Source organism: Nelumbo nucifera, chromosome 1 (assembly GCF_055504915.1).
Source record: "Nelumbo nucifera cultivar China Antique chromosome 1, China Antique-T2T, whole genome shotgun sequence".
NCBI lineage: Eukaryota > Viridiplantae > Streptophyta > Magnoliopsida > Proteales > Nelumbonaceae > Nelumbo > Nelumbo nucifera.
Window position 1 is genome coordinate 129,032,794 of NC_142649.1, and position 140,199 is coordinate 129,172,992.

The window sequence follows — 140,199 nt, forward strand, 5'->3', positions numbered from 1 at the left end:
AAAGGTTGTCATATAGTTTAAGGTGACATCTAACATCTATATATAATTTAATTATAGAAAAGTGACCACTGTAATGCATGGATTGGTAATAAGAATGCCTCATGGAATCAGATTCAGTTTCCAGATAAAATAAATAAATAAATAAAGGATACTGAAATGGTTGTGGGCAAGCTTAAATAGAATTAGCCTCATGCGTGATTATTTTATTTTTTAAAAAATAAAAAATATATAATTTATAAGAACCATATAGGAGTTGCAACTTTCAACAACCAACAAAATTTTAGTTCAAAATTCGAATACGAAAAGTTTTAGCCTCTGGATGCTGCCGCCTTACTGAATCCATATTCAGATTTGAGTGGATTCATCGTGGGCATATTTCCATTTAGTCCATGAGCGGTTTATGTAAATAATAATAGAAAAACTCAGCCAACAACCGAATGATTCATCCAATTGAATCATTGAAACATTTGACTCAATTAGTGGGTCACATGCTAGAAAATAATTCATTTTTTTGTATGTATAGTGATTTCCATCATTAATAATAATAGTTTTTAATTATTTATTATTTCTTGTAATATGATAAATATATAATAGTTTTTAATTATTTACTTTTATATTTTTATATGATTCACGATGTCATAGGCCCATATCGTTGAACCATGAACCCACCACAAGCCAAGACAGTTAAATTGGTTGCATTGATCCAATCCTTTTTCAATACAAAATATAGATTAATGCTATGATAATTATTTACTTGAATTGATTCTTTTAGTGTATGTGTTATTGGAATTTGAAAAATATGGAATAGACATATTTGATGAACCCTTGTTTTATTTTTATTAAATTTTATACTTGTTTTTGTTAAATCAAATGCATATAATGTTTTGGATTAATTAAATTTGGATAATTAATATTTTTATAATCTAATATACAGAATATTTTGGTTGGGAATGAAGTAGCCCAATTAATTGATTTATTCATTTTAATGTTATTAGACATCTAATCTTATATCATTTTCATATTTTATTTTTAAATAAACTTTCAAATATAGTAAATGGAATATTGAATCATATTAATGTTAAATTAAATAAGCATATATTAATTATTAGACATTTTAGTTAGTGATAATTGAATTATTAAAGTCTTTTGAAATTAATGAAAATTAAGTTCATATTGTCTCTTTGCTACTTTTATCTTTTAAATCACGAAAGAAAAGAAAAGAAAAAAAAAAAGAGAGAAAATTTTCAGGGGTCACAAAGCATAAAAGACTATCGATGTAGATTGTTCCCTTTATATGACTATTTATCAAGTATCCCTTCATTTCCCTACATTTTCTTTCAAACCAAATATAGATTAAAGTTGTCTTATCTATCTATCTATAATATATAAAGCAAATACTTGTCATAGGTTCCGAAAGGATGATAGAAATTGAATCCAAATGCCATATATTTTATATATGGTAAATATATACTTGTACACATGCATAGTATGTGCTCTTACCAGTACTATAGAAAGTCTATACATGCCTCGATTTTGATGTAGTCATAAAAGTTAAATCAAAGTATTTCTTATCTTACTTGAACGCATGCCCTTACATTAGTCTTATATATAAAAGATGAAAAATAATTATAAGTAACAAAAAAAAATAATTATCATTAAGGGTGTCTTTGTGTTTTCAATTGAACTTTTTGTTCAAAAAAACTTGTCTAGCAAATAATAAGAAAATTCTATTTAGCTAAAAAAGCAAATAATGGGAAAGTTAAATTGGTAATGGAAACAGCACCACTTAATCCACATTATCTCGTAAAGTTTTAAGGGTATGTTTGGTTCGTAGGAATAGGGGTCTGGAATTGGAATCAAAATGGATCATTCCAATTCCAGACATTTGGTTGGGTGGAATCTGAATTCAATTCCCATTTCAAGCGAAATGGCAATCCACCATTTGAGGGAATGGCCATTCCCGACCCACCCCCCAGGAATCGGAATCTCATTCTCGTTTCTTCAAATAACAAAAGAATAAAATTATATTAAAGCCCTAAACACTTTTCACTATCCGATTTCAACTTTTCTACCCCTCTCTCACTCATCTTCCATCTCTCTCTCCTTGCAATTGAAGAAGAACGGATTTGAACTAAAGCTCCAGTGATGGCAAGGTAAGTCACCATCGATTTTTCTCTTTCTCCTCTCCTTCTCTTTCTCACTCTTTTTCACAAAAAAAAAAAAAAAAAAAAATCTTATTAATTTAATGGGTCACCTGTTCAACCACTAGGTCTGATCCGAGTTTGACAACACTACTTTTTCTATTTATTTTTGTTCAAGTAGAATGTTGATAGCGATTACTATCATGATGGATAACTATACAAATTTTCCCATCTGTTGAACTTTTGCCCTATCTTATATTAATGGAATTTTTAGTCCATTAGATATCCTTTAAAGCATAGCTCTTGACAATCATACGAAATGGGAGAGGCCAAGGGTTCTCATGCCATAATTATCCATCTAAATTAAAACTATACTAGGGCATTTAAGTAGTGTTTGATAGATTTGAAAAGTTAAAAAAATATTAAAAGTGTTTGAAATCTGGAAAGAGACATAGTTGCTTTCGACTTTTTAGAGGCTCTGAATAAAGAAGGTTGTTTGTGTTGGATCAAACCTTCAGCATCTAAAATTCATTGATTTTACTATTTTACCCCTAAGATAGACTATTTGGTAGTTTTCAGTTCAATTTGCATTATTTCATAAAAAACAATTTATTAAACTCAAAATAATATTGAAAATTATGAGTAAATTATAAAAAATAAAAAATAATGCATTAAAATATGAATAAAATTGAAAATTTATCTCAATTTATAAATCAAAAATAAATTATTGAGTTAAAACAATAATGTAGTAGTGAAGACCATGAAGCAATAAAAAAATTTAATAATCATCAAATTAATATCTTAAAACTATTAAAATACTTAATTATTAATAAAAATTAAAATAATTAATAATTAATGCAAATATAATTTATTAAAATAAGGATAAAATTGAAAAAAAAACATATCAATTTATAAATTAAATAAATTATTAAGAGTTAAATTAATAATGAAAATAGTAATGAAGACTATAAAGTAATAAAAAAATTTAATAATTATCAAATTAATATCTTAAAACTATTAAAATATTTAATAACTAATAAAAAATAAAATAATTAATACAAATATAATTTATAAAAATAAAAAATAATTTATGAAAATAAGAATAAAATTGGAAAGAACCACCGTTGCTGCTGAGAGTTGCAACGGCAGTGGTTGGAAGATAGGAGAGAGAGAGAGAGAGAGAGAGAGAGAGAGAGAGAGAAAGAAAGAGAGAAATCAAAGAACTGTCGCTGCTGACAGTTACAACGATGGTGGTGGGAAAGAAGAAGAAGAAGAAAATGAGAATAGAACTTCCTAGTGGAAAATCTCCTTTCTCGAACCAGGGGAGGAGTTGAATGACCTAAATTTTTGGCTTATATGAAGAGCATTACAGGTTTCAAATTTCTATGGGGGCTCTTTTGTCTTTCACCCACGTCTGAAATGCTTCTTAGCGCATTAAGCACTGATGAACCTACAATTTATCTATAATTTTTTAGGACTTTAGCATGGATTTTTATGCCGGTTTTATTAATTTTTGCCTTAATTTAGCTTAATGCTAAGAATAAGTTTCAGGGGTAATTAATCCAAGAAAATGAAGGAAAAAGGCAAGAAAAGAAGATTCAAAAAGACCAAATTCAGCCCAGCCCGGTTGTGGAAGCAAGAGAGAGCACTTCGGCCCAAGAAGAGCAAGTGGGTTCCTTGAGAAAACCCAAGAAAAGAAAGCTTAACTAAGACTAGAATTCGGCCCAGCAAAGAAGGCCCATTCTCAACCCAAAAGAGCAGCTCAAAGTATAGCTATCATGTGCTAAGAGAGAGCCTAAGTGTAGCCCAAATAGCAGCCCTTAGGAGGCTTTCAAGAGAGCTCTAGAAAGTTCAAGAAAGGAGTGTAATACACCCCATTCTAGAGGCTTCAAGAAGGGGCAAGAGCCCCCTTGAAAAATTATATAAGGAGGCCTTTAGGAGGGGAGAGAGGTGTTCAATTGCTTGAGAGGAAGGCTCTCCCACTCTTAGAGGTATGTATGTATGTATGTAATTTTTATAATTCTTATTTTTTTGTATATAAAATAAAAAATTTATATGTATAATTTTTATTTTTTATAGGAAGCTTGTCTCATAGTCAAGCTCGAACTTGCAACCTTTTGAGCTGAGCAGAATTTGAGCTCAAATTTCTAGTTTGAATCGAACTCAAGCTCAAACCTAACATTGTTTTGGCAAGCCAAACTCAAATAATCAAATATTTGGCTCAACTAGGCCCGGCTCATAACCACCACTAGCCATAACAAATAGTGGGTTGGGTAAATACATTTTAGGACTTGGACCGCAAAAACCTGACCATCTAGCCATCCCTCCCCACCCTCAGTTACATGGTACATACCCCCCTCTTTTCCCACCTTCATTCCTTTACATGGTCCATATTAGAACCACGTCACAAGTGTTATCATCATAAATTTTTAAAGCATAAAAAGTGTGGTCTTGTTAAGTTGTTATCCATATTAAAGAGAAGCATTAAGTGATGATCAAAATTTTTTTCTCCGAGTGAGCCCTCTTCCTACACACCCTCATCCCCTTTTTGGTGTAAAATGTTGGGTAAAGAAACTATTCATAAATTCTCTCTATAATGTGTTTATAAAATGATTTTCTAAATGTTCACATGAAACTAATATTGCAGGTTATAAAATCATTAACTTCATTCAAGGTTCAAAATACCTCAACATATCAATACATATCATACAATGTACATTGGTTGGTGAACCCATTAAAACATCAAATATTAAGAGTTAGGAGAGCAAAACATGTCATTTGTACCCGTCCTAGGCCATCTCTGATTTAAATCTTGAAGCCCGAAGCTATATCTTAGGGAAAATTCCTGATCAGTACCTTGTACTTTGGCTTGAGTGACAATTTGGTCCCAAACTTTAAAATGCGACAATCCAGTACCCAAACTTTTAAAATATGATAATCTAGTACCCAATTTTTCAAAATGTGACAATCCAATACATGTCGTTAACTAGTTCATTAATCAGCCGTTAAGTGACATTTAAAAAGTAAAAAATGCCCTTCAAATGGCATCTAATTCTATTTATGTACCATCCAAGCATTGACAAAAAAACTGAACACTCCCAAATCTTAGCCTCTTCTATTCAAAAAAGTTGGTGACTGTTTAGAAGAATCTAGAATTTGGGACTGTTCATTTTATTGTCAATGCTTGGATGCTTGATAAAGAGAATTATATTGCATTATTAGGGCATTTTTGACTATTCAAATGTCACTTAACAGCTGATTAATGGCAGGTAATGGATTGTCACATTTTGAAAGTTCGGGTACTGGATTGTCACATTTTGAAAGTTTGAATACTGGATTGTCGCATTTTAAAGTTTGGGGACCAAACTGGCACTCGAGCCAAAGTACAGTGTACTGATCGGGAATTTTCCCTAAATCTTACCATGAGCATCACTCCTTTGAATCTTATGATACCCAATTTTTTCACATACGTATCAAAACTTTAATCCATGTTGTCATCCTATTATTTGGTGGTAAAATTCGCTTCCAGCTATCATCCTTGCAACTTCACAACATTTCTATATACATACAGTTGAATCATCAGTGGGCCATGGTGTCATTTGGTTTTAATCTAAGTTTTAGTGGTGTGATATTTCTATCATTTTTTTGCAATACACATTTGTTGTGACCATGGTTGCAACGCTTCTTTGTGACCCCTCCCCCTTATACGGATGCATGAACAATTGTTTAGGGCCTTTAGGCTGTATGTTTGGTTGCAATGCAATTTTATTTGCACTAGTACAAATGTATGGGAATACAAATGAAAAAAAAAATGCATTTTGGTTTAATTTTGTTTTGGATTTTACTTTATTCTGCTTTAGATCTTATTTTACTTCATTTGTACTGCAACCAAACAAAGTAAAGTAAAATTTGAAGAAAAAATAAATTAAAATTTATACCCAAAACATTTGCATGGTCATAGTTTTACATCAGTGGATACAGCCAGCCATTATATAGATGCATCCGTATAGCGGGTGGGGGGGTGTTTGTCCCACCACTAAAACTAAGATTAAAATCCAAATGACACAGCCCACTGATGATTCAAAATATCAAATTAATGTTCTCTTCATTTAATTGTTGTCTCCTTGTCTGCTGGTGTGTTTGTTTTATTGAGGCCACTAAGAAAGTTTTGTGAGTTTGTGACGGTGATTGCAATGCAGATGTTAACTCATTTTCAAACAATTAATAAATCATTCTCAAACAATTAATAACTGATGCCTACACCTTAATTTTATGTATGTGATGTAGCATGCATTTAATACATTTGTTGGTAGTTAAATAAACTATATATATGACAAACTTTTAAGATGAGGTGTGTTTGAGGTTTTTAAAAATTTTAAAAAAATCCCTTACTTTGCAATTGTTTATATATCATACTAGTGGGTTTCCATACAATGCACGAGAAAAAAATGTTAGGGTTTTTTTGGTTCGCAGGAATAGGGGTCTATAATCAGTTCTAGGCGTTTGGTTGGGCGGAATCGGAATCTGATTCCCATTCCCAGCGGATTGGTAATTCCTCATTTGAGAGAATGGTCATTCCCAACCCACCCCCCAAGATTCTCGTTTCTTAAAATAACAAAAAATGAAATTACATTTAAAGCCCTCAAACCCCCTGATTCCAAACCCCTCTCTCACACACCTTTCGTCTCTCTCTCCTTGCAACTGAAGAAGAACGGATTTGGACTGAAGCTCCGGCGATGGTATGGTAAGTCACCATTGATTTTGCTCTCTCCTCTCCTATTCTTCTTCTTCCTCTCTTTTTCTCTCTCTCTCACACTCTTTTTCATTCGTCTCCTGTCTTCCTATTGCAACCCATACCATACCACAGTGATTTCTTTTTGCTATTAGATTTCACACACACAATCTATCTCTCTCACACACTCTCTCCTCATTACTCCCTAGTTTTTTTGCTACAGATCTGGCCAAACCATAGCAAGGTAAGTTTCCTCCATTTTCCTTCTAACAAAGTATTTTTTTTATATAGATCTTAGTAGAAAGTTTGAAATGCATGTTAAATTTGGTTGTTTCTACTGGTTGTTGCCTTGCTAAAGTGCAATTTAATCTGTAAATAGATGTTTATTTTTTTATTTCAGAATGTAATTTGCACATTTAGAATTCTGAGGATGGTCTCTTCTAACTAGTTATGAATATAGATACATTTAAACTGTAATGGAATTAACAAAACTCGAAGATGGAAATGGAATTCAAATTCTGTACAACTAGGATTTTGGAATTATCATAACCTTTTAGAGCTCTAATAAAATTTTATCTTTATTCTTCAAAAAAATATTAACAGCTCATTTTTTATGTTAGTGTGATAGATAGCAGATGCTTACTGCATGTAAAGTTTTCCATTCTACAACAACCAACTATTCTAAAACCCCATCTTGTTGGCTTCTATAAGTACACCACACATTACTACATTGCAGGCTATTTTATGGAGTTTGGTCTCATGTTTAACCTGTTTGATGTTACATCGATAAAACCTCCAGATGTATAGACTATTTTTTCTTCTTGGAGAAGGGAAGGTTTGTCAAAGAGGGGCAAGGTCCCTTGGAGCGGTGCCTAGGGCAATACATTGGTTAGCTTGGAAAGAAAAGAATGACAGATCCTTTTATAATCAAGCCATGCTAATCAAGAAACTATGTGGTAAAGGTCAAAGAATATTGATGGAAGTGGGCATCTATTAATAGCCTTTTGGGGGTTTTAAAGTATAGCCATTTATAAAGTCATTGGGGCCGAATCATATGGGATGAAAACTTTGCTTTGTTATCTGAAATGTTGTAATGTTGTTTTGTTTTGTTTGTTAGATCCAATGAGGTTGTATTGAGAGAACCTCTCCCTTGTCTTCTATTTAGCATTGATGAAATTTCCCATCTTTCAATTAGGGATGGTCAGCCTCAAAGCCCAGGCCGGCTTAGAGCCAGGCCTAAGCTTGTATGAAGACCCCTATATTAGGGGGCAAGCCCAGCCCATGCCCAACCGTGATTATCCCTAGCCCGAGCCATTCAGGATCTTTGAGGGTTGACTGGGTATGGACCTAGTTGTTGGCATTTTTTGCACAAAGTGGCCGCTCTCAGACTACAAGTGAGATCCTCATGTTTGTTACCCAAAGTTTTAACATCACACAAACCAATGGCCTTGAATCTTGAGTTGTCTCATTCCTATTTTATTAACATTCCCATATTGACTCCATTTACATGCTACACTCAAGCACAATGGAAAAATAAAATGATACTATATGATTTCTTAGTTCCCTATCAACTCCACCTGTTAAGTTATTAAAAAGCATTGGTACTCAATTTTCACAACTTAGATATTCATGAGTTAGAAAGAACAACAAGCAACAGTGCACAAGCCTACTAAGATTTTACATAATGGGTTACACTGCAAAAACATTCATATTTTCATGTTTGCCCACATGAATATATCAAGAATCACCATGGATTTTGTATGACAGGAATAGATATGAAAACTATGCCTTGATTTGAAAATGATCAACTTCCCTTTACATTGTAGCTCGATTTTAGGTTTGGTTTAGGTATGTCTGATCCAACCTTGATCACCCACCACAGAGCTGGCACAACTATTCTAAAACCTTAAAATTTTCAAATTTAAGGCTCAAATACAAATATGTACAATGCAAAGCCTTGTATTTTATATTTATAAACTTGTATTTACACTGTCTCAAGAAACTAGTCCTATTAAGTGGTGCTGCCCAATTCAAACTTGCCTTGCCAGTGTTCAAATCCTATGGAATTTTGTTGAAGGGTGTCCAACTAAAGTTTCATAGATATAACAATTCTTAGTGGACAATTGTTCTCTTCAATTGAAAGTCTCTCCTGAATTGTTTCTTACATTTACCAAACTAAATGGCCAAAGGAAAATGATGAACAAACAGTTATTTATGTAAAGTGGGTAAAAGGCAGTGAAAGGTCTTCTTCATCTTGATTTTTTTTTTCAAAATGATATTTTGTTGTTTTCTCCACATCTTGTGGGTCATTTTTATGACTCTAGAATTGTACTTTCTTAGGGAATTTTAATCCTTTCTAAATTGGTTAACAGTAGATCCTACCTCTCCATAAAAAAATTGATTAAAGGTTGATATTTCATACAAAAAAACTTTTGTGTTTTCTAGTTGTAGATCTTGAGTGTATTTTTGCTATTATTTGCAAACAAGCCCTCCAAATTCCGACACTTACAAAGCCAGATCAAGAAAGACAAGCCAGATTTTTGTTTCCTTTGTGAAACAAAAATGGACAAGCCTTGCACCACAAATTTGGCACAGAAACTCAATTTAGTCTTTCTCAATTCAGCAATCCATTAGTCAATTAGGTGGTCTACTCTATTGCTACATTAGAAACCAAATAATTCAAACACAACAAAATTCCATCATTCTCTAGGTGGAAAATCTCCCTCACAATCAACCTTGGATCTTGATCTTTCTGTACAGCCACCCACAAAAACATCAGCGAAAATACATTTGGGCCTAGTTAACCAATATTTTGAAACAAATACCCCTCTCGTGGCTATTGATAGGAGATCTAAATGATTTACTCACAACCCAGGATCAAAAAAACTACAAAAATAAAACACCAAAAACATCCAAACACCTTCATATTTTCATCCAAACTTTCAACCTGTACGGTATAAATTTTATTGGCCCACCATACACATGGACAAATGGACAACATGGCAAAGCCAAAAATTTGGAAAGATTGAATCGAGCTTTTGCCACATACTCATGGATAGACCTGTATTCGGATTCCATAGTACATCATCTTCCCATCATATCCTCGGACCATGCTCCTATCAAATTGTGTACGAAACCCATTTCAATGAACAAACAATCCCACTTCCACTTTTTACCTTGTTGGACAGAACATAGTGACTGTAGACAAATTATCAACTCGGCCTGGCAAATACACATCACAGGATCCTCTCATTATCAAATTGTCACAAAACTCAGAGAATGTAAAAAGAACCTGCAAAGCTGGAACCACCACACATTTGGGAAAATACATGATCACCTCAACAATCTGAAAAGATAAATCTCTTCCCTTCAAATGCAAAATGAAAATCTTCAACAACTCCATGATCTAGAAGCTCAATGTTTGTACTGGCTGAGAAAAGAATAGGAGATTTGGAGACTAAAATCCAGAGAGCTTTGGCCCAAGCAGGAGACAAGAACACAAAATATTTTCACAAAACAACAAACCAAAAAGTAGCACAGAGCAATTTTCAGTGGTTGAAAACTCCAACTGGAGAATGGACATCCAACAAGGAACAAATTGCTCAACTCTTCATCAACTCCATGCACGATGTAAGAGCTCTCAGTGAACATCTGAATATGAGACTTCTCTCCCTAATACCATGCCCTACTCTCACTGACCAGCAAAGAGACACTCTCATGCATCCTCCAAGCCTTGAGGAAATTTCTTGGGTATTAACCAAATGCACTCTCACAAAGCCCCAGGCCGGGATGGGTACACAACATTCTTATATCAACATTTCTGGGATATTGTGGATCAAGACATCCATCAAATGGTGTTGCACTTCTTTTCTTCTGGATATCTTCCCAAGGAAATCAACAACACAAACCTCGTGTTCATTCCTAAGACCCATGATCCCATGGAAACCTTACATTTTAGACCCATCAGTCTCTGTAATGTACTTTCCAAAATTATCTCTAAATGGTTAGTATCCAGAATGCAGCCTCTCCTTAAGGAGATCATCTCTACTTTCCAATCTGGCTTTCTCAAGAACAGACAAATTATAGACAACATTATACTAACCAAAGAGATACTGAACTTCATGAAAAATCAAAAAAAAAGGGGGGGAAAGGGTCTCGTAGCTCTGAAACTAGACAGGTCCAATGCTTTTGACAGAATGGGTTGGCTTTTCATTAAGGAACCACTTAACAAAATGGGCTTTCTTGTCAAATGGACCCAACTCATTCATCAATATATCTCCACTCCCACTTTCTTTGTTAAATTAGGAGGTAAATGTTATGGACATTTCAAATTGAATTGAGGCTTGAGACAAGGTGATCCTCTCGCCCCTTACCTCTTTATCATTGGCATGGAGATACTAACACAAATGCTAGTGTGTGCTGAAAATGAAGGTCTCGTTGAAGGTGCAAGGATTTGCATGAATGACACAAGCATCACCAACTTGCTATTTGCAGATGATTGTATCATATTCTGCAAGGCAGATCTAATGCAAGTTAGAGTTCTGAGCCAAATCTTAACCACTTTTAAACAACTCTCTAGCCAAAAGGTTAACTATGAGAAATCATCTATCATGTATAGCAACAATGTCTCAAGGCGTCACCACAAGTTTTTCACTCATATTCTAAAGGTGAGAAAACAACTGCAAGGTACAAAATATCTGGGTGCTTGACTAGGGGTGCAAAATAACAAAATCACAACACACCAATCCCTAGTGGATCGGATGTTGGTCAAAATCACTGTCTGGAACTCTAGATTCTTATCTCGAGCAAGTTGTACAACTTTTAATTCAATCAGTTTTTCAAGCCATCCCAATCTACTCCATGCAGACTACCATCCTTCTGCAAGGTACGCTCCTACAACTAGACAAATTAGTGAAGGATTTCTGTTGATATGTGGGAAACAAAAAAAAAACATAGATTAAGGGAAGGCTTTCAAACTACAGCCCTCACCATTCAAACACATGGCCTTCTCATTTTTTTGGAAAGCTAGACACATGGGGTTTTTTGAGAAGTCGTTGCTAAAGCCCACAACCCACTACCACCATTTTCAATCCATTCCTACAAAAATGCAAAAAAATGAAAAAGTGGTTATCCACAACTACTTCTACCTACACTCTATCCATCACACTTAATCATTAACCCTCTACGTATTCTAATAATTACTAGTAGGGACCCTTTAATAATTTTATTTTTCATTTAATGTTGATTTATAAAAAATAATTATTGTTAATTGAATATGAACAAATATTTTTTAATAAATTTAGTTTTATTAATAATTTGTAGTAATGTTAATAATTTTTACTCTTTTATTATTTTTAAATAAAATTTTGATTAACTTTAAATAAATAAAAATAATTATAAAAGCTAACATTTTTATTAATTCCACTAATAATTAACAATTATATAGGAATGACAACGGGGTGGGTTTAGGGCAAGTCACCCCATCCCTTTTCCTGCCCCATAGTCAACACACTCTACCACTTCTCAATGTCGGGTGTGTTCAAGGGCAAGGCATCCCCACTCCTCATCAAGGATGGAAAATCCTCGAATTTCCCTTCCTCGTCCCCAGTACTGGACGGGTTCAAGTAAAGGTGTAAATTGGGTTGTGCTAGGTTGGTACGACACGACCGACACAAAGTGTGAGTCATGTCGTGCTGACCCAACACGACTCACAGCTCGAGCCCGCACAAGCCTATGCCATGTCGTGGGTTGGGCTAGTCCATGGGTCGGGCCTTGGGCCATGCCATGCCACACACCAAGACAAGCTCAAGGCAAGGCACCCACTCCCCGTCCAAGGTTTTTAAAATTGGGCCAAATAGGGAACCGTTCTGGGGTCGAACGGTCCAACTGTTCAGTCCGAATGAATGACCCGCTCTAACAAAAAAATAAAAAAAAAATAGAAAAACAAAAAAAGGCCAGCTATTGTTTGGGTTAATGGTTTGAGCGCCCAGTTCAATGGTTCGCTAACCAAATAAACGGTTTTTGGACAAAAAGCGGTTTTTAGGTGAAATGGTGTCTGGTTCCCAATTTTTTTGGTCTAACCATCTAGTTTGATCCAATTTTGGAAACACTATCACTGTTAACCCAATATTCAATTTGATGATAGAAATGATCAAAATGATATATTAAGTATCAACCACATGGTAAATTTCTAAAAGTACACTAAATTGTCTTTAATATTCAAAAATGTAATTTTATGAAAATTTTGGAAATTTTATTGTACTTGTGTAAATTTGAAAATTCATTCAAATTTATTTAATTTTTTACTAAATCATCTATTTTCTTTTTAAATGGTTTACTTACAGAATTATACTAATTTGTCTTGTAATTTCTAATATAAACTAACCAATAATTTCGTTTTTCCAATATTATACTAATTTATCTTATAATTTGTGTAATTATTTGTTCAAATTATTGTTTCCCATTTCCCATAGTCATTTATCTTTAATAAGTTTCAATAATTTGCAATGAAAATTACATAAAATTTTAATGGTTTTCCAAAATCTATCAAATGTAATAAATTTTCCTAAAATTTTCAAAATATTCTAATAATTTTCAATAATTATTTAATGAATTTTAAATAAACTTTCAAATACTTTATATCTTTCAATCTCAAAAATGTTATTTTACAAAAATGAAGTTTTAGGGAAATTTTTGAAAAATTTATTACATTTGTGTAATTATGGGGATTTATTGAATTTTTTAAATTGTCATTAAATATATATTTTTATTTGGTAGTTTTAGGAAAATTTAAAACTACCAAATAATTGTCATTAAATAAATATTTAATGGTTTTAAATATATATATTTTTGTTCCCCCATTTGTATTTGGTTATTAATTATAATAATAACAATAACTAAAAATTTATACTTTTTGATAATTGTTAAATATAATTCTCAATTTTATAGGCATTAGTTAAAGAGTTCTCAATTTCTATAAAATGTTGTTAATGAGTTAATTAATAACAATATTTATTAATTTTCGATAATTTACTAACCATACTAATAAGAATATTTAATTTTTGGTAATTTACTATTTGTATTTATTAACTTTTGGTAATAACACTATTTAATACTCATTAAAAATGGGTGGGATTAAATATTAACCGTATTTAACTATTTATTAATTAATATGAATATTTTAAATGTGGGAAAGTGGATATGGATTGGGGGATGCATTTTAGGAATTGATTAGGGAGTGAGGCAACATGATACTTTCTTATTGGTTTAAATGAAATACCTTAGGAGAGAGATTATATAAATATTTTTAGATAGTTGGATGACATGGCTTAATGGGAGTGATGGGAAGAGGAGAGGAGAGAAAGTCAAAGAGAATGCAGGGTGGGGATAATGGAGCAAGGAAAGGCATGGTGACGGGGACCCGTGCTTTGTTAAGCGAAAGTTAAACAATAGAAATACATAAGAGTATATAATTGTTTTATATTTCAACTTTTTAATAAACAATTCAATCAAACTCAACCCGAGTTGGTCGGTTTCTTAGTATTTCATATCGGCTTTGGTTTAATAAATATGTATTAATATTTTATATTTTATATTTAATTTTTTTAATATGGGAAAGTAGGGAAATTCTCATATTTGTTAGTCTAAAATATTTTATATCATGGATTTAATATTTGTAATTTATTTTTAATAATATCATTGCAATTTATGAAATTTAAAGTTAAATTTTAAGTTTAAATCTTTTGAACAAAGAAACTAAACCAAGAATAGACCTAAATCAATACAAACTGAGTCGGTGGGTTTTCGCTAATGGTCAATCGGTTTCAAGTGAAAAACTGCAGACTTGACCAGATCGATTTGGTTGGCGAAACAGCCTACAACTGAATTAAACCAATCATTGAATACTCCTAATTTCAACTAAATTATTAGTCTAATCTCTAACAAATAACAATAGTTTAAATTCCAATAATTATTGAAAATTTATAGCAAACGTACACAATCATTGAAAAGTTTATAGTGAAAATATAATATATATATAATAAAAATACAATAATTACAAAAATATAATAAATTCTGAAAATATACTAGATTAGTCAATAAATAGTGTAATCTTAAATAATAGTTTAATCTCTAATAAGTATTAATATATAAATTATAAAAATTATATAATTACTAAAAATAAATTTATAACAAAAATACAATAAATATGATAAATTAAATTTCAAACGTTAAATAATAGTTATTTAATCTCCAATAATTATTGATAACTTTCTATTAAATAATAAAGTAAAAATAGATTTGTAAATAATTATTGAAAGCATATTTATGAAAAAACAATAAATAATTACTGAAAATAAAATAAATATTAATTATAGAATGTATAAATATATAATGAATATACACTATTATTGTAAAATTATTACTAATAAATATAATTTTGTTGATAGTTATTTTCTATAATTATTAATTGATATAAGTGAAATTAGTTATTTACAATATTATTTAGTTATTGAAATATTAATTACATAATTTGTTATTAATTTTGTAAAATTTTAAATTATTATTAATATGAATATTATGAATTTTATTATAATTATTTTTCTACTTTTAATAATTTTTTAAATGTATTACATAATTTCGTTATTTTGACTATTTAAAATTTATTCAAATATTTAAATAATATGTAAAATATTTAAATAAAATCATTATTTTAATTTTATTTAGTTTAATGTTATTATGTAATATTAAATATTTTGTTATATTATTTATCTATTTTTAATGTTTTTTATTTAAGATTTTTAGTTATTGAAATATTTAAAAGTGTTTTATTTTTTTATGTTAAATTTTTATTATTTGAATAACATTTAAATTGAATAATTCGTAAAATTATAATTTATATTGTTGCTACATAATTTTATGATGAATTTTGTAAAAATATTGAATTATTAATATTATGAATATTATTAAATCTATTAATTTTTTGTGTTTTGAATAAATATTTTAAATTTAGTATATAATTTTGTTATAACATTTAAATAGTTCTGAAATTTTTTTAATTGAAACTTCTTTATATAGATATAGATAAAAAGTGGGGGAGATGATAAATAGGAATTAGAGATAGTTTAGGAGAGAATCTCTCTACTAAATTAGAGATAATTTAAGAGATAAACAGGAGTTAGAGATAATTTATGAGATAAATAGGAATTAGAGATAATTTATGAGGAAGTGGGGAAAAGTGGTGCTAGTTGGCTAAACATTAGAAAAGCAAATCCCTCTTTCATTATGTTTGTTAGAAATAGTTAAGCATATGTGATTTCCTTATTGGTCTAATAGGTAATTATGTGGAATTAAAAAAATAAAAAATTTAAAAAAACAGAAAATTAGGAAGGGGGTTTGAAGCAAGGTGAGGTATGGTGACGTGGATAGACCAATTATATATATATATATATATTGAAAAGCTATTTTTTGAAACTTTAATAATTATTTATAATATTAATAAATATAAATTTAACAGTATTTATTTCGTAATGTAAATTTAACATTACTGATTGGCCATACTTAGTATGGGGGTCATTCACTTTTCATTATGATAGGAATGCTCCTAGGGAGAGAGAGAGAGAGAGATGAGTTGAGCTAAGGAGGGTGGTTACTGAGCTACCTAATTAAGAAATGGAGATAAAGGGTAATGAATTGGCTTAATATGAGTGGTGGGAAGGGGAGAGGAGAGAGAGAGTTAAGGAGAATGTAGGGTGGGGTAATGGAGCAAGGAGAGGCATGGTGATGTGGACTATCTTGCTATATATATAGATATATACTATACTTTGTAGGGGAATTAAGGGTAGGGCAGAGTAGGTGAAAAAGAGGCCCATTGGACATACCATGGAGAGCTTGTGGTTCCACAGGTTTGTTTCTACACCTCTAACTTTGAGAGGGTTCTAACCAACCATATGGCCTACTAGGTTCATCGACAGTATAAGGCATTAAGGGTTCGTTTGGTTCGTAGTCTGAATTAGAATCGGAATCGGAATCAAAATCGGAATGGTCCATTCCCATAGTTTGTTTGGTTCAGACAAGAATGGGAATGGGAATTAAAATCAGCAGGAATGGGATTTCATTCCCAAGGGAGGGGCAAGGAATGACATTCTCTCAAATGGGGGAATGCCATCCCAACAAGAATGGGAATGGGATTCCAATTCTGCCCAACTAAACAGTTGGAATCGGAATAGCCCATTCCGATTCCAATTCCAGACCCTTATCGCAATCCAAATGGGGCCTAAGTGTGAGAGGTCCCGACTCTTATGATTCACTGTATAACCAATTTTTTAAAATAAAAAATCATTTCCTAGCAATATCATAGAATTTGTATTAATTAATTTTGAATATAACCAATGTTTTGAAAACAAAAATGGGCCAAGTCTCTAAAAATTCTATGTTTGGTTTGAAGGAAAATGTAGGGAAAGGAAAGAAAAGGTAGGAAAACCTATAAAAGGTTGTTAAGGTTTCCCTACCTTTCCCTACTTTTCCCTACTTTTTTCCTTCAAATTAAACGCAACCTTAAGATTTTGGGAAAATGATAGTTGTTAGGAGAGAGAGACCATGGAGGGAGATGATGTTAGTTGGCGGTAGGGGTGTATACAGATTGAATTCGAATTGAATTAGGGAATATTTGAATTCAAATCCAATTAGAAAATTTGATTCCGACAGATATTGAAAATTAATATCTAAATTCAAATTCTATTAGATATTCAAATTTTCAATTCAATTTGAACTCGACCAATTAATTATTTTAGGTAATTAATAAATATATAGAATAAGTATTTTATTTATATAAAGTATATAAATATATAAAGTATTTATATAATTTAATTATTATATATATGAATTATATAAAACATTTAAATATTTTATATAGTATATATAAGAATTAAATTATCGATCGAATTTGAATATTTATCGAATTGAATCAATCGATTAGCTATTCAATTTGAATAGGATACCCTAATTTGACCGATTAATATTCGATTATGTCGAATCTCGAATTCGAATTTGGATTTTCGAATGCCGTTGACACCCCTAGTTGGCGGGGAGGGGGAATGGCCTCTAGAGAGAGGCTGATTTGGGTCTTGGGTTAATGTATTTTCTAGTTCATATGCTAAGTCTAAGTATAACACAAGTGACCAACTATCACTCTTTAAAGCATGTTTGGTTTGTTATTTTGTAAATTGGGTTGAACTGGGCTGTTTCAGTTTAGTTTAAATTGGATTGAGCTTGCCTATAGAATAAGAGATGGATTTGAGCCAATCAAAGCTGAATATTTGGTTAGAGTCCAAATTTAAGCTCAATTTGAGCCAATAAGGGATGGATTAAGAATTATAAAAATTATTTATTATTATACATAAAAACTAAAAATATTATTATAGATATAATAAAATTTATTTATTAATATATATGTATGTATGTATATATTAGGCTCGTGAGCCTCACAAGCCAAGCTTCATTTAGCAAATGAGCATATATATCAACTCGATTTCAACTCAAAGCTTAGTTTAAATCGATACGAATTATGTTTTTTCATGAGCTGAGCTTGAATAGCTCATGAAAAGCTTATTCGTTTCCACCCCTATGGAATAACATTTTTTGAATTTTGTCTAATATTTTCATTTTGTGTGTTATTTTAGCAAATCAAACCATCCAACTAAATTTTAACCTTTTAACAAATGACCCATTGATCAAAACAACTAAAGCCCAATAAAATTTTGAGAACATTGTCACATTGGAGACCCAGGTTTGAGTCCCTACATCAGAATGTTATTTTATCCTTTTGATGTATACTAGTAAGAACGCATGTGCTTTGCAAATAGTAATTCTAGATAGGGGTATTCAGGTTGTGAGCTAAATCGACCAAACTGGACCGGTCCAACCAGATTTGGTTGGTTGCTTAAAATCTCTAATTAGTTTCAGTTCTTTCAAGTAACTAAACCGGTAGATTGGGTCAGATTCGACATTTATACTTAAAAACTGAAACCAAACCAAACATGTAATGCACTAATGTAGAGTGTTTCCATCCTTGGCTATTGGCCTATTGTTTCTTACTTTCTTTAGTCCTAATCCTTTCCTATCCTAGTAACTTTAAGTTTAAGTAACATTAGCTAAATGGGGAATTGCTTTTGTCTTGGGATTGTTATTTCCTTTTCCTAGTATTTCTTTTAACTCTCTTTTTTACTTTGTTTTTTGGGTTAAAAAGTTTACAAAAAAAAATGAAACATGTAAATGGAATATGGGGGAAAAGTTTGAGTAAATTTCAAAGTCTTTTTATTTATTACCTTTTTGGGATCGACAACCTTGCAAAAAAACTCCCAAAGGCTTTAAACTTGCCAAACTCAGGGAGAAGTTTGAGAATTCTGTTGCACACACTAAACACTTAACAACCTCTTGCTTTTGCCCATTTTCCAACTGCCCAAATTGACCAGCTAAACCGACAAACAAACCCTTCATGTTTGGGTCGGTTTTACTTTAGTGTGGGTCGATTTAGGTTTGGCGAATAAGCAACCCTAATTCTACATGATGATAATGATAGTAATATTGTATCCGAAAATTTCTATAAATATGTATTTTTATTTTTTTGTTTTTATATGGTTTTTGCTTTTTTATCATTAATCAGATGCATATTGCAAAATTCAAATTTGATTACATAAACACCTCATCTAAACATGTGATAATCGGATCAAGTTGTGAACTTTCAAGTATCATTGGCAGGTCTACCTGCTTGGTTAGATTCTTTTTATAATATTTTATCTTTTGGTGTTTCTTTCTATTCATTTAAAAAAAATACAATATTTAAATAGGGGGAATTGAATGAGGTGAAAGTAGTACTTCAATTGATAATTTAAACCTTACAATTAAGTAATGACTAAATTAAAAAATGAGCATTTTAATCAATGTTTTAAAAATTGGACCAGACCGGATGGTCAAACCCTTTAATTGTTAAAATGTTCAACCCGATTAACAATTATTGGGTTACTTTCAAAATAATTCCAAAATGTTTATTTATTCTAAAAACGAAATTAGAAAATAAAATTAATGAAAGAAACTTTCATATCTCAAAATTTTTGTGATTCTTTTTAAATTGTAATAAAAAATTTGCAATTTTAATGAAAAAATTAAAAAATCGATACAAAATATGAGAAGTTAAACATTGATCTTTGTTATAGTCTAGTTGGTTGGGATAAAGTGAGACCCAGGTTAGAGTCCCTGCATCAGAATGTTCTTTATCCTTTTGATATATATTTTTTTTAAATTTCGCCTTGTAATTTAATTTGATATTAGGATTGTTTTAGGAAGTACAATAAGTTATATTGATAGTGTTCCAAATGTCAGCAACTCCGTTGTAGTCTAGTTGGTTAGGATACTCGGCTCTCACCCGAGAGACCCGGGTTCGAGTCCCGGCAACGGAAATTTTTACCATCTTTCTCCAAAAAAAAATCCCAATTGTACTTATGGATACAAACTAGTGTACCAAAAGTCGCAACTCCGTAGTCTAGTTGGTTAGGATACTCGGCTGTCCGAGTCCCGGCAAGGCAACTTTCTAGATCTTCGTTCTCCCAAAATCGCAATTTTATATATAATGAGCTAGTGTACAAAGGCGTAACTCCGTTGTAGTCTAGTTGGTTAGGATACTCGGCTCTCACCCGAGAGACCCGGGTTCGAGTCCCGGCAACGGAATTTTTTGACCTTCTTTCTTCCAAAATCCCAATTTTACTTCGCAATTTTATATTAACTAGTGTGCCTAACTTCAGCAACGCCGTGGTTTGCAGTCGTCGTCGGTATGTTCATCTCAATTTTGTTCTTCTTCCTCTTCTCATCACTGCCGCCAGCCAATACTACCGATATAGATTTCAGATCTACTTCCTCCTCTTCTCCTCTTATTCTTATTATTCTTATGCCACCGATTAATACTAGATTACAGATCTACTTCCTCCTTTTCTCCTCTTCATCTTATTATTCTTATCGTCGCTGCCGGCCAATACTACCAATATAGATTTCAGATCTACTTCCTCCTCTTCCCCTCTTTTTATTATTCTTATCGCCGCTGCCGGCCAATACCACCGATCTAGATTTCAGATCTACTTCCTCTTCTTCTTACTCTTTTATTGCCGCCACTAGTACCAGCAATTAAGTCTTCTAACTCTTCCTTCTCCCCTCTTCTTATTCTGGAATTGGGCTAAATCTAGGATGGCATGGCCGCCAGTTATAGGAACCAGAGCAGAGACGATAGCTGACAAGGGCAACTTTTAGGCCATAATATCAATAAAAGTAATATTTTTAATAAATTTTAAAAAATAAATTAAATTTTAATAAAATTTGAATCCACTCCATATTCTCTCAAAAAAAATCCTTGATTCAACGCTTTCCCCTGCTTCTCCAAGGATGTCATGTTTCTGCCATCGTTGCAGCTTGAAAGGAACGGGAACTTTTGTCAAACACCCCATTGATGCCATTTATCCCTTCGTTTCTATTTCCGTTCCTCTCCAGCAACTCCAACTCCTCCGTTTTCAAGCAGAATTCTTCTTTGCGGACGCAATAGCTTCTCTACCTCCTACTCGGCGGAAATAAATGGCATCAACAATATTCTATCAATGGCTACCACCGGCGTAGCTGTTCTGCCACTTTGCTAGGGGCTCTGCTCTTCGTCTTTCATAAAGCTCTCGTAAAAAATTCCTAGTACACACACAGAGTCAAAGAGAGCTTGCTAGAATCGAGAAAGCTAGCACAAGCACCAACTTGATGATGGAGAACCTTCATAAGATGCCGGAGACGATGGCCGGAAGATGGGTTTTGTCATCATAATCAGAATTGTTCAAATAGACGATGCAAGCCATCTTCAGAAGGTTCCAAAACATATGCTACTGGAGTAGATAAGCTGGAGATTAATCCATTAAAATCGGTTCCAATATGGTTGTCGTTGATATCACTGAATTCGGGGTTCCGGATTGTGTCCAGCTCGGTGGCAACAATATGATTGCCTGGATTGTTAATGTTGGTGATATTGAACAAACCGAGAAATTCGCTATGCATGGCTGCAGGCAGATCTTTTGAAGGTGAGATGACAAAAGCAATTCATCACCAGTTGGTTCTGAGCTCTTAGTGAATGCAACAACAAAAGTAGAGAAGGAGAAAACGCTACCATTGGAGGAGTTCCACCAACAGAGCTTCTGCTTACTCTGTCCACATCTTAGGGGAAGATTTCAGGCTATCTGTTTTCTTTAAACCTGGTAATTTCTCCCCTTCTTTTCTCTCTATTGATAAATCAAAGGTACGATATTTCTCTGATGTTAATGACAGGTCGTGGCATTCCCAGTTCGGTTCCACTGTCGGTTGGTCGTGGATGAAAACTCCAGGGAGGGAGTCCAATGGCGACTCATTGATAGCCTAAATTTGACTCTATGACAACCTAACGGCCCTTTGAGCTACCGCTGGGTTATTGGAACAGAGTATGAGCTGGAGTTACACACCTCGAAGCTTTCCGTTGGCCCTCTAACTCTAAGTAGTGAAGCCGCCTCAATGAGCTGCCGACCAGATATCATCAACATTTGAGCTCACAGGACGATGAAGCCTGCCCGCCAACTCAGGGAAAAAAGTTGCCCTTATCTACTAGAAACATTTTTTTTTTTGCAATTTTTATATTTTTATTATATATTAAAATTGCATCATTTTCTATATTTTTTGGTATTAGCTGAAGTTTATGATCGTTTTGATTTTTTTATATTTTAATTATTTTTTTGTAATTTATGATTTTAGGTATTTTATGCAATTCTTATTATTTTATTTTTTGTTTTTTATAGTTTCTCATTTGAAATATATATATATATATATATATATATATATATTTGTGTATTTTATTCAATTTCTATTTTTTAAAATATATATTAAAATTTCCTTGTTTTTTGCAATTTTATTGTTTTTCTGTGTTTTTTTTTTGCAAATTTTGTGTTTTTATTATTTCTTTGTATTTTTTCTTTTTTCTGTAATTTTTTAATATTTATAGATTTATTTGGTATAATATTTATATTTTCTTAATATTTGAATTGGGTTAATGGGTCATATGGGTGGGGTCAAGGTGGGTTCTGACCCACCAATACCCAATAAATATGGGTGGCAATGGGTCGATGGGTCAATATGGGTGGGTTGGTACTCAACCCACACCCACCACAACCCAATCCACCCATTTGCCACCCTTACTCGTATGGCTGTTCACAGGTCGGGTTAGGTCAGTTTACTGGCGTTTTACCAACCGAACCGACCTGGTTGGTTTACCAAGAAATGAAACCGAAACCGACCCAGTACTAAGTAAAACCGACCTAGTCGGTTTGAATCGGTTTGGCTAAGTTTTGTGAATGATTCTCTCGGTGTGAACGTTAAAGGATTCAAGTCTAACAAAGCAAAGGCTGGATGCCTGGAAATTAAAAATGATTTGATGGATTAAAACTAATATTTTATATATCAAAAATTTTATATATAATATATATATTTCTGAAATAAAGCTGAAATATATATATTTCCACAAATATATATTAAAACTGAAATATATCATATATATATATAAAATATCTGAAATATATTATATATATAATATATATCTAAGTCGGTTCGGGTCCTACTTACTCGCACCGAAGAGACCCGGGTGCGAGTTTTGGTAATGGGATTTTTTAAAAACTTTTTTCTTCCAAAATCCCAATTTCACCTCGCAATTTTATATTAACTATTAAATGTGTAAAAGGGTAGAAAATGTCACGTGAAAATTCGAAAAAGAAGGGGTATTCACTCTTTTATTTTATAGCTTATAGGTAGTATAGACAATGTTCAGATAACCAAAATGGGGCATAGAACCGAAGAAGGGAGAGATTCACTGGTGAGAGGTTCGATTGGGGTCGAAAATGATGTGGCATATACACATATATACTATGTGTCATATAAATACTATATATGATATATTTTACAACTTCTAATGTAATTAAATATGGTGTATGAATGGTAAGTTTATCGTTAGGGAAATTCCCGATAGGTACCCTATACTTTGGCTCGAGTGCCAATTTAATATCCAAACTTTAAAATGTGACTATTCAATACCCAAACTTTCAAAACATGACAATCTAGTACCTACCGTTAATCACTAGTTATGTATATTACATGACCTCATGTGCGATTTAAGACTTGAAAATGTCAAAATTATCCTTGGAAATAAAACACATTGTTCATCATCTTCTTTCTCAAGAAAATGAAACATAGCCCAATTACTTAATAGGGGGAAATTTTAGCAACACACTCTTATCAACCACTTAAAATAGTTATAGCAAAGTAGGATCCAGGTTTTATAGGCTAATCACTTGTTCCCAATCACTTACAAGGGAAAATCACCATCCAAATCTATGTTTCATTGCTCAAAATCACTTATTTTCTACATACTTTCATTCATTAACCCATTTACTCACATATTCCCACATACAAATGAAACTTCTTTACAAATCGTAGATGGAGGGACAACACAGGAAACCCCAGACATAGACAAAGCACACAACAAACACATACTCTCAACCAATAACCCACTCCATCATTTTGCGCTTCTAAAATGCTTGAACCAGAGATTTCAATGGCTTTCACCTCGGGTTTCTTTTCCTCCTACTTGGGGATTGTTACAATCAACACTCCGTTCTCCATGGATGCCTTCACCTGATCCAACTTTGCATTTGTTGGCAATCTGAATCACCTCAAGAACTTGCCACTGCTTCTCTCCACCTGGTCCCATTTGTCGCTCTTTTCTTCATGCTCCCTACTCCTCTCTCCACTTATTTGCAGGACCCTTTCCCTCCTCTACTTCCACCTTCACTTCTTCCTTCTTTAGCCCAGGGAAATCATCCTTGAATACGTGTGCTTCTGGGGTTTCCTTCCAATCGATGCGGGCATTGACGAAGGCAGAGGTTTCTCGAGCCGAATCGGATGCAGAGCTGAGGGTTGTGCTGAAAGGGAAGCCCTCAAAAGGGTCCCAAATATCTAGGGAAAATGGGTCGAAGATGTTGCTTCATCGTCTGCCGAAGATGCTAGGAATGATAGACAGTCATTATAAACGCATGATTTAATAGAAACTTGGATGTTGAGCAGAGAATATTAGACCACCAATACAGGGGCGGAGCAGGAAATTATTATAAGGGGGGTCAAAAAATAAATGAAGTAGGGGGGTGGGGCGAACCATTGAGATGGAGAGTGGGGAGAGGAGAAAATTTACATGGAAAGCTATTTTTCAGTGGAGAGTTTCTAAACCATAGGGGGGCCATGGCTCCCTTAGGTCCCCTTAACTGTGCCCCTGCACGAACGGAATATCAGACTATGTTGCTAAAATCATTGGGAATGTGGCTTTCAGAGTAGAAACAATATACCACGGATGTATATAGAAATTACATGTTCAATTGAATCAGCTTGGACGACCTCCAGCCTCCAACTCAATGACCCACACCACTTTGTCTATTAACGGAGGACCCCTAGTTTTCCCTTCAAAGGCCGATGAGTGCTAAGATGTGTTTAAGTTGAAGGGCATTTTTTACACAATTGTTGCTTTATCAACCAGTAATGGAACCCTTGGGATCATCTATTAACGAGTGGTTGGTAAAGAAAATTATATAACATTTGAAGGGCATTTGTGTCTTTTCCCATAAACCTTAACGATTGATTAACAATAGATACTAGATTGTCGCATTTCAAAAGCTCAAGTACTAGATTGTTGCATTTTAAAGTTCAAATACTAAATTGGCACTCGACCTAAAGTACATAATACCTACCGGGAATTTTCTCTAATTTTTAAAACAAATGACTAAGGTTCAAGCCTTTTAATTTATATTTATTTTAAACATATACATAATAATTTAATATGTATAATAAATAATCATTAATTAATATGAGTAAAGAGGTGGATTAATGGTAATTGAATAATTTATAAAATTATTAACAACATTTTAAAATTTCAATGGACCGTGCGGATATCCCGCTGGCGCTGCGTGTGATTTTTGGCGGGGAAATACATCTTCTATATCAAGACTGTGTAAACTGTCGAAGTGTCAAGTGCAAGAAGTGAACTAGGGTTTCGTGTGAGATCAATGGAGAACTCCCGAAGAAGTAATAGAGGAATCGAAGAGAATACATTAGCTATCTTCGACTCCTCCGGAGTTAAGGACGCCCGAGACGTTAATGACGATAGTACTCCTCTAACTCTTATTCTTCCACTTTTGGTTCTTATGCTTTCTTCTTATGCTTGTCTTTCTTTTTACTGGAAAACAGGATTGGCATTTCTTGAAGCTGTTCGCGCTTCTTCGATCGTTCCACAAATTGGAACTGCTCCAACCAGGTATGTAAATGTCGATCATTTGTGTTTGTGTCTTGGTTTTCTACATGTCTGTCCCTGTGGCATCAAACTGTGATTTACGGGTTTTTCTTGTTGGACATTCATAACCATATATTTGTTCTTCTTGACTCTCTGTTCCTTTTTTTCTGGAAATAGTTTAATGTTGTTGGTAGGAATAACAGTGTAACATATTGTTCACAATGAAATCCCTCAATGATCATAACAGTCACTTGTTGTGCAATTAAGAGGGTCGAGATATTTTCCTTCATTTTCCCATGGATTTGTCTGAGAAGCTTCTGTATTATTTCTGGGCAACTAGGAGAAATTCTTATCATTCATTATTTTGATTTGTTTTGTCATCTTTTATTCAGCATTTCCTGAATTGCATCTTTCCATACATTCCAAACTGCCACTTTGGTTGATCTCCTTGTCAATGTAATTAATTGCTTTTGCAAAATTGGTGGAGCAGCAAAATGTTGAATGCAATATTTCAGATCCTCAAAGATGGAACATCTCTAGAACTGATCATGGCAAGTTACCAGCTTCTAATTGAATTAGAAAAGGTAATTAATTATTCTTTTGTTGCCCTTTGTTTTTTAAGCATAGCATTCAAAAGTTATTGACAATCATTTCCCTTTGGGCCTTTTCCTCTTCTTTTTCTTGATGTAGCGATTTCCTCGTGTTTATTTATCTAAGTTTGATATACCCAAATCATCTTCTGGTGCAACGGTTGAACTTATTGTGATTAATGAGGTATCTCTCTTCTTTTTCTTCAACCCGAGTTTGCTTTTCATGCACTAAAATTATACTCATCCCCATCTTTTTGGATATATTGTTGAATCCATTCTTCTTTTTCTCTTCTTTTTCCTACATGCATTTGATGCTATTACATTTCAATTGTATGTCAGGCTTGGTCTCCCTTTGCACTTGGCTCAGAAAGTGCTTATTCTGAAAGAAATTTGGCTAACAGAAGCTCGGATGAACTGCTTGATTCCTTGGTGAGCTGATCTGCTACATTTTGTGATTTTTCTCTAATTTCACCATGTGGTATTCATTGGTTGTAAAATCAACTACATGAGCACGATTAATTGAGTAATTGATATACTCCGAAGAAACAGTACCATTAAGGGGTTCAAATATTGGTAAACACATATAATTTATCAAAAAAAAAACAGTACGATTAAGGGAACCATTTATTCCACCATTGAGAAAAACAAAATCTGTTGTATTCTGAATCTTCTAACAACATCTGTTGTATTCTCTGTTGCCCCTTTTCTGTTGTGCCCACAAGATATATGTTGATCTTCATCAGTGAGGTGCTCAGTGAAGATTCCACTTGCTTGAAAAAGCAGGGCAAACCATGTTCCCCTCACATGAAGGCCCATAAGAAGAATACTCCATTTTCACCTTGCCTCCACTGGTGGAAATCGATTGGTCTTCATCATGTGAACACAAAAGCAGAACAAATCAGAGTTGAATAACAAATGATCTGGATTCAGCTTTAACATATCTTATATGCATTTAGATGAGAAGCATGAGATATAACATCAGAGTTGAATAACAAATGATCTGGATTCAGCTTTAACATATCTTATATGCATTTAGATGAGAAGCATGAGATATAACATCCATGTTTACAATCACATTCTTATAAGTCCTGTTTATAGAAATTAACGCCAAAGTGAAAAAATGTAGGTAATATTCCAGTGGTAATTCTACTGCTTTGTGGTCTCATTGGTTTCAAGAATGTCTTTATGCTTGGGCTTAAGTGTTCAATCTTCAGTGGTTGTTACTGATGATGGAGAGGAGAGAAGAGATCAAAATGCCTTCCAATTACATTAGGATATAGCACATTTTTTAAATACATGGAACTCTATCTAATGATTTTCTCATCATATGGCATTATCACATTCAAAGGCTATAGCTTGGTACAATGGCAAGGTCTTGAACTGGAAAGCATGAGAATGTGGGTTCTAACTTAAAAGCAGCCACTTTGTAAAAAAATGCCTAGGGTCAGGTCTGCATCCAATAAAACCCTTCCAAGAGGACCAAAATTGGCAAATGGCCCTTGGTATTACCATATGCATACTTATGCATTTTTGTTTCTACTTTGGTAATACATGCCGTCTTGTATGCTTTCTTCATAGTAAAGAGAATCATCTGGAATTACAAAGGAACTAATACTGGTTACTGGAATTAGCATATGGATATGTTTATTCCAGGCATGTTGAAGAAAATTTTGTCATTTCAATGCATTCTTAGATTCATAGTCTTCCTGATTTTGAATGGTTCTGGAGGGCTAGACATTTAGAAACTAGTGAAATAACCATCTGAATGATGACATACTGTTGAGTGTTGACATATGTTACTCTACTTTCTTTCTTCCCATAGAAAATATTGATGTCTGTGATACTTTAAAGGTTTAACCCTCCATGTGGAAATTCAATCTTAGTGGTGGGAAGGCTCTGATTTTAGCTTTTTTACCTTTTTTGAAGTTTCTCTAATTTAGACCATTCTCACTCCCAGGGGTTTTCTCTTTTACTACAAGGCATTGCTCAGCTCTATAATGAAATGAATTTGCAAGTTCTTGACACAAAGGTTTGTAGATACTTATGTCCAAATTATTGTAGCCTTGTAGATTGTATTGAGACTAAACATATTTTTATATGGTATGCATGCTATTTGTTGTAAGAATTGAAGTTAAATATCCATTTTATTTGCTTGTTTGGCTATATACACATGCACAAATTATGAAATTAATGTGATGTGCATAATGTTCTCATCATTGGTTAGTATTTCTTTATCCCTGGTTTCTTTTATTTGTCTTGTGCCATAGTATTCTTCTTTGGCTATGCCCAATCACTAATAACATTTTTTTTTTTCATTTTGTGGCCATTGTTAGTCATTGTATATTTGGCATTTTCTATTGTTTCTAAGCAGAGTAAACATTGAGGCAGTTTTATCTTGGGAAATGGTATATTCAGGTATCTAGTGATTAGTGATTACATGTGTTTGGCACACCGACCTTTAGAAATCTTGGCACAGGAATATATTAAATTACAATAAAACTCTGAATATAGTAAAAAATGAAAGGATGAAGAACTTGGAAATTCAAACTATTGGTACCTTAGTGAGTTTCTTAGTTTCTCATTACATTTTGTCTTGGACTTAAAAGTGCCAACCTTTTAAACTCCAGAGTCCAACATATCAGCTTTTTACAAGAACTACCATGCCAATTATTGACATGAAGTCCAAGTGTTGGAGAACTAGACCCATTATTTATTGAGGCTCCGGGTAACACTATGGAAGGCTAAACTGAGATGGCTCAGATGTAGAAAGGACACACAGATATAAGCTGTTCAGGACAGGGAAGTCAGGAAATTAGACTAATGGAACCCCTGGTTGATGGGGGCACAGGGTGTATCAGATAATGCATCTGGACCAGTTAAAGTACCTTGTTTTTTAATGACTACTGTCATGTTGCTTCAGGTCGGTCGTTGCCAATACACTATCCATGATTCCGTGTTCAGTATAGATTTTTTTGATAGGAAACGGTAACTTTCATTAGAAAAAACCAGAAGAACAACTGTCACTTTCTAAAGTAAAAGGTGACCCCTGAATAACATATAACTTACAACACTGCACAAAACAAAACCTCCCGATTCACCCCTTGTTTTGCTAGGTTGTCAGCTAAAGCATTTGCTGACCTCCTAGACCAATACACTTGTGCACCCAGCTCCCTTGTGAGGCTCAGTAATTCCCTTACATGTCTAAGGGACCATGTTCCCAAACTATTTGATTGCAGCCAACCTACTACTAATTTTGAATCCCCCTCCACTTCTAACTGTTGAAAACCAAATTGCTTGGCCCATCTGAGCCCCTGGAGGAGAGCCAATACTTCAGCTCTAAGCGAATCCCCCAAGCCTATTGGACCAGAATACATAGTTAGGATTTTTTCCTTCCACATCTCTAAACACACCCCCTATTCCAGAAGGTCCAGGGTTTCCATGAGAGCTGCCATCAAAGTTCAGTTTGACATTACACTGCAAAGGAGGGGACGTAGAAGACCTTGCTAAAATACTCCAGCCTCTAGTCAAATCATCTCTAGAGACATCCTTGAACAAGTCAAGAGTTTTCAGCCAATGTACTGCCTTGATGGTGATCTAGAAGAAGTTGGGCCTTTAATAGACATACTTGCTACTGTCATGTTGCTTTAGGTTGGTTCATTCTATCTTTGGGGAAGGTTGGAGATGATAATATTCATTCCTAGAAAAAACAAATCCGGATTCCTTATTGCTTGTTTTGATTTGTGAAAAATGTATGGGAAACCATGATGGAGTAAAAAGAGAAAAATATGTGTTCGTTAATGTGGTTGATTTTGTTTTCATTTGTTTCCAAAATTTCCATGTCAGCAAGAAAAAAAAACATGTTCGTTAACTTTGTTTTGTTTCCAAAAACAAGGCATGTTTTTGAAAGCAACAAAATTCTGTTTTCTAAAACAAAAACAAATTGGGGTCTCTAATCTCTTGTATGGTGAGTCACAAGTTCTCCATCTCCCACGTCTGTAGCTTCACTCAATCCCGATAGATACAATGGAGTTCTCACCGTGAGAAAGCCACAAAGCAGGGGTTGGGGATATTAAGGAATATTTTAATCAGACTTTTTTTTTGTTAATTTAATAATTTATTTTTGGGTTTTGTCCCAAGGAGCGCAAGGGGTTGGGTAAGCTTATAAGCCATTTATATACCTTGCTATCAATAAGGTTAGAATAAGTTAGAGGTGTAAATCAGATCATGCCACGTTGGCCCGTAGGCCATGCTGGGTCCTACTTGTCTCCTTTAGGATACTTTAGAGGTTAAGCCTGGCATGGCCCATGGCGAGCCTAGTCTGGGCTGGGCCATGGGCTAGACCAGGCCATTAAAGGCATATTTTTTTTGTAAAAAATTTGAAAAAACAATGAAAGTTTTTAAATAAATTAATAGACTAGACAAAAAATTGGAAAAAAATCTTAAAATTTTGTTTTATATGAATTTTGATGTACACAATTGTTTATATACGAAATAATAAAATAAAAAAAAATTACAATACGATTGGAATAAAATAGTATGATAAAATTGAAAATAAAAATTTATTTACATATATTAATATATTATATAATTATTATTATATTTACATATACATATATATGGGCCGTGTCGGCCTGCAGTCCTGAAAACCCAAGCCCGACACGACTCGATTTACAACTCTAGATTAGGCACAAGTCCTTTTTGAGAAAAAAAATGAAAAGGAAAAGATATACCATTGGATTAGAATCTATGTACAAATATTATATGATTTATAAAGCATAATATCAAATCACCAATGGAAAACATGTTTTTGAAACTAGAAATTCAAGAACATGTTTTTAGTTTCAGTTTTGAAAGCAAAAAACAAATTCGCAATCAAGAACCTCTTTTCTTTATTTTTGTTTTCAAAAACGACCTGTTTCCAAACCAGCTGGTTTTGATTTGTTTTTGGAAACGAAAACAAGAAAACAATTCATGTTGTAGATCACCCCCTTAGACTTTGATTTGTATGGGTGGTACTGGTATCTTACACCTTGGTGTATATCTTTCTTCTTCTTTAATAAAATTTTTCTTTTTTTTTTAATCTATTACAAAAAAAAAATAGATCTTTTGCAATCCTCTTTATACAAAGAATATGTGTCTCCATTGTACTTGGAAGGTTGATCATTTCTTTTATTTGTGTGTGTGTGTGTGTTTGTTATGCTAATGAAATAAAGTAACTTATTTTAAGTTTGCTGTTCTTGTGGTCTAGTTTTCACAAAATGGTTAGATCTCATGCTATCTTATTTTATTAAGCAAGCATGACTTGTATATTCTTTAATGATTTCATTGCAGTCCTTGGGGAACATGTTGTTGTTTCAGTTTCTTGTTAATGTTCTTGAAGGGGATTTCTTACCTCGTAATACAATATATAATGGTAAGCCAGTTTTCCAACTCTGATTTGATGCTTATGGTATTTGAACCTCTGTTGCTAGACTGTGGTAGTTGGCCATGCTAAAGTGCTTTACATTGTTGCAATGCAGAAACCAAGAATTGGGTCTTTCTCAGAGAATCCTTGCTCAGCATGCTTCTGGTATCCTCTTCACCAGTTCACCTTGAGAGTTATATATATTTAGTTACTATTTAAGTGCTATTATATGCTAAGTCTTCTATTATCTTCTTTTACTTGGAAATTTAGTTTTTCTTGGTCCCATTTCTCTACTTACTGGAGAAATGGCAAAGTTTTTTGAAGATTTGTTACATTCTGCAGGGTTCAAGAAGGATAAGCTACAAAAGCCTAATCAAGGACTGCCTGTCGATAATATCTGAAAGATGCCGAAAAGATTTGGAAAATTCATCAATAAAAACAGTAGACAATAGTGATGCTGCTGCTTTGGGAATTGCCTTGGCTGAACTAGAAAGAGGAACTTGTATTGCTGTGCAGAAACTCTTGGTGCTGGCAAGTTTCATTTCTAGTCCTTGGTTGAGTGATCTCCATGATAAGTTCCACTAATAAATTCCTCTAATGATCATTGCTTCATTTTTTTCTTTCTAGATCATGGAACTTGATAAGTCAAAGAAGCAAGCAGATATGCAAGGTTCTACTTCCAGATCTGATGGTTCTAGGTACTTGTTAGAGCTAGCCGAATAAGGGTAGATTAGTCATTTTATTTCTGTTAAGTTATGTGCTTATGTGGCAGTCTTAATAGAGACTTCCTGTCCCATACTTAAGTGGGGGTAGTTTAGTCTTTGTACTACTAATTAGAGGCTAATCCATATTAAGGGTCGACTGATAGGGTTTAATCTATCAAGTTCGACTGTTCTCTTCATCTTCTTCTTCTTCTTCTCTTCTCCTGGTTCGAACTACTGTAGTTACAGAACAAACATGGTATTAGAGCAGGGCGTTGCTCTCTAAATCTCCTCACAGATTCGTGACCTCATTTTTTTTCTTCTTTCTGGGCTGAAAAATGAAGAACACAGATTCGACCTAGGTCTAAGAACACCTTAGTTCTTCTTTCTCTGCATAGAACCTGACTTTTTTCAAGAGAACAACTTCAGAAGTGGATGGTCAACTGAAGCTCTCCATCGAAGGTTGGTTACCTCCTTTTTTTTTGTGCTGTTGGTATTTCTGGGTTGAAAGCCTTCAAAATCTGCGGGGACTGATAAGAACCTAGAGAACTAGGTTGTTTGTAGCCTTGATTCTTGGAAAAAAGGTCCAAGAACAGGCTGTGTTTACAGTGGCCAAATGGTGTAAGGGTATGTTTGACCCCTTTTTTTTGTTGGTCTGTAGTTGTTTTGAAGCCCGTGTTGGTCACGAGTGACCTGAATTGAATGACAGGTTACTGCAGTGGCAGTAGTTGATGTTTTCTTTGGATTTGTAGTGCCCTCTGAAAAGGTTAGACAGATCTGTACCATGTGTGACAGCTATGGTTGTGTGGTGGTGCTTGTGATGATCAATCTCTATTGAGCAGCTTCAAGAGGGCTTGTATGCAGTCAGTGAGTTGCAGAATTAATGTCAGTGTGATTCATGATTTTGTGAAATTAGTAGTGGTGTGAACAAGAACAAAAGTTTGTGTACCTATCAACTGTGTTTGGGGACTGCTGTAGTGTTTGGAACATCAAACTCCTGACAACAGTACTTAGTTGGCTACCGGGAATTCATATTAGAAGTAGCATTGGAAGAGCATCATGGCAGCAACTTGAGATGGTCGTAGTGATCAGAAACCTAGTGTGGTGATTCCCTCTGACTATTTGGGTGTGGAGATGACTTCAATTAAACTTAATGGTGAGAACTATGTACCATGGGCCAAGTCAGTGGAAGTTTTTCTCAAGGCAAAGAGGAAAGTGAAGCATGTGAAGGAAGATAAACCACTTGCTGACTCTTCAGGGTTTGATGACTGGGAACAAGAAGATGCCCAAATCATGACATGGTTATGGAATAGTATGGAACCCAAAATAAGTGCCAACTTTATGTTCTTAGATACAACTAAGGACATATGGGAACATGCCAATAAGCTTTATTTTGGGCAGGATAATACTACAAGGGTATATCAGCTCTATCAAGAGTATTTCGATCTGCAGCAAGGGAATAAAACCCTAGAAGAGTACTATGCCAGTATGAAGAACCTCAGAAATGAACTCAATGTCTATCATCCCCTCACTCCAGATGTTAAGGTTCAACAACAACAGAGGGAACGACTAGATGTCACTAGGTTCTTAGTGGGGTTGAAATTAGAATATGAACCAGTTAGGGCCTAAATATTATGAGGCTCTACTCTTCCTACACTTGAGGAAGTGTTTGCACGGCTTCGTAGGATTTCTTTGGGGCCTACAGAAAATCCCACACAGTCTGACAGATCAACATTTGTGATAGCCAGAGGAGGTGGACGTGGTACTAAAGGGGGAGGACATGCCTCCCGAGGAGGTCGTGGTGCTTCCGTATTTGGCCGTGGTGGTGGTCGTGACTCAGGGGGAGGCCGTGGTAAAGGAAAAAGTAACTATACAAGGAAGTGTACCCATTGTGGCAGGGACAGACATTTGGTGAATTTCTGCTATGATCTCCATGGCCCTCCTACATGGGCCAATCATGTAGTAGCTGGTGGGGTTGATGTCAGTGATAACCAACAGACAGATCTAACTCATTCCACATCTACATCTGTTTTCGGGAAGGAGATGGTGAGTGTACCGCGTGATGAGTATGAGCGGTTCCTCCAGACTACTTCACAACATACTACTGCCACCCTTGCCCACTCAGGTATAGTTTGTCTATCATCCAAACCCTTTCCCTGGATTATTGACTCTGGAGCCTCTGATCACATGACCGGGACTCTAGGTGTGTTCTCTTCCCTCTCTGAAACTTCCACATCTCAAACTGTTACCCTTGCCAACGGTTCCTCTTCTCCCATCTATGGTGTTGGTAATGTTGACACGACTTCTCTTTCTTTATCATCTGTTCTATATGTTCCTAAGTTTCCATTCAATCTTATGTCTGTTAGTAAATTAACCAAGACTCTTAATTGCTCTATTACATTTTTCCCTTCTTTTTGTGTTTTTCAAGATTTCAAGACGGGGAAGAAGATTGGTGGGGGGCATGAGGCTGGTGGATTGTATTACCTTGACGGTGGTGGATCGACAGTTGCACTTCAGACTTCACTCACTCCTCTACAGTGGCATTGTCGATTAGGACATCCATCTCTTAAGGCTCTCAAGATATTGGTTCCATCTTTGAGTCATTTGTTGTCTTTACAGTGTGAGTCGTGTCAGTATGGGAAACATCGTCGTGTTCCCTTCAATCCTAGAGTTGAAAGTCGTATGTTGAGTCATTTTGCTTTGGTTCATTCAGATGTTTGGGGCCCGATTAAAATAAAGTCTTATAATGGTTGCAAGTATTTTGTCACTTTTATTGATGATTGTTCAAGGATGACATGGATTTATTTAATGAAAGAAATGAGTGAATTATTTTCCATTTTTCAAAAATTTCATGCTGAAATACATACACAATTTGGTGTTCCAATCAAAGTATTTAGAACAACATGACATCATTCATCAAATTTCATGTGCATCCACTCCTCAACAAAATGGGGTGGTTGAACGAAAGAATCGTCATTTCCTTGAAACTACTCGATCTATTCTTCATCATGAGTGTTCCTAAACAATTTTGGAGTGATGTACTTACTGCGTGTTTCCTTATTAATCGGATGCCCTCTTTCATTCTTCATGGTCGGTCTCTCTTCTCTATCTTGTTCCCCACCTTGTCTCCCTTTCCATTAATACCTCGTATCTTTGGCTGTGTGTGCTTTGTTCACAATCTGAGTCCTGAAATAGACAAGCTGCGACGCTCTATTAAGTGTGTCTTTCTTGGCTACTCTCGGACTCAAAAAGGGTACAAGTGTTACAATCCCATTACTCGGAAGTGCTATGTCTGTCCTTATGTCACATTTTTTGAGTCTGTCCCCTTCTTCTCGAGACCTGAAGTATCCGTGTCTTCACTTTTGCTTCCTCTTTCTCTTCCAGTCAGTGATCCCGTTCCGGGTGTTCCAGTTGGGGTTGACCATTCACCTCCTCCAGTGCAGATCCCTACTGAACAACCACCGATCCAGCACGTGTATACTCATCGACAGACACCTTTTCCTCCAGCTTCTACCTTGTCTGCAGATCCTGTTGTTGCTCTTGTCCCTGAACCTTCAGGACTTGATCTTCCCACTGCTTTATGAAAAGGTAAACGTAGTTGTACCCTCCATCCTATTTTTAATTTTGTTTCAGTATCTCGCCTTTCCGCTTTAGATCGCCAGTTTGTTTCACTGTTGTCATCTATTTCTATACCTAAGAATGTCCGAGAGGCTCTTAGCTCACCTGGGTGGCGGCAGGCAATGGAGGAGGAACTCTTTGCCCTTCAGCATACTCACACATAGGAGCTCACTACTCTTCCACCTGGTAAGCATGTTGTGGGTTGTAAATGAGTGTATACTGTTAAATACTTGCCAAATGGTAGTGTGGAGCGTCTGAAGGCCAAACTTGTTGCTAAAGGTTATTCACAATTGTATGGAGTGGATTATATGGAGACCTTCTCTCCAGTGGATAAGATTGGCTCTGTTCGTGTCTTAAATTCCCTGACAATTATGTATGATTGGCCCTTGTTTCAACTTGACATTAAAAATGCATTCCTTCATGGTGACCTTATGAGGAGGTATATATGGAGCAACCACCTAGGTTTGTTGCTCAGGGGGAGGATGGTAAGGTGTGCAGACTGAAAAAGGCAATTTATGGGTTGAAACAATCGCCTCGTGTTTGGTTTGGGAAATTTAGTGAAGTGGTGAAGAATTTTGGAATGAAACAATGCCAGGTTGACCACTCGGTGTTTGGCTATGATTCAGAAGCCGGAAAGATTTTATTAGTGGTCTATGTGGATGATATTGTCATAACTGGTAGTGACAATATGGGGATCGATAAACTAAAGGTTTTTCTGCAAAATCATTTTCAAACAAAAGACCTTGGGACATTGAAGTATTTCTTGGGTATAGAAGTTGCTAGATCAAGACAAGGAGTAAACCTGTGCCAAAGAAAATATGTTCTTGATCTGCTGGATGAAACAGGATTGTTAGGTGCAAAACCGGCAGAAACTCCCATGGAACCAAATGCTAAGTTGAGCATTGATACAGGGGAAATATTTGATGATCCTGGAAGGTGTAGACGGCTAGTGGGGAAGCTGAACTATTTGACTATCACGAGACCAGACATTTCCTTTGCAGTTAGTGTGGTGAGCCAATTTATGCAGAACCCTCGGATACCTCACTGGGATGTAGTTCTTAGAATTGTAAGGTACTTGAAGGGAGCTCCAGGCCGTGGGTTATTGTACAAACCAGGAGGAAAACTTGAAGTAATTGGGTATACAAATGTAGATTGGGCAGGCTCTGTGTTTGATAGAAGATCTACTACAGGCTATTGCACATTTTTTGGAGGAAATCTTGTGACATAGAAGAGTAAGAAGCAGACGGTTGTGGCAAGGAGCAGTGCTGAAGCCGGATACAGAGCCATGGCACACACTACATGTGAATTAGTATGGCTGAGGAATCTCCTACAAGAAATCGGGTTCTCCTTGGATAGACCTATGAAATTGTACTGTGACAATCAAGCTGCACTCCACATCTCATCTAACCCTGTTTTTCATGAGAGAACAAAGCACATAGAGATTGGTTGCCACTTTTTGAGGGAGAAGGTCCTTACTGGAGAGATAAACACAGAACATGTGGGCTCAGGTGATCAGTGGGCATATTTGTTTACAAAAGGCTTAAGCTTAGGGAGAGTGAACTATATATGTAACAAGATGGGATTATATGACATATAATCTCCAGCTTGAGGGGGAGTGTTAGAGCTAGCCGAATAAGGGTAGATTAGTCATTTTATTTCTGTTAAGTTATGTGCTCATGTGGCAGTCTTAATAGAGACTTCCTGTCCCATACTTAAGTGGGGGCAGTTTAGTTTTTGTACTACTAATTAGAGGCTAATCCATATTAAGGGTCGACTGATATCTATCAAGTTCGGCTGTTCTCTTCATCTTCTTCTTCTTCTCTTCTCTTGGTTCGAACTACTGTAGCTACAGAACAAACAGTACTCAATGCTTTCTTCTTGAAATGCTTGTTTCTCATATGGACTATTTGACTACTGATGTATCAATTTCTGGTGCTTGGCAGAATCCCTCTCATGGAGGTAATTCTGGATGAACTTACTTATGATGAAGATCTTCTTAGCTCATTTCTCCAGGTAATTGTTGCAGTTGTTTATCTCTTTTGGTTTGTTCTTTTTTCCCCTGTTTGAAAGAGATGCAACCAGACATTGCAAACCAGCACAGAAATAGAAGAAAAAGAACAAAAATATCATACAACAGCTAGTGGAAGAAGATTAAGAGCAGAATAACCAGTCCTCAATAGCAATCCACTAGAGTGAACAATAGTTCTTGAGGGATGAGATTGGGAAGATCCATAAACCATAGAAATATGGTTGCCAAAGGGGATTTAGTAGTAATTATGATGAAGAATGCCTTGCTGGGGGTCCAGGGGTAGAGCCACCAGCTCAGATGTTATGTGAAATTTATCCATACAATGTCATTACAGATATCTATACAGGGGTATTTTTATCAGTTGCATATGGATTAGGGCATCAAAGTAATAAACCTTAGTTTAACATTATAAAATACTAGCTTTCTGCTAGAGCTGTAATGAGTGATTGAAAATAGTGGAATTTCAAAGAGATCCTCCATGGATGTAGGCTCAATATGCCAAACCATGTAAATCTGTGTGTTCTTCTCTTCACCTTGATTTCTTTGCTATTCTTCATTCTCTTCACAATAGATCGGCTGGTTGAAAAACAATAGTTTGGGAAGATGGCAAACATAAATAGTTCTATTGGGGAGATTGGGGAGTTGTCAGCCTAGAGTGTGGGATAATTTGAATGTAAGATGTGAACTATTGAGTCAGGTGACAATACTGGCCTAAACACTTCTTCCATGTACTTATATCCACCAATATAAAGCTATATGGTTAACAGTCAAAAAGATTGACTTGGAGAGAAAGTAGAAGAAAAGTAATTTTCTTATTTTTGACAAATAAATAAATTTGATAATAAAAAGATAGAAGGCTGAATGTCAACTCAAGGACTATTATTGTCACCCTAAAGCCCTATAAAACTATAATGCTAACTCCCTAAATTACCCTTGACCAATTGGCAGTAATAAATAATATCAAAATATGCCCGAGTTATTCTCTACAAAACACTTAAATAAAAAACTAAATAGACAATTTTTTCTCACAATCAAAAGTTTACTCTAACTTGCTGACTGCTAAACTAAAATTAGTGAAACTTGGACAGAAATTATAGATTCATGGGCGATTCAGTAGATAAGGCCCATATGGTAAAATTTGACATTGGCCATTGATACTATTGCAGTCCTTAATGTCTAGCAATTGAGAGGCAATTTAATGAAGACCATTAACTTTTTCTGTCCAGCCTGATGTTTTGAAGTTCTCTTCAATACTCCTTGAACTTCAACATATCCAAAATTCAACTTAATCCAACAGTTAGGCTGAGAGAAATTGAATCTGCAACTACTGCCCAAAAGTTGAACTATTGACTTTGATAGTTTCCTTTTACAACCTCCTGTTTGAGTTTTTCTTTTTTTTTTTCTTTTGCTTTGTCAATGTTTGCTTAAATCCATCTGCATCAAAAGGTAATCTAATGCTTTAATTCAAAACAACTAGTAAGTCATGGGTTAATTAATTGGACCTTCACCTGGATATAAGTGAACATGATCTCAAGTCCATCACTTTACTTGTGGCCCAAGCTTTGCATGTTTTTACACACCTAAACACCTTGTCTTTTGAGTTATTAAAAGATTGTGATATTTCCTATCCAATAAACCCAAGATAGCATATTTTATCATTAGCTGAAACTTTATTAATTGAAATAAAAAATGAGATTGCTACAAAGCAATGCCTAAGCACTTGCAAAATTTGGCTAGGCCCTGTTATGTGCCCGTTATTTTTGCAATATCCGATTTTAGGGAATCATTCCCCAGAAAAGTTGAATTCTGGTTGCTCCTTGTTTTGCTAAGCCATTCACCAAGCTATTGGAAAATCTAGGAGTCTGGCGCAGTACGAAAACAAACCATGTCAAGAGAAGCTTCAAAGAAAAGAGCAAAAGCCGAAATAAACAAGAACAACTCTTCACTGAATGCTTGAGAAAAAATCCACATAAAACTCCCCCAACTTTGCCCTAGCTATTCTTTATATAGATTTCTTTTACACCCTTATGCCCCTTACAAAGAAATTTCCTAATCTAATAAACACTGCTTATTATAATCCTACTAAATTTCTTCGAAAAAGAAAGTCCTAATTGAATACAAATTCGGAAATCACACAATAATGCTAACTTAGTAAATACGAACTAAGATAGAAACTCTGCAATGGTGTCGACATGGTAAAAACGAACTAAGGTGGGTTGTCGAAGTCAACTTAGTAATTGTTTACTAGTTGGGCCGAATCTTGTACTACATCATCCTCCCCGGGTTGGAGAGAATCCAGCCTTGAATTCATGTTACCAACTAAGAGGCTGCTAACATATGGTATTGCACTTTCGTTGTGGAATCCTCCAATACGAATTGGAATATCTTCACCATATATCTTATTATTTTGAAATATATCTCCTGCACTTCACATAAGATGGTTCTTCCTTTAATGACCATTCTGAACATTGCAAAACTGCTTGCCAATAAAGATCTTCATATGCTTGTATAAAGACAATGTGATCATAACCTCCAAGATTATAAGTATTATTTTTGAAATTCATAATGAATGATGGAGTATTCCTCCTTAGTAATTGGTTCCTCATTAGAGATTGGGGGTTTGTTCCAATGAACAAGTTCAACAGATATTCTTGAGGAGAATGGCCATGTAAGGTTTTCGTTGCAATCCTCAATAATATTAAAGCAATCAATAAAGTCATAAAGTTTGGTTTTACCTTTTGACTTTGAAATTGCTAATTCCTCTATGAAACTCCAATCCATGAATTCATTTAAGGCTATACCTCTATTAAACTCTGGGAACTCAAATTTGAGATCTATTTCCCGTCGCTTCTGTTCACCACTTGCAACTACAACCAATTTGGTTGCTTGCCAAGTAGAGAAACCTCCATGAAACTTTGGGATCTCAATATTGAAACCCGTTTCCCACTGTTTCTGGTCACCACCCACAACTACATCCGAGTTGAATGCTTGCCTTGATGATGAAAAGGAACGAGTGGAAACACTTGCCTTGGAGTCATTGTCCCCTCGCAACGATTTCAACCCTTGAGCAAGTGTGTTGACTTGTCTTCTCAACTCTGCCACCTCTTGTGTTTTGCTGTCGAGTTCCTGCTCCATGATTTGAGCCACTTGTTTCTTCTTAGGAGCCATAATCCAAAGAATGATCAAACATGTGCTTTGATACCAACTGGCGTAGTGCGGAAACAAACCACGTGTTAGAACCGTCTGTACAAGGGTAGTATAGTCCTTTTATGTTTAGTTATATATGTATTGTTCAACTGATGTGTCTCTCACATAAGTGAGGGCACAATGGTAATTCTTGTATACCTTAGAAGAGTATAAATAAAATAAGGGCCGACTAGAGGGATTTGAATTTTTCTCTCTAGTTCGGTTGTGACCTTTTCTCCTTTTTCTTCTCTCTCTCTTATCCTTCTCTTTCTTCTGATATGAACTAATACGAACATCTAGTTTGAGTTTTATCATGGTATCAGAGTAATCAGTTCAGATCAGTTGTCTCCTTTTCTCTCTGTTCTGTGTATTCCTTTCTAGGGTTTTGCAGAATTCTCATTGATACATAGAGAGTTTTCCAGAAAGAAAGAGAAGGACTGGTCGTTTTCTCTTTCTGGGGGTTTCCATGCCTCCAATGAGGGCAGTCGTTGTGGTTTTGTGTGGTTGGTAGAAAACCCTCTACTCGCAATTCGAAGAGGGCTGGTTTTGTGATGGTGACAGTGTAGACTTGGTACCCTCTACTTGACAGGTACATGATCTTTGAACTAAGTTGTGGTATGTAGCAAGTTTTTTTATATGTTGCAGAACTGAATATCCTATTCGTGAGGTGTGTTGTGAGGGTTTCTAGTGCTGATAGTAGACGGCAACAGTAGTGCTGTTGCTAAAAGTGGTGAATAGTTGTGAATATTGTTGCTGAAACAATGGTGAATAGTTGTGAGTGTTGTTGCTGAAACCTGGTACTAGGAACCCTAGTGGTGTTCAGTCATTCGTGTGGAGTGTGGTGATTTATTAGGGCAGTAGAGTAACAATTTAGTGGTACAACTTCCCATTGTTTTCTTGTGCAGTCATGGGAGACAACGGTGAATACAAATCAAGTGTGATGGTGCCTTCTGATTATCTGAATGTGCAGATGACCTCTATAAAACTGAATGGTGAGAATTATGTCCCTTGGGCTAAGTCTGTTGAAGTTTTCTTGAAAGCCAAAAAGAAAGTGAAACATGTAAGGGAAGATAAACCCCCAATTGATTCTCCGGGATATGATGAATGGGAGCAGGAGGATGCTCAAATTATGACTTGGCTATGGAACAACATGGAGTCCAAAATTAGTGTGAACTTCATGTTTTTAAATACAACCAAGGAAGCCTGGGATCATGCAAGGAAAATATAATTTGGACAAGACAACACTACTAGGGTTTACCAACTGTACCAAGAGTACTTCAATCTGCAACAAGGAATCAGAGTCTTGAGGATTATTATGCTAGTATGAGAAATTTATGAAATGAGTTGAATGTTTATCATCCTCTTACACCTGATGTCAAAATTCAGCAACAATAGAGAGAACAGTTGGATGTGACCAGATTTTTAGTAGGGTTGAAGTCTGAGTATGAACCCGTAAAGGCACATATACTAGGTGGATCTGCTCTTCCCTCTCTCGAGGAAGTGTTTGCTCGTCTTCGGAGGATTTCAGTTGGACCCACAGAGACTTCCACTATGTCAGATAGGTCTGCATTTGCAGTTACAAGAGGGGGAGGTTGTGGTGGTAGAGGAGGTCAACATGGTCGTGGTAGTGGTGGTGGACCCATGTATGGTCGTGGTGGTGGTGGCATGTATAATCGTGGTGGTGGTCGTGTTGGAGGATGAGACTCAGGGGTAGCCTGTGGTAGGGGACGTGGTGATACTCAGAGAAGGTGTACTCATTGTGGTATGGAGGGACATACTATCAACTTTTGCTATGATCTACATGGCCCACCTTCAACCTGGGCAAATCATGCAGCTGTAAATGGTGGTAGCTTAAGACAAGAATCTCAAGTTATTGATAAGATCCCCACTAATCTACAAATACTTCCAAAAGGAGATGGTGAGTGTTTCACGAGATGAGTATGAGCAGTTCATTCAGGGTACATCTCAACAGAACGCGGCTACCCTTGCACACACAGGTACGGCTTGTCTGGCATCCACACCTTCCCGTTGGATTATAGATTCTGGAGCCTTCGATCATATGATTGGAACTCCAGGTGTGTTTTCATCCATTTCTCTGTCATCCTCTTCCCAATCTGTTACTCTTGCCAATGGCTCTACATCAACCATACGTGGTGTTGGTAATGTTGACATAGACTCCTTATCCCTTTCCTTAGTTTTATATGTTCCCAAGTTTCCCTTTAACATAATGTCTGTTAGTAAATTAACTAAGTCTCCATTCATAAAAAAAAAAAAATTAACCAAGTCTCTTAATTCGGCTGTGACCTTTTCTCCTTCTTCTCCTTTTCTCTCTCTTATCCTTCTCTTTCTTCTGATCTGAACTTATACAAACATCTAGTCTGAGTTTTATCACCACGTTCAGAGAAGCTTCAAAGAAAAGAGCAAAAGCCAAAATAAACAGGAAGAACAACTCTTCATTGAATACTTAAGAAAAAAACAACATAAAACTCCCCTAACTTTGCCCTAGCTACTCTTTATATAGATTTTTTTACACCCTTATGCCTCCTACAAAGAAGTTTCCTAGTCTAATAAAACACTCCTTATTATAATCCTATTAAATCTCTTCAAAAAAGAAAGTCTTAATTGAATACAAATTCAGAAGTTACACTGTAACGCTAACTTGGTAAATACGAACTAAGATAGAAACTCTAAGATGGCAACAACTTGGTAAAAATGAACTAAGATGGGTTGTCAAAGCCAACTTAGTAATTGTTTACTCAGTGGGGTCGAACCTCGTACTAAATTAGAGTCCAATAGAAGCTGCTTGTATTCAGTTCTTTGCCAAGTGTTTGGTTTCTCTAACGATACATCTTTATGTTGAAGAGCCCATGCATCTTCCTTTTAACTGGATCACTATTGTGCAAGGGTTCCCTTCCACCATCAAAAGGCTGGGATTCAAGTCTTTCACCAATCTTAAACCTTGCAATACTGCCAAAGTGTCAATAATTTAGCTCTTGTTGAATCTTAAATGCTGATAGGTCCTGAAAACAAACAACTAACTCTCCTGTTCTGTGTTTTTTTTCTAAAACCACCCCAATGACCAATATTGCCAGAGTTCCCAAGCCACAACCATCAAAGTTTGGTTTGAGGTGTTAGGAATGGAAGGTTGACACACAGCATGTGAAAGCTTGTAGTTGAGGTGGAATCAACCATGTTCCTCCAGTTTCTTATTATATTATCTGGAGTAAAAGGAGCAAAAAGTTTCCATTGTTTTCACCCAATGTGCCACCTTAATGAAGATGTTCTCCAAGATAGTATGTTTTAGATGTAATTTCATTATAATCAAAATATGTATGCTATGCCAATTGCTGTCTCTGAGGTATTTTTGCATTTTAAAAGAGATTGTTATTAGTTTTTGAAGTGCTTGTTTTAGAAAACCATTCCGAAATTATAAGTAGTCAAAATATGTTTTAAAGAGTTAATGTATCTTGAAGTCGAGTCATGGCATGATGGTGGATTTAGTTGGATTAGGTAAATAGATCCATAAAGGCCCATAGTGTAGCTAAAACTAGATTTATAAATTTACAATAACTTCTTTTTACTTATTTTCTTGATTATAATAACCTGCCTCAAAGTTTTAAATCATTGTATGTTCCCCTGTTTGTTCTATTTGTTTGTACCTCTGGCTATGTGCCTGTTTGTTTTGTTGGAGGGGGAGCAATAACCATGAAGCAGTTTAATACCATCCGGTTGCTCCATGAACTCTATCTTGTACATAATTTCATTATGTTGAAAGTTAAACAACCTTCAAGCTGCAGGCATTAAATTAAGTGAATTCTTATGAGCTTCTGAAAATGGTGGTTCACAGAGATTCCTTTTTTCAATCACTCTTTTAGAAAAAAAAATACTAATGTTATTACTGCAGTTTTTATCTAAACCACTCCTTTAGTAAAATCTACTGCTATGATAGTAGTATTTGTGCTGAAATATTAGTTATCCTACATGATTTACAGCTAGCTAAATCTGTGCATTTAAAAAAACATTTTATGAAAGAAATCACAAAGCTTACTATGGAGTTGAGGATAACATACAGCTGGGCTTCTTGTAGATTGGCCAGCACTGTTGCTGATGAACTAGAAAAAAAAGGGGGGGGGGGGAGGGTGGGGCAAAACAAAGGCAAATGTATTGGGGTATAGTACCCCTGGGAGGGAATTTATAGTTCTTAAGGTCGCTAGCCAAGGCTAGCTATCTTAGTGTGGTGCTTACCACATGTAAATACATTTTATTATACATATTTTGATAAATAAATTTAACAGTTACTGATTAAAAAACACAATCTATTGCATCTTTTGTGGTTATACATTTCTTTTTAGTTCTAGCAAGCATAGTTTTCTATGTAAACTGTTAGAATGGGTATTTTCCGTTCTTATAAGATTTCTCTTATACAGATACTGAGAATACTATGTTTTGCAGGTTTTTTGTGATCCTAAATGGAGGTTGGAAATAATATTACAGTATTTTTCAAAGTACCTGACAAAGGTTTGACAACTCTGATATTTGTGAATCTTAAAGTCTTTAAGCAAGTCTTCCCCTTTTTAAAGCTAAAGTATATTTGTATTAACTGAACAAAATAATACAAAAGATTTATAAGGTTCCATGTACAAAGAGTTTCTGTACATCTGATCTACATTTAAGGACCTCCAAAAAAGTCAATAGTCAAAAAAGAAGAAGATAGTTCATCTTCTTTGAACAACCTATGAACAGACACCCAACTTCTTATCTCATCAAAGACCTGGCTTATCACTTTCTCTTCTGATAAAAAAGCCCTATGGTTCCTTTCCAACCATATTGCCCACAGCCCACAGGTCTGCTAATGGGATGGCTGACCACAGAAGTCTGCCCCTCTTGTTTATGTCTGAGATATGCCATCCAACCATTACTATGGTCTTTGACTGAGCTGGGCATGCACCAGGAATATGGGACAGTTTTGTGAAGTATTCCCAAATTCTGGAGTATCTGCAATGTTATAAGTGGCTAGCCAATTCAGATTCCATGTTGCACAATAGGCATAATATGTCAGCCAGGTTTATGCCTTTTCTCACCAACATTTCCTTGGACACATCTCTGCAGCTATGCATGCAAAAAACTTTATCCTAGAGGGTGTGGCAGTGCCCCATATTTCTTTGCTTGGAAAACCATCTTATTGTTACTCATCCCCTTATAGAAGGGTTTGGCAGTGAACAAGCCTGACTTTATCCATTTCCAACATCTAGGGTCCAAGTTGTCGATTCTCTGATTTAGAGGAGGCGCAGAAAGTCTGCCTATTTTGACTCCAAGTCCATTCCTCTCATCTTAGGTGCATGGTTATCTGTATTTGTCTTGTTTTCCCCTATTATTAGTCTTTTGTTGATAAAAAAATATTGGGAACTGTTATCTATCATAGATGATTAGGAGAAGGAAGGAGAAGAGGTGAGAGAAAAGGAAAGCAGATGAGAAAAGAAGCAAACTTGAGTGTGGCAACAGCCCACACTTTTCTTATATTAAGAGTTGTTGATGTGAAAATTTTAAGAAATTCTCATGCAACATAATTCACTCAATCGAGTGATTGAGTTCTCGTTTTTTATTTTTGGGTAAGGCCCATTCAGGGAATCATATGGATTGTTCCCCCTAATTAACACCTTTTGATTCTGATTTAGAGAATTGAATGCATAGAACAAAAGAAAAGAATAATAGAGTACTTAAAAAGAACTTTTCATTTGCATTTCTTTTACGTACTTGAAGTTTAGAAGAATGAGAAAGAAAAAAGGTACAATTGAGAAACTCCACAGCAATACATTTCTCTCTTTCTTTTCCTTTTAATACAAAGAAGATTTCCTTTTCACTCCTTTCTTCATAATAAGTTGCAGTCAATCAGATGAAATTCTGATTATAGACAGCCTTAATCCTCTTGGATTTTGTATACAAGAAGGGAACCTAGTCAGTCAAATTGAATATTTGACTACAAACGGTTTTTATTCCTCTATTCTTCATTTTCATTTGAAGGGAACCATAATCAGTCCTTGGGAATTAGGTTGTAGATGGTTTAGTCCCTAACTTGTCTTGATAGAGGCACCATAACCAACCAAGTAAAAGCACCTGATTGTAGATGGTTTCTTTCCCTTTATTTCCTTTCTTAAAAGTGAAACATAAGTGGGAGGATACATAGCAGAAGACACATGTAGGAAGTAATTATAGAGAGGACTTTCCTTTACCTACCTGTATTAGTGAGATTTCTTTTCTTCCTTGTCTTCTCTTGAGAACTTCTCTTTTCTTCTCTATTTATTTTGTTTTTTTAAGAAACTCTAGGAGTGGTATGCTCTAAGAACAATTTTCTCTGAGGAGGGACCCTAATTTCCCCTTAAAGAGCTTAACTAGGGAGTGGGGTAGTTATGCAACTCCCCTCCCCCTAGGTGAAGGACACCTATCCTTCCCACTTAAATAGAGGGAATTCCCATACAGGACACCCTATTTAGTTTTGATGATTTAGCTAGCACACTAGCCAACCCACTTATTTGGGTTATAAGCTATTTTAGTTTTATTTGGCTAAGTTAAAAAAAATCCTTCAACAAGAGTGTTTTAAAATAGGATGAAATGGCGCATGCCTATGTGCCATAATAACCAACAGGAACTTATGATGTCAAGCATATGCAAGATTTTGAGTCTTAGTTTCAGTACCAGCATAGTTCTTGATTGGGATTAGAAAATCCCCTTCAGGATTTTGTATTAGAAGGTAAAGTCTGCTTTCTTAAAGGTTTGGAATTTCATCAAATCAAGATGAAATCTTAATATTCCCAGGATTTTATTAAAATAGAAAAGAAACTTATTATCATGTTATGCTTTCCAAAGTTCTACAACATGTAGAACACCAATTAGATGGTAAAAGGGCCAGTGGGTCAGCCAAATTTTATTAAACTCAGCCATCCAGGTCAATTAGTTATCAGGAATCTAGCCTGCTGTCATCAGTTTAAATATCAACCCAAACCTGACCAAATTGGACCTGTATTTAAACCCATGCAAACTTGTCTTCTAGTAGACTTGTAGTTACCACTTATTTATTTATTATTCATGCTATTATTTTTTTTGTTTCAGCCTTCTGTTCGCACAAGGAAGTCAAATAATTCCTCAGATGATGCAACATTTCATGGTGTTCTGAAGTGCTTCTCAAATGTTACAAGCGCAAAAAGCATTGTCAAGAAGATGAGTATTGAAATAGCTCAATTGTTGCTAGCAAATGGCTTCAATGTAAGTGGTATTTCTTGAAATATTTTAATTATATAAAACAAATCTAGATGCATTAGTATTTGCTTTTTCTTAAGTGCTACTGCAGTTTTGGGGATTCCATGATATATTATATCTTTCATACCCATGATGTTTTCTCATTCTTTTTTTTTGATGAATGAAAATAATTTATTAATCCAGAAATAAGGAGGCAATACAGGAAACTCAAAAAGAGGCACGAGCTGTTACCTCTTCTAATAAAGTATTACATCAAAGTAAAAAAAAAAAAAATAGCCCAAGTAAAATTACAGAGCAGCCCAAAATAAATGTTCCCTTGAAGCTCCCTGCTTAGCTAACCCATCCACTAAGGTATTTGCTGATTTTCCCACCCAAAGAAAGCTAACAGTCATGTTTCTTGTGAGCTAGTCGACTTTCCTCAATAAGTCTCTGTGTCACCACATAGCTGAAGCTGGGTCTATCAACCATCCGACAACATTCTTAGAGTCTCCTTCAACTACCAATTGCTGAATTCCTAATTGTTCTGCAATCTGAATACCTTGTACCGCCGCTAACATCTCAGCTCTATTAGAGTCTCCTATTCCCACGGAGCCTGAAAACAAGGCTAAGATGTTACTCTCCATATCTCTCAGCACCCCTCTTATCCCCGATGGGCCTGGGTTTCCTTGGCTGCTGCGATCAAAGTTCAGCTTTGCCCATCCTTTAGGCGGGAGGATCCACATTGCAGTTTCCTTGTCCTTCCTTGTATGGCTGTTAGCCACCGCTATCCAGTTTCTCCATATATCATCAAAGGAAAAAATATGAAAGTCCATAGTTCTCAACCAATGAATGGCCTTAGTTAAGATACAATCCTCAACAGCCTGAATGCTTCTTTCCTTTTTCTTGAACACCCTTGCATTGTAGGCCACACAACTGACTTAAACCTGTGGACAGATTCCACCTGCACCCAAACAAAGAAAAAATCCAACTCCAAATAGCACTAGAAAAAGAACAAGAAACAAGTGGGAGCAATCCTCACCACTAGCCCTACAAAGTACACACTAGTTAGGGGACAAACACATGAAAGGCCTTTTCTTCTATAAGCAGTCCAAGGTATTAATCTTTCTATAAAACACCTCCCAACAGAAAATAACAATTTTAGGTGGAACAGGTCTAGACCAAATCTCTTTGGTTGGAAAACCCCACTATCTCAGGGAAGAGCAAAGGGACTTAAAAAAGAAAGCACAAGTGAAGTAACTTTTTGGATGAGGGGACCATAATCTCACATCCACATTAAGAGGGTCCAGAAAGACATTACCAAGCAGAGACAACAGATCTGAAACATTGTTAAGTTCATCATCCCTCAAACCTCTCCGAAAACAAAGTCCCAACATAAGGACGAGGGTGAAGTAGGGGATGGGAATGAGAGATAGCTTTTTCCTTGTAAAGGGAAATAGAATAAAGAGGCTGGAATTGGTCCTTAAGTGCAACAGTACCCACCCAAGTGTCTTCCCAAAATAAAACATAATTACTAGAGTTAACATCATACCTGACAGAGTTGAGAAATTGAGGGAGGATACTCTGGATTGCTTTCCAAGGAGATGCCATCATTGCTTGACGTGATACACCAACATCCCATCCATTTCCTAGTCTGCCATGTATACTAGCTATCACTTCATGCCACAACCTCTCCCTTTCTCTAGGCCACCTCCACAACCATTTTCCAAAGAGAGCTTTATTCCTGAGAGTTAACTTTCCTAGTCCCAGTCCACCTTTTTCTTTACTCCTACAAACTATTTCCCAGTTGATTAAATGATCTTTCTTATCCTCCCCTGGCTCCCAAAGAAAAGTTCTCATTAATCTCTCCAGCTTCGTAGCCTCCCTTTAGGAATCCTAAAAATGGATAAATAATAGACCAGTAGGTTTGCTAAGGTGGCTCTCAATAAAGTCACTCTACCCCCTATAGAGATGTAGTTTCTTTTCCAAGAAGCTAATATTTTTTCAAACTTTTCCAAAACAGGGGTCCAAAAACTACTCTCTTTTGGGTTAGCCCCTAGGAGGAGACCTAGGTACTGCAAGGGCCAAGAAGAAACGAGACAACCTAAACAATCTGTCACAGATTGAACAACCCCCTCATTCATGTTGACACCTACCACACAACTCTTATCCAGGTTTATCTTCAAATTGGAGACCTTCTCAAAGTGTTGTAGCAATGCTCTAAGATTCCTCACTTTTTGCTTGTCACCCGCTTCACAAATATTATGATATCATCAGCAAACTGTAGATGGGTTACCCGTGAAAGAATGGTAGGATCCATCTAATGGACGCCATAAAGGTTGCGGAATGGGTGGGCGAATTTCAAAAATTTTTCTACCTTCTCCCAACTGGGAATCATATCCCTTCGCAAGAATCCTCTGGAAACTCTGAACACCGAATCTTCTTCAGTCTTTCATGCAAGACTGATGTCAAGAACTGATTTCTTGACTTCCTATTGTTGCAAAGATCGAGTCTTGCAATAGTGAATGGCGGCGGCAGGAGGAGAACTCCAGGGACGAAGATGGCTGAACTGCTTTTCTTCTCTCTGGAGTATGAATGACATCTAATCTCAATTCGCAGGGAGTTTTCTTTTCACCAAAACCCTAGTTCGAATTCTGATGTATTTTCTCTTGTTTTTCTCCTCCTTTCTTATTGATTAAGAAACCTCCTAATTAGGAGTTATCCCAATCCAAATCTGTATTTGGATAGGGGATTATCTTAATCCCTATCTGCAGATTAAGTTAGTTTACTCCTGATCTTATCAAGAGGTTACCAGATTCAAATCTAATTTGAATTTGGTCTCCTGGAGTGGATAAGGTTAAAGGCCCAATCCTTTTACTAACATTAATCTCAGATTCGCCCCATAGATGGGTGATCATATCAGCCCAGCTCGAAATGGGCTTTTGGCCCATTAGATGTTCAGTGTTTAACTAGTTTCCAATCTGCTGCCCAGTTGGGCTTCTTTGTATGGCGTGGGACCCAAGCATTGATTTACACACCAGCCACATGGGTTCGGCCCAGCCTTTAATACAAGGCCCAACCGAATTCACTGAAAGACTCAGTAAACCCCTGAGCCCATCATATGGACCCTATGGGCCCAACACTTACATTAAGTGGTCCCTGGGCCAAGCCATCTTATAAAAACCCAGGGACTGTGGGCAGGTGCAAGATTAGCCCATCAGGTACTACCCTAAATGGTCTTACACTTAACCTCTCAGTCCTTAATGATCAAGCACTGCCCGACAAGAGAGGACCTCTCCCTCGGTTGCAAGGAACAGTGCCACACTCTCCACTCACATGGATCCTGGGAATTAAAACCATTTGCAAACAATTCGAAACCGTACATATATATAAATATATTAAATTTGCAAAACAAAATTCCAACGATTGAAATCATCTGCCGGCAGTTTGGTTTCCATCAGGGAGAGTGCATTCCCGATCATTACCCTTTGTCCGACAAAGGGGCTGATCCTGTCATTATGATCACCCACTCAGATGAATTCTCAGACTGTCCCAACATACTCAGGTTTTGATCCCCATCTAAGGATCTCACTGATTGGCATATCAAAGACAGCCCGATCCGACACCTAGTGAAATGTCATAATCGAGTCTAGGGGTCAGGTGTAACTTTCCAGTTTTGCCCATCTGTCTCCAAGGTCTAGGGCAATACTGGAAATCTGGTCCGGTTCAAGGATTCAAGTAATCCCATACTATATGTGCCTTGGGTCTTACCCTGGTGGCTGAGACAGGCCATCCCAACACTTGGTGGTACACCAGTATCAGCCTTGGCAGGATAAACCTCCCCAGACTTATCCAACGGCTGTGATTATTTAAAACTAACACGAGTCTCTATAAGTGTCCAGTTTTAGGGTCTTACACAAAATTAAACCAAACAACATGAATCAAACATGCACTTTATTTATTTCCACTAAATAACAAAAGTACATCAAATCGGATTGAAGTTAAGGGCATACAAAACTGTCTAACAACCCGGGCATTGTTCCTTCCTATCCTCCAACCACTCACTTTCTCTTCCCTATCTGCCTTAGAGATTAATCTACTGAAAGCATCTGCAATTAATTTTCTCGTTCTTTAGAAGATCCAGAATTTCAATATTGAACTATGGAGTGGTGATATTGTTTCGTCTTTCTGGATAACAAGTTCAATGGCGTCAATATCTGTTTGCAGTTCTCAGAATAACTTGAATATACTTGTCATTTTTTGTTGTTGTTCTGGCTTTCAACATCTTACATTTTAAGAAAATATTCAAATTTTGATATTGAATGGTTTATCCATACTCAAGTTTCTTCTTATCTATTTTTTCAGGCTTTTATATCCCTACAAGAAGCTGGGGGCATCTCTGTTTTGCAAATATGCAAAGATATAGTTTCTGCTTTTCATAATCTCAGAATTATAGATGAGTAAGTACTTCATTGCATCATAAGTTGCCTTATGTGTACTATATAGCCTCACCTATGACCTTCCTATCATGCAGTATTGATAGGCAATTATGTACCAGAACTAGGGCAATAAGACATGGAAGGACAATATTATATTTTCATTGTGGAAAGCACACCAAATCATTCCATTTTTGTTGACATGGAGGAAATAACCCAACTTGGAAGCATGCTTTTCAATTCGAATTGATTCTCATCAATAATTTATCCTACCACCTTGTGACAAGTTATGTGTTACTGATCTGATAGTTAGGTTATTAAACTGTTTGCTTACCATAACTCTGGTATCACTAATTTAGGTTTGACAAAAGTGCTCAACTGAATTACATAATTGTTGCTATGAAGATCAGGCGCAGTATTGATTTTAGTACGAAATTTGTATTCCCAACTGTAATGTTTTTATTCTATTTCCTTGGATTCTCTTTAAGAACTCAATGATTTTCCTTTTCTTATTTATGGGGGAAGGGGTGAATCGGTGATGATGATCTGCTCCTCGAAGTAGCTTGGGAATAAGGACCTTGGATAAAGGCCTGACACCCAGTCCCAATTATTATTCCTGATCAGTAAGTTCCCAATTTCTGATGATATCTTAAGGCTGGGCTGTGTGAAGAAATTGGAGATGGAAACCCGAGTACCCAATGAGACACTGAGACCATGTAAAGAAGATGATCAACAGCTTCAAGGGCTCAATACTTTGGTCTTCTATGGGCCTCATCTTGCTTATGTTATTACTTTGTATATTATGCATTTTGTGTGTAGACATGCCTAAGGGATTCTCTCTAATGTCGTTTGGTTTCGTGGTAACAATGTATGTGGCCCTCGATTTGTACATGCCATCATTGCACAGGGCCTCAATTTGCCTCTCCCCCCCCCCTCTGCACGTGTGCACGCACACACACACACACACACAGAGAATCCCTAACCTTAGGCCAAAGCTCTCAAGAATCTCAATTACTGTTACATGTTCTTTGTGTTTGTGTATCAGTATCTACTCTTCTGCTTGGTGGCTCGATTATCTTTGGATTACTTGAGAGGTTTCTTCCATGAACTTGACAATTAGAACTGCAGTCATTCATCAGAGGGGGAAAACATTTCTATACATTTACCCATATTTTTATGTTAATGTTCAAATTCCACTATGAATTTTCTTTACTTATTTTAGTTGATTGCATCATTCTACAGGCACATGGAGATTATACCTTTTGGGGAAGAAGCACTATTTACCGCAGCAGCAATTCTTGCAAGGAATTCATAAAAGTTTGAAGCAGTTACCATTTGCACTCCTTGCTAGTTAAGTAGATTTTGTATCAAGGTAACCGTGCCTTCTCTTAGCACATAGGAAACATGTAGGGGTGCTTCTGGATTCTTATGTGGTAGGAGAATGTCACTTAGGTTAAAAGGATAATTTTATTAAATGGTTATAAGGGAAGCAATGTTGTGTGGTGTTGGGCAGTTAAGAAACATCATGTACATAAAAATGTGTGGCAGAAATACAAATGTTGAGATGGATGGGTGGCCAGGTGGGAAAACTAGAAAGGATAGTATCAGATACAGAACCAGTAAGAATTGTTCTTTTGCAAGTTGAAGGGGCTAGAAGAGCTAGGGGCAGACCAAGGCCTTGTGTTGAATTAGTGAGAAATGATTTGAAGGCCTATGGTTAACAATGGATATGTCAGTTGATAAAACAGGATTCATGTAGTCGATCCCATATAGTTGGGACAAGGCTTAGATGATGATGATGATGACGATGATGAGCCTGTCGGTACTCTCTATATTTCTTCTGACTTAAATAGACAAAGTTAATCTGTAGACTTTATTAGAGTTGATAGCTTGGAATGTGATTATAAATGTTGGCACTGCAGCTTTGAGCTAAAGTAGACATGCATTGTGGTGTCAGTTATGCCAGCAGTTGCTATGAGAACAGTATCAGTTCTGTTAGGCTTTTTGGGTTTTATTAGCTGGTAAAGCCCTTGGTACAGAAATATGAATATGCATGACACAAGATTTCGTTTTAGACATTATTTGTGGAGTTAGGCTTCTGGTTTTTGGCCAGAAAGAAGCTGACATGTTGTTCCTAACCATCTGATAGGACTCTCTTGAGGTGCCTGAAGTTCCCTGGTCCATTGCAATCCCATTACCCTACTATGTATTGGTCTTCTCTATTTAATGGCATCATTCTATGCACTTGCCTGCCTGCACAAGAGCAGAGCACATCTTTTTCTCATTTGGCCCCCAAGTCATGCTGAAATATGAATGCAATGGAGGGATAAGGTGATAAGGAAAGGTGGGACATTTCATCTAGGGTTGCAAGCAGATTGAATTGGATTGGATATAGGTATATCCAAATTTGATTCATCTATATGAAAGAATGGTAGGATCCATCTAATGGACGCCATAAAGGTTGCGGAATGGGTGGGCGAATTTCAAAAATTTACTACCTTCTCCCAACTGGGAATCATATTCCCTAAATTTAGAATACAACATTCAAGGATTCTACTTGAACCATAATCAAACCAGATCTGTACCAAAAGGTAAATGGGAGGAATATACTTGATCCGGAGAAGCAGTATCTCCCAAAGTTGGTGTTCACGCTCAAAGAATGCTCCAAGATCTGTTCCTGCTGAAGATGACACAGCTGTGGATGAAACAGAACCAGCAGGGTGCGTCCTACACACTGGATCCTTCACAAGAATCCTCTGGAAGAACTAAACACTGTAACCTTTTCAGTCTTTCTTGCAAGACTGATGTCAAGAACAAATTTCTTGACTTTCTTTTCTGCAAAGATCCAATCTTGCAATGGCAGATGGCGGCGGCAGGAGGAGAGAACCAAAATCGAAAAAGCTGAACTGCTTTTTCTCCTTTTCTGGAGAGTATGAAATCTGATCTCTATTCGCAGGAACCTTTCTTGCGATTTTCCTTGGTTCGAATTCTCTTGCTTTTCTCCTCCTTTCTTCTTGATTAAAAAACCTCCTAATCAGGAGTTATCCCAATCCTAATCAGTATTTGGATAGGGGATAATCTTAATTCTTTCTGCAGATAGAGTTAGCTTACTCCTGATCTTATCAGGAGGTTACCAGATTCAAATTTAACTTGAATTTGGTCTCTAAGAGTGGATAAGGCTAAAGGCCTAATCCTTTTACTAACTTCAATCTCAAATTCGCCCCATGGATGGGTGATCATATCAGCCCACCTCGAAATGGGCTTTTGGCCCATTAAGTGTTCAGTGTCTAATTACTTTCCAATCTGCTGCCCAGTTGGGCTTCTTTGTATGGCGTGGGACCCAAGCATTGATCTACACACCAGCCACATGGGTTCGGCCCAGCCTTTAATACAAGGCCCAGCCGAATTCACTGAAAAACTCAATGAACCCCTTGAGTCCATCATATGGACCCTATGGGCCCAACACTTACATTAAGTGGTCCCTGGGCCAAGCCATCTTATAAAACCTAGGGACTGTGGGCAGGTGCAAGATTAGCCCATCAGGTATTATCCTAAATGGTCTTACACTTAACCTCTCAGCCCTTAATGATCAAGCACTGCCCGACAAGAGAGGACCTCTCCCTCGGCTGCAAGGAACAGTGCCGCACTCTTCTCTCACATGGATCCTGGGAATTAAAACCATTTGCAAACATTTTGAAACCGTACATATAATATAAGTATATTAATTTTGCAAAACAAAATTCCAACGATTGAAATCAACTGCCGGCAGTTTGGTTTCCATCAGAGAGAGTGCATTCCCGATCATTACCCTTTGTCTGACAAAGTGGCTGATTCTGTCGCTATGACCACCCACTCAGATGAATTCTCAAACTGCCCCAACATACCCAGGTTTTGATCCCCGCTAAGGATCTCACTGATTGGCATATCAAAGGCAGCCTGATCCAGCACCTAGTGAAGTGTCATAATCGAGTCTAGGGGTCAGGTGTAACTTTCCAGTTTTGCCCATCTATCTCCAAGGTCCAGGGCAAGACTGGAAATCTGGTCCGGTTCAAGGATTCATGTAATCCCATACTGCATGTGCCTCGGGTCCTACCCTGATGGCTGAGACAGGCCATCCCAACACTTGGTGGCACACCAGCATCAGCCTTGGCAGGATAAATCTCCCTAGACTTATCCAACGGCTGTGAACATTTAAAACTAACATGAATCTCTATAAATGTCCAGTTTTAGGGTTTTACACAGAATTAAACCAAACAACATGAATCAAACATGCACTTTATTTATTTCCACTAAATAACAAGTACATCAAATCAGATTGAAGCTAAGGGCATACATAAACTGTCTAACACTATATTCAAATTCGCATCAGATCTTATCAGATTTATGTTGGACTCAAATCAAATTCAGATTGCAATAAGATATTGAATAGTATAAATCCATTGAGCTAAAAATGATCAAAATATTATATAGTATAAATAAATGAAGTAAAAAGGACTTTGATATTATATGTTATGAACAAAATTAATTGAAATTTCCTTATATAAAACTTGAACCTATAAAAATTTAGTGAAAACACAACATTGAAATAAACTTTACTAGGGCTTTTGAAAAAAAATCAACTTAATGGGTATAAATATAAATTTTAGGTATTTATCAGTATATATATTTAAATCGAATTGGATTATATCAGATTGGGTAGGGGGTGGATCCGTATTTGATCCGATTATAAACAGATTGAATTTGGGTAACCCTTAGTGGTTCAAATTCGGACAATCAGTTATCGTTTTCAGCCCTATTTTCATCCTTGTCATCTTAGTTGATAAATGTAAAATTAATGCCATATAGCATGTTAAGATTGCAGATAATAGATTACCAGATCTCAATTAACTATGAGTTTGCTCTTTTTCTCATCTTTTCTTTTCCTTTTCTTACTGCAGATGGAAGTATATATTCCCATTGCAGTCCACATTTATGCAAACAGGGAGGTTTTGACCCTAGAACTTCATTTTCTATTGGGTCTCAAAGTCACATGTATATGCCTAGTTCGGATTCGGTGTATATAAATTCTAAAACTGTACAAGACCAACTGTAACTGCCTTTGCAAAATTGACAAGTCAGAGTGATTGTAAAAGCTTTTTGTGGAAATGAACAGGGTGATTGTATAGCCAGCACCCCCCCCTTCCCCCCTGGTCACCCTTGTAAAAACATAACAGCCAGTTCTGCAAAAATAGAAATGATGCGCCACGGCACAATAGACAGTTCCACCAGGCTAACTGTAGCTACTTTTTGCAGTATCAGGGTGTTCTAGAGGGGCCATTGCAAAAATAGAATAGATGCACGTTGTATAGCTTCCATTATAAGTTAATCAGTGGAAAAGGCCAACCCTCTATTTGATTTCTGCGCTCATTTAAAACTTCATTTTCTGTACCTTTTGGTTTCCGAACATTTTTGTGATTAAGAGGTAGCTAACTTGCTGTGATGTTCTTCAATTGTGATATTCTAGCAAATAAGAACCAATCGACCTTGTCTGTATCCTTGCATCTGGCAGTTCATGAAAAAAAGTGGCAGCACATGGTTCATTGTTTGGGACACATTGATAGGGCCCCGTTTTATGACCATAATTTTATAACTTAAATTTATACGGCTAAAATTTTGCCTTTGGCTCAGCCAAGAAAGAATATGTATTTCTTTATAGTTTAAAGCACGAAGTCGACAGGTAGAATATCAAAAACTAATTACCCTGTCAACGGGTTTCATTGTGTAAACGTGAAGCTAGTAGTTACATGAACAAGAGTGCTAAGAATGAGGTCCATGCAGGGAATAGCAGTTGGGATTCTCGGGACATCCCCAAGATTGGATGATTCATACGAAGTTGATGCGCTTTCTCAAGAGTTGAGATCATTATGTTCTCGTTTTAAGATGAGGGACAATGATTTTGATGCAAGTGCTTTTACTCATTTCTTTTCATCACCAAGGCAAGCGTTCATATTGGTTGTAGTTGTAGGTGATGGTTAGAAACAGTGGAAAATGGATTTCAATGTTGAGATCCTAGAGTTTCATGGGAGTTTCTTTACTCAGCAAACAATCATATTGGTTGTAATTGTGGGTGGTGAATAGAAGCGATAGGAAATAGATCTAAAAGTTGAGTTTCTAGAGTTTCGTGGATGTATGATTCTAGAAGAATTCATGGATTGGAGTTCCATAGAAGAATTTTCAGTTTCAGAGTGAAGGTAAAATCAAATTTTATGACTTTTTTGAACTTCAATATTGTTGAGGATTGTAACGAAAATCTTATGACTTATTGATTGGAACAAACCTCTAATCTATGATAAAGAACCCATTGCTCTAGAAGAATATGCTATCTTTCATAATGATTTTCAAGAGGATGGAGATGATATTTATCATACTAGAGGTTTAAATAGCATTGTTTTCATACAAGTATATGCAGATCCATATTGACAATCATTATTGCAAAGTTCAAAATGGTCAGTGAAGGAAGAATTAAATTATTTGAAGTTCAAGAAATGTGTTTCAAAAGTTAAGAGATGTAATGAAGACACTCCAATTCATATTGAAGATTTACACCACCAATTATGTACCAGAGGGTTAGAAACAACGAAGCACAATGGAAGTTCAACGATATATGTTGGCAGCCTTTCAAATGGTAACATGAATCTAAGGTCGGATTCTCTCTAACCTGGGGAGGATGATGTAGTACAAGATTCAGCTCAACTGAGTAAACAATTATTAAGTTGTTTTCAACAACCGGTTTTAGTTCGTATTTACCAATTAACGTTACAATAGAATTTCCGAATTTGTATTCAATTAAGACTTTTTTTTTCAAAAGATTTAGTAGGATTATAATAAATAGTTTTTTATTAGATTATGAAACTTCCTTATAAGAGGCATAAGGGTGTAAAGAAGTCTATACAACGAATAGCTAGGGCAAAGCTAAAGGAGTTTTGGTTGATTTTCTCTTAAGTATTCAGTGAAGAGTTGTTTTTCCTATTTATTTCGGCTTTAGTTCTTTTCTTTGAAGCTTCTCTCAACATGATTTATTTCCAAACTTTCTAAACTACACTAACCTTGGCAATGATAGGAGCGCTATCTAGCACTTGCTAGATGTTTCGTGATGCGATTCAATCTAGTGAAAAGAAAGGTCTTAAATGATTCTTTATGCATGACTAGTAATAGAGAAGATGAATCAATGGATTATGGAGCATGAATTTGTTAAACGTGAGTTACCAAGATGTGTTTAAACACAATAGTTTAGGCCTGGTTGAATGGGTTAAAAAACCCTGGCTAGATGGATTATAGGAGTGAAGGTCGGGCTTCTTTTGGCGTGGTTATTAAAGATTTGGGTGCTAAGTTTCTTACAACGAAGATTAGCTCATTGGAACCATCAATCCTTGGCAAGCAGAGAAACTCACAATTAAGGTTATATTTGAGAGTGCTTAAAAATAAGTACTTATTTGGGTCATTAAGCACTTACTAGTATTTGGGAAATAAATGCTTATTTTAAAAACAAGGGCTTATTTTTTAAGCCCAAATTTCTAGTTTTTTTTAAGTGCTTATACGACAAGCACTTATTCAATTTTTTTCTTCCAAAATTGTTCCTAGTTGAATTTTAAAATACCGCTTATAAATTTATCCCTAGTTGAATTTTATAAAACTACTTTCATAAAAGTTCTTTTATAAAAGTACTTTTATAAAGTGTTTTCATAAAATTGCTTTTATTAAAGTACTTTTATAAAAATATTTTTATGAAAGTACTTTTATCAAAGCACTTTTATAAATATCAAAGCACCTTTATAAAAGTACTTTTATGAAAGCACTTTTAAGAAAGTACTTTTATGAAAATACTTTTATAAAAGCACTTTATAGAAGTACTTTTATTACGAAATTACTTTTATAAAAGTGCTTCCGTAAAAGTGCTTTCACAAAAGTGCTTTTGCAAAAGTACTTTTTTAAAAGTGCTTTTATAAAAAATATTTTTACAAAGGTGCTTTTGTAAAAGTGTTTTTATAAAAGTACTTTCATAGAAGTGGAGGGGCGAAGTTAGCGAGCAAGGTAGAAGGACGTCGGCCTCTTTGCTGGGTCCGACGGGCAGCCGGCAACACACAAAATCACAGCATTCCTGATCGCCCGAACCCATGCTATTCGAGAGGCAGACCAGAAGAGAAGGAAGAGGCTGATCAAGGTTGGTTAAGCTGCGGTTCAGATTCTGAATATGATGAAAGTTCAGAAGCCTGTGGGAGTTTAGGCAGTGCGGCAGATGAAGCTCTATCTAAAGATCAGAACAGGGATACTTTTAGCCTGGATTGTTTGTTCTTAGGGGATTCGGTGGGGGAAGGAAAGGAGGAGGGGGAGGAGCGGGTCAATGATCTTAACCCAATTCTGGCTAAGCCCCCCTAGTTCTAGTGCTTTGCAAGAGGCCGAAAAGGAGGTAGCTCGGGTCTTCTCAGAGCTGAAAAAGGGTACCTCACATAGAGGTACATACTTGGGTACAAAAAGGGGTCATTGTGTTGATACAGCGGCAGGGATTTTCTTTCCCCAACTCTGGGAGACAGAGTGCTCTAATTTCTCAACAAAGAAAGTGACTACCACTCCCTCGTCTTTGCTCTCTCACTTCTCTACCTCAGGTAAATCCCTCAACTCTGTCAATACAATTTTGGATATTGATGAGTGCTCTGTGTCTCTTGTTCCAGATTCTCTTCCCAACCAAGAGTCGGAAGCCCTTGGTCTGAAAGCCACAGTGAGTTTACAAGGGGGAGAAGTGGGTGAGGAAACTTGCAGAGAAACAATAATATGAGAAATCTTAGAAAGCCTCTTGAGTGAAGTGGAAAGGAAGGATTTGTAGAGAGGGAGCCTGGAGGGGATAGAAATGGCTGTAGTTGAAGGTAATGTGAGAAGGAACAAGAAGTTTCCTAGGAGTGAGGATAATGCTTCTTTAGAAAAAGAGGAAACTAATGGGGAAGAGTCAGTTGCAGAGTTTGTGAAAAAGTTGGGGTGCAAGCTGAAGAACCCGAATGATCTAAAAGCCTACATGCAAAAAAAAGAGGAAAGCAAGATGAAGTTTAAAAGGTTGAGTGAAATGGAGAGGTTAAAAAAAGATATTAAGAGGGACAAGAAGTTTGAAGTGAAAGGGATTAGAAGAAAATGGTCTAAATAGATCTTGGAGGAGTTAGGTTAAGGCTAATAGTTTTCAATGAGAATCCAAAGTTGGAATGTGAGGGGGTTGGGCAGCATTAGGAAGAGAGCAACAATCAAAGAGGTAATTAAGAAGTTTAATCTGGATGTGGTAATGCTTCAGGAGTCCAAAAGAATGGATTTTGATTGCAGATGGGCAAGGAGTGTGTGGAGTTCTAGAGGTATAAAGTGGGTGGCTGCTCTTTCGTGGGGTTCCTCGGGAGGGATTGTGACCCTGTGGAAAGAAGATATACTCTTAGGTGTGGAGGAGCTAATTGGAGATCATTCTGTCTCCCTAAAGTTCAGACAGGTGGACGATGGATAGGTTCTAACAAATGTGTATGGCCCCAATGACTATAGGCAGAGGGATAAATTATGGGAAGAATTGAGTGACATTAGAGGCCTCTGGGATGGACCTTGGTGTGTGGGAGGGGATTTTAATGTAATGGGATTTATGGAGGAAATCAACAACCCCAGACAGAGAGTGACAACAAGTATGAGGAAGTTCAACCAATTTGTGGACTCTTTTAATCTCAAAGAACTTCATTTCCTAAATAATAACTTCACTTGGTCCAACCTTCAATCACGACCAATTTGCTCTAAGTTGGACAGATTTTTGTTCTCAACAGATAGGAGGAACATTGTGGCAATATTAGTTCTAGGGCTCTCCCTAGACTTACTTCAAACCACTGGCCTATAGTGTTAGTCAAGGAGGAAATAAGAGGAGTAGGGCCTACCCCTTTTAAGTTTGAAAATATGTGGTTGACTCGTTCGGGTTTCACTGAGAAAATCAGAGAGTGGTGGGAGCAAACTAATCCGGTAGTTGATTGGGAGGGAATGAGGTTCCACAAGAAAGTCCAATACTTAAAATCTCAATTAAAGGAATAGAATAGGCTGGAGTTTGGAAGATTAGAAGAGAGAAAGCAAGTTCTGGTGGGGCAAATCGAGGATTTGGACCTGAAGGAAGAGAGAGGCCCCTTTGGAGAGGAAGAAAGGAAGTTGAGATGGGTTTTGATGAGGTAGATGGAGGACATCCTGATTAAGGAGGAAATCAGTTGGAGGCAAAAATCTAGGTGTAAGTGGCTAAAGGAGGGAGACAGAAATACAAGGTTTTTCCATTCAGTGGCAAATGGAAGGAGAAAGAAGAATTACATATCTAATTTGGAAGTTGATGGAGCAGTTTTGTCTCACTCGGCTGAAATTGCAGAGGCTCTAGTAAACCACTTCAAATCTATTTTTAGAAGGCCTATAAATGAGAGAGTGTGGTTGGAGGGTTTGGATAGGCCGACTCTAAGTGCAGAGAAGAGAGAGTGGTTAGAAAAAATGTTCAATATGGAGGAGGTAAAGGAAACAGTATTCTCTATGGATAGGACAAAAGCTCTAGGTCCAGATGAGTTCACAATGGCCTTTTACCAGGATTGTTAGGATATTTTGGAGAATGATCTTACATCGGTTTTTGAGGAGTTCCACAGGAGGGGTGTAATAAACCCGGGCTTGAACTCAACTTTCATTGCCCTAGTCCCAAAGAAGAAAGATGCTTCTCAATCAAAAGATTTTAGACCTATTAGTCTGGTGACTAGCCTGTACAAAATCATTGCAAATGTGTTGTCTCTCAGAATAAAGAAGGTGCTCCCCTCTATTATTGCACCCAACCAAAGTGCTTTTGTAGAGGGAAGACAAATCACCGATCAAATTCTCATTGCAAATGAGAGCTTGGAGAGCTTTAGGAAGTCAAAGAAGAAGGGAGTGGTTTGCAAATTGGATTTGGAGAAGGCTTTTGACTTGGTTGATTGGTCTTTCTTGATGGAGGTGTTGAGGAGTTTTGGTTTTGGTGACAAGTGGTGTAAGTAGATCTGGGGCTGTGTTAGGACTTGCCATTATTCTATCCTGGTGAACGGGACTGTGGTTGACTTCTTTCCAGCGTTGAGAGGTCTAAGACAAGGAAATCCTCTTTCCCCTTTTCTTTTCACCCTGATTGTTGATGTGCTTGGGCGGTTGATCCATAGAGCAGACTCGAGGAATCTGATAAGAGGGTGGAGAGTAGGAAGGGAGGATGTTCCATTAACTCTTCTATAGTTTGCAGATGATACTATCATTTTCTATGAAGGAGGGAACCTCAATTGGATCCGGAATCTAAAGATGACAATACAACTTTTTGAGCAGATATCTAACCTCAAGGTAAACTTTGATAAGAGCTGTGTGGCGGGAGTGAATGTGAACGAAAGAGACCTAAGGGAATTTGCAGGTGAGCTAGGTTGTGCAATTACGGATTGGCCCCTGACTTATTTGGGCATCCCTTTAGGAGATAATCCTAAGAGTGTTAGCTTTTGGGCTTCGGTAGTAGAGAGGTTTGAGAAGAGGCTAGCGGCCTGGAAGATGAATTATCTTTCTTTAGGTGGAAGAGTCTCTCTCATTAGGTCTACCCTAGCTAACCTTCCTGTTTACTTTCTGTCAGTGCTTAAGATCCCCTCAAATGTTTCAAATCTTTTGGAAAAATTAATAAGGAACTTTCTCTGGGAGCCTGGAGAGGAGAAGAGAGATCATAGGGTGAGTTGGGAGGTGGTCTCTAGGTGTAAAAAACTAGGTCTTGGGATTGGTAATTTCAAGAAAAGGAACATGGCTCTACTAGGGAAGTGGTTGTGGAGGTTCTCTTTGGAAATGGATAAATTGTGGACTAAGATTGTGGCTAGCATTCATGGGCTGGAAGACAATGGCTGGGATCCTGGAATCATGGCAAGGGCTTCAGCTGCTTCTCCTTGGAAATCCATCCACAATCTGCTTCCAGTTTTCTCCCCTTGGATCATGTATGGTCTAAACTCTGGTAACCGAATAAATTTCTAGGAACAACTTTGGGTCGGGGATTCTCCTTTGAAAGACCAGTTTCCCTCCTTGTATGCTCTTTCAGATTTGAAAAATGAACCCATTTTTTCTTTCTTGGTCCCTTCAGCCTCCACTTCGGGCATTGGTTGGAACCTTGGCCCGCGTAGGGCAATTAGGGATACAGACTTGGATAGCTTGGTAGCTCTGCTAGCCTCCCTTGAGGGTGTCTTCCTAAACCCTGCTAAAGAAGACACCAGATTTTGGACCCTTTCTAGCTCTGGTACCTTTTCTTGTGCTTCTTTCTTTGAAACCTTAACTCAGCCTCCTACCGCCCTGGGGTTGTCCTTTCCAGTTAAGGAAATTTGGAGCAAACCTATTCCTCCTAGGGTGGGTTTTTTTTGTTGGAAAAATTTCCTGGAAAGAATCAACACTTTAGACATACTTCAAAGAAAGAGACTCAACTATTGTCTACTTCCTAATAGATGTGCTTTTTGTAAAGCTGATGGAGAATCTGGCTACCACCTTATGGTCTCTTGTAAGGTTGCTAAAACTGTTTGGGAGTAGGTTTTCTCCCGTTTTGGGTATTCTTGGTATCCTCCGGAGACTGTCCAAGGTTTGTTTTCTCTTTTTTTTTTTTCAGTTGGCCTAAGAAGCGAGGGAAGACTATGTAGAGGTGTATTAGGGCAGCAGTATGCTAGTCTTTGTGGGAAGAAAGAAACTCACACATTTTTTCTGACAAGGAAAAAACATTGGAAGATTTGTTAGATCGAATCCTTTTAAGAGTTGTCTACTGGCTAAAATCTTTGGAGTTGTTTTCAGATTGTCCTATGGATGACTTGCTAAGAAACTAGAAAGAGATTGCTTCCAGTGCTAGATGCAAGAGGACTCTTTGTCCGTTTTGGTTCCTTCCCCCCTTGGGCTTTATAAAGCTGAATTTTGATGGCAGTAGTGTAAGGAATCCAGGGCCCTCTGGGATTGGAGGAGTCTTCAGGAATGAGGAAGGGATTGTTACTGCTTTATTCTCTGGCTCTATTGGAGAAGGTGACTCTCTTAGGGCTGAGATCCTTGCAGCGCTTGAAGGAATTCGAAGAGCAAAAGAATTAAATATTAGCCGCTTGATTCTGGAAGGTGATTCGAAGGTGGTGGTTAATTGGTTGAAGACAGAGGACGGTGGTTTGTGGAACTTTAACAATGAGAAAAAATAGTTCTTATGGCTGGGTAGGGACATTGAGATTCAATACAGCTGGGTGAAGAGGAGTGCCAACTCATTTGCGGATGGGTTGGCCAAGCAAGGAGTGAATAGGGAGGCTGTTTTTTGGGCTAGTTTTTAATTTTTCTTTGCATTCCCTGTGTTTTCCGTTTTTGAGGAGCTAAGTTATTTTATCTCCCTTTGTATTATTTTCCCTCTCTTCTTTTAATTTAATGAAGATGCTGTTATTGATAAAAAAAAAGTGTTTTTATAAGAGTGCTTTCATAAAAATGTTTTTTATAAAAGTAATTTAGTAAAAGTGCTTTCAAAGGGTATCTTTTGAAAATTTGAAAGAAAATGAATGACAAAATAGTCACAAATGCTTATTAGTGTTTATTAGAGAAAAAGACTACCAAACACCCAATATAAATAAGATCTTATTTTAAAAAATAAACACTTGAAAAAGGTGGGTGCCAAATGCAAATAAGTGCTTATTCGAATAAGCACTTATTTTTAACTTAAGCACTCCCAAACATGGCCTAAATAAGGGATTGGTTTAGCCTCCCACATAGGTGCAAAACTCTTTAGTGGGGGAGAGAGAGTGTTCCAAAGCACTTTTTTGTACTGGACATTTTGCAGATGGCAAAGAATCTGAAGTACTCCTTTTTAAGTTTGCTAAGCGATCTGAAATTCCTGAAGCTCATTTGGCTGCCAGTATTGATTTCAACATAGGTGGAATTCGGATGGTTCTCCCCCGGGGTGGCTAAAAGAGTTCAATCTTGGTTCTGAATCAGAGAAGAGGAATCTAGTAATTAATGCTGGATTTTCTATTCCCTGATTTCAGTAGTGCTCTTTATGTGGTTTGGTGTAGGTTTGTTTCTTTAGGTGGATTGACTGGATTCAATATCGGTCTTGTTCTGTGTCTGTTTCTGTGGTGTCTGTTATGATCTTTTCTATAAAAATAGTACTTAATCCAAACCGCCAATGTCTCTAACATATCCTCCAAATACTTCCAAAACTAAATTGTACAGTGACTTTGAGTATCACTTCCGATTATAAATAACAGGAAATAATCAATGCTAGACAAGAAATACAATTACAAGAAAAGGCTCGAAAAAATATGAAGGTAAGAGATCGAAGGAAAAATTTTCATTAATAAACTGATCCAAACTTGGAAATCTGAAATAACTGTCCAATTTGCATCCCAAAATCAAATTGCCAAATGCAATCTGTTTGTCAATTCATATTTAGACATAAGATAGGCAATGCCAATAAAATTTTCATATCTGATTGTGCTGCATAGAATTTACTCTTCAGACAAGGAATTTTGACTTTAGGTCTGAATCTGGATTTATATCAAGCTGATGACTGATTATGTTTCTCTTTCAGTATCGTTTTTGTTCCTGAACCCATTTAATATTCTCATTGTTAAATAAAGCTAAGGAACCTTAAAATGCTGATCTCTACAAATAAAATTGAGGAATCAACGGATGCAATCTCCTACTTCATTGCTATACTCACTTGGAAGACTGTGAAGAATCAAGTTGCATTGTTACAGGCCCATCATTAATCAAATTTACCTTCAAAAGTTCATAACAATTTCAAGTCAGAATACTTCTCAATGTTGAAAGTTTCTTTCAGTTTACTGGCAGGGCAGGCTTACCTTCATCATTGCCCCAAATACACCGTCTGCAAGAAAACAGATTAGTGGGATATGGTTAGAAATAACAATTTTTAAGAACAATATAACAATTGATGGCATGGGATATACTAACATGTCCTACAACATAAACCCATTGTATAGCAGATGGAGATAATTTCAGAAAATTTGTGTGGGAAGGCTAATGGAGCAGTAGATACATAAGACACAAGCTCTATTGAAGAACATCGGATATTCAGCTACATTAAGAATAGGCAAATAATTTATCCAAGGGGCAGTGACGTATGCAGTCATATAGTGAAGCTACACATAATTCATAGATTTGTTAAATCCAGAACTGTATGAACAGAGAAAGGTTTTGTAAAACTTTTTCCATACTCCTTTTTTTTTCTTTTGTAGCTGTTTTCTTCCCTGTCCAGTTAAGGTATTAAACTCTGGATGATTTTTTTATCAGCAAATTAAACTCTAAATGGTTCAAGGATATTTAACTTCACAGAAGCTTACTGGATACTGTTTATCCAAGTTATGGAGCACTTGGGGTTTTTTGATAGATGGTCTCTAAAAAGTAATCAAGTGATCATTTGAGCTCTATTTAGTGTATATAGACTTCTGGGTCTTCAAAAAAAAAAAAGATTCTAAAAAGATGTATTTTTTATATGCATATTGTGAATGAGTACTTTTTTTTTGGAGTAAGAAAGTAGCTGGTAAACAAATGGGAAAGGGGTCGATCCAGAAATTCTGAACCTATATACCGAAGATGGTTTAGCAAGAAAACAAAAACACGCAATGCACATTTGCAAGAATCACCATTGGTATGCTTTTGGATTGTTCAGGGAATGGGTAGAAAAAGGCAAAACAAGATTAGAAGGAAGAACAAAGAATTTATCATTGGGAAAATGAATATGGGAACAACTAAGTTTCACACATTTAAAATCAGTAACTATCGTTTAGCTCTCTAGCTTAATAAAACTCTGTAGTGAAAAAAAAATGTTGCCATTCTTTACCATGAAAATAATATCAATAGACTGACCCAAGTAACCAAAGATACACAGAAGAGAACCTTGAAAGGGAAAAAAAGATGATGGTATGCCTACCCTTTACCGACTCTGGATTGTAGGCTTTTCGGAACCTTTCAACAAGAGAAGCATAGAAAGGTTTTGCTCTTTCAGGCGGCATTGCCACATGGAAATCCGGCTTATTACCCTTCAGAATTCCATACAATGTAAATTGACTCACTGAAAAACAAAAGAAACAATATTAGCAATTTACATAGTCGATACAAAAAAAAAACTAGGAAATAACAACAATAACAGCAACAACCAGCAAATAAGGAAGATTCTTTACAGAAAGATCTGGTGTTAATTTAAAGTACCCAATAGAACTCCGTAATTCCTCTGCATAACCTGTGAATTGCATGAAATTTAGAATTTTAGCTAGCTTAGGCTATTTGCTATAGGGGTTCTCAAATATAAAGGACCGACATAAACTGTAATAACTGTCCAAGATTACTTATCAATACCACCCCATAAAGCAAGCAAAGATCAAGACGGTTATAATGGCGGTTATTACCGTTATATAGGGTATTCTTAACTGAAAATTAATGGGGTTGAGAAGTGCTTACGTTCTGATCCCAAGCTTTTCCAGTCTTGTCATTTGGAAACAATCTCATGTTCAATACCTTCCGGCATCTGCAGAGTGAAGAGTCAGTTTTTCTTAATCCACTTGATTTAATTCTTTTTAGGAATAAAGCGAATAAGAATTAAAGAAAAACAGTTACATGTAATCAGCATCGGATTCAACATCGGATTCGTGAACGCCGACGAGAACGAGGAGACCTGGTCCAATCTCTGACACTGTGCGCCCTTCCACCTACAATTAGCTATCTTGCACCACTGAAGAAGGATGGACAGAGAAAAGAAAAAAAAGGGGGCTTTGTTAGAAAAGCTAACCTCGACGCTCGCAGAAGCGACTCGCTGAACTATGGTCCTCATTCTTCCTCCCTCTTTCACCCACTCCAATTTGTGTTGTGCAGGGTGCTTACTGCTGAGTGCTGACTGCGTTCTGCAGAGGAAAAGCCGGAAGGATTACGGGCTTTACGGGAGGCGCGTCGAAAAGAGACCGAACGCAACCAAAACCAAAACCGCCCCTTCCCCACACGCTCGCCCACGCACACACAAGAACCGTAATACGGTAATAGGATGCATACGGATCCGATTGGATCAAATTCACCTAGATCCATATTCGATAACATCAATAGTCGGACTTCAATCAAATCTTATCCGTCGGGTTATGGTCGGATCTGGAGCATGGCTCCGAGCGAATGGGACTGCAAATGATATCTATTTATCCAAATTCGGACTCGGTTCAGTTAGATCCGAATATAAATCCACCCCAATCTACTCAATTACAGACCCCCTAGTACTATGGGGTCTATGACAAAGACCCCCCTGTACTTTATTTTGTGACATCCCCTGTATTATGACCGTGAGACAATTACCCCCTACAATTAGTTTTCTGTTGAAATCCACGGTTATAATATTTTTGAATCTCCATACTACCCTTGTAGTAAGGACAATTGGGAGAAAAAACACTGTTCATCTTCCCCGACCTCAGGATACACGAACAGTAGTGGTGGTAATCCCTTTTACCTTAGATTCCTTCATATTTCTCTCTCTCTCTCCCAATTTCTCTTCTTCCCCTTCCCCTTTCTTCTTCTCGCTTTCCTCTCTTCCTCCCCTTTCTACATGTATCTGCATTAAACTATGTCATTTATTTCAGTGAATAAATCGCCAAAATCTATGCATAAAGGGAAAGAACACAAGGAGAGGACGAATCTTCAGGGAATCTGCTGAATCCAACGATTCTGTCCACCCCCCAATTAATACGGCATCGGCACGTCAGACTTAAAAGTGTGAAGCATAAAAAAATAGAGTAAAAATAATAAGGGATTTTTGGACTGCAATCCCCCTCAAAAATCTGAATTGCACCCCCTTCCCTCTTCTTTAGCAAAAGAAAAACTTAGAAAAATTAGGAGAGAATTCGAGTCTTGATGGCGAAGAGCTTCAGGCATCCATCTTTCCCTATTATTTTTGCTATTCGTTTGGTTGCGTTCTTGTTTTTCTATGTTTCTGCAAACATCCTTAGAAGAGCCAAATCTTGGGTTTCGACTAATCCATCTGTAAGCTCTCCCCATATTAATCTTTCTATCATTTTCTTTGTTTGGTTGCTTGGAGTGTTTACTCTCTCTTCCTCTTCTTGTCTATGTCTTCTTCATGATTCTATTGCATTAAACCATACCATGAGGGAACCATCTCTCTTGTTATGGTTCCGCATGTAGGATCTCGTCACGGTCGGTCCACGGTGAGAAAGCCCTACTTTCCCTTGCGCCTTCCCTTGCGTGTAGACCCTATCGCGGAAACTGAATGGGTGATTTGTCCAAGAGACCACCTGAACTCTCCTCACTCTTTTCTTGATTGCGAAAAACTGAATGCCTTTATTTCAATTCGTAGCTCCTTAAATAGGAGATTACAGAAGGAAATTCCTAATTAAACTCAAACTCCAACTTGAACTCAAACTCCTAATTACCTACTCCTAATGGAAACTCACTCTTACTTAAGATAAGATAAGGAAGGCTGGCGGTGAGTTCTCTTGACGTGTCCAGATAGGGTGGGCCCATCCCTATGATCTGTCGTGTGGGCCCCGCTCTGTTACTGCTGCCCGGGTGCGTGCGTGCGGTGCCGCTGCCGCGCAGTGTGTGCATGCGGCTCATGGTGCCGCTGCCATGCGGTGCTGGGCGTGTGCGCGGTGCGTGCGGTGCGCGCTGCTGCCCCTGCTGCTGCCGTGTGGTGCGGTGCGTGCTGCGCGCTGTTGGGCGGTGCATGCTGCGTGCTGCCAGGTGGTGCGCGCTGCACACTGCCAGGCGGTGCGTGCTGTTGGGCGGCCCGCTGTGCGTGCTGCTGCCTATGACTGCGCCGCAGTGTGCTGCCGGGTGGTGTATCCATAACATCACACCCCTCCCGGACTACGAGCTTGTCCTCAAGCTCGAATTCCGGATACATGGCTTGGAACTCTGTGAATGGATCAAACGGCTGCACACTATTTCTCAGTCCACCAACAGTATGAACAACAGGGACTGCCCTATAGCTCAGTGCATAAAGCTGGATTATTTGGTGCAGACCCCAGCCGCCTTCTTTAGTTTCCAGCTCCTAGGCGTAACCATGGCTTACAGTGACTACACGCTCTTCTGCACTCAGGCCAGCCGCAAGGACATTGAAGTGTTCCCCACCTCCTGGGTCATATAGTTTGAAGTAGTTTTGTGGAAGATCCACATAACAGAAATCATGTGCTGGACCACGACCCCGATGTGCTATGTTGTGGATCACAAGAATGCACCGGGTATGCTTATAGTAGAGAACCTCAAGAGCAGCCTTACAGAAGCGAACCATGCATTTTAAAATATCCCCTCGGCCTCCCTCATATGTATTTTTCTCAATATTGCAGAACATAAAGCTGTCTATGAACACAAAATCCATGCCATCAATATAAGCTTGAGAGAAAGTTACCTCTATATCCTACCCCTCCACCTTACATCTCTTGCGCACTCCTGTTTCTTGGATTTCTGCATAGTTACCATACTATGGTGCCGCAACCATAACTCTATGTCGAGCCAAGGCCTTCGGTAAAGCCCCAACAGCATCGCCAAGCCCACCTATCTTCGTCAAAGGAGCGCAATCTGCAAGTTCTACTATAATGTTCGTGACATTGTCCCCGGCCAAAGGAGGAGACTTTACAGTCTCATCCTCCGTGCGCTGATCCTTGGTAATAACTGCGGCTGTAGGGGCAGCGATCTACTGTTCGCTGGATGCCTCTGCCCAGTCCGGATGGAGACTGTTGGTGTTGGCGATTCCCTCAGAACTCCTTTCTTTGTTGGAGAGGAGTGCTTCCAGGCGGCATCGCAGCTCCCGAACATCTTCCTTGACTTCACGAACCTCCATGCTAGTTTCTGCTAGCCTATGTTCCAGCTCGTTGACCTTGGATGATAGCTGCTCCATATCGCCCGTGACGTTTGGCTCTGATACCAAATGTTATGGTCTCGCGCGTAGGATCTCGTCACGGTCGGTCCACGGTGAGAAAGCCCTGCTTTCCCTTGCGCCTTCCCTTGCGTGCAGACCCTATTGCGGAAACTGGATGGGTGATTTGTCCAAGAGACCACCCGAACTCTCCTAAGGGGTGATTTGTCCAAGAGACCACCCGAACTCTCCTCACTCTTTTCTTGACTGCGAAAAACTGAATGCCTTTATTTCAATTCGTAGCTCCTTAAATAGGAGATTACAGAAGGAAATTCCTAATTAAACTCAAACTCCTAATTACCTACTCCTAATGGAAACTCACTCTTACTTAAGATAAGATAAGGAACGCTGGTGGCGAGTTCTCTTGACGTGTCTAGATAGGGTGGGCCCACCCCTATGAGCTATCGTGTGGGCCCCGCTCTGCTGCTGTTGCTTGGGTGCGTGCGCGCGGCTCATGGTGCCGCTGCCGCGTAGTGCGTGCATGCGGCTCATGGTGCTGCTGCCGAGCGTGTGCGCAGTGCGTGCTGCCGTGCAGTGCGTGCGGTGCGCGCTACTGCCCCTGCTACTGCCGTGTGGTGCGGTGCGCGTTGTCGGGCGGTGCATGCTGTGCGCTGCCGGGCGGTGTGTGCTGCGTGCTGCCAGGTGGTGCGCGCTGCCATTGCCGGGCGATGCGTGCTGCTGGGCGGCCCGCTGTGCGTGCTGCTGCCCATGACTGCGCTGTAGTGTGCTGTCGGGTGGTGTGTCTATAACATCTCTCTCTCTAGATTTCATTGTTTTCTCATACAATCTCAATGCTTGTACTGATTTCAAGGATCTTGAGCCAACAACCTTACAGCTGTTGGCTCCACAAAGTAATTCTTACTCGTGACGGTTCTAAGCATATGCTCCATGTTACGTATAGAACCTAGAATATAAAGAGATTCTCAGTGTTTTAAGAAGTGCGTCCATGGTAGACAGGACAGTCATATTGATGACCTTGAATGAAACATGGGCGGGTCCTGGCTCTGTCATCGACCTTTTCCTCCAGAGCTTCCGGCTTGGCGAAGGGACAAAACGCCTATTGACCCATTTGGTGGTCGTCACTGTGGACCGCAACGCTTTTGATCGCTGCAAATCCATACATCCCCACTGCTATTTCCTCACTACCCCAGCCCTAGGCGTCGACTTTGCTGCTGAGAAACGGTTGGTGACAGTAGACCACTACCTCAACTTTAGTTGCAGGAGAATCGCCTTCTTGCTCATGGTCCTGGAATTGGGCTGCTGTTGTTGAAAGTAGCCTGGGCATTAATGAAAGGGAAGAGAAAGGGGAGGAGAGAAAAGGGAAGGGGAAGAAGAAAGGGGAAGGGGAAGAAGAGAAATCGGGGGAGAGAGAGAAATGTGAAGGAATATGAGGTAGCACTGTTGTTCATGTATCGTGAGGTCGGGGAAGATGAACAGTGTTTTTCTCCCAATTGTCTCATGGTCATAGTACAGGGGGGTCTTTGTCGCAGAACAAAGTACAGGGGGGTCCCCCATATTGTTGGTCAATGATAAAGACCCCTTATACTTTAATTTGCGATAAAAACTCCCTTGAACTTTAGCTATTAGACAAAGACCCCTTTGTTAGCATTTCACCAGTTAACTTAAAAAGGGATTTTCATCCTACTAAATGCTCAAATTACCCTTTTCTCTCCCAATGAAACATCGGAGGGTTTTGATCTCATTAACATCAACAAGTCCAAGCTTGAAGAAGAATGCCCGACAACAATGTCTTGCACATATATTCTCGTTTTAGCTGCAATAGATGGCATTGCTCTAGTCTTTCTCTTTCTCTTTATTGTTTTATCATCTAACTTTTTGGTCCTTTTATCCACTGTGTATGGGAAGGAGAGATAACATATTATCTTTTTGTCAGATTCTTGCCTCCGAACTTCCTTCACCCCATGACGAAATCACCCAAATCTTTACGACCTTCACAAGAAGGGGATTCGACGAAAGAGAGACAGTCACTCTTTTAGGTAATAGTTGAAGAAATTTTTGTTGCCGATATATTTCATTGTTCTTGAGTTCTCGTTGGAACAAGAAGATCAAGTTACGTACTTAGATCTTGATGAGGTCAAAAGTTGGTGACAACCTTGGAGTAGTTCGGAATTTTATTGCAATGTCAGACCTAGATAGTCACATCATGTATAAGTGGTGAAGCTTGGGAGTGTCTCTTTAGGCACAACTCATCTCAGCAAGGAGTGCTCCCTCATGCCTATAAGTGGAGTGAGGTGACCTATAACCATTTGAGGTGGACCCCATTGCCCTGAGGTTGTTTCAACCCTCCGAGGTAAAGGTCATAGGTCAAGACATGGACGTCCTAGCAGTCGCCGTGTGTCTAATTACCTCGGGGGTCGGTTCTACCCCCATTAGATCTAAATGGTTACTACCTATAATATCATTGAATTTAAACGGTCCTTCGATTTTGTTTTTGCTCAGTTCTTGGCTCTAATTCTTTCCCACAACAAGTCGGTGCTCTAGGATTGGTATTGATCTCAAAGGCATTAAAGGGTTTGTAAAGTATCCCTGCGATTGAGTGAAGCAGGTCAGCTTTATGAAGTTGGAGAACTGATTAGGTGTCTGGACTATATGAGTGCCTCGAGGTGAGAATTGAAGTCTTGGTCGGCCTTTCCCGGATTGTCTTCAATTTTGCTTGAGGTCTTTTGAAAAGAACGAATCCATCCTGTTGGCGTGTGAATCCCGACTTGATGTTCCTTTAGGTCCTGAGGTAGCCAAAGTGGCATTAGATATCCACTTGGCATTAGATGACTGGTGTGCCAGTTTTTCCCATCATTAATTGCCCCCCACTCCCGAGTTCGAGGTCGAGAGCTCAAGTGAAGGGAGCAGGTTGAGGTAGTGTATTTCCAATTACTCAAGTATTGTCTTCTTCAGATCGTCGACTGAGCTTGGATAGGATTTTCCGAATAGGTATTTCTAATCGATCGTGTGTGGACACGTGTGAACACAACTTCACATTATGTTATAGTGAACACCAAAAAGACATTTAGCTGCATTCGGTTTCTTGGAATTCGAAACAATGCATCGATTTAAATCGTTAGATCAAGTTGATCATAGGCGTTGACAGGTCGGACCCTCTGACAATAAATAGTCAACCCTGGGAGTCAATTTCCTTTGTCTTTGAGTGAGAGCTGTGCAGCGAGAAGCTCGGTCATCTCGGTTTGGTCGATAAAACCTTGCGAGGTTGGTTGTTCTTAAGAGTTCCCGATAAGTTTCCATTTTTTTCATTTCAATGTCTGGTAGTGAGTCTAAGGCCTTGTTCGTTTGTAGTAGTGCAACTTACCTGGGTAAGTGCATTTACCCATGTTCTTTTGTACCCCCTCTTAAACCCCAAAAACTTAGAAACACAACCAGATTGACTTGACACTCTCTAAAACCCAGAATACCCCCCTTTTGATGCAATCCACAAGACAAATAACAACCTCGAGGTCAACATTAATGTCCAATCAGATACCATCCCCAGACTTGGAAAACTATAACTTAGTTGTACATCAGTGTTCATGACTAAACTCCAAAGATCCATTGTTCATCATGTCAACCCCTTTCTAATGGCCCCGATCTATACAACATTCAAACTCCAACTTCTCAAAATCAAATCTAACACACCCATCACCTCAAGACCACTAGGAAGCAATCAACTAGTGAGTCCTACCACAAATCTATGATGATTAACCGCAAAAATGTTAATATCCCATTTTGATGGCTCTGAATGATTACCAAGATCAACCATATCTTTCTCAGATTAGAACCATTCACTTGACTCCATGCCCTAATCCATACCTACTTACCAAATTGTAGCTCAAAATCTCATCGTTTGACTCATCATTAAGCCTAAATCCTATTTCAACAAATCTCATTAATTAGAGCACACCATCTGTCATCCCAACCTCATATGATCAATCAAACCTTACCATTGTATTCGGAGACCCAAAAAACCCTAGCACATCAAATTTCATGACCAAACACCTCCATTTGAATGTTGAAAATGTAAGATTCCATTTTGGACCCTTTCGTTGATTAGAAAATCATAAGCTAAGACCATGATCTGAACTAAAACAATCAATCTACACCTCTGATCAAAGATCCATCAATTCCATTAGATTTAAGACGTTCAAAAGTGCCAACCCACCAAATTGCATCCCAAAATTTTTACGTTTCACTATTCATCAGACAAAGATTCTATTTCAGTAAATCTCATTGAGCCAAACTTGTCAGCCGTAGATCTCAATCATCCCGACCCTATTTGACCAATCAGGCATCACCACTATGTTCAGGGACCCAAAAAAACCCCAGTACGCTAAATTTCACATCTTAATTCATCTGTTTGACCGTTAAACTAGAAAGATATCATTTTGATGCACCAGATTAAATTACCACGTCATCTGGCCCAACCTGAAGCCTTAAAAGGGTGATGGATGATGTCAGACCCATTTTTAACCCATTAGAACACACTGACCAATGAAACAGAGCCTAATAGGCTTAAAAAGCTCAAAATACCAAATAAACCCTACTTGAGACCAAAAAAGACAAAATAACATTTAAAAGCTCATCAAATTTACATTTTCTGCCACTGACAGCCCCAAATACGAGACTGCCATGACAGACACGCCCTTAGCTCCCATTGGCCACACAAAACCCATGAAAGCCACCCCCAAATCAAAGAAAACGTTTCACCAAATAGGAAAGCTTGACTAGGCACCTATTTCTTTAAAGAATCTTTACCTATTTGTGGGAAAAATCTCTGTAGAATCCCAAGCATTGTAGTTGAGCGAATTCAGACTTGACCCCCTCCCATTCTCTATAAATACTAATCTAATTCGAGCTCAAGGAGGGGTGGACTAAAGGGAGGAAACCTGAGAGAGGTCCCTAGAGAAAGAAAGAGAGAGGGGGAGAGCAGTTTTTCCAACTTCTGTAATACACCCATCTTGCTTGAAATCTCGAAATCTTTGAAACCAATCTCAAGCCTCATCCCTTGTTTTCCAACTTAACACTAGAAAGGCTCATCCCAGCTACTACCTTTCTCAAGTTTCGTTTCAAGTCCTTTTAGTTGTTGGAAAAGTTTCTTTTATGGTCGTACACGAGAGGTAGAGCTTTCATTCCACTCTTTCTGCTTTTAGTTTAATTTCAGATTGCTTAAAGTCCTAAAATCCTAGGAAACTTGCATCCCTAGCTTACTCCAGATTGAGAAAAAGAGGTAGAGAGGTGAGGGTCTTAGGGAAACCAGCTAAGACCTGATAATATCACCTCAAATCAATTCTGGGCGAAGTTGGAAACATGTTTTCCAGATTTCAAGAGCTTTAAGCAATCCTATTAATTTGTGTTTTTCCAGAATTTGAGCCTGAACTTCTCCCATTTTGGGTTGCTACAACAGCTTGGAGAGAGGGGTGCCTAACACCTTCCTTCTTCCAATCCTTCGAACCCAAAATCTCTCGGTTAAGCACTTTCCTTGGTTAAGGATGAAATCACTATCAAAGACTTAAATCGAGTTTTCAAATCTAAAAATGAGGGCCTGTTTCCTCTAAAAAATGGGTGGCAACTTCAACTCTTTGATCCGGCCATGAGCTTCCCGGAGCTCACATCGGTATAGGATCCTAGACAAGTATGAGTTTATGCTTCTCGTCGGTGGCCAAATGCCATGGTAGCACGACAAAAACAAGGTTTGTATTTTTTAATAGACATGGCAAAAAGTTAACCCAATCCATGAACCTGGGTCATGGGTCAACCTGGTGACCCGATTGTTAGGTCTAATTGAGATTATTTATGCATTGTTAGAAGTTTCCACTCTTTAATTTTTACTATTCACTCTTTACTCTTTATTGTTTACTTTTTGAATTGTTAAATGTTTAACCCAATTGCGATGTCTAGATACTGGGGAGGTCACCTTGAGTGAGGCCCTACAGGAATGAGTGAAGGGCCTGATTGAGAGGAAAGCACGGGTCGGGGACTACCTGGTCGATGAAGCACTAACCTGAGCTGGGTTGAGTCCTCAAGGTAGGTTGTCCATCGACACTTAGGTTCTTTGGTTGTGCTTATTAATTGATCTTATGAGCTATTTGTGTGTGTACAAGAGAAATGGAAGGCGTTAACACCTTGGGGGCCTTGAATCGAGCCAAGAAGAGATTGAGAAAGAGGAAGGCCATAGACTCGTCTTAGATTGTCTCAATTGTGCCTGAGGATCAACAATCCACACCCGTGGTCAACCTTGATGAGCAAGAGGTGACCGAGCTAATGCAGATTGATCCCCCTAGCGCCAAAGAGGTTGCACCGAGCTCTAAGCAGGTTGGACCGAGCTCTAGTGCAAAGTGGTAAATGTGGTCGAGGAGATCCCGCATGCTGCCGATGCACTGCTACCTTGATTTGCTCTAGAGTGGTCAAGGACTACTATACACCGAATCATTGGCCCCCATGTGGTGCTCGAGATGAGTAGGGGCATCCTCCTTCCTGAGGATGTTAAGGACTATAACGAACAAGCTACTGTGTTGCTCAGTGGTAAACTCTATCAAGCTATTCTAATGGTAATTTTTTTTAACAATCTTCTTTCCTTTGCTTGCTATGTGTTGAGCCAAACTTTATTACAAGCGAACACTCTAGCTCAGGTCATCATGGGGAGATGTGAGACATCTCAATGTCGATGTAGGTTACAAGAGAAAGAGGTAGAGGATCTCCAAACTTAGCTAGCTAGATGCCATTGCAATGTTGAGCGATTGATGGAGCATGTGGCAGTGGTGGAACATGAGAAGACAGAGTTATCAAAATGATTAATGGAGTGCGAGAAGAATGTGGACTCATTGATGATCAAGTTGAACGAGCGGTCCTCTGAACTGAAGGAACAACAAACCAAGTACGTTGAGGACATTCGTGCTATGAAAGAGAAAGCCATCACCGTGTTCTGAGCCTCACGCTTATTCAAGAAGGAGAAGGACAAGTATGTCACTTTTTCCATGAGGGAAGGTTTCAAATTATGCTACAAGCTCGCCAGATCACTCGCACTAGATTATGACATCGGTCCTTTGGTGATTGATGTCGTTACCCCCAGGATGGCAGTGGAGGTTCACAATGAACCAGACTCCGGGGGAGAGGAAGTTAGTGTAAAGGGTGACGACAATGAGGGTGAAGACGAGGGTGATGATGATGTGGAATGCAACAAAGACGGTGAGAATGGTGAAGGTGGTAGGATGGTGAAGGTGCGAGGAACAGATATGCCCCTCGGCCAACATTGACATTTTGCCTCTTTCCAAAGTACTCCCCCCCCCCTTTAGCATCAATGTACTGAATTATCATACTTAATGTGACAAATTGTTTCTTTTAAATAATCTGCGACCTAATGTTTTATAAACAGTTAAGTATTAAAACAGTTCCGAAATGACAACAAATTGTTAGCCAAGGTGTTTCGATATGAAAAATTCATCTAAGTGTTGAAATGGTTTTAGAATGTTTTTGAGGTTCTAAAGCTGTTAAGTATTAAAGACGTTTCTGAGGTGTTAAACAGTTAAGTATTAAAACTTTTCCAAGGTGTAAAAACGATTAAGTCTTAAAATGTTTATGAGGTGTTAAAACGGTTAAGTATTAAAATGTTATGAGGTGTTTTTATAATGTACTGGGGTGCGTATTCACATAAATGGAGCTTAGTTTTGGTGTCGAGTTGTTTCTCAATGAAGTTAGTCATTATGACATGAATCGAAGGGGGTGAAATAGATTAAACCGATGACTTAAATCCAAGTGAATTGAATCAAAGTGTTTACATTGATGATCTCTTGAAGTGGCGAGTTCGACATTCCATGTGTGGGGTATCGATCTCCTCTCCAAATTTCGAGCTCATATGTACTCAGCCCAATGACCTTGATCACTCTGAACAACCTTTCCCAGTTTGGGCCGACCTTTCCTGAGCCCGATTTAGGTACCATGACCTTGCGTAATACTAAGTCACCAACTCAAAACACTTATCTTTTTACCTGAGCATTGTGGTAACGAGATACTCTTTGTTGGTAAGTGGTGTGTCTGAAAGCGTGTCGTTAAACACTTCGAAACACTAGTTTAAACATTTATAATTTTATTCCGATTCTCAAACAATTACTAACGCAGTAAATGGGTGAGAACGGGTCGTATCCATAGGGAAGCAAGTGAAAATTTAATATATACTTAGATCTGGACAAGAGAATGCAATCAGGAATGGCAGAAAATACGAAAATAAAATCTATTATTGCTGAAATTAAATGTTTCAAATTTAAACAAGACAATAAATAAAAATCAGAATTTAATAAAGTATGGGAATCAACAAAGGAAGTAAAAAAAATATATAAAAAAAATGATCTAGAATCCGAATCCGGTGGCGGTAGCTACAAATCGGCCAGACAGCTTGTAGAAACCCCTCCTGACAAGAACTGGTTATCCATCCTTTCTATAACCCTTGAACCCCTCGAAACACCTTAGCCTCAAACTGGACGAATTTAGATCAACAAAACAGAGAAACAAATAAGAATTAAATCTAAAAGATTGCAGAAATAAAAATAATAGAAAATAAAATAAAGAAAAGAAAAGAATGGTTGATCAGATCTAGTGGCGGTAGTTGCAGATTAGTTGGGCAGCTTGCAGAAACCCCTCCTGACAAGAACTGGGCATCCCCCCCTTCTACAACCCTTGAACTCCTCAAGAAACCTTAGCCTTGTGAACTGGGCGAATTGACCAACCCCTTCTACAGGGCTCCTAAGACCTTTTTTATAGAGAAGGGTTGACACAACTGGAAATAGGGAGAAAGAGGGGGCGGCAACTGGGTTTTAGCAAAAATATGGGTGCCCTAGGGTTTAGAATGAAGGGTTAGAATGGTTCTAGGGTGATCCTAAGGCTGAGAAGAAAAGGAGAAGGCACTCAATATTATGTAAGGCTGAGATTTAATGGCTAAAGGCTGAATGGTGAAGATTAGAAGTTAGGTAGCTCTTAGGGTTAGAATGCTAAAAAGAGAGTGCCCTAGAATGGATGGCGGAGATTAGAAGGGATGAAAGGTGAGGATTTAGCAGTTAAGGGTGGCTAGGGTTTGTTAAGAGTGAAAAGAATGGGTTAAAAGGCGCCCTAGGGTTTGCTAACGCGTGGGGATCATGCTAACACAGTAGGAGGGGCGCCAAACTGGGTTTAGCAGCTAGGAGGCGCCTTCCTGCTTTCAGTTTTTCACAAAAACACCCCCTCTCTCAGCTGAACTTCACACCAGCTTCCCAAAAGCTGCATTTCAATCATGAAAACTTCTCAGTTTTCTACATAATTTTCATAGAGACCCTCAGAGGTCACATAATTGATTTTAACTGGGAAAATGGTACACTTTGATTACTCTAAGGCCGAAAATACCCCTGAATTGATGCCCTTAAGGCATCAAAATGCAGGGTTATCAGTAAGCCATCATCCTGACTTGGGCTTCATCTCGTATTTCTTCTACGAGGTCAAGGTTTGTATGTAGCTCGTCATCATTATCATCCTCATTGTATGCTTCCATCCTCAACATTGGTGCTTCAATCTCGGTTGGTGTTGCAACTTTGGTTCCAAAGATGAGGTTGGAGGGTGTTTCTTCAGTGGTTGCTTTGCACGTAGTGTGGTATGCCCAAAGGATGTTGGGGAGCTCGTCAACCCATAACCCCTTAGCTTGAGTGAGTCAAGCTTTCAAACCTCTTAGGATGGCTCAGTTTGTCACATCAGTTTGCCTATTCGCTTGGGGGTGGACAATGAACGCCAAGTGTTGCTTGGTCCTCTGCTTGTTGCACCAATTTAGGATCCCTATGTCTTCAAACTGTTTGCCATTGTCCGAGATTAGTGTATGAGGTAGTTTGTACTGATAGACAATATTTTTTCGGAAGAAACTTTGTATATTTCGTGTTGTGATGGTTGCTATTGGCTCGACTTCAACCCATTTGGTAAATAATCTATGACCATGATCGAGAACCTCCTCCACCCAATTGATGGAGGGAAAGGGCCAATGATGTCTATCCTCCACTGAGCAAAGGGCTATTGGCTAGTGAGTTGCTGTAGGTTGACAGTGGGTTACCAAGGCATGTTGGCGTGAGGCTGGCATCTATCACATTGTTGCATGAGTTTGATCACGTCGGCCTTCATTGTTGACCAGTAGTAACCTTGCCTGAGGGCAAGGATCAAAGTATCGGTATCGGGTATCGTATCAGACAATTTGGATACGGATACAGATACAGATTCACTTAGGAAATGCATGGATATGGACGAAAAATATAAAAGCGCTTGGATACACTAGGAAAATGCACAAAAATTCCATAAAGATATTAATAATATTAAGTTTAATGTCAAAATAATTATAAATAATATATAAATACATAGGAGCTTTATATTTTAATGGTATATATGAAAAAATATATTACAGCTAATATAGAGAGATACATAGATATTATGCAATTTTATTAATAGTGCATCAATCAAGAATCTAAGACATATTATATATATGCTTAGAAATTAATACATGCACAAAGTCATTATTATTTTATTTTCTATTAAAGTCCAATGCACAAAACATATGCAACTATTCTATTTGAATTACTATATCAATATATCTATTTTACTAATTTTATTTTTTAATATTAACAAAAAATCAACAAAAAAATAGTTCTTAAATAAATATGTTATTATAAAAAATAAATATGTTATTTTCATTTTTAAAAAACAAAATTATTTTATTTTTATATAAATGTAGATTAGTGGAATTGAGCAATTCAATTTATGTTATATTCTCAAATATTTTGTAAATAATCTTTTTTTTTAAATAGCAAAGACATTATTATTTAATGCAAATTAAAATATTAGTTAATAATTTATAAAAAAAATGAATATATATATATATATAATGTGCAAAATTATAAATTTTAAGTATTAAAATAATTATTCTACTAATAATAATTTTATTTGTATAAATATCTTGAAATTAAAAATCAAATTTTGGTATATATGTAGATTTGATAAATTATTTATTCCATTGTTCGTAAAATACTATTTTTAAAAACTATTCTTTTTAATTTATAGTTTAAATTGTTGATATATATTATTTATTTGGGTTGTATGTAGACTATTAGACATGTAATAAATATTAATGTGTTTCTATCAAAAGGTTGTAAGTGGTTTGGTGGTTGAAGAGACATTCTCCTGGTTCGTTTCGTAAGGTTAGTTCTATGTTCGAATCACACGAGCCTCAACCTTTTTAAGTGAGACAATGTTTATATGATGGCATGGACGCGGACGCGCGATACGCTATTGTATTGGTGCGTATCATATTGTATCGCTCATACGATACGCATCGATACAATAGCGTATTGGACCGATACGCACGATTGGCAAAGTATGTATCGATATTTTAATCAGTGCCTGATGGCTTTTTGAGCTAGGGCTCTACCCCCCAAGTGTTCACTTCCTGTATAGTGAGCCAACTTACGATTCTCTGAGTTGCATTTCTAATTTCTATATGAGGATTCCGCTCCATACTATGGAAATTCGAAGATTGGATTTATCCAGCTCAGATCGACAACTTGAATGGGGGTGACTTCTTCTGCTAATACCTCTATACTCGGGCGTATCAAATCTTCGACATACTCTATCCTACTCGTATTATCTGCAACATCGGCTAGCTTTAAAAGTGCATCGGCCTATTCGTTCTCAAATCTCGGTATGTGGTGAATGGAGAGAGGGTCTAATTGGCAAATGAGTTCGCAAACGTTGGTCAGGTATTTGATCAAGACCGGTTCTCGAGCTTCGTAATGTCCATTCACTTTGTTGATGACAAGCTATGAGTTGCTACATACTTGTAAACCTTTTACATCGACCTCCTTAGCAAGGGATAGGCCAATTATCAGTGCTTCATATTCAACTTTGTTATTAGATGCTTGGAATTCGAATCTTAAGGCATACTCAAGTTTCACTTCATCTAGTCCAAGCAGGATGATTCCGACCCCACTACCTCTTTGGTTTGATGACCCGTGTAGGTGGAGTATCCAAGGTTCGACTTCCGACCGAGGAGGTGTCGCATTGGTCGATGCCTCCAAAATCGGTAGTAGGTCGTAGGGGTGCTGAATGTACACTACGAGATAAAATCTACCAAGACTTGGGCTTTGATTGTTGGACGTAGTTCAAAAAGTAGGTCGTATTCGCTCATTTCAATAGCCCACTTGGTTAGCCTTCCTAACACTTTGGGCTTTTGTAAAACTCAATGTAAAGATTGGTTAGTGAGCATAACTATGGTATGAACCTAAAAATATGGCCATAATTTTTGAGTTGAGGTAAAGAGCGCAAAATCAAGCTTCTCGATATTGGTGTACCTGGTATCGGCTGCATGTAGGACCTTTCTCACATAGTAAACTGGTCATTGCACTTTATCAATTGTCCAAACCAACATCGAGCTAACAACTTTGTCACCGACTAACAAATACGAGATGAGTTTGGCACCTAGCTCTAGCCTTGCCAATAATGGGGGTGAGCTCAGGTAACGCTTAAGTTCTTAGAACACAGACTATTACTCCTCGATCCATTGGAAGTCTTGTACATTTTTAATTGACTAGAAGAAGGGGAGACACCACTGTACCTAGACATAAAGTGACTGAAGGCAACAATCTGGCCAATAAGCCTCTGAACCTACTTAATGGGTCAAGGTGGTGATATGTCTAAAATTGCTTGGATCTTTTTGGGGTTAGCTTCAATGCCACGTCGAGTGACTATGCAACCCAAGAATTTACTTGATGTGACTCCGAAGATGTATTTATTTGGATTAAGTTTTAATTGGTATTTTCTTAGTACTTTAAAAACCTCGGTGATGTTGAAAATAAGAGAGAAAAATGACTTTTTGCTACCATGTCATCAACATATACCTCAACTTTATTTCTTACTAACTCAGAAAAGATCTTATTTACAAGTCTTTGATAGGTCACTCCAGCATTTTTAAGACCAAAGGGCATGACCTTGTAACAATGCAATCCAGTCTTACTTACAAAGGTTATCTTTTTCTAGTCGGTAGGGTCCATCTGAATCTGGTTATAGCCTAAGTAGGTGTCCATGAAACTCAATAGTTGGAACCCTGAGGTGGCGTCTACAAGTCAATCTATCCGAGGAAGTGGAAAGCTATCTTTAGGGCAGGATCTATTGAGATTGGTGTAGGCTACGCACATACGCCATTTCCCGTTCGCCTTTTTCACGAGTACCACATTGGCAATCCCGTCCGGGTACTTAACTTTTCTAATGAAGTTGGTGCCAAGGAGATTCCCAACCTCCTCATCAATGGTTCTCCTCTGTTTTGCGATGAAGTTTCGTTTCCTCTATTTCACAGGTCTAACCAAAGGGTTCACATTCAGTTTATGGTTTATCACAAAGGGGTCTATGCCGAGAATGTCGATGGCCGACCAAGCAAAAACATCAAAATTTAAAGTTAGAAATCTTATTAGTTCAGTGCGTTGGGGCTCTTCAAGAAGCGACCTAATCTGTACTTTCTTTTCTAGCTCGATCTCAAAGAGAGGAATCAAGATTGCTTCCTCGGTAGGCTTGTTGTGCTCTTCACTAGGCTCTTCAACCAGGTCGAGATCAACATCTACAGCTAGTGATTGTTTAATCTTGTCCTTGAGGGTCGCCACATAACCTTTATGGGACTCAAGCTGGTCCCCTCTAACTATACCGACCCCATGCTTGATTGGAAATTTCATCGCGATGTGGTATGTGGATATCACATCTCAAAGGGCATGAAGTAATGGGTGGCCTACAATGGAATTGTAGTGTGATAGTAAGTCAACTATCAATAAATCGTGTGCCAGCCTTTGCCTATTTGGTACAGCCCCTGGTGAAACCAATAGATTTGTTTTGCCCATAGGGTGCACAACGCCCCCACTAAAACCGACCAGAGGCACGTCGGTTGGGGTAAGATTCTTCTAGTCTAACTTCATATTTTGAAAGGCATCCAGGAACAAGATGTTATCCAAACTCCCGTTGTCTACGAATATGTGTTTCACCTCGTATTTTGTGATGTTGAGTTTTACAACCAGTGCATCGTGATGCAGAAAGTGGACTCCTCGAAGATCATCTTTGGTGAAGGAAATGATCTTCTCGGATTTCGGTCTCTTGGGAGGATTCTCCTCTTCATGCTACAATTCTTTCACTGAATTTTTGTCGGCCAAAGTGCTACAATTGACAACGATTGATCCTCCTATGATTGTTGCTATCACTCCCGCAATCTGTTCATCATCCAACTCATTACGCCGGTTTCATTGCTAGTTGAGTGCACGGTCCTCCTTCTTAACAAACTACTTCAGGTACCCTCTTGTTATTAACTCCTCAATCTCATTTTAGGTTGCGACAGTATTCAGTGTCATGGCCTTTAGCTCGATGAAAATGGTAGTACCTGTCTTGTTGCTTGTTTTTTGGGTTTCCCTTCATGCATGATGTTCATTTCAAGTATTCCTCCTCCTTAATCTACATAAGGGTCTCCCTTCTCTTTGCATTGAGTGGTGTAAAACTACGGTGCTTAGTTGGGGGAGTCTGGGAGTGTTTGGCCGACGACTTAGATCTTCTGGACAACCTGTGATCTTGTCATCCTCGTTTATTATTTTCCCATCAATCTTCATCACAATCTTTCCTCTTCCTATCTCCCTGATCACCTCGGTCTTCCATCAATTCTTCCTCGTTCATGTATTTTTGAGTGCGATCAAGGAAGCTCTTCATATTTTACAGGTGGTTCTTGGCCAGGGAAACTCAGAGGAAATGGTCCCACACTCCGCAAGTAGCAGCGACGACCTGCATTCTTGGGTCCAAGTCTTGTACCTACATGCACTTTAGGTTAAACCTTCAGACATACTCTCAGATGCTCTCCCCAAAACGTTGGCAGATGGGCATCAGGCTAGACACGGTCTTGGTGTGTCTTTGGTTGGTGGCAAACTGAGTGATGAAGAGTTTAGGAAATTGTTTCCAGCTGGTGATGGAGCTTGGTGCGAGCCTCGAGTACCACATCCAAGCTGTTTGACAGAAGGTGATGGGGAAAGCCAGGCACATACTAGCCTTCGATGCCCCTTGGAGAAGCATAAGGGCTTGGAAGCTCTCCAAGTGGTCCAACTGGTGAGCGGTACCGTCGTAGTTTTCTAGGTTTGGTGTCTTGAAATCCTTTGTATGTGGTTTGACGAGGATCTCGATGGACAATGGGGAAGGGCGAGCAAGCTTAGGGATGCCCCGTTTCACCGCGGCTAGCCGCGTAGTTTTTGACTGAGCTGGCCTACTGTTCAACCCTTGGTCCGAGGTGATCCAACACCGAGGTACGCGCCTCCTACGCCTATCTTGACGTGAATTGGTCGCAGAGGGTGATGTCTCAATTCCATGCGAAGTGGTTATCCTACTATCTATTCCTTCGGGAGCATAGGTGCAGTGTTGTCTCTCCGAGGTGATTGTTCGTGCAAGGTTCCCTAGGGAGCGAGCTTGTGAAGGTTGTCGGTCTATATTGGTGGAGACCTGCTTGTCATGGTCACCTGCAGTAGCAACCTTACCTGCTTGTCACAGTTCTAAGGCTGGTCCTTGTCGTGAAGCGGTGGACGGTTGGTGTCCTACGAAGGATCTTGCATGGGTGCTTGGGTGGAGGGTTGTCCCATGGCAGCCATTCGTTGCTCCCATGTCTGCATCCGAAGATCAATTCCCTGGATGTAGGTCATTAATTTTTAAAACTGCTGGGCATCAACTCCAACAGGGATGATCGATGTATTGACATTTTGCAGTTGTTGTTGTGTGGTGTCGCTCCCACGACGTTGGGTTGAGTTTCCTTTCCGTTGTATGAAGTCATATTGATAATGGTGTGAAGAATAGAGTAGATATAACCTTTCAATCGTTTTTCATAGACGACACCAATTGATGTCACTCAATCTGCCCGGGTCCTTGTTGGAGAGGCGAATTGTGTGCGAACATTATACCTAACCTTGCAAAGGAATCAACGTCAGAGTGCCTGGGTTATGAACCCAAGCGAGGAAGGTCCGACGATCAAGTTAATTCCAAGGTATGGGAGCTGAAAGTGGACTTAGAGCGGAGAAAACTTGATGAGAAGTTTTGTCCAAGAAAAAGCGTACGTTATGCGCCTCCGAAATTCTCGGAGGTAACATGCATCGACCACCGGGTTCTTATGATCCTTCGGAGTGTTTATCGAATAGGCTGCTCGCCGTTTCCCCAAGAGACGGGAGAGGCCTCCGCCATTACCGCTAAGTGGTCTATAAAGAATCCCGACGGTCGAGTGAAGCAGGTCAGCTTTATGAAGTCGGACAACTGATCGGGTGCCTGGAATGAATGAGTGCCCCGACTTGAGGATTGAAGTCTTGGTCGGCCTTTCCCGGACTGTTCAATTCTGTTTGAGATCTTTTGAAAAGACGCGAGTCCATCCTGTTGGCGAGTGAATCTCGACCTGATGTTACTTCAGATCCCAAGGTAGCTGAAGTGGCATTAAATATTCACGTGGCATTAAATGACTGATGTGCCAGTTTTGCCCATCATCAGATCCATTGAAAGTTCTTCAGAAACCATCTGTTGAACTACAAAGGCAATGACAGCCCTGACCCAACTCTGGAACCGGAATTCCTCAACTTCATGAGGTCGAAGTGCAACAACTCCGGCAGCTCATAACTGCCTTCTTCCACGACGTCATCAGAAGAGGACTGGTGCAGAGGAGGGGGGGCCTTCATGCTGATCAGCAACTGATGACCGGTGATGGAACCAGATGGTGGATTCATGCCTATGCGGCCAATAGCACCTTGTTCCGCTAGGACTATGCCATGGCAATGATCTGCAGTCTTCAGGTTCTAATAGGCCGGTTTGGGTAGGTTTGACTCAACTGTTCGAAGATCGTATGAGAAAAGGGGGAAGACAAACTGCCGAACTTTGTTTTTTACATGTATTGTCTAATAATCCTTTAAATGCACCAGTGAGACGATAGAATGAACTGTTGAACTCTGTTAAAAGATCGTATGAGAGAAAGGGGGAAAACGAACTGTCAAACTCTGTTTTCTTATATGTATTTCTCAGTTTTATTTATTGTCTAATAATCCTTTAAATGCACACAAATGAAATGATAAAAATATTTTTCAGTGAGAAGCAATAAAGATATTTTTTCAGTTAGGTTTTAAGAGAAAATGAAAAAAAGAAAGAAAATAGAGAAGGTTAATGGAATATTTTGATAATTTAATGTTTTCCGTCATCTGATTTAATGGTTAAAGGGGTCTTTGTCTAAAGTTCAGGGGCCTTTGTCACTGATCCCATAATATCAGGGGGTGTTCTTTGTAATTTACCCTATTTAAATTTAATTTGGATCTTACCTTATATCCAATTTAAAAATACCCGTTGGCAGCCCTAGAAGTGGATCCCACTCCCACCTGAACAGCTTATAGCAATGTTTGGTAAAAAAAATGAAAATTCCAAATTTACTTTCAACTAAAATGATGATTTCTTTTGAAGCTTTCTTCAGTGACTTTTTCAAAGTAAAGCAGCGCAGTGAAAGCAATTCAACAATCTTCAACCATATCAAATGGGCCCAAAGCCATTTTAAGAAAATCATTCTTGAGAAACACCTTCCATTTTTTTTTTCAAGTTAAGAAAGCTTTCAGTAAAAGTAAAAACTAAAAAGAGGTCTTCTTCAATACGGATAGTCAGATACTGTCCTGACAATGAATTTTAAGTTGGAAAAAAATCAACTTAAAATATAATTCCAATTATATTATAGGATTTTATTGGAAAAAATTAAACATTGGAGAAAAGTTGCATTAGAACCTTGGAGAGCTTTTTGAAATAATAAATGAAGCTGTATAGTTCAATGCCAGTGGTCTTTTTAATTTCTTGTTTAGTCTTTGGTAAACCTATGCAATTGTGGGTCATGTTCCCCTAAATGAATCCAGAAATCTAGTTCCATAATCTAATAATAAAATTAGATAAAATTATAAAAATTTAATATTATATATTCATCATATTAAATAGAAATGAATGTAAAAAATAGAAATAGATTGTCATCATCATCATCGTCATCCAAGCTTTATCCCTAATTATATGAATTGACTATATAAATCCTGTTTCACCATTTCCTTTTGTTCAATCTCATATCCATCATGGAATTATTAGCACTTGAATCATTTCTTACTAATTTATCCACGTCTTTTTTGATCTAACCCCTACCCTTCTAGCCCCTTCAGCTTGCTATTAATGGTAAAAATGTATAAACAGAAGAATGTGAATTATTTTCTAATTCATAATCCACTAATCAGATCAAATGGTTTAGTTGTTCAAGTAACTGAGGTATCAGATTGTTGACCAAATTAATATTATTTTGCAAATAATTTTTTTTAGGGGGCATTCTTTTTTTGGATTTGGAGAGGGGGGAAACTTGGTCAATGGGATTTTGGTTCCCATTGACCAAGAATTCCATGTTCATTTTTCATATTAACATGGAGACTAGGGAAAGTTTATTTTACTGGGTAAGTGATACCCATCTCCCACCTAGGAACAAAGTTGCTAACACTTGAATGGGACAAAAATGTCATTTTTATTAATGGATTTTTATGACTAAAATGGCCATTACTTTATTTACCTGAGAAATAAAAGAATATGGATAAATGCACTTACCCGGGTATAAGTGTTTCCCAGGAAAAACTTATCCAAGTAATTTCATTTACTTGGGTAAGTAACTTACCGAAAAGCGAACGAGGCCTTAAGGTTAAATGAACCTAAAACCTAACTGGCTAATAAGTTTACCTATTTGACTGGCTAGTTCACTGTAGGTTAAAAACATTGGCCATAAGAGCCCTTAAATGGCAGCTATCAGTTGTGTGACCGCAAACACAAGAAAATCCAATTCTCATTCCCTTATTTTTCAGGTTAGCACCTATTTTGATTATTCTTAGAATAAGCTTCAGAATTTGTACTTTTAGGTAAGGGTGTCAATGGATCGGTTTTGGATTGGACCCCATCCAGTCCATAATCAATTTGGACGGACCAACAAGATATATTGGATTGGACAAATCTGGTAAAAAATATTTATTATATTGGATTGAACCTGGTCCGTTTGTAACAAATTTATATTGGATTGGGTTGGATTAAGCCAATATCTGATCCATTGATATAAGATAAGAGTATATGTGTCAATGGACTGGGTTTGGGTTGAAACCAATTTAAATCAAAATGAATTTTAACAGATTGGGCGGTCCAGACATTGAATTGGACCGGTCCAAATTGGTCCAAAAACATTCACTGGATTGGATTGGACCTGGTCCATTTATAATTGACTGACATTGGACTAGAACAGATTGGACGTTTTGCGCTCTACAGTACAAATACATACAAAATACAAATTGGTCCAAATATGTACAGTACAAATACATACAAAATAATACAAAATACAAGGTTTTGCACTCTACAAATTTGTATTTGTAATCCTTCCAAACTGAGCTTTAGGAAATATTTATTCGGGTAAGTGCATTTATCCATGTTCTTTTATGTTCTAGGTAAACAAGACAATGACTGTTTTTGTGACAAAAATCTATTGTTGAAAAGGACATCTTTGTCCCCTCATTCACATGTACCCCCACAAACGCCCCACAACAGATCCCAACCGTGCATGTGGGGGGCAGATGAGAACTCTCGAGTGTTGGCAACTCCCCCCCCAGGTGGATCAGTTACCTAGGTAAATGATATCCAGGAAAATAAGTTTTCCTTGGTCCCCACAAAAATCTGAAAAAAGAACATGAATTTCTTTGTCAATGGGAACCAAAATCTCATTGACCAACTTTCCCCCTCAAAATAAACGTTCCCTTAAAGGGGTGCAACTTGGGCATGCCCAACCCTAGCCTGAACTGACCCAGCCCACAATTTTACAAGTGTTGAACTTGGATTTTAGGGCCTAGAAGTTTGGGGTTTTTTTTATTTTATCAGGCCAGGCCTGATGCCTAGCCCTTAGATAGCCCAAAATATGGCACAAGCCTAACATACATAAACATATAAGCACTTATTCTTGATGAACTATAATACATATATACATTTATATTAAATTTTAGTGTGGACTAATTGACCAAACCCAACCACGCCTGAACCCAATCCAAGTGCATCAAATTTCAGATGGGGTCAGGCCCTAGTTGGACATTTCATGGTTGACCTTGGGCTCAGGCGTTAGGCCCACTTCCTAAGGTTGGGTGTAGGTTGAGCTTAAACCCGTCCCAGCTGGCCCAGCTCGCACCCCTCCCAATAATAAAATGTCCCAATTTCTTTGGGACATGAAGTTTTGGCTTCAGACTAAAATGCTTTTAAAAGCAATTCTTAACACACTAAAAAGTAAAAACATTTTTTTGGCTCAATCTTTGTTTTACACAGTCCAAATCTCAAAAGAAGAATCTTATCTAAAACAGAGGCTAATACTTCTTATTTCATCCATCTCTGCAGAGATTGCTTTTTATGCATTTCTTTTTTTATCCGATACTGAGTACACTGTACACAAACAGAATTAGATGGGAGAAAATTACAAGAGAGTACCTCGAATACGTACTAAGTATTAAGCTTGAAATAAAGGACAGACTGCAGTTTGGAGACCTCACAATCTGAAACCTGTAACATGTTTCACAGTCCAAATCATAAGTACCAATTATTTAGGAGGTTTCTGTTGGTGGGGTCATTTTAATGGTGTACTTTTCAGAAAACTGGACCCAATACTCATTCTTTAAAAAGAAGGAATTTTTAAAAGACAGAGACTCATCCAGAGGATCATCTTGGCATTTGGGGCTTTCCAATTTTGCACAATTCAGTAGCATAGATAAAAAAACCATTTTATGGGTATTCATTATACGGTCCAAATTAAATCAAACTGAAACTGGAAATTATTCTAAATTCCAGTTTATGGTTTGGGTTCGGTTTCCTAAATTTTAGAAGTCAAATCAAATTAATAAAGCCTGGAAATAACTATATTTGAGTCAATGATTAAAAGACTATATATATGTAGGCATATATATTTTGTTTGGACTTTCTAATTGCATTAATCTCAATAGAATGGGCTTTCTAATTGGGTTAAAATCAATAGAATGGTCCAAATTGTACTAAAAGCTACATTAAACCGTAATAAAACAATTTGATTTGGTTTGATTTTTTTTTTAAACTTTTAAATCATAATTTACTGATTTGGTCTGACATCTCCAAACCGCACCATGAACATCCTTATTTCTGTTTTAAAATTACATTTTCGGGACATGAAAACTATATTTCTGTTTTTAAAAGTTACATTTTCGTTTTCAGAATAAAGGGTGTTTCTTAAACTACTTCTTAACGAGGAGAGGACAATTTTTTTTTAACAAAAAAACACCCCTTGACAATGTAACTTCTAAAAACGGAACTGTGTTTCTGAAAATTGCAAACTATCCCCACCCCAATTATAGAACTGGTGAAGTGCTTTTTTCAGTATGCCATATTTTTCTTAAATCTATTTTTGTACAAATCTTCGAAATACTTGGATTTATATTGGGAAATTTTGAAATTCCTTTTTTTTTTATGAAAATTTCAGTATACTTCAAAGTTTTGGGAACAGGTTAGCACAAATAATCAAAAAAGCGAAAAAGCAGAAAACATTTTTCACTTCAGCCACTCAGCAAACATGCACAAAAGCCTCATCTATCAGAGAGAGAGAGAGATAGGGAACAAACAACACCCAAGCAGTCAACAGAGAAAGACCGTGGCATGGCCATCACGAATGCACACTGCAGTCCTTTCTGATCTCCCCATGTTTCCTTCCCCTCTTCACTCCTATTGACCCCATCTTTTCCATTGCTGCCGAGAACGCCTGAAAGAACCGTTGCTTATCCTTCCCAAGCTCCACCACTATGGGCCTTGTCCTTGGATCCAAGAACAAAGCCTGGTCCGTCGCCAGCAGGCCCATCTTAGCCTGCAAGTTCCCATAATACGCGTGGTCGAATGAAAACGGGGTCGTCACATCGAACGGCGCCACCACATCCACGTTGCCACCAAATGGAGGGCACGACATCTGGAGGGCCTTCAGAAACCTCGGCTCTATATATGGGTCGGGCTTCTTGGTGCCCCGATAGTCGTAGAGCCGACTTACGAAGTGCTCGCAATGGGCGAACCCTATAGTGTGGGCACCCGAAAGTGCAACTAGGTCTTCTAGGTTTAGCCCCTTCGACCCGAAGAGTTTAAGAAGCTCGTCCACCGAGGAATTCGCACGTGGGAGATTGAAGCTCACCCTTGACGCCATTGAAATTCGGCCATCCCACCTACCCTTCCCCACCTGATAGTATGGGCCCCCTGCCTGCGCCAGTGTACATTGGAACATCAGAAAATACACGTAACGTAACATTGATCAGATGGCCTGGTCAACGCATCAAACGGCTGTCAATGACCAACGGCCATTTGAAATTGTAGGAAAACAAACCGGATTTCTTCAAATGTGCAAGGTTGTGTTTCGATAAGTTTCAAGTTTCAACATTTGCGCTTTCAAAGCCAAAGAGCGCTCTGTGAATTGTGATTTGGGGGTTAACCAAAAGGAAAAAGGTTAACCAAACAGATCCTTAGATAAATTGGTTATCTTATTCATAATAGTGGACTAATCACAATACAACACGTCAGCCCTGTACATGGGGCTACTATCAAGATGACCTGGCATACATGATTGTCCCAGTAGGCCAGTACATCCTGTACCCTTACACGTTTCTCGATGACCATCTTTTCCTGCTTCTTTCCTTGTCATATCCATTTCCCCAGAAGGCCAGAACAATCGACGCAACAACCCTCTAGGCCTCTACAGTCTACAGACTACAATGGAAACATCTAGAAAACATGGACGAAAATTGCATGGCAGCCCATAAATTGTTCAAAATGACTAGAATCCTTTGACTGATATGATGTAAATATGCCCAACCATCGAGGGTTATTTTTTACCGCATCCTGCCCGTGGATTTGGCATCGATCCACGGTCAGGATTCACCCCATCTATTTTTTATCGATTTTTTGGTAAATATTTATTTTACATAAAATTAAAAAAAATCTCCCTAGGCACACAAGTGCAAAGTTGTAAACATCAAGACAAGTGCAAAGTTGTAAACATCAAGCGCATATTAGAAGAATTAGCCATATTTACCAAGTGGACGAAATCTCGGGCTGCAATTGCAAGAATATCTGCACAAGACACAACACCTGGACACTTGTTTTCAACCAGGGCCTTGGCTTTCTTTATGCTATCGAACGCCTCCACCGGTAGGTTCTTGTTATCGTGCGCATCCTTCTCTGCTAAACCTGACGTGTTTCCCGGCTTCGACGCTATCAGGACCGATGCATCGCAACCCTGTTCCACAAAAAAAAAAACACAAGAGTTCAGTAAATCAATAATTCGTTTAAAATAGGGGAAATGCTAATTATTAATTAATAATGGTCATTGCTAAGATGCACCAGGGTGACAATAATTTGCAGTCCCACCGGAGAGACAGTGACAGACGTGAAGACGAATTGCGTAATACGTACTACTACGCCGCACAAAATGTCCGTCTGTCTGTCTCGGTCTGTCTTTAGTTGGTTGGACGAAATGCCGGTGCATGCTAGCAGAGTATGATATGCTTTTTCTAAGATGCGCCTCATTTTCATTTGCTTTCTCTTCTGTTTTTACCGAATTTGGTGCTGTGGGTCGGAGGTTACTTCGACAAAGCAGTCGTGGAAGAAGAGGCGAATGGTGGCGGGTCCAGAAATGGGTGCTTCGCGGTACTGTTGAGAGGTGACGGACGCGACGAGCTGCTCGAGCTGAGGGCAGGTCTTGCCGTGGTAATCGTAGGAGAGCTGGCGATAATGGCGAGTGGTGTTGGTGAGCTTGGATTTGGTTATTGTTTCAGATTCTGAGATTCGTAGCAGAAGTAGGAGGAGGAGCAAGCAAACGTAAAAAGAAAAGGGAGGAAGAAGAGAAGAAGAAGAAGAAGAAGACATTACCATAAGTCTGTAAATTAACTTCAGCAACTTGGGAAGAGGAAGAGCGGAGAAAGGAGGGAGAAGAGAAGATATAAACGTGAGGGCCTCAGAATGGAAGCTGCTGCTCTCATTGCGAACAGGTGGCATGAAAAGCTTATACGAGAGAATCAAGACCCGTGAGACAGAGAGAGGAGATGGCAGTTGACGCTGAGTGTACTGTGCAGGGAAGAGAAATATGAATATCGACAATGACATGTACTAATTAAACAAGAGTACCCTTGAAACTGAGGAAAATTACATGCAAGTCCCGCGAGGTTTAACGATTTTAAGTGGATTAATGTGGTAATGGTTGAGGCATTTTCGTCAATCAAGTTTGTTAAACTGCACCAACTACATTACCGGGTCAGTGATCCACATCTCGAACCGGAGAGACATGGGCTTGGTTTTATCAAAAATAGGACGTGCCCAACCCCAAATCATGACTTTAAAAAGAGTTTGATGTGGTCAGTGGCAGTGCCATCGGATGCATATATGGGCCGTGTGGATCCGACCCGTTTAAACCAAATTAAAACACTAATGGAATAAGAAGTAAGAACAACTGTGTAAGACAGTGGCGACTCGTCTCGTACAAATATAAACTGCTGATGTGAAGTGACAGTGGGGATGTAGAGTGGGGAGTCCCACTTGCCATACTTGGCTGCACAATGAAATCCCTTGAATGCACAGCACGTGCAGTCACAAGATCACGAACGTCCTCTATTTGCAGATTTACACAGTAGTGGTCCACGACCACAATCAACGGCCAAGATTACAGGGTTATCTTGGGAGGAAAAGTAGTGTCTGTGGGTCTGTTCCGTTTCTGTCAATTTCTGGTCCAATAAGACCTTTTAATTTGTTCTTGTGAGTTGTGAGTTGTGAAATGAGTAAAGGCTGTGTGGGCCATCTTTATATTCCCTGGCTTTGAATTGGATCTGAAGAAAAGATAATGATCAGATCCAATCTATCCAACCAAGAAATGTTAGACAATATTAATGAAATTTACTATAGATGCTAGCCGCTTATCTCAAGCAATTATATTATGTTATATTGTGATTTCTCAGGGTTCTTTGCCTTGCCACTTGGTTGCATGGGAATTCATGTATTTTATTGTTGACTATAATTATTATATCCATTGACAAAGGAAAAGTGTAGCACGAGATTGAGTAGTGGGGGAGGGCATGAGGGGGTCGCGCTATTAGCTTTTGATGTTGGGTTTAGTAGCTTTGTGTCTGTGATGATGAGAAAGGTTGAAGCTTGAAGCAGGTACCGAAAGTTGAGGGTATAGGACGGTGGGGCTTTAAAGCTTTTTTATCGTCCCCCATATTCTTTCTTTTTTCTGGCTGGGTAGAGAGATCATATCATAGTTTATTCTGTCTTGGCTTCTTTATCTTTTGGGCCTTTGTGGAAAACGAACCCCAAGGAAAGTAAGGGCCAAGTAATGAAGATGGCTGCTGTTTTCTGAGTTTCTGTCTTGCCTTGAAACAAGGTAAAGAGATAGAAAAATGAAAGTTCTGGGATCCTAAGATTGGCTACCAACTAACGACTGTATATGCATTGGATGAAGATCGAACACAATGATATGACGGGTTATGAAATTCATTACACCAACCTTTTCCTCTAATAAATAAGATGACTGTGTGTGAGAGAGAGGAGCAAACTTACTTTGATGATCAGTATATTATTTTATGGTTCAATTGAGTTGGATAAACTGTTATCCACCTCAGTAAGCATCGAGATGAATGAAAAGAGAAACTAAGAAAGAAGAATCTTTTGGTTTCTCCAGTGGGGTGGGAGCTGGGAACCTATGTTCTTTAATGCTGTTGCTTCCTTGCCTATTGGATAAGAAAATTAATGAACTTAAGAGAGAAAAGTAATGGTGGCATTTATATATGATTATCAATTAATTTTTTTAGTGAACTTGATAAATAGAAACTTTCTTTCGATGGGTGAATCGAGCTTGGAAATGGAAAGCCCATAGTTTTAGTTTTGGTTTTGCTTTGTTTCATGCAAACAGGTGGGAAATGGATACCAACAAGGGAAAAGTCAAACAATGGAAGAAAACTGTCTGTCTTAAGTCTTAACGTGAAAAGGGAGATATTAGATCTGAGTGACGAGGAGCCTGAGAATTGCAGTCACCAACTAAAACCTATTTGTACTCGTTGATGAAGACAACGATAGGTTTGTGGATATCTTGTAGACCTTACTGTTTCTTTCACGTTCTTTTTACATTCAAGTAACATGAGAGGCAGGGTAACTGTAAAATCCAGCAGAGAGAGAGAGAGGGAGAGATGCTCTGATGACTGATGAGCATTTTATCATTATATAGTAAACCTGAAGTGGACAGATTGTTCTCTCCCTCCCTAGAGAAACTAGGACAGAAGATTCTTCAGTTTCACGGGTCTGAGTCTGATGGAAATCTATACAGAACTCTACTCTGATGCTCCTCCCATTACCAGTACCTTAAAAAAACCGGATTTGATCCTTGTGATAGCCGCTTGAAGCATCAAGAGTCCAAACTGGGTTGATGATTTCATGGTTGTGCCATCTGTGTCACCAGTTAAACAGTCTGAACCACCAAACAAGCTGATTAATTACTGGGTTTTAAGACTCTCGCTTCTCTGAGGAGGGAACCACATGGGAATTATAAAATGAAGAGTTAAAGATATAAACAAAAAAAAAAAGTTCAGAATTTAAAATTGATACATCAAACTCATCAATCACTCTCATGAGAAAATCATGATGCTAGTAGAAGTTCCAGTGGTAGCAGAATCATAAAGATGAAGAGCAATGAGTTGGTTTCTTCAGGGCACGTCCTACATTAGAATGTTATCCCTGTAATCCTTCTGGCTGTGTAAACCTCATTTTTTAATGCCAAAGCAAACAGAAAACCAAAATGATTTTTCTAAGGAGGTTGGAGAGGTAGTGATAATCAATCAGAGGCCGTTCGGAGATCACCAAGAACAAATAAGTTTTCCACCCTTCCTATTCTTCCTGAAATTATTTTGTTTCTCGTTTTACACCAGTGCATATATAGAGCTCTTATTCCTTGTATTGCTTTGGTTACATCCCCCCCCCACCCCCGGTCTTAAAATGATTTCCTTGATTGTAACTCTAGTTGTCTGAAAAAACAGACTTTTGTGGCAACATAAAAAAAGAGTGGAAAAGAAAAAAGTGAACACAGTGAAAAGTTATAGAGGATGAAACTGAACCACACACAGAATGTGTCTTACAACAGATTCTGTTCAAAATCATCAAGAGTTCATGATCTGATGACTCAAGCTGCCTATTCAACTTGCTAAGTACTTTTATGGGGATCAAATCAAAGGTAGGTCTCCATCCTGTTGACATGTAGCCATTTCTGGCTTTCTTTTTCATTTAAAAGAAAAAAAGAACAGACATTTACTGAGATATTCTAGTGGGTATGCCGGGGTCTATTTCAAGAATATCTTCAATGATCTTAATCTGAAAAATGCAATCATTCCATCAGCTACCCAGAAAAAGTTATTGCATCAAGTGCATTGGTGTGTGTGTGTTCAATAGACATGGTAGGGTTAGGAAAAGTGAAATTATTTGGAATTTTGGATCACTCAACGAGATAAAATATGTTGAATCAATGTTTTAAAAACGGACCCGGAACTAGAGCTGCTTTGGCTACTGGTTTTCAAGTCAGCGGTTCGACTGTCCAATCCAAATGGATCAGCCTCTAATGGCCCATGGCCCAAAACCGTTGTCCTGATCGAATGAGTCAACAGTTAGACCACCCAGGTCAGCGGGTTGCTGAACAATTCAACAGTTTTGGGCGAATAGCGGTTTGGGGTCCAAAATGGAACCAGTATCCTGACCGGTTCCCAGGCCGAATGGTCCAACCATCCAGGTCAACAGCGGTGCAAAAACCATGTGTTGTTGAAGTACAAGAGGTGCGATACTAACAAAGAACCGAAAAACCATGTGTTGGGTAACTCTCCCAACTGAAATAGAAATAATCTCCTAAATAGCTAGATTGAACATTCAGTGTTTCAATCATGCTATGGATTCTAGGCTGAAAAAATGAATTAATGAGAAACCCATGAAACCCAAGTAGATGATTTGGTCAAAGCTTTCTAAGCTTACCCAAATCTAGAAAATACATTATTTCAATAAAAACCTACAACCTCAAAACAAAAGCTTAAAACTTAAAAGCAGTGTTAAGAGAACCATACTGTTTCCTTAAACCGTAAAAAGAACTGTTCACAGATCATAGTCCATCCTTGTCCTACTTAATGGCCTTTCCACTTGGGGCACAACAACAACAACAAGGGTTGAAAGAAACTGGCCCAATTTTTTCAGTGGGATGAACTGCTAGGCTCAGGACAGCCAACTCAATGGGATCTTACATGCAGCTAAAAATGCTTCATCCAGTCCAGCCCAACTTGATCACCTGACTTTTGGCAAAATAGCAATTAATTGAGTCAAGGATGATTGCACAAATTTTAGTACTTTTTTTTTCTCTTTCTTGGATGGTGGAGGGATGAGAATGATCGAGAACTACTTTGCATAACCAAACCCAGTTTCACATTATTTTTCTTTAACATGATGTAGTCAATTTTTATCTTTACAAATTTAGAATGACATTTATCAGTTCATATCCATATTTTTAATTGCATTAGTTTTCACTGCAATTAAATTGTACATATATGATAATAAAGCAAAGAGCTAGAGCATCAACCACTTAGATCAATACAAAGTAAGACATTACTATGAGCCTTCAAGGAGAGTCCTTAACAGGGTAACTAGCTAGCATGGAAATACCACAAAGGCCTTCTATATCATCTACATCACGCTTCATCCTTATATAACCTTCTTCACCCCAATCAGTACCCCAAGAGTTCTTCACTACCCAATATTTCTGGGAATCCTCTTCTCCATACCCAACTGCTGTCATTGCATGGTTGAGGTTGATCCCACAATGGCCAGAAAAGACCCCTCCTGAATAGAACTGAAATGCAAATCCACCAGCATCAACTGCAACTGCTACAGGTTGCTTAGCAACAGCAGCTTGTAAACTATCCTCACTAGCTGTAACATTTTCATAGCCCCTGATTGCTGCCACACGGTTTGCAGAACCAGTACTCGTATTACAGGTACCATCAGCTCCCTTATAAGGATATTCATCTTCAGTGGAAAGCCCACCATTCTTTTTGATATATTCAAAAGCACCACTCATGTATCCCCCATTGCAACCCTGGTTTCCATTGTTAACATCACAATCAATGAGCTCCTGTTCTGATAGAGATACTAACTCCCCAGTCTGAATCATGTTAATGCCTTCCACAGCTGCTACTGCAGAGAAGGCCCAACAACTTCCTGCATAAGAAAAAACAGACACCATTACTTCTTACATGTATATTTGTTGGTGCTATTGGTGTCACACTCTCCCTCTGAAGCATCTCTCTGTTGTTCTCACACAGAACAATTGGAACTTGGGTGACAAAATATTAAAGAATTACAGCTACTGGACACCTTCCATAACCTAATTAATTGTTTGAAATCAACTATATAAAATACCAAATATTTGAGCCACTTAGTATATTAAGATTCTGAGTGAAGATCAGCATACCACATCTGCCCTGATCTTTGACTGGGGTGACGGCACCTTCTTTTCTCCAGTCCACACTGCTGGGTAAATTTGTAGGGTTCTTATTTCTGGAACTTTCCTTGTTTTCTTGCTGATGGCAAGTCTTCAGTCGCAAGTAGATAGCTTTGAACTCCTCATTGGTCAGGTCAGTGAATTTGTTATCAATGAGCTTGAAGGAATAGTTCTGTGAATTGATGTAGTTGATAAATTGAAGATTAGATTGATAAATCCCAAAGCGTACCTCCCACTCATTGTGGTCATGGTAACTACGGTTGTGCCGCATCAACCATTGCTCATACCTATGAAGCATTGGGTTGTCATCATACTTCCCTCCCATGCCGCCGGACTCCCGAGATTTGCAGTTGTGAGCATCAGAAGGCATCCATTTCACCCACATGACAAGAACAGTCAAGCATGCGTTCCTCATGAAATGGAGGAGAGCCATGACTAGCTTGCAAAAAGAATAGAGCATCTCTATCTTATATAGGCATTTTGAATTAGATTAGAGTGGTTGGTAAATTTTGAAACCAGAAGCCAAGCTATTAGCTCACCTCACAATAAATGAAGTTTGAATGTATGGCACGCATCATAACCATGATATCTGTGCTTGCTGAATTTTGGTTATTCAGTTAATAAAGATAACGGATCCCTTGCATTTCAATGCTCTGCAATGAAAAGCCAGCAGAAGTGGAATGATTTTAGGAACTGTGGAAGATTTCAGTTGCAGAAAGAGGTGTACAATATTACTAGTTCCTTATCATGTTGGTTGTTGGTATAGACACTCTTAATTAAGTGGAGCCCTTGTTACAGTCAGTTTTGAACCTCTTTTTTATGTAAAACATATCAAAATTTTTAAGTTTTAACCCTATATAGAAAGAGTTTCAGCCAATTAGCTAAATAAGTTTCAAATGTTTAATTAGGTAGTTTTATATGTAAACGTGGGAAGCTAGCTTGTAGCTAAAGCTCAATTTCTGCTTTTGTAACTTATAACCACGGATACAATATAACCGTGGTTATAAATATCTTTTAACAACGGACAGAATATATGTTTTAACTACGGTTTTTGTGACCGTAGCTAAAGTACCGTTGCTATAACCCTATTTTCCTTTGGTGAAGGGCTCAAGTTTGAGATCAGTGGTCATTTTGTGTTAAAAATCCATATGGACAATGGTTTTTAAAACCAACCCGGTGACCGAACTGGGGTCCGGTTATTGGTTCGAATGATTTGAACGGTCGATCCGTTTTGACAAAAAAATAAAAAAATTAAAAAACGGTTTCGAACGATTAACTGACCAATTCAACGGTTTGCTAACCAAAATCAACGGTTTTGAAAAAAAACAAAAACGATCAGATGATCAGTTCCCGGTTTTTCCGGTCCAACCGTCTGATCCAGTCCAATTTTGAAAACCATGATATGGACCATATCCAATCCAGCGCTTCCAACATCCTACAAGGACCTGCGGCATTTGGTAGTAGCCTTTTGTCTTTAGGACCAGTAGGTGAGGTTTTGTTTTTTGGGAAAGAATTAACAAGTCATCTTAAACTGCTCTTCCCATTCCTGAATCTGCCTTAGTTACCCTTGATCCCAAACCTCTTAAACATGTCATGATCCATCGTCTCACATGATTCATTAAACTCACTATAATTGATTCTATTTAACATTCCAAAGTAACCCTAGTTAAGGTACCACTTATAACATCAATTAGTTCTATTAAATATCTCTTACCTCATAGTTAACTAAATTAACTCCATATAAAATAGTACTCTTATATAGAATTACTATGTTGTTAAACTAGCATTGATAATCAACCATATATCAAGCCATAATCAAACCAGAAATACCCATGTATCAAGTCATAATCAAATCAGCTCTGAATGTTTTTGCTTTTATAATCTCAATTATCCATTTTTGTACTATGGCATATCACCATTATTTATTAGCTTAGTCTATTTTAAATTTTATAACCTTTTATATGATGATTAATGAGATTTATAATATTAATTTGTTAACATATATAACAACATTTCCTTGGGATATTTCCATAGTTTACACATTCCATTTTTAATTTATTGTGAAATTACACTCAACATAAGGGCACAAACTAATATGATACATGTTTCTTATGTAAAGAGTTACTAGAAATGTAAACTATATATAATCTATATCTATAATGTATAAGTGGATACTTTCCTTGGTTTTAGTTCAAGTCATAAAAGCTAAATAAATGCATCATATCTTCTAAGGTTTACCTTATTTTTTCTTGAACATGTACATAGCGGGTGCCCTTACACTAAGTATTTTTAATATATATTTGAATTTCCATGGCATATACATGTGTATATCCAAATACATTTCTATGAATTGCCTCTTCATCAGCCTTTGCATTTTGTAATACATTGAACCATGCACCGGATTTTACATCACATGAGTAAAATGTGTTGCCCCTCTTAAGTAGGGGTGTCAATTGACCGGGTTTTGGTTTAGATCCAATCCGATCCAAACCTTATCAAATCGGATTTGGACAGTCCATTATAATTATTGGATTGGGCCAATCCAAAATAAATTGGTCCATATTCTTATTGGTTTGAATTAGACCTAAACCAAATTTCCAATAATCCGATCATGAGGCCAAACCCTTGTCCAATTTAAAATCAATCAAAACTGAAAACAACATAAAATCACTTTTACGAAAGCACTTTTATGAAAACATTTTTATAAAAGCACTTTTATAAAAGTAATTTTATGAAAAGTATTTTTACAAAAGCACTTTTTTGAAAATACTTTTACGAAAGCATTTTTACAAAAGTACTTTTATGAAAGCACTTTTACAGTAGTTTTATAAAAGCACTTTTACAAATCACTTTAATACTTTGACACGAAAGCACTTTTATGAAATCACTTTTATAAAAAAACTTTTACGGAAGTACTTTTATGAAAGCACTTTTACGAAAACACTTTTGTAAAAGCACTTTTATGGAAGCACTTAAAAAATCACTTTTATGAAAGAACTTTTACGAAAGCACCTTTACAAAAGTAATTTTATGAAATCACTTCTACAAAAGTACTTTTATAAAAGTACTTTTACAAAAGCACTTTTACGAAAAGTACTTTTATAAAAGTACTATAAAAATACTTTTATAAAAGTCTATGGAAGTACTTTTCGAAAAAGCACTTTTCCAAAGTACTTTCAATAAAGTGCTTTTGCAAAAGCACTTTTATGAAACTATTTTTATCAAAGTACTTTTACAAAAGTGTTTTTTCAATGCTAAAAGTGCTTTTATATAATTTTTGATATTTCATTCGGTTTGGGTTGGATCCAATCCAATCCATTTACATTTTAATGGATTGGATTGGATTTGATCTGTATTGAATTTGGATTGGATTGGGTCTAGTCCATTTATAAGTGGACTCACATTGGACTGGATCGGGTTGGACCAAATCCATCCAATTGACACCTCTACTCTTAAGTAGAAATGGTGTGGTAGGCCAATGTTAAAGATGCTTATAATGGGATACAAGGGCAAGGGTTTGAGTCCTCTCTCAAACCTCTTTACTATATATATTATTTCTCATAAAATATAATATATATTTAATAATATTTATAACGTTTATAATCAGTTATGGGGAATTGATACCACAATAAATATAATTGGGTTTGGATACTAGGTGCCCTAAGGTCAAAACCCAAACCCTATGGGTTTTTTATAAACAGGTCACATTAGGGTCAAGACGGGTTAGGTACTAAAAAATTCCAATGAAATTTCCATCTCCATTTGGACAAACAATACCATCGATTCCACAACTCAGTGCAGGTTCTCAAAGCCAATTTGGTGAAAATTCATGGATCACTTATTGTAAATCTATCCATATTTGTGTAGATCTTATCAAGAGAGGATGGGGTAGACCAACAATTTTCATTAGAACTGTCAATGGGTCGAGTTTACTTGATAGAATTGAACTGAACCAATTACATCAATTATGTAATTAATAATATATAAATGTCTCAAGGTTTTTTATAATTTTGTTATATTTTATGTCTAAAAGAGTAAATTTTATACAATATATAAAATAGTTTTAAGTAAAAAAATCCTTTTATCAACATATAAATAGTTTACTATTTATATATTATCATCTTTATTAACATTATATTATCATAAATAAAGTTCCAAGCTATCATATTATAGGTTGTTATGGTAAAAGAAACCCAAGATAAAAAACGATTTGAAAAATTACAAAGAAAAAAAGAAAAAAAAAATACGCAATACAAAGGAACTCAAGAAAAATATATAAATTTATGTGGTTCGAATTATAGCCTATATCCACGAACAAAGGAATAGAAATTCACTATGAAAACAACAATGAAGAATACAAAGTTGTGCAAAATTTTACTCTCACAAAAATAAAAAAATAAAAAAAAACTTTAAACCCCAATTACACCCAATCTCTCTCTCTCTGACTTGCTCTGTCTTCTTGCACAAACCAAAGGTTTATAAAAGAGAAAACACTGACAACATAATATATTCAGGTTATACCAATAAAGAGAAAACGGACTAAGTTCATATCACCTCTTTTCTTCCACTACAAACCACCTCGGAATTTTGCCTATGGTTTTTTTGGTAATGCAAGTTGGCACATGAAGCTAGCCGCAACAAAGAATTCAATGCACAATACAACATAGGTAACCATAGGAGTTAAGTATAACTGGGTTGGACCGCTTTACAAAATAATAAATAATAATAGAAGTCTGGTCAAGGACCGATTCTAGTTACCTTGTCCCATACTAGATCCAACCCATTGACAACTGTTGTTTTATAGTTTTTTTTTTTTTTTTGTTAATTATAGAAAATTCATAGTAGGGGTGATCATGGGCCAGGCCGAGCTTTGCATTTATGATAAGGGTTATATCTTAGGCCCAGGCCTAGCCTAGCCCGAGATTTCGAGCCTAAAACATAAGACTATGCCTAGGTCAATATGGGGTAAGCGGAAATTATTAATGGTGCATGGGACCGAATACCAAAAAGAATATTGCATATATATAATATTTTATATTAAATGACATATAACATGTATATAAATTTATTTTATACATTATATAATATAAAATATCATATATAATAAAAAATAACGTGTACATACATATACATTATACATAACATGTGTATGCTTAAATATATGCAGGTTGGGTTGGGATTGAAGTATTAGGCCCAGGTCCAGCCCTAAAATTTGTGGACTTGATACAAGCCCAGCCCTGGTCCAGGCCTGAACACAAAACCAAGCCCAATCCCAAAATTTCTGGGCCGGGATTGTGTAGGCTGGGCTGAGCCAGATGCTAAAATGAAAAATTGTCATTAGTGATTTTCATTTTATAATTTATATCTTTTACCATTTTTTACGTCATGCTCTTGAATATTCAATAGGAGATCTATCATAATTCATAATAAACTTTAATCATTTGAAACATTTCTTCTTTCACTTTTATTCTAAAAAACAATAAAAACATCGGAAAAGTACGGACATGTTCAATACAGATTTCCAAATTCCACTGCAGAGCTATAAATATTCAAAATATCAACAACTCCCACTCTATACATTAATGCTCGCCCGTGAATTGGCATCAATTCTGAACTGGCACCCACCCCAACTGTAGTTTGAGCCTAAAAATTATGACCCTGGGTTGAACCATCATTCTCCCTAAAAACATTAAACAAGGGTATGTCAATAAAAATTATGGCCATCATGATATAGTTATAAAAATCCAATCAAGGTATCTTATTCAAAGATTAAGAGAACTTGAGGAATTTTATGAAATTTCAAAAGGCTTGGAGCTAGGTTGGGTTGAGAGATTTAACTTGGACTAGGGTTAGGGTCAACCAGGTTGAGTGGAAAGTTGGATTGAGCTATGATTAGGGTTGGAGTTTAGAACCTCGGGTTGGGCTAGGTTGAACTTGACCCAACCTAAACATAAATGGGATCCAATTTGGATAATGATGTTGTCTTGTGCAACATACTGATTAGTAAAAAATCTTCCACTCCTTTTAAAGGGAGGAAATTGTCCTTCTCATGGTGGATAAGAAGGCCACACGGTCCACACCTCCTATGTTCTAAAAATTTTAGAACGATGGTGTGAGGTGGATTTAACATCCGTTGTGAATAGGGATGAAAATGGGTAGGATACCTTTGCTACTAAAATTGCCTTTCCCAGTACCTTAATTAATGTCAATAGCCTTATTTAACTCACTACTTATACATTAATTAATTATCTCCATAACCTCAACTAATTTCCGTTATGTCTATTTAAAACCACTCCTATATAAAATTAATATGTTATTTGAAGGACTAGAACCAAGCTATCTGCATCAAACATAATTATTCTAACCCCAAACCACTCCACAATATTTGTACGTCACATGTGAACCAGCTATCTACTTAGAACGTTGCACAATACATTATCATTATCCAAATTGGATCCCATTTATGTTTAGGTTGGGTCAAGTTCAACCCTAGCCCTACCACTCCACAATACTTAAAAATATATATAACTAGTCAATTTTTAGAAAAATTAAAAATACTTTAAGATAATATGTAAACAATAGGGGTGGTGCTAGTCAATTTCCTAAATCATAGGGGTGCTTTAAAAAATTTGCCCTAATAATAATTAACCACCAATAAGAGAAATTAAAAAAAAAAGGATAATCAAGTCGAAGGAGGTGGTGACGCCTCACCACTACCACCATCATCTATGTCGCATGTTAGCTCCAACATTAATAAACTACCAGGTACAATTGACGCCTCCTTACCTAGCAGCATCACCACAACCTACTCCATTGTCAACCAATGTTGAGGTTCCGAATGGCAACAGGCCAGCCCAACCTTCAGCATCCCCTCCATGCCCTCTGCCTTGTACTCTCCAGCAATCCTCAAATCCCTCGCTTCATGAAGTTTTCCTTCCGCATAGAGTTCCCTTACCGTACCAATCAATAGTGGGTCATCCTCCGACCATGTCTCTATCGTCCTTCATCCACACACCACCACTCCAAAACTGCAAATGTCACTTGCCGCCGTCGGTGCTACCATGTTCACCAACTCCGACGCAAGTCTACAACATGGGTCGGGTTGGCCCAAACCTAACTCGAAAAAAGTTGGGTTAGGTTGGGTCGGGTTGATGCTCAGGTTAGGGTTAGGGTTGAAATTCATGAACCTGACTTTACTTTCAGGTTGGGTTAGGGCTGACCCCTTAGGCAACCCGCCCAACCCAAACCCGACTCTATAGTACATGTCATATATAAAATATATATGTTATATGTAATATATAAGATACATTGATTTGTTTAGATGCATAATATTTGTATATCCCCCACCACATAGTATCATGTATTTCCTTTAAGATAATCACTTCACTTAATCCTAACCGGAAAGACTAAAACCTTAATAATATTATTTTATGTTTTTTGAAATTTTTTTTCTTCATCTCCTCTCTGTTTGTCGCCCATAAAAGATCTATCATAACTCATAACTCATAATAAACTATAGTCATTTCTAACACTTGTTTTTCTGAATTTTGTACCAAAAGAACAAAATAAAATATCAACAAACAAATACTAATGAAACATATGATTAATATATGTAGTGAAAGTTGAGTTAAGATCTAAAATCAAGAAATTCTATGAGGTTTTAAGGGATGGGAAGAAAGTTGGGTTGGGCCCAACCCGAAGTCATTCGGGTTGGGTTAGGGTTGAAAGAATTTAGTTAGGGTTAGGGTAGGTCGGGTTGAAAGTCAGGTTGGATTAGGGTTAGGGTTGGGGTTTAGAACTTAGGTTTGGGTAAGGGTTGGCCTCAACCCGACCTAACCCAGCCCAACTTGCAGCCCTATACCCCAGCATAACTACCACTATAGTTGTCTTTGTCGCTTGCTTGTGCTGGTACAACTTCACCAGTCCAAAGTCACATATTCGGCCTCTCATTTCTATTTCTGAATCTAGTAACACGTTGCTCGACTTGATGTCCCTATGGAGCATCACGAGTTCAAATCAGCCCCCCATAAGATAGTTTCCCACAACATCCCACATCACATAACCGTCGTGCATTGGAAACATCTCCCGATAATAATATCAGAAATGATGAGGCATCATTGGGAAATGTTTTCAATACACGGTGGGGATGTACTGTGGGACGTTGTGGGAAACTATCTTTGTGGGGGCCTGATTTCAACTCGAGCATCACCTGATCTCATCCATGGTGCTGATGGTTCAAGCCCTCTGCTACATCCATCAGCACCCTACGCTGTCCCTCCCACCCTATCACCTGCTTCAGCTTGTCGAAGATCCAACAACTAAGTATATGTTTGGCATCAATGCTGCAGATACAACACCATTTTCTAAGGGTGCCTTTTTTTGTGTCAGTTGGAAGTAGTGTCTTTTTTTTTTTGTTTGGAATCATTGCTGCCAAGTAGGACGTTTCCTGAAGCAACAACAACTTTTTTTGTTTGGTACCAATGCTCCAAGAAACATTTTCAGCACTGGTACCTATTATCCAGTTCCACATCACTGCCACCTCACATCCCTATTGGCAGCAACGAGCTGCAACTCCAGGAAACGCCAAATTTGGCGTTGCTCCAAGCCATGCCTTTCCTAGAGCACCGTTTTTTTCTGATGTGGCACCGATGTAGCGCCGTTATCTGGCGCAACGGTAACGATGCCAAACATACACTAAGGTTGTCGTTGCCTCATTGGGCATGTAATCATATACCAGCATCAACTCGTTGCTTTTCCTACACCACCATCTCATTTGGACCAATTTCTTATTTGGAGCCTACCATGGTTGAGATCTCTGCCATAATTTCTCTCAACCCTTGCTTGGTGGTTAAGTATTCCTATGGGTCATGCCCATAAGAAACTTCAAAAGTACTCAATGTGGGCCTAGTTTGAAGTTTGAATATATTATTTATTTTAATTTTTATAATACTATTTTTTAACTTGTACTAAAGATGAAAAACAATCCAAAAGTACTCAATGTATAATTTTGTCAAACTAGACACGGATACACGCCCATATCGGTGTGTATAAGACTGTATCAACCGAAACGATGCGATACGGCCTAATACAGAACCGTGTCATACCGATATGCATGACTTGTAGGACACATATCCAGTCATACCATATCCTGTATCTATGATCAAGGATACGGATATGATACACCCCATATCAGAAGTATCGTATCGATACCTTAATCCTTAGACAGAGCTTTGATTATCCAACTGGTACATTGTTACCTAGTATGGAGCTGTTAAGAGATCACCAACCCATACTCTCTACCTCTCTCACACTCTCTAAGAAATCCCCATTCACTTACTGACTTAAGCATCGGAGTGTTCCCTCGGGTAAAAAACACCTAAGGCACTCTCACTCTTCTCTCCTTGCAACTCTCTTTAGCTCAGACATCTAGGCATCAACTCGGCCTAGCCAGATTGACACACAGCCAGAGTCTGAATCACAGTACACGAGGGAGTGTTCAGATTGCACAAAATCAATTGGCACCTCTCTGGGAATACGCAACAAACAGCTAAGTTTCCTTTTTTCTTGCTTTCTTTCAGAAATTCAGTAATGACATCCTCGAGTAACCCTCCTTCTCATGACAACAACATCAATGGCCAAGTCTCCACCATTGTTATTGGTCAGGTTGGCGTTCCCTTACACCCAACCGGACCACTAGACAATGTGAACGCGCCTCCCCCCACAATTGAGCCCACTGCAGCTCTTGTAGTAGTTGATGTGTGCCAGTTCAATGATTTGGTGAGGTGTGTGCAAGGGATGACTAAACAACTTGTTAGACAGTGTATGCCCTTAGCTCCAATCAGAATGATGTACATTATGACATTTAATATAAATGAATAAAATACATATTTGATTCGTGTTATTATGGTGTGTTTCTATGTGATATCCTTAAACTGGACACATATGATACTCGTGTTAGTTTAGAATCTTCACAACCATTGGATAGATCTGGGGAGATTTATCCTGCCAAGGCTGACACTGATGTGCCACCAAGTTGGTTGGGGTGAATTATCTCAGCTGCTAGGGTGAGACCTGAGGTACATGCAGTGTGGGTTTTCTTGAAACCCTGAATCGGATCAGAATTCCAGTATTGCTCTAGACCTTGGAGATAGATGGGAAAAACTAGAATGTTACACCTGACCCCTAGACTCGATTATGATACTACATTAGGTGTCGGATTAGGCTGTCTTTGATATGCCAATCAGTGAGATCCTTAGAGGGGGTCAAAACCTAGGTATGTTGGGACAGTCCGGGAATTCATCTGAGTGGGTGATCATAGTGACAGGATCAGCCCCTTTGTTGGACAAAGTGAATGATTAGGGGTGCACTCTCTCTGATGGAAACCAAAACTGCCAGTAGTCGATTTCAACCATTGAAATTTGTTTTGCAAAATATATTTATATAGAGATATACACATATATATTATGGTTTCAAAATGTTTGCAAAAGGTTTTAATTCCCGGGATCCATGTGAGTAGAGAGTGCAGCATTGTACCTTGCAGCCGAGGGAGAGGTCCTCTCTTGTCGGGCAGTGTTTGATCATTATGGGCTGAGAGGTTAAGTGTAAGACCATTGAGGGTAATACCTGATGGGCTAATCTTGCATCTACCCACAGTCCTTGGGTTTTTATAAGGTGGTTTGACCCAAGGACCATTTAGTGTAAATGTTGGGCCATTAAGAGCCCATGGTGATGGACTCATGGGCTCACTGTATCCTATAGTGAATTCGGCCAGGCCTTGTAACAGAGGCTGGGCCTAAAGCCATACAAGGATATCCAACTGAGCAGTAGTTTGGAGGGTAAGTGAGCAGATGGACTTAATAGGCCTAAAGCCCAATTCGAATTGGCTTTAATGAGATTAATTAAAAAGGGGTGGTTCTAGGATTTAGATCAGCAAATAGGATAAGGGATTAACCCTATCCACTCAGAGAGTCCAAATCCAAATAAATTTGGATCTAGAAACTCCTAATTAGATTAGGAGGGTTGATCTTTATTTGCAGATAAGATAAGGGATTATCCTTATCTCTTAAAGAGAGTCCAGATCCAAATACAAGATTTGGATTAGGAAATTCCTAATGGGATTAGGAGAACCTCTCTTTAAGGCTATAAATAGGAGAGCAGGGCGAACCCTCAGAAAATAGAACATAAATCATCTGAGTGACTGCTGATTTCCAGAGAGAGACAACACAGTTTGAATGCACTGTCTCCTTCTCTCCTGCTCTTGCCGCCATACCAGTTCGATCTCCAACTGTGGGAGCGATCAAGAAGAGTTCTTGATATTACCTTTTGGCAGAAAAGGTAATATGAAGTCGTGCTCACTAGCCCTCCATCAGATTCTTGCTGAGGAATTCGGTTCTTGTTGAAGAACCATCCTACTGATTCTGCTTCATCTTGCACCGTGTCATCTTTGGTGGAAGCAGTCTTTGGATCTTTCCTTGGGCGTGAAAACCTTCATTGGAAGTTATTACTACTTCATATCAAGTATATCCCTCCACTCCCTTTTGGTTTCAGATCTGGTCTGGTTTGGGTTCAAGATCGATCCTTGAAAATTTAGTTTTCTAAAATAGGGAATGTGATTCCCACATGGGAGAGAGAGAAATTCTTGAAATTTTGCCCAACCTTCCTACAGGTTTTGGCCATCCATATGATGGATCTCTCATCCCTTCAGTGGTATAAAGCTATAAAGCTATAAAGAAAAACCAAGCTTTTGAATGGACCAAAGAGTGTCAGCTTACCTTCGACGAGCTGAAATTATACCTTAGTTCGCCTCCCCTGTTAACCCAACCTGAGACTAGGGACAAGCTCAAACTCTACCTCTCTGCAAGTGTCGAGGTAGTTAGCTCAGTCCTAGTAAGAGAAATTGATAGAGTACATCAACCAATATACTACGTAAGCAAGGTCCTGCATGCTGCCGAGACAAGATACCCAAATATAGAGAAGCTCGTCTTTGCATTAGTGTTAGCTGCCTAGAAGCTACGGCCCTACTTTCAAGCCCATACCATTGTCATCTTGATCGATCAACCCCTGAGGAAAATTCTTCAGAAGCCCGAGGTCTCAGGGAGGCTAACAAAGTGGGCAATAGAGCTCAGTGAATATGACATCCGTTATGGGCCGTGATCGGTGATAAAAGCACTGGTTCTAGTAGATTTTATTGCTGAGTGCACTTTCAGCTCACCAATCCCTGACACGACTGAGCCCACTGAAGCATCCGAGGCTTTAACCAATACGGCACCACTCCCAGCTCGTGAGATCGCAAGCTGGGACGAAGAGCCCTAGATACTCCATGTGGATGGCTCATCCAATCATGGTGGAAGCGGAGCTGGGTTGATACTCTACAGACCTAGTGAGGTCGAGTATGAAGCATTAATAGCTAGGCTAGCACTAGTAAGGGAGGTAGGAGTCAAACATCTTGTAGTTTACAACTCGCAGCTAGTAGTGAACCAGGTAAGCGGGGATTATGAGGCACAAGAACCCATCATAGCAGCTTATCTGGCCAAGGTCAGGGAACTCCTGCCCAACTTCCACTCTTGGTACCTCCAACAAGTTCCAAGATCGGAAAACACAGAATTCAATGCCTTCTCAAGGTTAGCAAGCGCAATTGACTCGACAAAAAGGACAATTTACATAGAAGACCTACCTCACCCGTCAATAGAAAAGGGGGCAGAAGAGGTTGCCCACATAGAAACTATCGAGTCAAGTTGGATAGACCCGATCTTCATCTACCTAAAGCACAACACATTGCCAAAAGAGAGAAATGCAACACGGCAAATAGAATGACAGGCAGTTCGCAACGTGATAGTAAACAAGCTACTCTACAAAAGATCCTTCACACTACCCTACCTACAATGCCTACGACGAACTGAAGCAAATCAAGTGCTACACGAGATTCATGAAGGGCTCTACAGAGGACACTTGGGGGACAGGGCTCTCGCTCAGAAGGCTTTTCAACAAGGGTACTATTGGCCCACCATGAAAGCAAGCGCGACCGAGCTGGTCCAACGATGTGACAAATGCCGACATGCCAACATCTTACACCAACCAGCTGCTGACTTGAAATACTTAAACAATTTGTGGCCATTTGCGCAATGGGGCATAGACTTGTTGGGCCCCTTCCCACCAGCGAAGGGACAGAAAAAGTTCCTAGTGGTAGCAGTGGACTATTTCACCAAATGGGTAGAACTTGAACCTTTGATCACCATAACAGCTAACAACGTCCAGAACTTCTTTTGGCAAAGCATAATCTGTAGATTCGACCCGTCTAGAGTGTTGATTTTAGATAACGGGAAGCAGTTTGAAGATATCAAGTTCAAGGATTTGTGCGCATAGATGGAAATAAGGCAGAATTTCACCTCGGTAGCACACCCCTAAGCTAACGGGCAAGCTGAAGTTACCAATAGGTCCATTCTATGCGGCCTCAAAGCTCGACTCTCCCAAGCTAAGGGTTTATTGGTGGACGAGCTACCTAATGTACTATGGATGTATAGAACCACCACCAAGACACCGACAAGCGAAACACCTTTCAACTTGACGTATAGCAACGAAGCAATAATACCAACTAAAATAGAGGTACCAACATTACGATCTGAGGCATTCACAGAAGAGTCAAATGAAGAAGATTTATGAGAAAATCTTGACATGGTAGAGGAAGTCAGAGACCTAGCTTACATACAGACCACAACATACCAACAACGCGTAGCTCGATACTATAACACATGAGTTAAGAGACGCCACTTTAAGGTTGGCGACCTGGTACTCAGGAAAGTTATGGTACCTGAGCCCGGTGTGGGAAAACTCGGCCCGAATTGGGGGGGCCCTATAGGGTCTCCAGAATCGTAGGTGGGAACGTGTACGAGCTCGAAACACTCGTAGGTAAGACAGTGCCTCGGGCTTGGAATGTAGATAATTTGCGAAGGTACTACCTTTGAAGCAAAGTATTTCAGGCTACATCTGTGAGTTCACCAAAGTTTGTGACAAGGCTCACCAGAGGTCAACTAACAACTCGCCCTAGAATCATGGAAAGCAAATTGACAAAATTAAAGAACACAAAGATACAATCTATCAGTAATACTACAATTGAGCCAAGTTAATTGACGTGAAAGCAGCCAAGTGAACAAAAGATAGGATAGGAAACAACAACTTCTATTAAGAAAAGAAAGGCCAAATGGCCGTACAGAGAGTAGGCCAAATGGCCGCTTACAAAAGAGAGAGAGAGAGAGAGAAGAAAGTGTTCAATAGTTTGGACATAACAGGGCACGCAGGCCCTGGAAAGCTTACAGGAGTATACCAACCCCCGGAACAACAGAGATACTACCACCGCCACCAAACCAGCCGAGCTACTCGTCACCATTACAGTCCTGGGCCTCCTTGTCGCCTTCCTCCTTGACCCCTTCTTCGTCGTCATCCTCCTCCTCCTCTAGGGTCAAGGGATCTTCATCCACCTGTGTAAGGAGCTCGTCCGGGACTCTACACACAGAGATGGAGTCGAAGTCGAGAGCAAGATATAGAGACTTCATATAATAACAGCATAGTTTGAAACCTCTCTTCATTGATGGGATGTCGTCCTCCGCTCTCTTCTTTTTGGACTCTAGGGATTGCAGATAAAGAGCAACAGCTTCCTTCCTAGCTCGGTGCACGTCCTGAGCACACTTCGACCGCCTCTCCTCCAGCTCGCGGTGCACCTCCATCAGCTCGCGTTGTAGATTCTGGTTCGTCTGGTAGAGATGTTGACGCTCCCCCTTTGAACCGACTTGGAGTTTCTGCATCTCAGCTTGAAGAAAACTGATGCTCGCCTGCATACTAGCTCTCTCCTTCTGCCCTGTGTGGACGCGGTCCAACAAGATCTGGCTGTAGGTGTTCACCTACGGAGAATGAAATTAGAATAAAATACCTTACAGAGAGAGATCAAGAAACTCAAAAAGGAAGAAGAACAAACCTGGATGATGCACTTAGTCATCTGAGCTCCTATCTCTATAGGATCTAGCTTGCTGAACTGGCGCATATCCTCAGGGAGAAGTATTCCCTTGGCTAGCCGAAGAGACACACGCACATTGTTCGACCAGTTGGTCACAGAAACGTCAGGTACGCTAGGGATGAAGGGAGGGATGTCCGAGATATAAGGGCCGGCCTCTCGCTCCTCTTGGCCGACTTGAGACTCAGACGGGAGCTGTTTTGTGCATATCTGCTCATCCTCCCCCTCCAGGTCGACAACAGGAGGCGTACTGGCCAAAGTCCCCTCCACAGAAGAGTGACACTCAACTCATCACTTTTTCCGAGAAGACCTCCTCTCCTTATCAAATGTCATCATTGGAGTCAAGCTCATCATACATGTGGAAAAGAAAAGAACCATTAGCCAAGCTGATAATATAAGGAATACCATATGCAAATGCATGACTCGTCAACAGACCTACCTATGTGGCTCATGCCCACCTGCAATAGCATGGACTCAGTTAAAACTCTCTCAACCTGCACCTCCTCGCAGATAAATTCCTAAATGGCAGCTTGCAACTCATCATCCTCACTCTCGACGACATTTCGGCAATTATTGTACTAGAAAGTATTGAGACCCCAACCACCATCCTTACTAAGATAGAAGAATCTCTTCTTCCCCCCTTTAACTTTGTTAGGAAAATCAATTAGCACCTTCCTACTACTATGAAAAGGAAGGTAGAAACAAAAGGGACCTGAAATCCTCTTCATGTGAACCATGGTGGAAAAAGCCTCAAGACTCAAAGGGAAGTTACAGTGGTGGAACAAGCTGATTAAGCCCACTAGTGCCTAGATCCCATTAGGCGCGAGTTGACCTAAAGACACACAGTAATGCTTCAACATAGACACTATGAAAGGGGGAAGATGAAAGTGAAGACTCGCGACCAGCGCCTCCTCATAAACACATAGAGCATTTCAGTTATGGTACGAGGGGTAATGATCGGCCAGCGGCACAATCCAACTAAGCTCATTGGGAATCTCGTAGCGGCGACAACTCGATTATCTCTTCACTAGACAGCTCGATCGGGCTGAAGGAAGACATGGCCTACTCGACCTCGTGCTTCTTTCCCACCATGGCACCACTATAGAACACACCGAATGAGTGAATGAGTCCTCCCCCGAGGGACTCGCTGTTAGACAATGTATGCCCTTAGCTCCAATCAGATTGATGTACTTATGACATTTATTGTAAATGAATAAAGTGCATGTTTGATTCATGTTATTGTGGTGTGTTTCTGTGTAATACCCTTAAACTGGACACTTACGAGACTCGTGTTAGTTTAGAATGTTCATAGCCGTTGGATAAGTCTGGGGAGATTTATCCTGCTAAAGCTGACATTGATGTGCCGCCAAGTGTTGGGGTGGCCTATCTCAGTTGCCAGGGTGAGACCCGAGGTACATGCAATGTGGGTTTAGTTGAAACCCTAAACCGAACCAGATTTCCAACATTGCCCTGGACCTTGGTGATTAGTGGGCAAAACTGGAAAGTTACACTTGACCCCTACACTCGATTATGATACTTCACTAGGTGTCGGATTGGGCTGTCTTTGATATGCCAATCAGTGAGATCCTTAGCAGGGGTCAAAACCTGGGTATGTTGGGACAGTCCGAGAATTCATATGAGTGGGTGATCATAGTGATAGGATCAGCCCCGACAAAGGTAATGATCGAGGATGCACTCTCTCTAATGGAAACCAAAACTGCCGACAGCCGATTTCAATCGTTGAAATTTGTTTTGTAAAATATATTTATATACAGATATACATATATATATTATGGTTTCAAAATATTTGCAAATAGTTTTAATTCTCGGGATACATGTAAGTAGAGAGTGCAACACTGTTCCTTTCAGCCAAGGGAAAGGTCCTCTTTGAAAGAATGGTAGGATCCATCTAATGGACGCCATAAAGGTTGCGGAATGGGTGGGGCGAATTTCAAAAATTTCCTACCTTCTCCCAACTGGGAATCATATTCCCTGAATTTAGAATACAATATTCAAGGATCTACTTAAACCCTAATCAAACCAGATCTGTACCAAAAGATAAATGGGAGGATTATACCTGATCCGGAGAAGCAGTATCTCCCAAAGTTGGTGTTCACGCCCAAAGAATGCTCCAAGATCTGTCCCTGCTGAAGATGACACAGCTGTGGATGGAACAGAACCAGCAGGGTGCGTCCTACACACTGGATCCTTCACAAGAATCCCCTGGATGTACTAAACACTGAATTCTTTCAGTCTTTCTTGCAAGACTGATGTCAAGAACTGGTTTCTTGACTTTCTTTTCTGCAAAGATCAAATCTTGCAACAATGCAGATGGCGGCGGCAGGAGGAGATTTCCAGAAACGAAAAGGCTGAACTGTTTTCTTTTCTGGAGAGAATGAGATCTAATCTCAATTCACAGGAACCTTTCTTGCTTACCAGAACCTCTTGGATCGAAATCTGATTTCCCTGTCTTGGTTCATTCGAAAATCTCCTCTCTTTTCTTCTTGATTAAGAAATCTCCTAATTAGGAGTTATCCCAATCCAAATCAGTATTTGGATAGGGGATAATCTTAATCCCTTTCCCAGATAGAGTTAGCTTACTCCTGATCTTATCAGGAGGTTACCAGATTCAAATCTGATTTGAATTTGGTCTCTAAGAGTGGATAAGGCTAAGAGCCCAATCCTTTTTGCTAACTTCAATCTCAAATTCGCCCCATTGATGGGTGATCATATCAGCCCACCTCGAAATGGGCTTTTGGCCCATTAAGTATTCAGTGTTTAATTAGTTTCCAATCTGCTGCCCAGTTGGGCTTCTTTGTATGGCGTGGGACCCAAGCATTGATCTACACACCAGCCACATGGGTTCGGCCCAGCCTTTAATACAAGGCCCAGCCAAATTCACTGAAAATCTCAATGAACCCCTTGAGTCCATCGTATGAACCCTATGGGCCCAACACTTACATTAAGTGGTCCCTGGGCCAAGCCATCTTATAAAAACCCAGGGACTGTGGGCAGGTGCAAGATTAGCCCATCAGGTATTATCCTAAATGGTCTTACACTTAACCTCTCAGCCCTTAATGATCAAGCACTGCCCGACAAGAGAGGACCTCTCCCTCAGCTGCAAGGAACAGTGCCGCACTCTCCTCTCATTTGGATCCCGGGAATTAAAACCATTTGCAAACATTTTGAAACCGTACATATATATGTAAATATATTAATTTTGCAAAAACAAAATTCCAACGATTGAAATCAACTGCCGGCAGTTTGGTTTCCATCAGAGAGAGTGCATTCCCGATCATTACCCTTTGTCCGACAAAGTGGCTGATTCTGTCACTATGACCACCCACTCAGATGAATTCTCAAACTGCCCCAACATACCCAGGTTTTGATCCCCACTAAGGATCTCACTGATTGGCATATCAAAGGCAGCCTGATCCAGCACCTAGTGAAGTGTCATAATCGAGTCTAGGGGTCAGGTGTAACTTTCCAGTTTTGCCCATCTATGTCCAAGGTCCAGGGCAAGACTGGAAATCTGGTCCGGTTCAAGGATTCAAGTAATCCCATGCTGTATGTGCCTCGGGTCTTACCCTGATGGCTGAGACAGGCCATCCCAACACTTGGTGGCACACCAGTATCAGCCTTGGCAGGATAAATCTCCCCAGACTTATCCAACGGCTGTGAACATTTAAAACTAACATGAGTCTCTACAAATGTCCAGTTTTAGGGTTTTACACAGAATTAAACCAAACAACATGAATCAAACATGCACTTTATTTATTTCCACTAAATAACAAAAGTACATCAAAATGATTGAAGCTAAGGGAATACAGAACTGTCTAACAGCTCCCACTTGCACTTAGGTCCAATCTGGTACAAGCCGGAGTCCCATACTTTCCACGTGTTTCTCAAACACCTTCTGTGTCAGTGGCTTGGTCAATGGGTCTGCCACATTATCCGCTGATGCTACCTTTTGAATTAGGATGTCCCCTCTACCAACGATCTCCCGCAGTACATGGTACTTCCTCTCGATGTGCTTTGACTTCGAGTGGGCCCGAGGCTCTTTAGCCTGGGCGATCGCTCCATTGTTGTCACACAACAACGGGATGGGTGATGTGCTGGATGGAATCGCTCCCAATTCGTGTATGAATTTCTTCATCCACACGGCTTCCTTGGCAGCTTCACTTGCGGCAATGTACTCGGCCTCGGTTGTGGAGTCTGCAGTGGACCCCTGTTTGCTGCTTTTCCAGCAAACAGCACACGATCCTATCGTGAAAACATACCCAGATGTAGACTTTCTATCATCTGGATCCGACTGGAAATCGGCATCGGTATACCCTAGAACTTGCAGTGAACTACCATCGAATACCAGACAAAACTCTTTCGTCCTTCGAAGGTATTTGAGTATGTTCTTCACAGCAGTCCAATGCTCCTGTCCTGGGTTTGCCTGGAATCTGCTTACCGCACTCACCGCCTGAGCTATGTCCGGGCAAGTGCACAACATGGCGTACATGATGCTCCCCACAGCTGAGGCATAGGGAACGTCTCTCATGCTCTCAATCTCCTCAGAAGTCTTGGGAGACATCTTCTTGGAGAGAGTGACTCCGTGCCTGAAAGGAACGTTTCCTTTCTTGGAGTTTTCCATGCTGTATCTTTTGACAATTTTGTCAATGTAAGCAGCCTGGGATAATCCAATTATCCACTTCGATCTATCTCTATAGAGTCGAAGACCCAGTATGTATGAAGCTTCTCCAAGATCTTTCATGGAGAACTGCTGTGATAGCCATACCTTGACCGAAGTCAACATTCCTACATCATTCCCAATGAGTAGGATATCGTCCACATACAAGACTAAAAAGGTGATCTTATCCCCACTGGATTTCCTGTAAACACAGGGCTCATCCGGATTCTGCTCAAAGTCAAACGTTTTGACTGCAGAATCAAAACGGATGTTCCAACTCCTAGAAGCCTGCTTAAGTCCATATATGGATCTATTAAGTTTACATACCATGTGTTCCTGACCAGCAACAATGAAGCCTTGCGGCTGCTGCATGTAGATATCTTCACTAAGATCTCCATTCAGGAACGCTGTTTTGACATCCATTTGCCAAATCTCGTAATCATGGTACGCTGCTACAGCTAGCAGGATCCTAATGGATTTAAGCATGGCCACCGGTGAAAAGGTTTCCTCATAGTCGATGCCTTCTTTCTGAGTATACCCTTTCGCCACCAAACGAGCTTTAAAGGTCTCAATCCTGCCATCGGGGCCCTTCTTCCTCTTGTAGATCCATTTGCAACCAATTGCTTTTACCCCGGAGGGCGGATCCACTAGAGTCCAGACTCCATTGGTCTCCATTGAGTCCATCTCGGCTCTCATGGCCTCCACCCACTTCTGGGAGTCTATGTCTAACATAGCTTCCGCGTAAGACACGGGATCCTCTTCACTAGTCAAGGCTTCCACCAGGTAACTATCCTGGTCATAACCATATCGGACTGGTGGTCTGGATACCCGGGTGGACCTTCTAGGTTGGTCATTACCTGGAACTTGTGGGTCATCTCCCACTGCTCCTGAGCTCTCCTCATCAAGAACTATTTCCTGACGATGGGTGTCCAGGATGTAATCGGATTCTAAGAATCGGGCATTTCGACTGCAGAACACTTTCTGCTCATTTGGGTCATAGAATAGATAACCCACCGAATCCTTTGTGTAGCCTATAAACAGGCAACGACTGGTTTTAGATTCCAACTTGTCCGCACTTGTTCTTTTAACGTGTGCAGGACAACCCCAAATCTTCAAGTGTCTCACACTTGGCTTCCTTCTGGTCCAAAGCTCATATGGAGTTTTCAGAACTGATTTGGTTGGAACCCTAATCAGCACGTAGATAGCAGTCTCTAATGCGTATCCCCAAAAGGATGTGGGTAATTCTGAGCGTATGAGAAGTGACCGGACCATGTCTAATAAGGTCCTATTTCTCCTCTCTGAAACACCGTTGAGTTGAGGTGTAGCAGGAGGAGCTAGTTGTGACACTATCCCATTGGCCTTTAAGTAGTCCCTGAATTCGTCAGAGAGATACTCGCCACCTCGATCTGATCGAAGGGCCTTAATTTCTCTCCCTAACTGTTTCTCGACTTCCTGTCTGAACTCTTTGAACTTTTCAAATGATTCAGACTTATGTCTCATTAGGTACACGTAACCATATCGTGAAAAATCATCTGTAAAGGTGATGAAGTACACGTGTTGATTCCGTGTCCTAACACTCAGGGGACCACATACATCAGTATGTATTAGGTCAAGTGTGCCTGCACATCTTTCAGGCTTACCGTCAAATGGCCGCTTAGTCATCTTACCTTGGAGGCAAGGTTCACAAGTGGGAAGATTTTCTACGGTTAGAAAATCCAAAGGACCATCCTTTACCAGTCTTGTGATTCGGTCGACACCGATGTGGCCAAGTCGGTAATGCCAGAGGCACGTGGGATTTATTGTATCACGAGTCCTTTTCTTGGGATTTTCGACCGACGTAGTTTCGGTTAAGTTAGTTTCCAAAGAAGGATGCAGAACATAGAGACCGTTCTCTAGCTCCCCGCATGCGATGAATTTATTATTCCGTTTGACAGTAATCATATTACTAAAGTAAACAGTATATCCATCAGCACACAATTTTGAAACAAAAATTAAATTCCTTCTCAAGTTCTGTACATAAAGACAATCTTTAAGTACAAGGACTCCTTCTTTAAAAACTAATTCTACGGTTCCTATTGCCGCAGCTGCAACACTTGCAGTTGTTCCCAAGAACAGTATCACTTCACCTTCACTCAGCCTTCTGCTAACTTTGAACCCCTGCAGTGAGTTACACGCATGAGTTGAAGCCCCGGAGTCAACACACCAGGACACAGAAGTAACTAACATATTAGTTTCTATGACACAAGTTTCGATATTACCTTTCTTAGATTCCAGGTAGGTAGGACAGTTCCTCTTCCAGTGGCCGGTCTGCTTGCAGAAGTGACAGACATCAGATGCCTTGTTCTTCTTCTGCTTCTTGGGTTTGGTAGTCTTCTTCTGGGGCTTCTTTGCCTTTCTCTTTCTCTTGCCCGATTTGTTAGCTTCAGCAAGCAAAACCACAGGCTCATCCTTCTTGAGTAAATCCTCGGCCCTCTGCAACATATTGCTGAGTTCCTGGACGCTGACATTCAGCTTATTCATATTGTAGTTCATAGTGAACGCATTGAAGGAAGAGGGCAAAGAATTTAGGATGGCATCCACTTGCGTGCCAAGATCTAGCCCGGATCCAAGAGCTTCAAGTTCGTTGATGTATCCCATCATCCGAAGACAATGGTCATGAACTTTCTGCCCTTTGGTCATCTGCGCGGTCATGAACAATTTCAGGACCTTCTGTCGAGTAGAACGGTTCTGCTCCTCATACATTGTCCTTAGACTGTCCAATATGTCCTTGGCAAGTTCGATCTGATCGAACTGCCTCTGTATTGAGTTGTCTAATGAGGCAATGACAAAGCAGCGGGCTAGGGAGTTCTTATCCTCCCAATCTTGGTAGTCCCTCCTACGGGCCTCAGAAGCCCTATCACCCGGACGTTCCGGGGCAGGATTTTTCACTACCTTGTCTAACTTTTCAGAAGTTAGGACCAGCATAAGATTTCTGTACCAGTCGGCATAGTTTGGGCCCTTAAGCTTGTTATCGTCTAGAAGCTTTGCAAATTGACCGTTTGCCATTTTCTGATAAAACAGCAAAATCATTAGTCCACAACCTTAGTTTGATTCATGTTTACCTACATAGATATGGCTTTTAATCTATGTTCCATTCCCATTTGTTCATCTCTGAGATTTCCCTCCTATCTCAGTGACGGAGACGACGAAATGTCTCTGGAAATGTGGGAAATCACATGGGGTGCGTGAAGCCAACTGTTTCAGCTGCATAACCCCACCACTTTTCTGTGACGGATCATATCCACTCATCAAATGAGTTTCCCTTTGGCCTCTGTCAGACAAGGTTCAGAGCCGTTTTCAGGTAAACCCTTCTGTCAGTGAGTGCACACCCATCATATTTAGGTTACGCCAAGGTACCGTGAGAGAGTTCCCATTTTCTGGTGAAGCCCCTCCCACATCGGTCTATGACGCCCCTATCATCTTATGAAACACTCTAACAGATCCAATAACAAATGGATAGCCCAATTTTATGGTGCGTTTCCTCATTACTGATGGACCCATCATTGTGCTAATGACGGAAGGCCTTTAGAGAGTCCATCATATGGATCTCCCTATCACTTGCATTCATATTTGCTGGAGGGAACAAAATCACGGCCTAGTTCTAATTTAGGTCAAACCAAAGTGGCTCCCACTGACTTTCATAAAGTCAGATTTCTGGTGGGCCTTCATCGGCTAGGGGTTCCGTACGCATCCCTTTTCAGGGTTGTGGGGCCCACCAGGCAAAGAGGGGGTCATCCAATGACCTTCAGGGACACCATGGCAATGATGTGCATTCAGCCATGGTGTCCGCAAGAGCCACTAACGAGTCATCACGGGCCAAGTACTTATGGCCCATGGTCGTAGCACATCAAACATCCAAACATCACATGTAAAGGAGGAATTGATCCAATCAATTAATTGCTGTAAAGCCCATTCAACGGCCCATTTAAAAACCAAGTCATTAACGATTAATGTCCACTAGGTGTATGGGCTGAATCGCAGATAGCAGTTCGGCCCATACAGCTTATCTCACAATAATGGGCTTTTGCAGTTTTAACCCTTTAAAACTGGGCTTTACAGGTGGGCCGAATTAATCCCTGTAATTGAACATCAGATTTGGAACAAAAGTGTGAGACAATTGGACTGAGAACAGCCCCTTTCGAAACCCAGATTCGGTCCAAACAGTTTTGGTCCAATCTAGTCCGAAATGGTCCAAAACTGATTTTCAATTCAAGAATTAATTATTGAATGATCTGAAATTAATAGTTTTGATTTCTAGCAAACACAAAACAATTATGGACTGTTCGCACCACCTGCAAAACAGAGGTTAATCACAAGGGTTGCAGTTTCATAAACTGCAAATCGCAGAAAACGATTTCTCCATCTGCAAATCTCCTGCGCCGCCATCTTCTTCCATCTTCTTTAATCAAGAAAAATAACAGAAATCCTATTTCTATTAATTACATTCTTGATCAAATCCTATACATTCAGTCTAAAAAATAAAAAAAATTATTTACAGACCGAATTGAATGAAATAAATAAATAGAAAAGAAAAAGGGTGCGCAGACCATCTGCGCTAAAACTGCACTGCGATCTCCAGGTTTGAACAGTCCATTAAATCAAAATAAATAAAGAACAATTCCAAATAAATTTTGGATTTAATAGAAATTAATTTCAGATCAATCGCCCTTAACAAGAAACAGTTTCTTGAAAAAAAGAAGACAATCTGCGCAATCTTGAAAGAACACCTTCTATCCATCTGCGCAGGGTCAGATCTGATTTTCTTTTGGTTCAAGATTCGAACCTGTGGCTCTGATACCACTGAAAGAATGGTAGGATCCATCTAATGGACGCCATAAAGGTTGCGGAATGGGTGGGGCGAATTTCAAAAATTTCCTACCTTCTCCCAACTGGGAATCGTATTCCCTGAATTTAGAATACAATATTCAAGGATCTACTTGAACCCTAATCAAACCAGATCTGTACCAAAAGATAAATGGGAGGATTATACCTGATCCGGAGAAGCAGTATCTCCCAAAGTTGGTGTTCACGCCCAAAGAATGCTCCAAGATCTGTCCCTGCTGAAGATGACACAGCTGTGGATGGAACAGAACCAGCAGGGTGCGTCCTACACACTGGATCCTTCACAAGAATCCCCTGGATGTACTAAACACTGAATTCTTTCAGTCTTTCTTGCAAGACTGATGTCAAGAACTGGTTTCTTGACTTTCTTTTCTGCAAAGATCAAATCTTGCAACAATGTAGATGGCGGCGGCAGGAGGAGATTTCCAGAAACGAAAAGGCTGAACTGTTTTCTTTTCTGGAGAGAATGAGATCTAATCTCAATTCATAGGAACCTTTCTTGCTTACCAGAACCTCTTGGATCGAAATCTGATTTCCCTGTCTTGGTTCATTCGAAAATCTCCTCTCTTTTCTTCTTGATTAAGAAATCTCCTAATTAGGAGTTATCCCAATCCAAATCAGTATTTGGATAGGGGATAATCTTAATCCCTTTCCCAGATAGAGTTAGCTTACTCCTGATCTTATCAGGAGGTTACCAGATTCAAATCTGATTTGAATTTGGTCTCTAAGAGTGGATAAGGCTAAGAGCCCAATCCTTTTTGCTAACTTCAATCTCAAATTCGCCCCATTGATGGGTGATCATATCAGCCCACTTCGAAATGGACTTTTGGCCCATTAAGTATTCAGTGTTTAATTAGTTTCCAATCTGCTGCCCAGTTGGGCTTCTTTGTATGGCGTGGGACCCAAGCATTGATCTACACACCAGCCACATGGGTTCGGCCCAGCCTTTAATACAAGGCCCAGCCAAATTCACTGAAAATCTCAATGAACCCCTTGAGTCCATCGTATGAACCCTATGGGCCCAACACTTACATTAAGTGGTCCCTGGGCCAAGCCATCTTATAAAAACCCAGGGACTGTGGGCAGGTGCAAGATTAGCCCATCAGGTATTATCCTAAATGGTCTTACACTTAACCTCTCAGCCCTTAATGATCAAGCACTGCCCGACAAGAGAGGACCTCTCCCTCGGCTGCAAGGAACAGTGCCGCATTCTCCTCTCATTTGGATCCCGGGAATTAAAACCATTTGCAAACATTTTGAAACCGTACATATATATGTAAATATATTAATTTTGCAAAAACAAAATTCCAACGATTGAAATCAACTGCCGGCAGTTTGGTTTCCATCAGAGAGAGTGCATTCCCGATCATTACCCTTTGTCCGACAAAGTGGCTGATTCTGTCACTATGACCACCCACTCAGATGAATTCTCAAACTGCCCCAACATACCCAGGTTTTGATCCCCACTAAGGATCTCACTGATTGGCATATCAAAGGCAGCCTGATCCAGCACCTAGTGAAGTGTCATAATCGAGTCTAGGGGTCAGGTGTAACTTTCCAGTTTTGCCCATCTATCTCCAAGGTCCAGGGCAAGACTGGGAATCTGGTCCGATTCAAGGATTCAAGTAATCCCATGCTGTATGTGCCTCGGGTCTTACCCTGATGGCTGAGACAGGCCATCCCAACACTTGGTGGCACACCAGTATCAGCCTTGGCAGGATAAATCTCCCCAGACTTATCCAACGGCTGTGAACATTTAAAACTAACATGAGTCTCTACAAATGTCCAGTTTTAGGGTTTTACACAGAATTAAACCAAACAACATGAATCAAACATGCACTTTATTTATTTCCACTAAATAACAAAAGTACATCAAAATGATTGAAGCTAAGGGCATACAGAACTGTCTAACACTCTTGTCGGGCAGTGTATGATCATTATGGCTGAGAGGTTAAGTGTAAGACCAATGAGGGTAATACCTGATGGGCTAATTTTGCATCTGCCCACAGTCCCTGGGTTTTTATAAGGTGGCTTGGCCCAAGGACCACTTAGTGTAAGTGTTGGGCCCATTAGGAGTCCATGTGATGGGCTTCAGGGGGTCCACTGTCTTTTCAGTGAATTCGGCCAGGCACCACCACAGAACACACCAAATGAGTGAGTGAGTCCTCCCCTGAGTGACTTGCTTCACAGTCCGAGCCATGGTTAGACAACTTATCCTCCACTGGACTACCATAGTAGGAAGGAAGACAAGCCCACCAGTGCCTGGATCGTGTTAGGCACAAGCTGACCTAAAGACACGTGCTAATGCCTCAACATAGCCACTATGAAAGGGAGAAGAGGAAAGCAAAGACCCACGGCCAGCGCCTCCTCATAAATGCACAGAGTGTTTCGGTTATGGTCCAAGGGGTAATGACCGGCCAGTGGCTCAATCCAACTAAGCTTGTTGGGGATCTCGTAGCGGCGGCACAGCTTGATTATCTCTTCAATAGACAGCTATAACCCTAGCAAGTGCACTAGTTATCAAGTAGTATAAAGATATCGTTCCCACGAGGATTTAACAAAATAAGTATTAGAACTATAGCCTTCCTCAATTATTTGGATAATCGAATTTCAGATTTAAGAATAGGAACTACTGAAAATTAAGAATAGAAGAAAAATAAATAAAAATAAGGGCAATCAATGACAAAACTTGCAACGATCTAATTGGAAGCACTAGGACTATTGGTCCACCTAACCATTCCAATGGATATCAATTTATTAGATTAACCAATATAATTTATGATTTTCATAAGCTAAAGTTTTTCCAAAATTATTTAATATTTCCTCTCAGGATATATCAAATCTACCTCTATCAAGTAACCCTTCGATCTCTTGACTAGAGTTCTCGTGATAGAAATGCACTAAGTTCTATGAAAAACTTATATCATCAGATGAATCATGTATATATATCTCTATATACCATTCAATTCACACTATGAATTATTCAGTCGATTATGTGAAATCCTCTCTCGATTCATTCACATAAACCAAATCAATTAAGAGGTGGCCAAGCTCTTAATCGCATTATGCATAATAACTCATTGACAATATGAAAATAACAATCTTGGATAAATCAGAATAAAAATCAATTCATTGTCGTGGTTAGGCTTCCCACAGCCCTATCTACAAATAAATTAATTCATGATAAAGGAAATAAAACAAACAAGGGGTAAGAAAGAACTCATGATGTAGCCCTTGAAACTGAAATCTTGTCTTCGCCTTGCCGCCACCTCCTTATTGAAGCCTCCTTGCCTTGCTGATCTCCTTCTTGAAACTTTCTTGATTGTCTTCTTGATTGTGAAAGAATGGTTGGATCCATCTAATGGACGCCAATAAGGTTGCGAAATGGGTGGGTGAATTTCAAAAATTTTCCTACCTTCTTCCAACTGAGAATCATATTCACTAAATTTAGAATACTATATTCAAGGATCCTACTTGAACCATAATTGAACCAGATTTGAACCAAAAAGCAAAATGGAGGAATATACCTGATCCGGAGAAGCAGTATCTCCCAAAGTTGGTGTTCACGCCCAAAGAAGAAACCAAGATCCGCTCCTGCTGAAGATGACACAACTGTGGATGGAACGGAACCAGCAGGGTGCGTCCTACACACTGGATCCTTCGCAAGAATCCTCTGGAAACTCTGAACATTGAATCTTTCTCAGTCTTTTTCACAAGACTGATGTCAAAAACTGATTTCTTGACTCCTTATTGCTGCAAAGATCAGATCTTGCAAGAGGGAAATGGTGGCGGCTGGAGGAGAACTCCTGGGACGAAGATGGCTGAACTGCTTCTCTTCTCTCTGGAGTTTGTATGAGATCTATTCTCTATTTTGCAAGATAATTTCTTGCACCACAAACCCTTGGTTCGAAATCTGATATATTTCTCTTAGGGTTTCTCCTCTTTTCTTCTTGATTAAGAAAACCTCCTATTTTGGAGTTATCCCAATCCAAATCAGTATTTGGATATGGGATTATCTTAATCCTATCTGCAGATTAAGTTAGCTTACTCCTGATCTTATCAGGAGGTTACCAGATTCAAATCTGTTTTGAATTTGGTCTCCCATAGTGGATAAGGTTAAAGGCCTTATCCTTTTACTAACATTAATCTCAGATTTGCCCCATAGATGGGTGATCATATCAGTCCAGCTCGAAATGGGCTTTTGGCCCATTAAGTATTCAGTGTTTAACTAGTCTCCAATCTACTGCCCAGTTGGGCTTCTTTGTATGGCGTGGGACCCAAGCATTGATCTACACACCAGCCACATGGGTTCGGCCCAGCTGAATTCACTGAGAAACTCAGTAAACCCCTGAGCCCATCACATGGACCCTATGGGCCCAACACTTACATTAAGTGGTCCCTGGGCCAAGCCATCTTATAAAAACCCAGGGACTGTGGGCAGGTGCAAGATTAGCCCATCAGGTACTATCCTAAATGGTCTTACACATAACCTCTCTGCCCTTAATGATCAAGCACTGCCCGACAAGAGAGGACCTCTCCCTCGGCTGTAAGGAACAGTGTCGTACTCTCCACTCACATTGATCCCGGGAATTAAAATCAACTACCGGCAATTTGGTTTCCATCAGACGTCCCCAAAAGGAACAGTGCCGCACTCTCCACTCACACGTCCCCAAAAGGACATGTGTAATTCTGAGCATACGAGAAGTGACCGGACCCTGTCCAACAAGGTCCTATTCCTCCTCTCTGAAACACCGTTGAGTTGAGGTGTAGCAGGAGGAGCTAGTTGTGACACTATCCCATTGTCCTTCAAGTAGTCCCTGAATTCGTCAAAGAGATACTCACCACCTCGATTCGATCGAAGGGCCTTTCAAAGGATTCAGACTTGTGTTTCTCTCCCTAACTGTTTCTCGACTTCCTGTCTGAACTCTTTGAACTTTTCAAAGGATTCAGACTTGTGTTTAATTAGGTACACGTAACCATGTCGTGAAAAATCATCTGTAAATGTGATAAAATACACGTGAGGATTTCGTGTCCTAACACTCAGGGGACCACATATATCAGTATGTATTAGGTCAAGTGTGCCTGCAGATCTTTCAGGCTTACCGTTAAATGGCCGCTTAGTCATCTTACCTTGAAGGCAAGGCTCACAAGTGGGAAGATTTTCTACAATTAGAAAATCTAAAGGACCATCATTTACCAGCCTTATGATTCGGTCAACACCGATGTGGCCAAGTCGGTAATGCCATAGGCACGTGGGATTTACTGTATCACAATTCCTTTTCTTGGGATTTTCGACCGACGTAGTTTCGATTAAGTTAGTTTCCAGAGAAGGATGTAGAACGTAGAGACCATTCTCCAGTTCCCCGCATGCGATGAATTTGTTATTCTGTTTAACAGTAATCGTATTACTAAAATAAACAGTATATCCATCAGCACACAGTTTAGAAACAGAAATTAAATTTCTTTTTAAGTTCTATACATAAAGACAATCTTTAAGTACAAGTACTCCTTCTCTAAAAACTAATTCTATGGTTCCTATTGCCGCAGCTACAACACTTGCAGTCGTTCCCAAGAATAGTGTCACTTCACCTTCACTCAATATTCTGCTAACTTTGAACCCCTACAGTGAGTTACACGCATGAGTTGAAGCCCCAGAGTCAACACACCAGGACACAGAAGTAACTAACATATTAGTTTCTATGACACAGGTTTCGATGTTACCTTTCTTAGATTCTAGGTAGGCAGGACAGTTCCTCTTCCAGTGGCGGTCTGCTTGCAGAAGTGACAAACATCAGATGCCTTGTTCTTCTTCTGCTTCTTAGGCTTGGCAGTTTTCTTCTGGGGCTTCTTTGCCTTTCTCTTTTTATTGCCCGATTTGTTAGCTTTAGCAAGCATAACCACAAGGTCATCCTTCTTGAGTAGATCCTCGGCCCTCTGCAACATATTACTGAGTTCCTGAACTTTGACATTCAGCTTATTCATATTGTAGTTCATTGTGAACGCATTGAAGGAAGAGGGCAAAGAATTCAGGATGGCATCCACTTGCGTGCCAAGATCTAGCCCGGATCCAAGAGCTTCTAGTTCATTAGTGTATCCCAGCATCCGAAGACAATGTTCATGAACTTTCTACCCCTTTGACATCTAAGTGGTCATGAACAATTTCAGGACCTTCTGTCGAGTAGAACAATTCTGCTATTCATACATTGTCTTTAGACTGTCTAATATGTTCTTGGCTAATTCGATCTGATCAAACTGCCTCTGTATTGAGTTGTCTAGTGAGGCAATGACAAAGCAACGGGCTAGGGGGTTCTTATCCACTCAATCTTGGTAGTTCCTCCTACGGGCCTCAGAAGCCCTATCACCCGGACGCTCCGGGGCAGAATTTTTCACCACCTTATCTAACTTTTCAAAAGTTAGGACCAGCATAAGATTTCTATACCAGTCGGCATAGTTTGGGCCCTTAAGCTTGTTATCGTCTAGTAGCTTTGCGAATTGACCGTTTGCCATTTTCTGATTAAATAGCAAAGACGTTAGACCACAACCGTAGATTGATTCATGTTACTTACATAGACATGGTTTTTTAATCTATGTTCCATTCCCATTTGTACTTCTCTGAGATTTCCCTCATTTCTCAGAGACGGAGATGACGAAATGTCTCAGGAAATGTGGGAAATCACATGGGGTGCATGATGCCAACTGTTTCAGCTGCATAACCCCACCAACTGTTTCAGCTGCATAACCCCACCACCTTTCTGTGACGGATCATAAACCCCTGAGCCCATCACATGGACCCTATGGGCCCAACACTTACATTAAGTGGTCCCTCGGCCAAACCATCTTATAAAAACCCAGGGACTGTGGGCAGGTGCAAGATTAGCCCGTCAGGTACTATCCTAAATGGTCTTACACATAACCTCTCTGCCCTTAATGATCAAGCACTGCCCGACAAGAGAGGACCTCTCCCTCGGCTGCAAGGAACAGTGTCGCACCCTCCATTCACATGGATCCTGGGAATTAAAACCATTTGCAAACATTTCGAAACCGTACATATATATATATATATTAATTTTGCAAAACAAAATTCCAATGATTGAAATCAACTGCTGGCAGTTTGGTTTCCATCAGAGAGAGTGCATTCCCGATCATTAACCTTTGTCCGACAAAGGGGTTGATCCTATCAATATGATCACCCACTCAGATGAATTCTCAGACTGTCCCAACATACCCAAGTTTTGATCCCCATCTAAGGATCTCATTGATTGGCATATCAAAGACAGCCCGATCCGACACCTAGTGAAGTATCATAATCGAGTCTAGGGGTCAGGTGTGACTTTTCAGTTTTGCCCATCTATCTCCATGGTCCAGGGCAATACTGGAAATATGGTCCGGTTCAAGGATTCAAGTAATCCCATACTATATGTGCCTTGGGTCTCACCCTGGTGGCCGAGACAGGCCATCCCAACACTTGGTGGCACACCAGTATTAGCCTTGGCAGGATAAATCTCCCCAGACTTATCCAATGGCTGTGAACATTTAAAACTAACACGAGTCTCTATAAGTGTCCAGTTTTAGGGTCTTACACAGAATTGTACCAAAAAACATGAATCAAACACGCACTTTATTTATTTCCACTAAATAACAAAAGTACATCAAATCGGATTGAAGCTAAGGGCATACAGAACTGTTTAACAGATTGCTTCAGGGAGAGAGCTTAAATGCTTGATAGATTGAGTGATGCCAAAAGCTAGTCCCCCCCCCTTTATATAGCTTTAGGAGGAGGGGTTGTTTCCAACTCCTCTTAGGAGTTCTTTCTTAAAAATAGAAAGTCCTAATTAGATTTAATCATATCCTATCCTATCAAGTAATCTCAATCTTTTATCTTTCTAGAATTACAATTGAAATTTAAATCGGATAGGACTCTTTATTCTCGAATTCGAGTTGGGCTTCTTTAATAAATTGGGCCGCTACAAGGCTTTTATGCGAATTGGGATTCCGCTGTGAACTGCTCTTTACTACGAATTTGCTTCAAATTTGGCCAATTTTGAACTCGATCTTTTATCTTTTATCTTTCCGATGCATCTTGAATCATCCCAATTGGAGTCCGGATGTGAGAATTATTCCCAGATTACTGAATGGTGCCGAAACTATGCAAAATCATCTGATTAGCCTTGTTTTCCTTCTGACGACTTCTTTCCTTGCCCTGAATCAAAATACAAGAGTAATGAGTCCAATTAAGTGTTAATTAAGTGTAAAAAGACTGAATATCAGAGATAAGAATATGATAATTTTTATTCACATCAACAGCTCGATCGGGTTGAAGGAAGACATGGCCTACGACCTCGTGCTTCTTTCCCACCATGGCACCACCACAGAACACACCAAATGAGTGAATGAGCCCTCCCCTGAGGAACTCGCTTCACCGTCCGAGCCATGGTCAAACAACCTATCCTCCACTGGACTACCAGACATGGTGAAAAAAGCTTGAATACTCACCAAAAAAATGGAAGAAACTTGGAAAAACAACAATGGAAGAGCTCAAACTAGCAAGAAGATAGAGCTCAGCTTGGCAGACTGGTTCAAATTGCAGAACCGCAAAACCTCCAAAAACCTCCAAGAAGCAACAATATTTGTGTGGGGACCTCAACAGGGACCCCACATTTCCAAAGACAATTCGCAGTCTCCATCACTGAGATGGGAGGGAATCTCAGAGATGAACAAATGGGAATGGAACATAGATTAAAAGCCATATCTATGTAGATAACGTGAATAATTAGGTTGTGGACTGATGTTTGCTCTTTTATAAGAAAATGGCAAACGGACAATTTGCAAAGCTTTTTGACAACAACAAGCTTAAGGGCCCAAACTATGCCGACTGGTATCGTAACCTAATGCTGGTCTTAACCTCTGAAAAATTGGATAAGGTGGCCAAGAATCCTACCCCGGAACTTCCGGGAGATAGGGCTTCTGAGGCTAGAAGAAGGGACTATCAGGAATGGAAGGAGAAGAACTCCCTCGCCCGATGCTATATCATTGCCTCACTAGACAATCCAATACAGAGGCAGTTTGATCAGATCGAACTTACCAAAGACATATTGGATTGTTTACAGACAATGTACGAAGAGCAGAATCATTATACTCAACAGAAGGTCTTGAAGCAGTTCATGACCGCACAGATGTCCAAGGGGCAACAAGTTCATGACCATTGTCTTCGGATGATGGGCTACATCAATGAGCTTGAGGCTCTTGGATCCGGGCTGGATCATATGACCCAGATAGACGCCATTCTCAACTCTTTGCCTCCGTCCTTCAATCCATTCATTATGAACTATAATATGAATAAGTTGAATGTCAGCGTTCAGGAACTCAGCAATATGTTGAAGAGGGCTGAAGAATTGATCAAGAAGTATGAGCCCCTAGCCAAGCTTGTTGAAACTGGCAAGAAGGGCAAGAAGAGGAGGGCAAAGAGAAAGCCTCAGAAGAAGGCCACCAAACCCAAGAAGTAGTGGAAAGACAAGGCATCGGATGCCTGTCATTTCTGCCATCAGGCCAGCCACTGGAAGAGGAACTGTCCTCAATACCTGGAATCCAAGAAAGGTAATTTCGAATCTTGTGTCATAGAAACCAATTTGTTGGTAGTTTCTGTGTCCTGGTGTATTGACTCCGAGGCTTCAACTCATGCGTGTAACTCACCGCAGGGGTTCAAGGTAAGCAGAAGGTTGAGTGAAGGAGAAGTAACGCTTTACTTGGGGACTTCTGCAAGTGTTGCAACTGCGGCCATAGAAACCGTAGAATTAATTTTTAGAGAATGAACTATTGTACTCAAAGATTGTCCTTTTGTACAGAATTTAAGAAGAAATTTGATTTTTGTCTCAAAACTGTGTGCGGATGGATATTTTGTCTTCTTTAATAATACGATTACTATCAAAAGGAAAAACAAATTCATCGGATATGGGGAACTGGAGAACAGTCTCTATGTTCTACATCCTTCTCTAGAAACTAGCATAGCCGAAACTACGTTGGCTGATATCCCCAAGAAAGAATTTGTGATACAGTTAATCCCACGTGCCTGTGGCATTACCGACTTGGCCATATCAGTATTGATCGTATCACAAGGTTGGTAAAGGATGGTCCTTTGGATTTTCTAATTGTAGAAGATCTTCCCACTTGTGAGTCTTGCCTTCAGGGTAAGATGACGAAATGACCATTTAACGGTAAGCCTAAAAGATGTATGGGCATGCTTGACCTTATACATCGTGATGTATGTGGTCCCTTGAGTGTTAGGACTCATAACCAGCACGTGTATTTCATTATATTTACCAATGATTATTCTCAGTATAGTTACGTGTACCTAATGAGACACAAGTTCGAATCCTTTGAAAAGTTCAAGGAGTTCAAACAAGAGGTCGAGAAACAGTTAGGGGGAGAAATTAAGGCCCTTCGATCAGATCGAGGTGGCGAATATCTCTTTGATGAATTCATGGACTACTTGAAGGTCAACGGGATAGTATCACAATTAGCTCCTCCTGCTACACCACAACTTAATGGTGTTTCAGAGAGGAGGAATATGACCTTATTGGATATGGTCTGGTCACTTCTCGTACACTCAGAGTTACCCACATCCTTTTGGGGGTATGCATTACAGACTGCGATATACATGTTGAATCGGGTTCCAACCAAATCGGTTCCGAATACTCCATATGAACTTTGGACCGAAAAGAAACCAAGTGTCAGACACTTGAAGATTTGGGGTTGTCCAACACACGTTAAAAGAACAAGTGCGGACAAGTTGGAATCCAAGACCCAAGTGAGCACAAGGTGTTCATAGGCTACCCAAAAGGCTCTGTGGGTTACCTATTTTATGACCCAAGTGAGCAGAAGGTGTTCTGCAGTCGAAATAAATAGTTCTTGGAAAATGATTACATCCTGGACACCCATCGTCAGGAAATAATTCTTGATGAGGAGTGCTCAGGAGCAGTGGGAGGTGTCCCATAGGTTCCAGGTATTGACCAACCTAGAAGATCTACCCGGGTATCCAGGCCACTAGTCTGTTTTGGCTATGATCAGGATAGCTACCTGGTGGAAGATTTGACTAGTGAGGAGGATCTCGTGACTTATGCGGAAGCTATGTTGGACATAGATTCTTTGAAGTGGGTAGATGCCATGAGAGCTGAGATGGACTCAATGGAGACCAATGGAGTCTGGACTCTGGTAGATCCTCCCCCGCGGGGTAAAAACAACCGGTTGCAAATGGATCTATAAGAGGAAGAAGGTCCCCGATGGTAGGGTAGAGACCTACAAATCTCGTCTGGTGGCGAAAGGGTATACTCAGAAAGAAGGCATCGTTTATGAGGAACCTTTTCGCCCGTGGCCATGTTTAAATCCATTAGGATTCTGCTAGCTGTAGCAGCATACGATGACTACGAGATTTGGCAAATGGATGTCAAAACTGCGTTCCTGAATGGAGATCTTATTGAAGATATCTATATGCAGCAACCACAAGGTTTCATAGCTTTGGGTCAGGAACACATGGTATGTAAATTAAATAGATCAATATATGGACTTAAGCAAGATTCTAGGAGTTGGAACATCTTATTTGACTCTACTGTCAAAAAGTTTGATTTTGAGCAGAATCTGGATGAGCCCTGTGTTTATAGGAAGTCCAGTGGGTACAAGGTTAGTTTCTGGTTCTGTATGTAGATGACATTCTACTCATTGGGAATGACGTAGGAATGTTGACTACAGTGAAAGTATGGCTTTCACAGCAATTCTCCATGAAAGATCTTGGAGAAGCCTCCTATATACTGGGTGTTCAACTCTATAGAGATAGATCAAAGCGGATAATAGGATTATCGCAATTTGCTTACGTTGACAAAATAGTCAAAAGATACAACATTGAGAACTCCAAGAAGGGAAATGTTCCTTTCAGGCACGGAGTCACTCTCTCCAAGAAGATGTCTCCCAAGACTTCTAAGGAGATTGAGGGCATGAAGGACGTTCCCTATGCCTCAGCCGTAGGGAGCATCATGTATGCCATGTTGTGCACTCGTCCTGATATTGCTCAGGCAGTGAGTGTGGTAAGCAAATTCCAAGCCAACCCAGGGCAGGAGCAATGGACTGCTGTGAAGAATATACTTAAGTACCTTCGAAGGACAAAAGAGTTTTGTCTAGTATTTGATGGTAGCTCACTACAGATCCAAGGGTATACTGATGTCGATTTCTAATCGGATCCAGATGATAGAAAGTCTACATCTGGGTACATTTTCACGGTAGGATCGTGTGTTGTTTGCTGGAAAAGTAGCAAACAGGGGTCCACGGTAGATTCCACAACCGAAGCCGAATTCATTGCCGCAAGTGAAGCTGCCAAAGAAGCTGTGTAGATGAAAAAGTTTATTCACGAATTGGGAGTAGTTCCATCCATCACATCACCCATTTTCTTGTTGTGTGACAACAATGGAGCTATCGCTCAGGCTAAGGAGCCATGAGCCCACTCAAAGTCGAAGCACATCGAGAGGAAGTACCATGTACTGCGGGAGATTGTTGGTAGAGGGGACGTCTTGATTCAGAAGGTAGTGTCAGCGGAGAATGTAGCAAACCCATTGACTAAGCCACTAACACAGAAAGTGTTTGAGAAATATGTGGAA

The 140,199-nt window shown here is 38.8% G+C and overlaps 4 protein-coding genes, 2 non-coding genes and 1 pseudogene across 14 annotated transcripts; 3 read left to right on the forward strand and 4 right to left on the reverse strand.

Annotated features, from left to right (window-relative positions):
- The first annotated feature begins 20,254 nt into the window (after positions 1–20,254).
- On the forward strand, positions 20,255–20,327 carry TRNAE-CUC (transfer RNA glutamic acid (anticodon CUC)). The gene has a single exon. It is a non-coding gene; the product is annotated as a tRNA-Glu (tRNA).
- Positions 20,328–20,522: 195 nt separating this feature from the next.
- Positions 20,523–20,595, forward strand: TRNAE-CUC (transfer RNA glutamic acid (anticodon CUC)). Its single transcript has one exon. It is a non-coding gene; the product is annotated as a tRNA-Glu (tRNA).
- Positions 20,596–22,216: 1,621 nt separating this feature from the next.
- LOC104613170 (18.1 kDa class I heat shock protein-like) lies at positions 22,217–24,979 on the reverse strand (annotated as a pseudogene).
- SNI1 (negative regulator of systemic acquired resistance (SNI1)) lies at positions 24,935–58,830 on the forward strand. Of its 8 annotated transcripts, none has more exons than XM_088894211.1 (16): positions 24,935–26,118; positions 26,200–26,266; positions 26,733–26,826; positions 26,933–27,016; positions 27,172–27,261; positions 28,790–28,861; positions 32,164–32,245; positions 32,352–32,401; positions 32,579–32,767; positions 32,864–32,934; positions 38,499–38,568; positions 46,223–46,288; positions 48,878–49,030; positions 53,366–53,460; positions 54,679–54,808; positions 58,374–58,830. In XM_088894211.1, exons 1-15 carry the CDS (start codon positions 26,019–26,021, stop codon positions 54,749–54,751), a joined length of 1,356 nt encoding a protein of 451 aa, XP_088750337.1. In that variant the 5' UTR covers positions 24,935–26,018; the 3' UTR covers positions 54,752–54,808; positions 58,374–58,830. The 8 variants fall into 8 exon arrangements, with proteins under 8 accessions (XP_088750337.1, XP_088750338.1, XP_010279190.1 ...); XM_088894212.1 differs by having other exon boundaries at positions 32,579–32,761; XM_010280888.3 differs by lacking the exon at positions 58,374–58,830 and adding an exon at positions 54,482–54,530 and having other exon boundaries at positions 54,679–54,779.
- LOC104613173 (D-Tyr-tRNA(Tyr) deacylase family protein) lies at positions 27,385–70,447 on the reverse strand. Of its 2 annotated transcripts, none has more exons than XM_088894214.1 (8): positions 70,244–70,447; positions 70,072–70,163; positions 69,916–69,982; positions 69,667–69,697; positions 69,389–69,529; positions 68,298–68,323; positions 68,156–68,214; positions 27,385–27,699 (listed from the first exon to the last, which is right to left on the reverse strand). In XM_088894214.1, the coding sequence occupies exons 1-8, from the start codon at positions 70,283–70,285 to the stop codon at positions 27,633–27,635; spliced, it is 525 nt and encodes a 174-aa protein (XP_088750340.1). In that variant the 5' UTR covers positions 70,286–70,447; the 3' UTR covers positions 27,385–27,632. The 2 variants fall into 2 exon arrangements, with proteins under 2 accessions (XP_088750340.1, XP_010279191.1); XM_010280889.2 differs by lacking the exon at positions 27,385–27,699 and adding an exon at positions 67,756–68,037 and having other exon boundaries at positions 70,244–70,443.
- Positions 70,448–94,963: 24,516 nt separating this feature from the next.
- On the reverse strand, positions 94,964–97,538 carry LOC104613174 (peroxidase 19-like). The gene is made up of 3 exons (XM_010280891.3): positions 97,067–97,538; positions 96,516–96,719; positions 94,964–95,687 (listed from the first exon to the last, which is right to left on the reverse strand). The coding sequence occupies exons 1-3, from the start codon at positions 97,475–97,477 to the stop codon at positions 95,109–95,111; spliced, it is 1,194 nt and encodes a 397-aa protein (XP_010279193.1). The 5' UTR covers positions 97,478–97,538; the 3' UTR covers positions 94,964–95,108.
- A 4,413-nt stretch (positions 97,539–101,951) lies between these two features.
- On the reverse strand, positions 101,952–103,431 carry LOC104613212 (Cysteine proteinases superfamily protein). The gene is made up of 2 exons (XM_010280938.2): positions 102,966–103,431; positions 101,952–102,712 (listed from the first exon to the last, which is right to left on the reverse strand). The coding sequence occupies exons 1-2, from the start codon at positions 103,426–103,428 to the stop codon at positions 102,114–102,116; spliced, it is 1,062 nt and encodes a 353-aa protein (XP_010279240.1). The 5' UTR covers positions 103,429–103,431; the 3' UTR covers positions 101,952–102,113.
- Between the last annotated feature and the right edge of the window lie 36,768 nt (positions 103,432–140,199).

Bases quoted from the DNA above. Each gene is read 5' to 3' on its own strand.
- SNI1 (XM_019200440.2), top strand. From the start codon at position 26,019: ATGGAGAACTCCCGAAGAAGTAATAGAGGAATCGAAGAGAATACATTA. The intron at 26,827-26,932 runs GTAATTAATTAT...TTCTTGATGTAG, and splicing joins TTCTAATTGAATTAGAAAAG to CGATTTCCTCGTGTTTATTT. The intron at 27,017-27,171 runs GTATCTCTCTTC...ATTGTATGTCAG, and splicing joins AACTTATTGTGATTAATGAG to GCTTGGTCTCCCTTTGCACT.
- LOC104613173 (XM_088894214.1), bottom strand. From the start codon at position 70,285: ATGAGGACCATAGTTCAGCGAGTCGCTTCTGCGAGCGTCGAG. The intron at 69,983-70,071 runs GTAACTGTTTTT...TTCACTCTGCAG, and splicing joins GAATCCGATGCTGATTACAT to ATGCCGGAAGGTATTGAACA. The intron at 68,215-68,297 runs GTAAGCCTGCCC...GAACTTTTGAAG, and splicing joins TATTTGGGGCAATGATGAAG to GTAAATTTGATTAATGATGG.
- LOC104613174 (XM_010280891.3), bottom strand. From the start codon at position 97,477: ATGCCACCTGTTCGCAATGAGAGCAGCAGCTTCCATTCTGAGGCCCTC. The intron at 96,720-97,066 runs GTAACCTCCGAC...TTTGTGGAACAG, and splicing joins TCCACGACTGCTTTGTCGAA to GGTTGCGATGCATCGGTCCT. The intron at 95,688-96,515 runs GTAAATATGGCT...ACACTGGCGCAG, and splicing joins CCCGAGATTTCGTCCACTTG to GCAGGGGGCCCATACTATCA.
- LOC104613212 (XM_010280938.2), bottom strand. From the start codon at position 103,428: ATGGCTCTCCTCCATTTCATGAGGAACGCATGCTTGACTGTTCTTGTC. The intron at 102,713-102,965 runs GTATGCTGATCT...TTTCTTATGCAG, and splicing joins CAAAGATCAGGGCAGATGTG to GAAGTTGTTGGGCCTTCTCT.